The sequence below is a fragment of the Schistocerca gregaria genome, chromosome 4 (genome assembly GCF_023897955.1).
Source record: "Schistocerca gregaria isolate iqSchGreg1 chromosome 4, iqSchGreg1.2, whole genome shotgun sequence".
NCBI classification, from domain to species: Eukaryota; Metazoa; Arthropoda; class Insecta; order Orthoptera; family Acrididae; genus Schistocerca; species Schistocerca gregaria.
The window spans coordinates 565,329,614-565,473,792 of NC_064923.1; the positions used below are offsets into that span (position 1 = coordinate 565,329,614).

Consider the following 144,179-nt stretch of genomic DNA (forward strand, 5'->3'; position numbering starts at 1 on the left):
CTAAAATATGTTAAGTTAAGCCTCTTTACAAGAAGGATGTGTCAAAAAGGTTGTGTTCAAGTGTCTCTGTAAGTATGTGACTGCAAATAATATAATGTCAAAGTCACAGTTTGGATTTCTGAAGGGTTCTGATATAGAGAAGGCTATTTACACTTACAGTGAGAATGTACTTAATTCATTAGATAATAATTTAGAGGCTACTGGCATTTTCTGTGACCTGTCAAAAGCCTTTGACTGTATGAAACACAGCATTGTCTTAAGTAAATTAGAATATTAGGTGTTACTGGCAGTGCTGCAAAATGGTTTGAGTCTTACCTATGTAAAAGGTAACAAAGGGTGTTGTTGCGAAATACCTGTGCACGAAGCAGTCAGTATTCATCTGACTGGAAATTAATTACATCATATGGTGTCCAACGGGCACAATATTTTGGTGATCAGACATGTCGCCATTGTCAGGTGTGCTGACCAACTGAGCTCCTGAGGGTAGGCGGCCAATTTAAATCCCCTCCCCCCATGGGGCACTCTCTTCGCCATCCGCACCCGCGTGCCAGCAGTCGCAAAGACGTGGGCGTTGGAATCTGTCGTAGCGTTGATGTGCTTGTTACGTCCACCCTGGTCGCCAGTTCGTACTTCTTGCTGAGAGTCTTCTTAATTACATTCAATGCCGGGTCCCAAACCTTGCTGAGATTGTAGCCACAATCTCAGTTGATAAGATCTTCCCTGGTGCGAATTTCGATAGCCTCCCTTATAACGCTCTCCAAATATTTAGAGGTCTGAGCCAGGATCTTGGTACGCTCATAATCCATCTCATGTTTCTTGTACAAACAGTACTCTGCTACCGCCGACTTATTCCGATATTTCAGTCGAGTGTGTTTTTGATGTTCTCGGCAACGATCTTCAATGGTGCGTACTGTTTGTCCAATATAAGTCTTCTCACACTCACAAGGAATCTGGTCTATGCCGGCCTTCCTCAAACCGAGGTCATGTTTTGCAATTCCCAGTAATGCCAGTAATGCCGACCTCTTTACTTAATGACTGAGAGCAATGGCGTTTATATAGAGTTGTCATTGCTGACAGACAAGCAGTACTGTGTCAAATAACTGCAGAAATGAAAGTGGGGCATATGATGAACGTATCTGCTAGGACATTGTGACAAAATTTGGTGTCAATGGGCTATGGCAGCAAACACCAATACGAGTGTCTTTGCTAACAACATGACATCGGCTGCAGCAGATCTCCTACTCTAATGATCATATCTCTTGGATGTTAGACAACTGTAAAACTGTGGTCTGGTCAGATGAATCCTGATTTCAGTTGGTAAGAGCTGATGACAGCATTTGGGTGTGAATTCCAGAAATTTTTATGGATGACAATGTGCATATCACAGTCCACAATTATTCATGATTTGTTTGAAGAACATTCTGGTGAACTCAAGCAAATTGTTTGGCCACCCATCAAACGTTTATGGAACATAACTGGCAGGTCAGTTCCTGCCCAAAATCCTTGTCCACAAACACTTTTTCAATTATTGATGGCTATAGAGATAACATGACTCAATATTTCTGCAGCGGACTTCCTACAACTTGTTTAGTCCATACTGTGTCGAGTTGCTGCACTACCCAAGCAGGAGGAGATCCAATATTATATTAGGAAGTATCCTATGACTTTTTTCACCCCAGTGTAAGACAAAATGTGTGCATCTACAAACATTTCAAACACAGCCTATATAGGTTCAGTTTTTGATCCAAAACACCTTTTCTTTCTTCTCTTGTACATTTGTCACCAAACCAGAGCCACATAAGAATATCATGAGATCCTGAAAAGCTCATTGTGGCTCAAAATAAATAAGCCATACTCAACTGACCAAAATTCACTTAAGGTTTCGCACATGTTATATATAAGAAAGCTATTGTTAGTTGACCAAAGAATGCCTGTAGTTCTGTAAAGTCAAATTCATTGTAGCATTCAAGATGCAAGTGTAGACTTTTACTGTCTTCTGCACAGTTATTGATATGCATTAGTATTACATTCTGCATGTGATTGGTGGTAAAAAGTCTGAGACAATGCCTTTGTCTGTCATTGTAATCTAAGGCGGCGTGGAATATGTGCATTTTCATACATTATATCCCTGGAAGCCTGTTTGCACCTATCTGGTGGTGCTAGGTCATACATTATCTGACAGCTTCTAGATACAAGAGTAGATACACTTGTTTCCTGAATACCATTATCATCTTCTTTACATTCATTCACATCCACCTCAGCTCCGACCTGTGTATCTTCCTTTATCACACCTACTTCAACTTGACTCTCATTCGCATTTCCAAAAATTGGTACATTATCACTAACACTCTAATGTATACTGCTGAAGACAGTTAGAGATTTTACACCCTTGCAAAGTGCATATCATCCATTACGAATAAAATATAATATCACCTTTTACTTCAACAAAACACAATTCCTAACTGAATTTGTTCCTACAATGTACCTGTATGTATTTTGTGCAAACTGGTTACAACATTGGACGTATAAATGGCTGTTAAGAGGGAGCATTGTTGCCAAAGTTCACAAAGCAAATGACATTTAACTTTGGAAAAGAAACAATAACCACCATATTGTATATCTGGGGTATTTTCTGATGCCACTGCAAAAATTTAAAAGTATTGTACTATAAACTGTGATATTACCATAAATATTTTGCTCAGTTGTAGTAAAACACAATAAAAAGCATACCTGGAGGATGAGAATCCTTCATCCACATTAAAACTCTTTTTTTGTATTTAAAAGCGCCTTAGGGTCTTTCTAGACTCCAAACACCAAGCAAAGTTAAATTAATGTTCCTATTACATGTAAAAATTATTTACTAGTTGTACAGAATTAATTTTAAAACTTAATTTCCATCCTAAAAGTATTCCAGAATTATCTAAAACTGTAGAATAACCAGGTACACAACTTACTTTTAAAATTGTTGACAGGTAAATTGAGTACCAAAAGTGGCAGTTTATTGAATAATTTCAGTAGGAATGTCAGTACCTTATTTCTAGTGTCATGACAGTGCATATTCTTTCTGTGTTACACTCAGTTATGTTGTTATTAGCATAAATCAATTATGCATAGAAATATAGATTCTTCATTGCCAATATTTTGATCTTAGAGATCAAGATACTAGAGTTCTGTTATACCAACTGCATGTATTAATTATTCATAACACCTTTTTCTGAATCAGTAGTACATCGACTTGAGAAAAACATAATGCTGGGATACAGCAGATATGTATACATTTGCTATCTTGGAAAGTTCTTGACTCTTGAAAAGTTGGTCAGAAGTCCGCTATATTGTGGTATTCTAATGGCTGTACCGTGTTGCAGCCACCACCTTCTGAAGTGAATAAGTAGTGCTTGTACTCAGCCAAGCACAGATACAAAATATTAATTGCGATGTATCAAAAACAACATTTAGAATAAATCAGATGACTGTAGCACAAACAGAAAAGTTAAAATGTGTAAATGAAACAAGACAAGTACAATCATTATGAAGGTATGTGTTTCAGACAAGCCTGATTGGTAACTAAGTGAAGTTTTTTGTTGTAACAAACAGTTATAGAGTGTCACACAGCTGCAAAGAGAAATTTAATCACAGCACTCCTGACAGCCAGCCCACACTCTATTTTGACAGATTCACTACACTAATCACATGACGGCGTGTTATTGGAGTGTGTTGACATCTGCCACTACATCATCATTGGCGTGATGCAAATTATCCCATAGCAACAGTGTGTAAGATACAAGAGACTGAAAAAGTCTGAAGTATGCTGTCTTAAGATATTTATTATTTGCTAGCTCAGCTAATTTTCATATGAGATAGATCACCTGTGATATCTTTTTGCAGATAGGGGTTGTCAGTGTCAGTTTCATTTGGAATCAATATGTATTCCGAGCAGTTTTACAGATTTTGATTGTACATCTTTAGCTAATACCAGCTGCAGTTTACTATGTATCACACAGTAATTAGATGAGAACCAGTTTAATGTTAAGGAGAGAGTGTCCTATGATTTCTAGTGTACCCTTGACATATCTCGAACTGTAGTGATTAAGTTGTCTCATCCACATAGCAGTTAACTGACTGAAGCCCAATGTAATGCAGCAAACAGTTAATTGCATCAATAAAGAGAATGTCCCAAGAACAGAACTGGAGGAATACCACACATAACTTCCATCAAAGAAGAATGCCTCTTTTGAATTGACATAAATTGTTTCATGCTATTTGGATAAGAATTAATTACTTCCAGTGCTGCATTACTTTTTCCATTATAGGAGAAGGAATACAGTCAAATGCCTGACTCAAATTGCATAGATCAAGAGAGAGCATATTCTTATTTTCAAATGCAATTAATTCAGGGTTAAAGAAGTGTCGTTTTTTCCTTGCCGAAAACCATGCTGTCTGCTACAAAAGACAAAAAATTGCTAAATTGTATGTGAAAAATTGCTTCAAATAGTTTGGAAATAGATTGTAACAGTAGACAATGGTCTGTAGTTCTCAGGCAAATGTTTTTCTCCTTTTTGTATACATATATAGCTTTTAAAATTTTGACCTGATTATCAAAACTCCAAATTATAGATATTTATTAATAATAAAAGCTAAAAGTAGTATAATAAAAGCTAAAAGCCCCAATGGAATTCATGCTTTCTATGAAGCTGATCAGCAATTATATCAGCTGCTGATGGCGTTTGACTGGTTAGTTTTTGAATTTGATTCACTTGCTGTAGTAGTAAAGTATTTATTGAGGTCTTCGGCTCAAGCTAAACGTCTTCAGATTGGGTAGAAGTGAATTCTTGTGTTATAATATACAAGGCAGCCTTGCATTTGTTGGGAGCTGCTGCTGTGTAATTTTCATAGGCAGCTTGTTTGGCAATCTTATAATGTAATTTACATTTCAGGTAACCTTTATTATAAATATCATACTGCTCTGCATCACATTTGCAATTATTTTTACATATTTCATACAGAGAAAGCATATTTTTCCTGGTACCAGCAGGCTCATCAGTGCACCATTTAAACGTTTTACCTTGTGTATTTGGTTTAGTACTGTTTCTTTTCAGTGGTGAGCAAAAGTACCATAAGTTAGTATATGCCTTCAAGGAATTATAAGAGTTTCAGCATTTGATTTTTATACATAATATTCATAAGCAAAGTCCCAGTTTACAATTATAATTCAGTCCTTGAGTACCAAAATACATTCCTCTTTCTGACCTCTTACCCATGTCATGCTTGGCTTTTCATTTGCAGCCACACACTCATTATTTGAATATGTGTAATGACATATGAGGATATATTAAAAACAAAGATTCCAAGACTTACCAAGCGGGAAAGCACTGGTAGATAGGCACAAGGATAGACACTCATGATCTGCAAAGCATTAATCTTCTATGCTGACACCATATAAGTCTCTTGAGAAATTAACCACAATATTGTCCAAAAAATAAATTAACATTATCATTTGGCGGTCTATACCAACTAACAGTTATGATATTATAATCAGTCAGTCTTGTATAACTAAATTCTCCATTTAATTTAGAAGAGCATGAGTATACATCTATTTCAGAAAATTTTATATAATGTCTGATAAATACTGCACCCCCTCTTCCCCATTTTTTTCTCTCACTTCTACACATTATAGCTGCCATAATGCACTCATTAGATATGAAAAAATCTACTTGACTTTCTCTGTAAGCCAGTGTTCTGAGATACACAATACATAATGTTTGTTTATCTTACAAAAGTGTTCCAATTTATCCCTAATACTGAAAATATTGACCTGCATGAGGATAAGTAATTTACATCTGCTTTGCTTTCTCTCTAGGCCTCCCCCCTTCTTTCTTTTCTTGTGTGTGTGTGTGTGTGTGTGTGTGTGTGTGTGTGTGTGTGTGTGTGTGTGTGTACACTCTGTGATGACTCCGTAGCTAAAGGCTCACAAGTTTTCTTTGTCTAAGCTGTTAATATTCTGGTGGAAGTTTGTCGGTTGATGCTTTTCAGAGCAGTTGCAGCATTTTGTCAAAAAGGTGAGTGGTTAGTTCATGGACACATTTGTATCTTGTAATTTTGAAAAACGTTTTTCTGATGCGCAAGAGCATGCTGAAAACCAATGCCTGCAATTTTTGTGTGTGAAAACTTAATAAAACTTTTAACGCTTTTTAAATAAAACTAACATTATTAAATTCTACATCTTTATTTTTCATGTCTACATACTTATTTCTCGACATAGTCACATTGGTGATGAACACATTTCCCCAATGAGAGACCAGTTTATTGATACTATCACTTTAGAATGTTTGACTTTGTTTACAGAGCCACATCATCACCCATAATTGCACCACTTCATCACTGTCAAAGTGAAGTACTTATAGGTGTTCTTTAAGTTTTGGAAACAAATGAAAATCAGTTGGGACTGTGAGGAGCTTACAGCATACTGTTTTTCAAGCACCGATAAAACATTTATTTTACACGGCACCCTGTTACACACTAGAGTTGAGAGCCCTCCATTGGCCAAGGGTTGCAACTGTTGTCAGCAAAGTGGGAAAGTCAGCCAAGTAATTTTCATGCCATGTAATACCACAACCAGCATTGATAACAGAATAAAAGATTCAGAGGGATTACTTTTCAGCACACCTTTGTAGCTGTTGTGACAGTGCCATGACATTTAACAGTGCCGCCACGACAGTATGCGCAAACGGCGATAGAGGCGCTCCGCAACTCGGCTGAGTGCGGGGGTGCCACCTAGCTACGAACGGCGCCGGCCGGCAATCGAATAAGAGATACTGAGTTGTTATCATGTAACCAGCTATTGTTTCTAAGTGAGTCTGTTTGAATATCCACGCAATTATTGTTGATTAAAGGTTATAATACTTTTTGGCGATGAGGTCAGATATTTTCACTGCATTGTGGATTTGTGTGTTTGTGACGGGGCAGACATGGAACAGCTTATGCAAGCGCTCATTGAACAACAATCACAGCTGACGACTGTTATTCAGGCGTTGTCGACGTCGCTTACTAATCGTCTGTCTTCCTCTTCTCTGCCTCCATTCCCTCCTTAGGACGAGGCTGCTGAAGACTGCGAGGATTATGAGAAGCATTTGCAGCAACACTTCTTGGCTTTCGGCGTTGTCAACACTCCTATGTGTAAGTCGTTATTTCTATCTTGGATTTCCCCATGGATCTATCAGCTGCTATCACAGTTAGCCCCTCTGCGGGAACCTGCCTCCCTGTCCTTCCAAGAAATGTGTGACTTATTGTCTAACTATTACCGAAAAAACACCCACGTTGTTGCCACCCGCATGGCGTTCTACCGGTGTCGTAAGCAGCCCCATCAATCTTACCGAGCTTGGGCAGGAGAACTACATGGTCTGAGTAGGAAATGTCAGTTTGTCACAGACACTCATCATGTGTCTTATGCTGATTCAATGGTTAGGGCTGCTATTCTACAGCTTGCTCCTGATAAAGAAGTTTGGCAATGTGCCCTACAACTGCCAAACCCGTCGTTGTCGGAAGTTCTAAGCATCGCTCAATCCTTTGAAGTGTCTCATGCTGCTGGTGCGCAAATAAACATGTGGTGTGATGTAGGCGCTGTACAGTCAACTTTCGACATGGACAATTTGCCTGTTTCACAGGAGAACGAAGATGTGGCGGCGGTTCACTCGTGTAAACAACGTCGCGTTGGGCCGCAACGCTCGCAGCGAAAACAGCAACCACAGAAGCAGGTTCGTTCCACACTTCCTTCTTGTACACGTTGTTTCTTACAGCATGACAGGGCCGTGTGTCCAAAATATTGGGCCACGTGTAATTCATGTAGGAAAAAAGGCCACATTGCTTCTGTGTGTCAGTCCCCTAAAGTTCCTGTCGACGAGGATGAGTCATCGGACATGGATGTTAACTGTGTGCTTTCTCAAACAAATAAGTTGTTTGTTACTGTTCGTGTTCTGGATAAAGACATTTGCATGCAAGTGGACACTGGCTCTGCAGTAACTCTCATTAATTCTCACACGTATTTGGAGTTGGGCTCCCCTGCCTTGTCTCCAGTTACGCAAAATCTGAGAACTTATAATAAACAGAAAATTCCTATCATTGGCCAGTTTGATGCTTCCACTGCCAAAAAGTCTGTTGTTAGGCCCCTCACGTTTTATGTGGTGGATCATGCAGGCACTGAAAACCTGTTCGGTTATGATGCTTTCCAGTTGTTCGGGTTCTCCATTGATGATGATGTGCACCTCATATCTGAGGATATTCCGTATCAACAGCTGGATGGATTGTGTTCTGAATTTTCGTCTGTGTTCTCTGCTGGTCTAGGTCGTGCCAAGGATTTTGAAGCCCACATTACTCTTAAACCTACAGCTCGCCCTAAGTTTCTCCGGGCATGCCCTATTCCGGTGGCTCCGTGCACCTGTCAAGGCTGAGATAGACAGGTTAACAGCTTCAGGGATTCTCCTTCCTGTTACCTCCAGCGAATGGGCATCGCCAATCGTGGTGGTTTCTAAACCAAATGGGAGTCTGCGATTGTGTGGTGATTTTAAAGCCACTGTCAACACTCAGAGCCTCATTGACACTTATCCTCTACCCCATCCTGAGGAGTTATTTACCAAGCTCTCTGGGGGCTAGTTCTTTTCCAAACTTGACTTATCGGAGGCATACCATCAGTTGCCGTTGGACGTATCTTCCAAGGAATTTCTCGTCCTCAACACTCCTTGTGGGTTGTTTCAGTACCAGCGGTTACCATTTGGCGTCACTAGTGCGCCGGCCACTTTTCAGCGGTTTTTGGAACAGCTCACGGCTTCCGTTCCCGGCTGCATAAACTATCTGGATGACATTGTTGTCACGGGGGCCTCCACTGAGTAGCACCTTTGCAATCTGCGTTCACTGTTTCGGGTTTTGCATTCAGCTGGATTGAGGTGCAATCTGGACAAGTCACAGTTCTTCCAACCCTCCATTGTGTATCTTGGTTTCCACTTGTCCCGTGAGGGTATACGTCCTCTACATCAGCACGTTGTGGCCATTAACGCTCTACTCTGGCCATCTACGGTCAAAGAACTTCAGGTGTTTCTAGGCAAAATTGCTTATTATCACAAATTCATTCCATCCGCGGCGTCGGCGCCACCTGTTTCGCAAAAGCGTCCCTTTCTGTTGGTCCGACGAGTGTGAGCAGGCTTTTGTCCGTCTGAAGGCTCATTTGCAGTCGACGCCTTGTCTTGTCACATTCTGTCCGGGTCAGCACTTGGTTCTGGGGACTGATGCATCACAGTATGGCCTAGGGACTGTTCTCGCCCATTGGTATGAGGATGGGTCGGAACGACCCATCTCCTATGCTTCCAAGACCCTCAACGATGCGCAACAGCATTATATGTACAACACGACAGGGAAAATTGACCTTTCCTATCTGTTATTGAAGCTGTCAGTTGCTAAAAAAGAAGTACATTACGGCAACAAAAATCTTTGAACATTTGCCCAACAACATAAAGTGTCTGGCAGGTAGCAGATCAAGTTTTAAATCTAGCTTAAAATCATTTCTTTTGGACAACTCCTTCTATTCCATGGACCTCTACATGTAGTTACATGTGTAGAACTAAAAATTTCAGTAATATTAATATTAGCCCTATTCATGTGTGTAGCAGCTTCACTGTTTGCACCAAGTATCACTGTCATTTTTTTTACATTTTCAGTATCACAGTCTGATATGATTTCCTGGATTTCAGTGCCAGATTTCCCTGTTCTACACACCTAAGAACTGCTAAAATTGCTTTTCACTATTTCAGCTATAACTTTCCCAAGACTATCCACAAAAATATGTACACTTTTATGATGAATTTTTTTGGAACAGAATTATTATTTTTACTGGTACTTTCACTCCTAGTTGCTGAAGGTTTAGGGTTTGGCTTATCAGATGTTACTCTTTTATGATAACTTACATTTTTTGGCACTTACACACATGACTTAAGCTTTGGTTCTGAGCCAGTCACTGGTTTACTGCTACTAGAAGAGAGGAGACTATATTTTGTTTATGTTTGTTGATTATAACACACTATACTCAATGCAGATATGAGAAGACACCACTTTAGACACAGACTTGATTTCCTTAAGAGTTGAAGAAATACAACATGTAAACAGAAGCACATGGGAAAGTTAACAAACAGGAACTGAGACTAATGTCAAAGATCACAGCTCATCATAGGAGTAGTTTGTTAGGTTATTGATAGTCACCATAGAGCCCCTCACCTCAGCACTGTAGAGCATGGGGAGAAGGAAGTAGGTGCAGGGCTGTTTGGAAGGCACATAGAGACGTCAGATGCTCAAATGACATAAAAAGAACTGCCGTGCAAGATTGTATGACCAACCATGTTGTGGCCAGTCCCTAAGGAAGGTATGGCTAGACCATTTCTTGGGGACAGGGTGGAGTTGGAGATTTGGATGTCAGCTACCACACACTCATGTAGCTAACCAGGTTGGTATAGGTTTTGGCCCTTGCAGGAAAAGGGGACCTCTGGTGCATATGCTTGGCTGTGCTATGGAGGAAGTGGCAAGATGTTGATGAAAAAGGTGCTGTCCTCATTGATAGTGGCAGCGATGTCTTCTTCAGTGCTGTCTGGCAACTGAAAGGAGCAAATGAGGGTGACATGAGCCGTAGACGAGTCAGGCTGAAGGGGAGTGGCTAACATGAAGATCATGCCATCACAGAGCTGGATAAGGAGGTCTGCAACAGTGAAATAGGAGGTGTCGACTGTGAAGGTAGCTCCACTTGTAAATGAAGACTATGAAGACACATTGGAATCATGTAGCCTGATAATCTCTGCTGGACAAGTGTCAGATGCGTCACTTGTGTCATATTGTGCACTGGTAGGGGTGAAACATTGAACAGTCATCATTGCTTGCAGCAAGAACCTCGTCATGCATCTGCTCCTGTGTTGAATCTGTGGTTGGAGGAGGGTATTCTTTCCATGTCCAAGCTAGTTTAATCCTTATAATAAAAACTGTTTCACATTTCCTATTGAGAAGGATGTCCATTGTATTATTTTCAGGGCTGAGTAGCCTATGTAGCCCAGAGTATCGAGGTTGGAGTGCCGTCTAGACTGTATCATCACATAGCATGATGAACTCACAATGTGCCAGATTGCTATGTATGAACATTCATGGTAGGAAGTGAAGATATGGGCTAGTGAGTGTACATGAGCAAAGCTGCTCGACTAAAGTAGGAAACTTGTCCCAAGGCAGGAGTTCAGTGTGCTTGACAAACTCTGCAGGTAGCCATAGAGGCTCACCATAGAGGGTATCATTGAGAGAGGCATTCAGGTCATCTTGGTTAGCTGAACAGACGCCAAGTAAGACCCACACCAGGGTCTCTGCAGATGGTACACAGTTGTATGTAACTTGTAGACACTACACAAGGCACATAATTTGGCAAAGAGTAGAGACTCGAACTGGCATTCCTGGTCAATAGTGATGGAAAAGGGGTGTTCGGAAAGCGAAATCCACACAGAAATGAAAGTATGCATGACAGAATCAGTCATGATGTCCGAAAGAGGTCTGTCCTCAATCCACCTGGTTACCTGGTCAGTAGCTGAAAGGATGTATCTGAACCCCTTGGATGAGAGAAGGGAGGCCACAATGTTGAGGTGCTCATGTCAAAGGTGCCCCTTCAGTAAATTGGTTTTACCCAGTGGAGGTTGAGTATACCAGCCAACATTGTGTTGTTAACATAGTATGCACACACAAGTCCATAAGCAGCAGTCATTCTTCATATTGGGCCAAACAAAATGTTTCATGATGAGTTGGGTCATAGAGTTGATGCATGGATATGTGAGGTTATGGAAAGTGGAGAAAACTGTCCAATGGACAGGAGCCGGAACAAAGTGGCGGAGGTTGCCTGTAGACATGTTACTTAGTGTCAAGTGTGAGGAACTGGGGAGAGAGCAGGAAACCAAGGTCAGTACTGAGTTAGGGTTCTATTGAAGATTTTGAAGTTCAATATCATCCACTAGGTGTTCCTCCAAGTCCTGTGGAGAGGTGACAAAGTTCTCTCATGACCGATAATCTCAACCACTTTATCTGAACCTCTGATGTACTGAATGTCGGAGGTCTATGGCTAATTATGTTCATGTGGTGGAATCTTCATGGAGGAAGGTCATTTGCAGGGTTGTGAATGGTGTCAGCAAGTTGTCTATGATGAGTAAAAATCATAAACTCATGCCCTCCAGTATCCTTGTGGAAATATTGTATGACCTTGTATTCCGAGATTAATTCACAGTCGAAAGCTGACCAGATGCACAGAGAAGCAATGTTTCTTTGAGAAAAACTGAAAGGGTTGTGATGTTTCACCAACATGCTGTTGTAGAACTGCGCCATTTAAAGAGTTACTCCCATCAGCTGTGACAGAGATTTGAGCGTCCAGTAATGGATGCTTGATTGTGAAAGTATATGAAATTCATCTGAGCACCATACCTTCCATGTCCCAGAGGTGTTCTTACTGGCCAGACCATCTGTCAATGGGGTCTGGAGCGAGGCGGCATAGGTCAAATGTCTACCATAAAAATTTATCTAGCCAAGAAAATGACACAAATTGCAATAGGTCATAGGTAATGGGAGGTCATGGATAAATGCAATGTGGTCAGATATCTGTTGGATTGACTTGGCAGTGATGGTGTGGCTGAGGAAGGTGACATGTCTGTGGCTCAATTGTGGTTAATTTCCATGCTGTACAGTGAGAGATTGGGTCAGATGTTACTCATGTTCCTCAGTAGAGGGGGAGAAGATCAGGACATCTTCAAGGTAGGCATAGCAATAAAACAGCATCACTGAACCTTTGCTAAGTCTGAGCCACATTTTTCAGGCCATAAGACATATAGCAGTATTCAGATAAGCCGAACAGTGTAATGGTTGCAGCTGTGGGGATGTCGTCTTTGAACTGGTATGCTTTGCAGCCTCCAAGAACACCAAACACTCATGCCCCACTAAGTAGCTGGATGAATTCCTGAATGTGGGCTCTGGGCCGATTGTCCACAATAGTACAGGCATTAAGTTTCCGATAGTTACCACACAGCTGAAACAAACCATCCTTCATAGGCATGATGTGGATGGGAGAAATTACACTTAAAAGCTCATTAATGACTGCTGTAACATGATGTAATGATTTGGGGGTGAGGTAGCATGAGGACCTTCTGTAATTGTTATCCTGTGATAAGTACCTTTAGTGATAGCACTTAGTTGTGAAGCCTGAGTATGCAAGGAAAGAACACAATTACTATCTCGCAAAGACTTGGTACAAGGAGGCAAAGCACTTCGAGGAGGAATGTCACTCATCTCAGTTTTTGCAGACAGGGGCATGATGGTGGTATGTGTTTGCTGTGAGCTGGAGAGGTGGCTGAGTCTTTGTTGAACGTGTGCCGATTTCTGTGATGCGGCATTGAAAACATTGGAAGATTGGATTGTGTGTGCTTATGATGTCTATCTCAGTGTGTTGAATAGTGAGCTCAAGCAGGGTGTTGGTTAGGTGAATCATCAGCATTGAAAACTCAGATAAATCTAGGAGAAGCTGATCAGATATCGAGGAATACATTGCAGCAGAAGTACTGAAACCATCTGGAATGTGAGAGTGTGTCACATGATGAATCAGGGATGTTGTCTGCAGGTGTGGAGATTGCCAGGTGGTTTTTTTTTTTTTTTTTTTTTTTTAGAAAGTCAGTACCATGAACTGGGCTGCAAATGTCTGTGACATGAAATGTCCAGATGAACTGCATCTGTGGCTAGAGATGGAGCCAGAGTTCCACCGTGCCACAAATGATGATGTGGAAGCCATTAGATGCATAGTGAGTAAGTTTCACAGGAATTAATGGAGTGAGAGTGCAAGAGGATGGGATGACATTGGCATCCATTCCATTGCCCATGAGAAAGTTCAAGTTTTTGTTGTGGTTTGAGATGTAGAGTCATCAGCAAGTTGTGGTTGCTGTATTCAATGACTGTTGTCCAAAACGTTGCCCTGCAGGAGCGTCACAAACCATTGTGCCTATACTGGCTCATGCATAGAATTTGGGTAAGCACAAGGAGGACAGCAATTTCTTGTCATGCTGCAACAGGTAATGTGTATCTAGCCAAGCAGGTAGTCTGGGTAGGGGGTAAGGAGGTTGTCACTTGCGCCATCTGTTGTGCTGTGCTGTGATTTTCTTACCTGACCAGATGTTGAGCTGGCAGGACTCATTGGAGCTTGGAAATCTGAAGCTGGATGTGTCCATCACTGGCTGCTAGTGGTTGCAGGCTACTTTGCTGTGGGAAGTCAGCTCTCATACAACTTCTACTAGCCGAGCACATCGGTGGAGAAAGGAGAGTGGTGCCACTGCTGCCAACTTAGTCATCCACCAAGAATTTGTATTTGAGAATAGTTGCCTGTGCCTGATAATTCTATATGCCTGGTCTTCCATCCTAAGCTTGCTCCCCAAAGGGTCATCAGAATGGGAAATGAGCTACAGTTGGAATTCATGCGGAAGTTTGATGAGCCATGATGTCCAGGTTGCAAAGTCAGGCATGACTTCAGGGCTCGCAGGTGCCTCCATGGATGTGAAGGCAATCTTGGGCTGAGGTGTTTTTCATGGATTATATGGTGTATAGCATCTGCCGGTGGAGGCAGTAGATGTTTGATGACTCTTTTTCCTTGTCATAGCATAATTGAGCTGTGCTGGCAGCCTCAGTAGTAGTTAGTCACATAGGTGACTAACTAAGCAAATAAACTTGGCATTATTGTCCAGGATTCCATGTAAATCTAACAGGTTGTCGACCAGGCCAAACCAATTCTTTGGATTTCCCTTTCGTAGTTGAATAAGATTAGGAAATCTGCTTGTGAGAAAATGTTGCATAGCTGATGGTTGAATTGCAATTTGTTGTGGAGGAGTCTGTGATGTAGATGGCTGCTCTGGTACCTCCCTAGTAGATGGTGCAAAATCTTGTTTGACAGTGTCATTTGAAGTGAATGTGATGCATCACCCAAGTTCACCAAAATGGAGGTAGTGAGGCATTGTCTGCATGTGTTGCATGATGTGGCAGGCAAGGATGAGGGGTTAGATATGTTCTTGATTGCTGTTACAACATTATCATATTTTTGTGGCATTATTAACTAAAATAACTGTCACACCTGTTAACCAGAAGTCGTGTATCATTTTTTCAAATTCTTAGAAATGCTCACTCATGGTACTTTTTGCTGAATTGGACTTCAGCTGTAGTAACTGTACGCATAAGTAATTGACTAGTGATGCTTTTTCTTTCAGATGTGTCACACAAGTGTTTCCACATTTGAAACGTACTGCTGCTTTCTTTCACGTATTACAGATGATTGTCCTCAATTAATCTGTTATTTTTGAACAACATTTTTAACTATGTTCTGTGAGATTTTTTAGTTGTTTTTCATTCTCAGTTTGTTCCTTTCTCCATATCACTATCTACAAACTTCACTCATTCTGTGTATTCCTTAGAAGTGAGCTCCAATAAATCCAATTTGTATAACATACCTTGCAATTGAAATTTCTAGTTTCTGAAATTGTTTCCATCAAAAAGTGAAACTTTGGCTGTAGATCTAATAAGACCTTATGACACAAGAAGTAGAAGTTGCAACTTAACTTGTTGTGGAACCTTCAAAACCCACCACTTCACTCTAATTTAGCCTCGCATAAGGAATTCAACAAAACTCACAGTCTGCAACAGCAATGTTCCCAGAAGTGGTCAAAGTCCCGTGGATCTAAGTGCTTTTTTAGTACACTTGAAATGTCATCTTCTCCAACAGTTTTACATTCTGTTTCTGGAGTAATCTGTTGCATTCTGAATGAAAGAAAATAGAGAAATATCAGTACATGACCACAGGTGTCACTGATAATTTACTGAATTACTTTAAAATCTGCTGAAACTCCTTCAAAATATATTTGTGTTTTTTGAAATGTTACTCTAAGAATTTTTTTCTGAAATTTGTGTTGTTACTCTCTAGCAAGATATTTACTTCAATTAAGATTTATGATAAGTTGAAAATACTTTGTAGGCTGTGATAGTTGGTTACAATTTGCATCATGTTGGAAGGTAGCTCCATACAGAGATAGGGAGTGATGTGGAAGCATGGAGGAGCTGAGGCTTGCATAAGTGTTATGGCAGAAACAGGGGAAACAAAGCCCCTGTTGCCAGACTGTGTTGTTGCTGATGACAGTCAGGTTCATTTGGCTATGTTACACTGTATTACATGCTCAAATTTATGAGGAGAATAACAAATGTTGTGACCAATTACAAGCAGTCATCTACGGGAGAAATATTACTTAAAATATGGATGACATTGCATCAGCTGCTCCACAGCTATAGTCCGTGTCACATCATTAGGCAAAAGCAGCTGCTGCAGCTTTATGAAGATATTAAGCACAATTTTTCTCAAAAACTTGCTTATCAGACAACAAGGGCATCAAAACTGGATAAAATAATGTATATTTTACTGTATCACACAGTCACTTATTCATAGGAACCTGAATTGGAATTCACTTGTTACAGATCTACATCTACATGGATGCTCTGCAAATCACATTTAAGTGCCTGGCAAAGAGTTCATTGAACCACCTTTCCAATTCTCTATTATTCCAATCTCGTATAGCGCGCGGGAAGAATGAACACCTATATCTTTTTGTACGAGCTCTAATTTTCCTTATTTCATCTTGGTGATCGTTCCTCCCTATGTAAGTCAGTGTCAACAAAATATTTTTGCATTTGGAGGAGAAAGTTGGTGATCGGAATTTCATGAGAAGATTCCATTGCAATGAAAAACGCCTTTCTTTTAATGCTGTCCATCCCAAATCCTGTATCTTTTCTGTGACATTCTCTCCCATATTTCACACTAATACAAAATGTGCTGCCTTTCTTTGAACTTTTTCGATGTACTCAGTCAGTTCTATCTGGTAAGGATCCCACACCATCCAACAGTATTCTTAAAGGGGACGGACAAGTGTAGTGTAGGCAGTCTTCTTTGTATGTCTGTTACATTTTCTAAGCGCCCTGCCAATAAAATGCAGTCTTTGGTTAGCCTTCCCCACAAGATTTTCTATATGTTCCTTCCAATTTAAATTGTTTTTAATTGTAATACCTAGGTATTTAGTTGTATTTACAGCTTTTAGATTAGACTGATTTATCAAGGAACTGACGTTTAACACATTCCTTTTAGCACTCATGTGGATGACCTCACACTTTTCATTATTTAAGGTCAAATTCCACTTTTTGCATCATTCTGATATTTCATCTAAATCGTTTTGCAGTTTGTTTTGATATTCTGATGACTTTATTAGTCAATAAACGACAGCGTCATCTGCAAACAACCAAAGACGGTTGCTCAGATTGTCTCCCATTTATATAGATAAGGAAGAGCAAAGGGCATATAACACTACCTTGGGGAATGCCAGGAATCACTTCTGTTTTACTCTATGATTTTCTGTCAATTACAACAAACTGTGACCTCTCTGACAGGAAATCACAGATCCAGTCACATAGTTGAGATGATATTCCATAAGCATGCAATTTCACTATGAGCCACTTGTGTGGCACAGTGTCAAAAGTGTTCCAGAAATCCAGAAATATGGAATTGATCTTATATCCCTTGTCAATAGTGCTCAGCACTTCATGTGAATGAAGAGCTAGTTGTGTTTCACAAGAACGATATTTTCTAAACCTATGTTGACTGTGTGTCAATCGACCATTTTCTTCAAGGTAACTCATTATGTTTGAACACAATATATGTTCTAAAATTGTGCTGCCTATCGACGTTAACAATATGGGTTTGTAATTTAATGGATTACTCCTACTACCTTTCTTGAATATAGGTGTGACCTGTGCAACTTTCCAGTCTTTGGGTACGGATCTTTTGTCAAGCAAACGGTTGTATATGATTGTTAAGTATGGAACTAATGCATCTGCATACTCCGAAAGGAACCTAATTGGTATACAGTCTTGACCAGAAACTTGCTTTTATTAAGTGATTTAAGTTGCTTCACTACTCCTAGGATATTTACTTCTGCGTTATTACCGATGTTGGCAGCTGTTCTTGATTTGATTTCTGGAATATTTACTTCGTCTTCTTTTGTGAAGGCATTTCAGAAGGCTGTGTTTAGTAACTCTGCTTTGGCAGCACTGTCTTCAATGGTATCTTCATTGCTATCATGCAGAGAAGGCATTGATTGTTTCTTGCTGCTAACATACTTCACATACGACCAGAATCACATTGGATTTTCTGCCAGGTTTTGAGACAAAGTTTCATTGTGGAAACTGTTATAAGCATCTCACATTGAAGTCCACGCTAAATTTTGAGCTAAAGTGTCTAAGCACTACAACTTTCCTGTTATTGATAACAGCAAACACTGGAGGATAAAATGTCAAGTAGCTGAATTATGTTTTCTTCTTTCGAACACTGATCTGTTGTGGCGTGATAGTCTTTGGTAACTCTTCTCAGAGGAAAAAAGTATTTGTTGCAGAAAAGTGTGTAATATGTGTAATATGTGATGTCCACTCTAGAACCTCTTGAAGACAGCTCATTAAACATAGTGACAACAGCCTTACATCATATTTATGACTGTAAGAAGTTTGTTTTCAGTTATCAATAGCAATTTGAAAACAACAGTAAAATTCATCATTACAACAATGAAAGAAAAATTCTTTACACAGATCATCAGTCCTCTATCAAGTGGCACAAAAATGAGTGAGCTGTTTAGCCACAAAAATCTTTAACAGCTTGCCCATTGAAGTGAAGAATCTAACATGGAATCTAAAGGGTAATAAAATTAATTTCAAATGTAATCTGAAATGATTATATTTGCTCAACAACTCCTTCTACTCTACAGATCTTTTTTAAGGTGTAATTTTGTAATGGATGCATGTGTTTGTTTGAATGTAGTTAAGTGTGAATCTCTGTGTCAAAAAAGAATTACAGGTAGCAAAGACTGATGCAAAAGACAGTTGTGTAAGTGGTTAATGTGGTGACATATTTTTCACTGACAAAGAGCATTATGAGTGTAAACTAACTCACACCACATAACAGTGGAAGACTGCATTTATGAGCTATTGAACTAGCAAACAACTAAACATCATTTTCAAGTAACACGAGGGAGTGCTGCCCTGTAAGTTTGTCATAAACCACCACTACCTTGACGGGTAGCCCTCCCTGTCACTTTAAGGCATTTCACAATTGTCTGTTGAAAATGATGAGGTTATCTATCAAAGTATCAGAGTTTCTGATAAATTTATCTGGTGCTATTAGCACGATTCATTACCTTACTTTATCCCAGAGCCTACATTATAATGCCATGATCACTGCTCTCTGAGTCTGTGTCCTAAGTATCCAGTTGTAAATTTGTGATGAGTTCAAGACTTATACTCATCTTCACTGTCTTATCAAAGTGGTCTTCTTGGAACTTTTCAACATGCCACAGACAGTTTGCCCTTGATGAACAGAGGATGATGAGGATGATGTCTGTTGCCTCATGCACAAATGATTCATTATCTGTTATCTTGAGGACCCCCCCCCCCCCCATAGCCTTTACATGCGTCCAAATTTATTCAATTTGATAATACTGGCATTGTGTGGGGGTAAACACAAAACTGTATGACCACATTCACATGCAGTTAAGTTTGTGTGTTTTCTTGTTTAAATCACCCAGTCGTTCGTCTTTTGTAACTTGTACTGACTACTTGCAAAGTTAACGGTTGTCACCAAAAACTGTACATGGACTGCTTCTTGAAAGTAGCAGTATTCATTTCAGAATGATAGTCACTGCTGTTTTTCTTACAACTAAATGAAAGTTTGCTCTCAGGAACAAAACCATAAGAATGATTATCGAAGAAACTTTTCCTGTGTGAAAACGACCACCACCATCACTCATTTTTCAGCTGGCTTTCCTGGAATTATCCTGATTCACCCATGTTTCATCAAGGTAATCTTTCTCAGGAATATGGCTGAATATTGAATATTGAGTTGTCATTTCTTTCCATTAAAAACGTCCTTGTATCATTACTTTTAACATATTTAAAACCAGTGTCTTTTAAAATTCTTTTCATCAATGAAGTGCTACCCTTAAAGCTAATTTCCTCTTGAATTATTGTAAGAAGTTTCTGTGATGTTGGATATATTCACGCTTCAGTCTGGAACCGCGTGACCGCTACGGTCGCAGGTTCGAATCCTGCCTCGGGCATGGATGTGTGTGATGTCCTTGGGTTAGTTAGGTTTAAGTAGTTCTAAGTTCCGGGGGACTGATGACCACAGATGTTAAGTCCCATAGTGCTCAGAGCCATTTTTTGGATATATTCACCATATGTTTACATTTCAAATATGGAGGACCTTAAAGCATCCTTGACAAAATCATTCAGTTGTGTTATAGGTTTCTTGCAGTTTCGACACTATCCAGGTGACATGAAGTCAACTTTTCCTGATGTTCCTACAGCTCTGACACTTTTTTTACAGTTCGCTGTTCAGTTCTCTTGTTGAAAACATGCTTATGCAGTTCTGTTCTTGTGTCTTCAAAATGTAAACAGTAGCTATACTGCTACAACAAAATATCATCAGCAATTGAATGAATAATGCAGTCACTCTGTTAATGAAATTGTATTGACATATAGTATGGCACCAGTGCAACCTGCAGGAGTGAGATCCTCACTGTCTAGCAATAACTTGTGGCTAGGTGCCTATTTACTCCAGATTTATTTTTGGTAACCGACTGTGTGTTACTTACCAGTTACTACCAATTTCTCTTCAACTAGGACACATGGCTAATTCTATCTACCTTCTGATATTATTCTGTGTATTCCTTTCCTCCTTAAGCTTCACTGGTAAGGATGTGGGCTTCTGGAATCAGAAGCCTCCACCTCTTTCTGATGATGTTGACAGCCAACAACAAACAAACAAATTGTTGCAGTCACAACTATGACACAGCACAGGTGCACAGTTTCCTCAAAGGCATTAAAACTCATTAAAAAAAATTCAATTCAGAACTAAGCAAATTCTTTGTAGTTAGACCAGTAAGTAGACTGGATCACTTAATTGTACTTGATTACCTAGAGACTGAAGAACAACTGAAGAATATTTCTTGAATTACAAATGATTATATATTGAACTTAATTATGCACCATTTCTTAAATATATGCCTTTCTCAGTTTTGCGATCTGACAGGATTAGATAAAAATCGAATCAAAACTGTTTTCTGTCTTTCCTCTGATTAATAAACTCTTTAAAAAACTGAAAATTTTATGATGACATCATTTTTATTTTACAATGTCTGTTCCTTCAGGCATGCATGCATGCTGAGGGGATGATGGTGGTGACAATTTGCAGCTGTGTTAATATTAAAAAATTTATTCATAATTATGAATAAATTTCAAACACCATTTTTTTCTGTGGTATCTACACTCTTCCATTTATCTATTGCCTCTCTAGTAGTACACTTACAGAACATTGTGGTAATTAGTGATGCATCTCAGGGAAGTGTTATCTCCATCGGCATAGTGAATGAAAAACAGTGTCTGGATCACTACTTTATTTGTTAATGATGACTGTTTTTGATCTGGTACCACAAGGTGTAGTTTGACAGTAGTAGCAAGGCTGTTCCGTCATCTCAAGATGGTTGGCTAGTCAGACTGAAACTGTTTATCATCAATAAAAAGTATTTATACAGATGGTGTTTTTCATTCATTAAAATTCTGGAAATCTGAAGACATCAGAAAAGTCTCCTTCCCACCAACTCTTATCGACCAGTACTTCAGTGTGATAGCAGCTAAAGCATAGTTGTGGAAAACCTTTTTGTTCCCCATTTGTAACGTTATAATTAATTAATAAGAAGGCAGTCTACATACAGCTAAAAGCTAATTGCTTACAAAAGAAATGTACCACTGAAAATTGTTAATTGTATCTTTTTATGGATGTAGGAGGAAATTGTGAGCGTTATGTGAAATGAGAATAAATTGATACAATTTTTAAACATTCACTCTGTTTATTGGTCAATGAAGTACAGTATATACAAAATATTTTAAACTTGACTTTGTACAGATTTATATATAATATACACACGCACACATGCACTCGCACACACATGTATACATGTAACAATAATATTGTTTCATGTGGCAAACATGTACAGATGGTTTGTAAAACAGATGTAAATAATAAATTTATTAGTAATTTTTTGTGAACAAATTCTAAGAAATTAATGATCAAAATATTTCTGGAAATGCAAAAAGTGTTTCAGGGAATGATATTAGTTTTTTAGCTTATTTCTCCCTCTCTTTTACATAGTTATGCAGTTGCTAATGTTTAGTTCACCATACGAAGAGCCTAGAGTACTCAAAATATAGTGAACATCCTTCGTGATTACAAATTCTTGGCCTATGTGCAAAGCTTCATTGAAATTCCATTAGGAATGGTCATGTCAGCTGGCAAGAGTAGTGGCTGTTCCAGGCACCAGGCATCCAGAAGCATAAATACTTAAACTGGATGGCAATGGGTGGAGTCACTGGTAATAAAACTGCCATGGTTATTATTATTAGATAAAGTACACAAGTGGAAAGTGGGGGGAAAGGGGAGGTGGTTGAGAAAACACTATGAAAATGGCCAAGACCATCATCTCCCTTTCAGCACATTTATTGACAAGCTAGAACAGTTTAATTTAAAAAGATATGTAAACAGTATACTAAAGGGTGCTAGCTCACATCATGCTACAACAGAGCAAAGAGAAATCATCCATGACTCATATATGCAAGCATAAAAGATCTGCATGGGGAATATTGGCCTAACTCAGATTTTGTGCTATTGTAGCAGTTGCTACTTCTCTTTTAAATTTGCCTGGAGTGAATGGATTTATTTGGAATTTGGAGATGGTCTAGCTCCATGGCAGTGCATTGATTTTTATTTGCAACAGTTGGTGAAGGCTAGGTGAGCACCTAGACACAAATATCACAAAATTTCTTGCTCATGGAGCATAACTCCACTAATATTTAGAAGAAAATATTAATGAAGTAAGATGTTCATTGCTTAGTATGCTCCAAAGGAGAGAAACACATGTAAGTAGAAGTACCACAGTGTATGTAATGTACCAATATTGTTGAGTTTTCCCTCAGCTTGATTATGCAGTGTGGACAGGAAGTTCAGGTGCTTAAAGAATAGAAAGTCAATTATTTATGTCTATGACAAAATAAATCTACTAATTCTGAAAATTTAGTTACAGCAGAAACCTAAGTTAAAGCTTGCACCTGTTTGCAATATCACAATAAATATTTATGCTAAAAGGTTTTTAATGAAACTGACACTTTTGGTTGGTGTTTTGTAAGATTTACCAAGTATGTTTCTTAAAATTCCATTCTTTTGTTAGTCTCTCACCTTACATTTCCCTGTAATGCTCTCACAAAAGGTCCTTTCAAGAATTTTAGGCAAGCTTGTAGATGGCTTTGTACATCATTAGCACATTTTGTCATATTTTTTGGTATGGTAATTTTGAGAGCACCTTGTACCTATGTAAAGAACTATTCTCTTAAATCATGTAACACTGGTCATGAACGATTACTACTACTGAAAACTATGCTGAATTCTTGAGTGTATCAATTGAGTCTATTATACAAAAATATTTATTCCTCTCATAGCTTTTATTTAATTTTTAAGTTGCTTCTTCAGAATTAAAATATTCTACTCTGCACTGTAAATTTATGTATAAATAAAGCCAGCAGATAGAGTTTCTAGGCCCATTTAAACATACATCAGTTAAGAAAATATTTCACTGTAGGAAGTCATCATACTTTTACAGATTTTTGTTTGGATTTGTTCAAGAACTCTAGACCCTAAATAGCGATTAATTGCAGATCTTTTTGTGCATTCTATCAGTCCATAGTGTTATCAGCTGACTACTATCAGTAACAAAATATTTCTCAATTGGCATTCAGCTTACAGCTTCCTATCAAATGAGCAGAAACGTTCATGACTTATGTCATTTTGCTGATTTTCACAACATGTAGCACTGTTAAAAGTATGTGGGATTTTGAGTGCAGCCATTGAATCATTCCTGTTGCTTAACATAAATATCTGTTCTGGACAAACAGTATAATTGAAGTTACAGGGAGTATTACTTGGAAGTGATTTGCTATATATTAAGTTTGATTACTAGATAAAAAATCTTAAATTGAAAACAAGATTTTCAACAAAGATTGAGGCAGCTTCTCTATTGGGACACATTTCACAGAGGACAATAATAGAGAAATTCTCCTGGATGAATATAATTTGTAATGAGGATAAAACCTCTTATTCATGAATAAAATTGTGTGTGCAACTATCAGATCTGCTTACAGTTATCACAACATTGAGCTAATTGTAGTCCTTCTTGACAGTTATTTGTACAGCTGTAATTGCTGTCATGATTTAAGCATGGCCACATAAAATTTATCACAGTTTCCTGTTGCTTGTTAAATATCTATGGACTCCATTTTGTCACCTGACTAGAGAAATTAGAATGTGGACACACATTTCCAAATATCAGACTTACATATATTATTTACAGTTTATAGAAATAAGTAATTCCTGAAACACTGAACAACACAGATTTTTTCTCTTTTCTAAGGACTATCAGACAGATGATCCTGGTATGCTTGTGTGGCCACAGATTGCTTACTTCAGAAATTTGTGTCATAGTCAGACCTTCTTCGTGCATACCCACTGGTGCTAGATCCATTACCATTTCCATAATATGCATTATAGTAGTATCCATTCCATTCAGAGCGCCAGCTATCATAAAGGTTTGCCATGCTGTTTTCTTGAAGTGAAGCTGATGAACGCTGTAATCCGAAAGGTAACTGAATATAATCCTTAAATTTACAAACAAATGTTATTCAGTGGAATATTATTACTAGTCAAACTTGAACTTAAATGATCAACCGCTAAACTTATTCATGATGGAAGTGTCATACAACTGAGCATAGCTGTTGGAATCATCACTAAACTTTGGAGTTTTAAGGATCATTTAGAACACACAACTTAGTTTGATGAATTTTACTATAGCTTCCTTATATCATGTGACAAACAGATTCGTGTACAGAGTAAAGTTACATATCTTCCTATAATTTGATCTGCATTTTTTCATGTAACCATATGCACTTATGCTTAACACAGTTTATTAATAGTTTAAGGATAATTATGAAAAATTAGTAATAAAAGTGAGTGAACAAGCTTTGATTAGCACACTCTGAAAAACATTTTGTATGAAAGACTCTAATGGGTAAATAGAGCTGACTGGGTGTGTAGATTCAAGTGCATAGTCATACATTATGGGATGAAGAGGGAACTGTTGTGATTATAGTCTTACTATGTGATGTTTAAAGCTTTCCTGGCATACAGATTGTTCCATAAAAGCACGGGCAGTTCTCCCTTGAACATAGTCTTAGTATGATGGTCAACCCTTCACAACTGTCATAGCTTCTACCCCTCTTAAAAGACTTATGTTAGGACACAGATGCAGTGGAAAACGTAACAGCTGACTGAATACTGTGAGAATGGATTCCAGAGTACAACAAGCACTGTTATGCTACTGCCAGTGATTTTCAGTCTCCCAAGCCCAGATAGGTAAGTTGTAAGAAAGACTGATAACTTTTGCATTTAATTTAGTTTTTAATGTGCTTAGAGTCCCAATTTCTTGGCTTTGCCTGCAGGTACCGTGTTCAAGACTGTTTTATTAGAATATACTATGTGATCAAAAGTATCCGACACACCTTTGTAATGCAGAATTGACTGCTAGATGTCGCAAGAGGCAAACCCACCCATATAAAAGGAGGTGGGAAGTATTGTGTTTTCAGCAGAGAAGTTGTAACAACAGAAGGCCTCAGGGATTTTGAACATGGGATGGATCTGAGTATCAGATCCATCAGGGGCATTTCAAACCATCTAAAGCTGCCCAAGCTGACTGCTGGTGATGTGACTGTGAAATGAGAACATGAAGGAACAACCATAGCGAAACCAAGACCAGGCAGACCTCATGTACTGGGACAGGGACTGTCAAGCATTTCAGAGGATGGTTGTAAAAAAAATCACATGAGCTCCAAAGTGCTACAAGTAGCCCATCTAGCACAATGACTATTTATAGGGAGTTATAAAAAAATGTGTAAAATGGTCGAGCAACTTCTCATTAGTCACAAGTTTTTGTAGTCAATGATAAGTGTTGCTTGAGGTGGTGAGAAGAGTGACATCACAGGCCAGTGGAAGACTGGAAACAAATGCTTTGGAGTAATGAATCGTACTGCATCCTACGGCGGTCAGATAAAAGGGTTTGGGTTTTGCGAATTCCTGTCATTATTATAGTGTCAGCAATGAATTACAAGACATGCAGTGTTAGTGTATGGGGCTGCTTTTTGTGGTTAGGAAATGATCCCCTTATTGGGCTTAAGAAAATGTTAAAAGTGGAAGGATAGGAACACATTTTACAGCATTGTGCACTGCATACAGTAGAGGAGCAGTGCATAGTCAATAACTATTTGTACGGCATTACAATGCATCCTGTCATAAAGCAGTATCTGTAAGACAATGGTTTATGGACAATAAAATTCCTGAAGTAGACTGCCCTGCTCAGTGCTCTGACCCGAAACCAATGGGACACCTTTGGGATGAGTCAGAATATTGACTTCACTCCAGATCCAGGTGTCCAACATCGTTACCTTCTTTGATTTTGACTCTTGAAGAATAATGGCTGCCATTTGTCCACAGACACCTCACTGAAAGTATCTCCAGAAGAGTTCAAGACATCATACAGGTAGATGGGGTACAAACCTCATATTAATGCCTACTAGTAGGTGTTCAGATATTTTTTATCAGATAGCACATATAATATTCTTCTGAACCTTATGTGTGGAACCAAAGATGGTATGGGCTTTGTTTTTGATCATGTTTTAATTTTATATGTTGTTGTTAATGAAAAAGTAGTCTTCATGTTTATTCAAAAGCACCAATAAAAAATCTTTTTGCTATGAGGAATCTTCAAAATGTTTCATTACATATTTTACGCTGTAGTCTTCTTGCATTCTTGGCATGACAAATATTTTCATTACTAGTTGCATTGCTCCAGAAAATACTTCTGTAAAATAACTGGTATCAAAAGTGCACAAAGTAAACATACTATGGAGCAGTGGAAGTGGTGACTGGAGGGACAAGTATGGAAGTCATCCCCCCACCCCCTTTCCCTTTTCCACCTGTTCTGTACACTTTGCACACTCATGTTCTCTCTGGTAGATCTCAGCTGTCAGAAGATCCATGTTGAATAAACTAAATAAACTTTGTCATCCAACAGTACTATCAATGGTGCTATCTGGCTTGGCTATGAAATGGCCGATGGCCAATTGCCATGCCCAATTCATTACAAAGTGTTTGCTTGGAAGTTAAGTATTTGACCAAATCAGCAGTCTGCAATAAAGATTTTATAGCCAGAAGCAGATAAAGAGTTGTTTTAAACAATTATGGCTGCAGAATGATGTATTGACAAATCTGTTTAAGGCACTGCTGCAAAATGGAGGTCTATTCAGATGTATTTTTGCATGAATTATGAAGCATATTGTAGCAAAATACTCTGTTATTGTTCTTCTGTCAATTTGCAAATCAATTTAATTTTTCATTATATTGACATTTAAGTGTTCATAAGATATGCATCTTACATTCAACCCCTGCTCCCTGGAAATAAAATGAACAAATATGTCAGCACAGGCATTTTGAAAAATTGTTGGTAAAAAGAAAGGAAAAAGGGAAAGGCAGTGGTGAGAGGGAATTGTGTTCACAAGTTTGAGTCAAGAGAAGAAAAAAGAAACATAGCAGTTAATCTAAGTTATTGTTTCTTAATTATCATCTTCTGGAGAACTAAGAAAGTCATCTACTTGCACATTTTCTTATTTTCTATTGGGTTGTATTGGCATTATTAAGGGAGAAGCCTTAAAACCTTTTGGCCATTCTGGATGGTATTTAGTCAAGTTCGAATTGACTGTAAATGTGCTTATGTCACCTGACTTCCTCCAATGCCTGTGAGCGAGTACAGTAGCTCTAACATGAAATATTTTTCTCTTCTAGCTACTGCACAGTTTCTCCATTCATTGTGTTTGAATTATCACTTTTTTACTCATTCTTTGAAAGATAAATGTCATTGTACATGATGATGACACAACTCTCCTCTAAACCACATAATAAAAAAAAATTAAAAAGAAGCAATTGTCACCACATCTCTGCTCATTTCATAATGAAAATCACTAGATTTGCTGAACATAAATATCAGTTCGTACTTTTAATGAAACCATTTTCTGCTGATTCTATATGACATACAAAATGTCTGTTACCTTTCCCAGTCAGAGCTTTCAAGCCACTTTTGTTCTTAGATGTGCTTCCTGGCACAATGTTGATTGTCAGATCTCAGAGAGATGAATAATAGGGCAAGGAATATTTTCTTTCTTGATGTAGTGTAGTGTATTTTTTTCATAGTAGTGGGCCTATTGCTACAGTATGGTCTCTACATCAGACTGCATCTTCCTTCACTGAATTTTCTGTATCAAAATCCCAAACATTTTAAAATATTGCCAGTTGAATGGTAGCCCCCTGTGAAACCAGTCTTGTTGCATAAGACATTTGTCACCTTTTGCTGTATGAAATATGAAACATGATTGTAAAATTTCATTACAATATGACAAACAATGTCCAACTGGAACTTGTACAAATCACTGACAGTTCTTCCTCTGCTAATATCCTTTCATGGAGAATGAACCATGTATCTAGAATTCAGATTTCCTTCCCCTGTGCTTCTGCACATATTATTCTCTGCACTGTTCAGGGTGAAACACCACAGGTCCTCAGTGTTCCAGTCTGTAGTGCCAACAAAATTTTACTTCTTGAGAGATTGTTTTCAATGTCACAAAGAAATTGGTATGTATTGCAGATGATACTGTTCATTTAACCCAATGTGTCCTGTAGCAGCCACTTTTAGCCATGAACAAGACTGGGAATGTGCAATGAAGATCAAAGCTCTCTCAGCAAACAAACAACACTTCCATATAGTGAACACATGTGCAAATGATCAAAAGCAATGCAGTGACAAAGCCAGGCTGGTGGCAAACTAAATTATGGACAGTCACCATGTAAATCATGTCAACAACAGGGCCCAGTAGTTGTTGCTTATTATGATGCTATATGTGTAGCAGCCATGCCTTGCTGACATTGACTCAATAGTGTGCACTTAGTTGTGGACTGAATGAAAGACTTTTCATTGGCATGTACAGAAGTAGGGAAGGCACTGACAGAGAGAACTGGCAATACTGTCCCAGTTATCTCTTTCACTGCTACCTAGTCCAGATAATTTTGAAAGAAAAGTACACTGTACAGAAGTAGGGAAGGCACTGACTGAGAGAACTGACAATACTATCCCACTTATCTCTTTCACTTCTACCTAGTTCAGGTAACTTGCACCAAGCGAGGTGGCGCAGTGGTTAGACACTGGACTCGCATTTGGGAAGACGGTGGTTCAATCTTGCATCCGGCCAGTGTACATAGTTCTTTGATTGACTTCATCTGCATCTAAATCTACATGACTGCTCTGCAATCCACAATTAAGTGCCTGGTAGAGCATTCATCGAACCACCTTCAAGCTATTTCTCTACTGTTCCTCTCTTGAACAACATGAGGGACAAATGAATACTTAAATATTTCTGTGAAATCTCCAATTTCTTTTATTTTATTACAATTATCATTTCTCCCTATGTAGGCGGGTGCCAACAAAATATTTTCACATTCAGAGGAGAAAGTTGGTGACTGAAAGTTCATGAAAAGATCCTGCTGCAGCATAAAACACCTTTCTTTAGTGATTGCCACACAAACACTCATATCATATCTGTGACACCCTTTCCCCTATTTTATGATAATTCAAAACTAGCTGCCCTTCTCTGAACTTTTTCAGTGTCCTCCATGGATCCTATCTGATATGGATCTCACAGTGTGAAATAGTACTCCAGAAGAGGGCAGACAAGAGTAGTGTAGGCAGTCTATTTAGTAGACCTATTGCATCCTCTAAGTGTTCTGCCAATAAATTGCAGTATTTACGCAGCTTTCCCTGTATCATTGGTATGTGATCAATTTAACCCTCAGCTACTATGGATGTTGACAGTAACACAATTACTATGGAGAGGTCTCCCAGACTGCCTTTTTATTTTTTGTATAAAACCCTTGTTTTGATGAATATATATTTTCATGACTTCCTGTTGTTTGTTACACTTCTTAAAAACAGATTTTATGGAAATTTGCATTTTTTAAACATCTACATCTACATGGATACTGTACAAATCACATTTAAGTGCCTGGCAGAGTGTTCATCTAACCACCTTTACAATTCTCTATTATTCCAATCTCGTATAGCGTGCGGAAAGAACGAACACCTATATCTTTCCGTACAAGCTCTGATTTCCCTTATTTTGTAATGGTGATCATTTCTCCCTATGTAGGTCAGTGTCAATAAACTGTTTTCACATTTGGAGGAAAAAGTTGATGATTGGAATTTCATGAGAAGATTCCATCACAATGAAAAACGCCTTTCTTTTAATGATGTCCAGCACAAATCCTGTATCATTTCAGTGACACTTTCTCCCATATTTCACGATAATACAAAACGTGCTTCCCTTCTTTGACCTTTTTTGATGCACTCCATCAGTCCTGTCCGGTAAGGATCCCACACTGTGCAGCAATGCAGAATTTAAAACAATTTGAAAACTAAACCACAGCAGAATTTGCATTTTATATTTACTTTATGTATTATTAAAATAACAGCAGATAGTTACCTCTCTAACCACTCACAGATTATCATCAGGAAGATAGTATTACAGATTCACAGCATAATTGTAGGAAAATACATTTCAGTTATGACAAACTGTATTTGGAATCAGCTTTGAGTTTACTACTCGTTGTTTTAGCCTTAGAGCAATTATTCTACCCCATTATTCTATCAAGGGGGGAATTGGGCCAAATTTTTATTTTAAAAAGCAAGAAGTAAGTAATTACCTTATGTATTCTTCCAAGGACATGAATCAAATTCTAATTGCTTTCAGCCTTCATGCATTTCACACGGACCCTCCTACAATTCTCCAACCTAATCAAAACGCCACACTGTTGACAAGGATACCCTGTTTTCCACTTCAAATAAGGGCAACAAAAGGCTAGGCTCATATCTCCAAAATAGAAAGTTTTCTACAAGAATTTTCAGAATCTGTTGCAGTTCAGGTAGCTGTAAGACGATGTTTAGTTGCCTTGTTCTTACATCAGAGGCTCCTGTTTTCTCCATTTTTTTCTTTCTGTTCTTGGCAAAGAAGTTCACTTCTCCATTGTCATCATCTATCACATCTTCATGACTTTCAGTTTCCTTCTCTGAGTTAGTATCATGCTCACTAAATACTCAGAATCAGGGTCATCATCACTGTCAACAGAGTCTTCATCTGAGAATTCACTGAGATGTTCTTGAATGCCCACATCCGTCTTGCAAAGACAACATTGCATTGAAGGTCTAGCTTTCCTCACCATGGAAAAATGGTAACATTCAACAAAAACACAACATGCAAACACTATGGTACACCTGTGAGACCTCCCAAGGACCAAAATAAACAAACTGCAACAACAATGCCATATTTCTGGCATTTGTAGCCTGTCATCCAATAGGAAGGTATGCAGAAGAGTCTACTTCATCTCGCTGGGGAGCATGAAATATCAAAAGACAAAAAAATGTAGCAGCCTGAGAGATTATCCACAGTAGTTAAAGGTTAAGTTATTCATAATTGTAATCTCTTAAGTATTCAGTTTGATTCAAGGTTTTTAGATTTGTGTGATTTATTGTGTAACCAAACTTTAGCGAGTTTCTTACAATCCTTGTCAGTATGTTTTCTTCCACTTTAGTTTATAATTTACTTGAACACCAATAAATTTTTGACATCTAATTTTGTTTTGTGTGTGACCACTAATGGTTGTTTCTAGTTCTTCTGTATCATTATTATGTGTTTAAAACTGCATGATATGAATATTTCCCAGATCAAGTAAAATCTGTTTGCTTGGAACTACTTGTACAGAAGTTGAGCTGTTGTCTTGCAATGACTGGCATGACTGAGTTTGTGTCCTCAGTTAATATACCTGTGATTTAAGCAAACATCAGTTTTCAAGTAGTTCACTGAAGAATTAAGCAGGCAGTTCATGATGTGGGCAAATGCAGAATATAATAGACTTAGAATCAATGGTTACAAAGGTTTTATCTGTGGTTTGGAGCAGATAGGGGTAGGGGTGGATCCCACTGTTATGAATTTCCAGGGAGTTTTAAATTCACCAAAGTAAATCTAGACACATACACCATATTAAATTTTTGAGTTTAAGTTTTAAATAAGTCCCATGATTTCAAGGCTATACACACAGAGGATAACTAGGACAGTCAAAATATTTTCCCTGACTGTACAGTTGTCCTAATCATTCTGTTAGCCTTATATATTTAAAACAGCAAGGTAAGTCAATGATTTTCTGCTGGGTGTTTGACTGGTTAGAAGTCTATTGTCTCCTATGACAACTGCAACAAAGTTACCCACTTGTAGCTGTACAGAAGAGAGAAAACTCTCCTGTCCTATCTTTTGAGTGTTCAAGACTATTTCAAAAAACAACAGACGAAGAGTCCCTGTCCCCCCCCCCCCCCCCCCCCCCAACCATGAACCACTGCTCCTCCTCCTTCCCTTCCCCTCACACACACACACAAACACACACACACACACACACACACACACACACACACACACACATACACACACACACACACACACACACACACACCTCTTAAAGTTTACATTTGAAAAGGGGGCGTGGGATTATGAGTAATTAAGTGGTTCAGATACTGTGATTTTGCAAATAGAAACACAATAACTTACTTAACAACAAGCTTTAATTTTTTAGTAAATATTGTTACCTTCTTTGGTGGTTTATCATATGGTTTGTCATTCCATACATCTTCCATATTATAGAGATCCTCTGCTCCAAAATTATCAAGGCCACCCATATGGTTTTTATTTAATTCATTCAACATATCTTCTGTTAAAGGTGTAGGTTGTCTCTTTTTGTTATTCTTATGGCGGTTCACAAGCTGAAAATATATCAATAAAGTTCAGTAGAAGTGAAAATCATGTACTGGTAGATATATGGATTCAACTGACACAAAATTTCTTCAGTCACTAATATCTAAGACATCACTTGGGAAACAAAAGTAAAAACACAAAAGAAAAAAAGCTCTAATTATAAATGAACTATGACTGACAATATTTGAATTTCCTTTTTGAGTCACCAGTCTTCTGACTGATTTGATGTGGCCCACCATCAGTTCCTCTCTTGTGCTAATCTCCTATGTCCTCAATTATTTGTTGAATGTATTCCAGTTTCATAAGATGAACATTAACAAAAGCAAAATGAGGATAGTCAAATTAAATCAGGCAATGCTGAGGGGAATATATTAGGAAATGAGTCACTTAAAGTAGTAGATGAGTTTTGATATTTGTGGAGCAAAATAACTGATGATGGCCGAAGGAGAGAGGATATAAAATATAGACTGGCTATGACAAGAAAAGAGTTTCTGAAGAAGAGAAATTTCCTAACATCGAGTAGAGATTTTCAGTGTCAGAAAGTGCTTTCTGAAATAATTTGTATGGAATGTGGCCATGTATGGAAGTGAAACATGGACAATAAATAGTTCAGACAAGAAAAGAATAGAAGATTTTGAAGTGGTGTACTACAGAATAATGCTGAAGATTAGATGGGTAGATCACATAACTAATGAGGAGATACTGAATAGAATTGTGGAGAAGAGGAACTTGTGGTGCAACTTGACTAGAAGAAGGGATCGGTTGGTAGGACACATTCTGAGGCATCAAGGGATCACCAATTTAGTATTGGAGGGCAAAAATCATAGAGGGAGACCAAGAGATGAATACACTAAGCAGATTCAGAAGGATGTAAGTTGTAGTAGGTACTGGGAGATGAAGAAGCTTGCACAGGATAGAGTAGCACGGAGAGCTGCATCAGACCAGTCTCTGGACTGAAGACAACAACAACATTCCAGTCTCTGTCTTCCCCTACAGTTTTTATTCCCTGCAGTTCCCTCTAGTACCATGGGAACTATTTTCTGATTTCTTAACATATGTCCTATCATAATGTCCCTTCTTCTTCTCAGCGTTTTCCATATGTTCCCTTCTTTACCGATTCTGTAGAAAACCTCCGCATTCCATATTTTATCAGTCCACCTAATTTTCAACTTGCTTCAGTAGCAACATATCTTAAACACTTCCATCTCCTCTGTTCCAGTTTTTCCACTTTCCATTATTCACTACTGTGACATTACTAGCAGCTGGTTTGACTGCTACAGGATGGAATGAATCTGACAGTTTGGCTATGGGATGGTGTGAATGTTTGTTGGCGCAGCTAGCTGTCAGAGGGCACTGACAGGTGAGCTGAGTGGAAGCAAAGATGCCTAGCAACCTGTGAGGCCCAGTGGTCACTGGATTTTTCTAGGCAGGAAGAGCATTGTGTTCTGGTGATATAGTCATGGGATGAGGTAATGTGGAGGGACCTGTGTTGCCACTAATACTGTATGATTTTAATGAAATTACATTAAAACTCATTACAAGCATGCTAGAGAAAAACAATGACAGTTTTGGAACTGCAGCAGTGGGACAAGTTCATTGAAAATAAATCCCAGCCTTAAGCTTTAATAGTTAAAGAGTTATTGGCATCATCATCATCATCATCATCTCAGCCTTTTCCCATGTCATGTAGGGTCGGCATTGCTTTGCTGGATCCTCCTCTCCCATAAATGCCTATCCAGTGCTTCTTCTCTGAGCCCCCTTTCTCCTGTAGGTCTCCTACTACCTAGTCTTTCCATCTCAGTTTCAGTCTTCCTCTTCTCCTTGATCCTTTGATTTCTAGGTCTTCAACTCTTCTCCTCACATAGTACTCTCCTCTGCTCTGTACATGTTATTGACATAATTACTATTATTGTTTATAGTAAATTGTAACAGCTGAACCCATCAAAAAAGTCACACTTGTGATACACTAGATGAGAGAAGACAATGCCTGCAATATAACAAACAGATTATTTTTCTAATTAAACAAATAAATATGTTATAAACAGTTTAGCTTATTTAAGTTATCAGTGCCATAACTATGGACTCCTCCACAGAGACACAAATGATCTTATCAGCCTGAATTTCTTTCCTTAATATTCCAATATCTTTCTATATGTATTGAATTGTAGGTGTGATTTATAAAATTGGTCAAATTAGTGTTCTGACTAGAGTGCCAAATGTGGCAATTTTGTGTTTGGTATTTCTTTAAAATTGTTAAAATAATATATGACAGTTTCTTAAGAGATTGGAAGTGACTGCAATGATTTTCATATGTTTTATCATACATAATTATATGAAACTGTCATGAAAATTATGAATGATGGTCAGGATTAATGTATCTGCAGTGAATCAAGGAGTGGTCATGTAAATGAACCTTTAAATAACTGTGTGGGGCAGAGCTCACAGTCTTTGCTTGTCACCTTGCACCTGAAATGTTAGTCAGGTATTTTGTCTGGAGCCAGTAATGCTATGGGCAGTGTATATACTGGGAATGTTATTCATACACCGGGACTTGTACATTAGAATTTAGCACATGTTGCTGGGTATAAATGCTACTTATGCAGAAAGTAATACAAAATTTGCTCTGGTGATATACGCTGTTCAGTTACTCAATGTGTTATTAGTTTCCAGCCACCATTCTCATACATTATGCTTCTCTAAAAAATAATTAAAAGTGATTTACATAAATCTTAAAACAATTCTGTTTTGGGATTTATATAATCTTAAAATCATTCTGTTTCAAGCAATGTTATTATCCTTCGCGATTTTGACCAACAGATCCAACCTCAGTACATGTTTTATTAAATTATTTAGTAATGTATCACTGCTAATACAAAGCTTTAGTATTAACATTGTTATGTTGTGTTGTTGGGCTAAAGAGTAATGGTTTATGGCCACCCCCTATTGATGTTAGTAAGCCACACTCAAAGTTAATGGCCATACATTGCCCATACCCTGGAGAACAGGTGAAAATATAGTACTACCATACAATGCTGTGTTCCAAACATATATTCTCAGTAATTTCTCCCTGAAATTAAGGCATATGTTTGATACCAGTGGACTTCTCTTGGCCAGGAATGCCTTTTTTTCCTATCTAATCTGCTTTTGATGTCCTCCTTGGTTTGTCCATCATGGGTTATTTTGCTTCCAACATATCAGAATTCCCTTACTTTTTCTGCTTTGTGTTCACCAATTTTTGTGTTAAGTTTCTTGCTATTCTCATTACTGCTACTTCTAATTCCTTTTGTCTTTTTCATGTTTACTGTCAACCCATAATCTGTACTACAGATCCTGTTACCCTTCTTCACTTTGACTCGGACAGCAATGTCACCAGTGAATCTCATCAACCTTTCAGTCTGAATTTTATTCCCATTCTTGAACCTTTCTTGTATTACCACCGTTTTTTCTGCACATAGATCGATCCGCAGGCTGAAACACTGCATCTCTGTCTTAAACCCTTTTTAATCCAAGCATTTCATTCCTGCTCTTTCAGTCTTATTGTTTCTTCTTGGTTCTTGTACATATTGTATATTACCCATCATTCCCTAGAGCTAATTCCTTCTTTCTCAGAATTTCGAACATCTTGCACCAATTTACATTGTCAAACACTTTTTATAGGTTGACAGGTCCTATGAGTGTGTCTTGATTTTGATTCAGTATTGCCTCCATTATCAAGCACAGCTTCAGAACTGCTTCTCTGGTAACTTTACTGTTCTTGAAGCTGAGCTGATAGTCATATAATAGATCCCCAATTTCCTTTTCCATTCTTCTTTATATTACACTTGCCAGCAGCTTGAATACATGAGCTGTTAAGCTGACTGTGCGACAGTACTTGCACTTATCTGTCGTTTCTATCTTTGGAATTGTAGGGATGATATTTTTCTGGGAGTGTGATGGTACACTGCTTGTCTCATGGGTTCTACATGAGGCATGAATGTCTATGTAAATCCAGGTAACAATGAGGATAGAGCACTACTTAGCAAATACAAGAGTCTTGGAGCAGTGGATAATGCTTAAAAATTAGCAGACCATTTACATCTGCAGCACAAACATGTGCTGTAATGGTAGATGTGAGTTGTTCAAAACCTGAGCTGCAGTATTCAGCAGCAGAGTTTTGGGTCTACCTACTACGCAATGCGTCCTCTGTATGGGTAATGTTTGTATTTTCCATACCATTATTTCTACCCACCCAAGAATTCTTAACATTGGATGAATTTTTGTGATAAGGGACTTAGATGGTAATTAGGACGAAGCTCAATAAAGCACTAATGGGAAATTCAACCACCACATACTACTGTATACACTTCTAGAGAGAGCAGGCATCATATGGGAGGTGAACAGTGACCATATGAAACAAAATTGTGGACCAACCACAACTCACACACAATTTCCATTACTACTGGTTTCGCACGTCATTCCGAGCATCTTCAGAAACTATTAGTACCCACTGGCCACACATTAAATGTATCTGATTGCATACAGCACCAACACCAGACGTTGTTCATTTTGTACAGTTTCTTTGGTTTCAGTAGAATGCCATGTCATTTCAACCATGCGTGTCAATTTTTACACTTTCATCTACATTATTCTGTGAAGTATTGAATTTTGAACTGAAGTGTCTTACATTGGTGTTGTACACAGCCAGATACATTTTATATTTGTCTGATAGCTATTGAAAGTTTCTGAAAATGCTCACATCGGACAAGCAAAACTGGTAATAAAGGAAGTTGTATGCAACTTTTGGCTGCTCCACACCAATACCTTGTTCTGTTCTATGATACTGTATCCATCATGAAACAATTCATCAAGTATGCACTTGAGGAGTTTGTTTCAAACAATGGAACATCCAGGATGGACTGTAACAATTTGTTTAGTGCAGAAAATTAGTTTTTTTTAGAAGTAGCAGTAATGGCTAGATTTAAATTGTAACTGCTACTTTTATTTGAAGTACCATTGCCAGCAACAGAATTTTTAAATACAAAACATATTTCTTTTTCAGCCTCTGTGTTTGTTGCTCCACAAATTCAGAAAATTCTTTTGGTTTTTCCTTCCGCAAGTGTACACTGTTTTTTGTAGATGCTGGTCTGTGGCAAACTTATTATCTTCTTCATGTGTACCACAAAGTACATGCCTCATTCCAGTTCTTGAAATTCAGGTTGTGAATAGTCAGAACAATACAGTCTGTGATATATGAGTGTCAATCCTTTGAGAGCAACTAAATGATTGCAGTGGAATATTCTTTGCTTTGACTTCCATTGCAGGGTTTGTCACATTATCCTTCATGTCATTACCAAATACACTGTTTATGAGTGCGACTTTTCATCTGATAAGAGCCATTTTGAATGTGAGAAAAGTGTAAGAATACCTTTTATCGCAAAGCTGGTTTCTGATCCTTTTTACCACAAAATGTGGATAGTTACTTTATAGAAGCGATGATTGGCAAGATAATTTTTCTGTAATTTGGTTTTGAATCATTAGGAATTCTGATTTTCTTACTTCATCTGACAGGCACTTGTAGAAGATTTCTGCACCCTAACATGGGACCCTTCTACTACCCTAGAAAAGGATGATCCTGGTATAACTCATAAATTCTTCACCAGTTGTTGATGTACTCATTCCATTCCAGTTTTTATTCTCCACATCAGTGAAGGTTAATTTACTGAGTGACCCGAAAGTCTGTTAACATTTGAAAATTCAGTACCTCACGGAATAATGTAGGTAGAGAGAGAAAATTGGCACACTTCCTTGAAGAAAAAAAAAGTACACAAAATGACCCACAGATGAAAGTCATATGATACAAAAGCAGTAATGAGCATAACAATTGATTTTTAGCAAAGACGATTTTCCTTATAATAAATGGTCAGCATGTCAGCCATCATTCATCAACAATACCTGTATTTGAGGGACAATGTTGAGAACAGCACTCTACAGCATATCAGTAGGTATGATGGGAAACTGCTGTCAGGTGTTGTCTTTTACATCCCTGATGATGCTGGATGATTGCAACACACTTGCAATTTCAGGTAATTCACAACCAATCAACATTTTCAAATGTAATTGGTATTTTGAGTCACCCTGTGTACTTCATTTTGAATAATTATTAATTTCAAGGCAGGTTTATCATTAGCAAACTTATCCATGGTTTTAAGAGATTTTTGAGTATATTTGCACTTATAGTCAGGCGGACAGATGGTAGAGGCAGTAACAATGAATAGCAAACCCATTACGGGTTATCTCCTCTACATAACTCTGAACAATTGGTAGGGTCTGTATGTTTTAGCATTTCATTTGATATCCTTATATAATTTCACAAGCATATTCATACAAGCTGTCATATTATTATGTGTGATTATGGTGATCTTTCTAGATTATTCACAGCTGGCTAATTTCTATTTAATTTCATTCTCAACTCAGTTTTGCTTCACTACAGAGGTAGTGCTACTGAATGCATGTTGTCTGTTACCTTTGTTGTTAAGGGAAAATTGTACTCTGTGACCACAGTATGATTCTCAGGCAGCCAGTAAATGGTGAGTAAGACATGTTATTCAGTTATGTTTGTTTTGATAGCTGTACAACCCTTCAGCAGATGTCTGTTACACTGTTACTAATGTTCCTTTTCAGTAACTTTTGCATTTATGAATCATATCATTTTAAATGGTGAAATTTTTGCCCACTGCTGTCCACAACAGTGAGGAAAGAATATCATCAACAGCAATACTTTTCTGTCATATACATGAATTTAAGTTGTGAAAAAAAGTGTTTTCTGTTTCAGTCTTAAAAAGATTTACCTTTTTTGTTGTTATTCAGACACATAAGAGGCTTAATTTTTTTATGTTTGACAAGATATTACATGGAAATAACTTCTACTTACAACAGTCACTCCAAATATGATGACAAACAGGAGAGAGGCAAGTCCGATGACAATACCCGCAATTGCCCACTGTGGAAGTACCATTTCTTCATCCAGTGTTATGGCAGGTGTGACCACTTTTGGAATAACTGAAAAAAATTGTGTTAACATACAGTCAGTTAAGGCTATTATGGTGCGATAAAAAAGGAGGGGGGGGGGGGGGGGGAAGAGACAGAGAGAGAGAGAGAGAGAGAGAGAGAGAGAGAGAGACAGAGAGAGAGAGAGAGGAGAAGAAGAAGAAGAAGAAGAAGAGAAGGATGCTTTGTAACAGCATTAAATGTGCATGTTAAAAGAAATACTGTATGTAATCTGAGCAAAAAGGCTAGTAGTAAGGGACTGTCTTTTACTCCAGAGGTGTCCAGTGCCAAAACTGCCGATGGAAAACAGTAAATGATGTGGAATATTCCTTTGCACTCAATTAGCCTACTATTGTTGCATAGGAAGAGTCTAGTTTTGCTGGCGTGCTGGTTGTAAGTGGTGAGTGTAACTAAGAATGGTACAAAATGAGGGAAACACACAGATTTGTTGGCAGAGTACTCCAGAGATTTTCGAATCCTTAGCAGATGTGAGGGAAGAGGGGAAAAATCCTCAGTACAGTGAAACTGGTGGAAGAGACAACTCATTTTTTTGGAGTTAGTAAAGGAAGAATTGCTATGTTGTGGAGAAGATATTACTTCAAAGGCTAACAGATCTGCTACCCACAGCAGGAAAGATAGAGGGGCACCCATTGGTCTCACCTAGCTGTGTATCAGCACTCCATACTAGGGACCCCCAACTTTTTCAAAAGACTACAGAAATGATTAGCAGGATGGATAAATATCAGAACAAGGGAGTAGGAAAAGGAAATATTAAATTTAAAAAATGGAAAACTTTTTATAGGCTTTGGAAGAGATTTTGCAGTTATTTAACAGACAAAATAGAAAGAGTAAGGTTCACACAACAAATTAGAAGATATTTGATGATTTAGTCTGGAGCTGAGATATAAATCACTAAAGAAAGGAAAGAAGAATAGAGTTTACTACTCTGTTGACAGCACAGTCATTAGAGAGGCAGTATAAGCTCAGATTATGAAAGAATGGGGAAGTAAATCGGCCTTGTCCTTTTCAAAGGTGTCATCCCAGCATCTGTCTGGAGCAATTTTGGGAAAGCATGGGAAACCTAAATCTGGGTGGCTGGACAAGGACAATTTGGACTATGTTTTCCTGAATGTGAATCCACTGTTTTCAGAAGTTGGTATACATATGAAAGATTTTGGCGGTGTGTGTGTGTGTGTGTGTGTGGGGGGGGGGGGGGGGGGGGGAGAAGAAGAAAAAAAAAAGGAAATACTTTATTCATGGGTAACTGACAGGACAGCAGTACTACATGTAAAAACATGAATAAATTTTCTGCCAATAGTGGGAGTCTATCCAGCAACATCTGGAAATAGAGATGAAACAGAATAATTCTGTAATAACTTACAAGGAGGAATAGATCAAGTACAACAAAAATAGCCAATTAAGAGATTTCTACACTTGTAATAAATTAAGAGTGTCCAATTTTGTTCTTAATCATATAACAATACACATATTTACTTGTCCATGGTGAGGATTAAAACCTTTAAATGATTATACAAGAAACTCTAGCTTTATATCCCAGATATAGTGCAATATAGAGATGCTAAATAGGGTACTGGCCACTGTCTTAGCAAAAGCAGACTGCTAAAGCACTACCTAAACAAGAAACACTAAAAACAAGTACAATGGAATACATACAAATTAAACTAGTAGAAGAAGGAGATTAACAGAAACAATATCAAGATAGAAAACAAGCTTATGTTAAGTTTGGAAGTTAGCCCACAAGCATTTGCATTCTGGTGTGAAGACTGTGGAACTTTTCTGGCAGTGAGCAGCTTCAACAAAGGGTACTCAGCAATTCTGAAGACAATGATGCACATCATCCTGGGACTCTATTCGACACAGTTTGCCAAGCATTCGGGCGACCAACGGATTCAAGCAGCCGAAAACCGCTTGTCACCGGCCGTACAAGCGGCTATGGAGCAGAGCAGGATGTCTAGATCAAGCAGAACACTCTCTATGAGAAAGAGGAAGGACTATTTTATGGAGCCAGAATAGCGGATTGAACGTAAGTTGCATAATATTGCATTTATATGGAGTCGAAACTTCAAACGCGTTTTTCTCTAAATGACTTTTGTTTTATTGCGTGGTATGGTAACTTCAAATCTACTGAACTGATTGGCATGAATCTTTGTTTCTGATGAAGCTAACTAAATTGTCTAGGAGCTGTACCACTTTTATTCCTACCATCAACTATAAATATTTTTACTTGGCTGACGAAGTCTGAAAAAAAAGACCCTTTATATTTTTGGAATGGCAGCCATTTTGTTTCCTATGGTCCAAATAACTTAAGCGAGGTACAACTCCTAAAGAATCTTATATACTTCACTAATGTCAACTCAATTTTGATTTCAGATGAGACGGCTGACCTGTGACATACCGCGCTTGGAGTAAAACTGCCACATGGAGCATTACATTTTAATTTATTAATTCTTTACTACTAACTTCATTCATGTTACATTTTTCAGACAATGTTCACACATACCACTGAAATTACTGGAAATATGGTGTCATTTTATGACACATAGTTCAGGAGATATGATGTCACAAACTCTGAGATGTGTGAAAAACTGTTGCATCATAGATGTCATTTAAATTTATCATTTTGTTGATACTAACTCCATTCACAATACTTTTTGCAGACAGTAGCCACATTTGCTGCTGAATGTACTAGCAAAAATATATCATTGTATGACACCTAGTTCAGGAGATATGATGTCAAATACTGAGATCCATAAAAAAAAACTATCACATCATGCATGGCATTTTAATTGATTACTTCTTTATTACTAACTCTATTCACAACACATTTTGCAGATAGTATCTACATATGCCGCTGAACTTATATATACAAATATATATTGTTGTACTACACACGGTTCACGAGACATGACATCATAGACATTGAGGTTCATGAAAAACTGCCACATCATGCATGAAATTTAATTTATTATGTCTTTACCACTAATTATATTCAAACTGCACTTTGCATACAATATTCAAATATAGTACTGAATGTACATGCAAAATTGTATATTATACTGCACATAGTTCAGAAGATATGATGTCATAAAAATTGAGGTACATGAAAACAAAACTGCAGGGCGAAAATCACTAGATATACAGTTGAAATTTGTGTACAAGTATGTGTAAAATATTTTACACATATTAGAAATATATCTGACATGCATACACAGGTGAAGCCACATGTAAGAAGTTCCTCCTAACCCCTGGAACAATTCCAACCAAATTTGGAGGGGAAAGAAGGAGCTGGGCAGAGACAGGGGAGGAAGAGATACACAGAGAGAGATGGAGAAGGGGATGGACAGAAAGAGGGAGGAGGAGAAGGTGGACAAAGATAGAGGGGAGGAAGAGATGGAATTAGAGGGGGGAGAGGATGGACAGAAGGGGAAGGAACAGGTGGTCAGAGGGGGATGGACATCGGGGGGAGGAGCAGATTGATGGGGAGAGAGGGGGGAAGATTAACACAGAGAGGGGGGCTGGACATGGTGGACAGAGGGGGTGGATGACATGGACAGAGGGGGGGGGGGCTGAAGGAGGAGATGGACAGAGAGAGCGGGAAGGAGGATATGATCTAATAGAAGGTTGGAATATATACATACCCCACCAGTGCCAGGTACCCAGCTGGTTCTAATATAAAGTTCACTTCGGAAGAAAAGGAAGAATGTCAAATTTCAATTTTTGTTGTTCAAGTCCACTGACACAGACAGATACCTACACAGAAATTTTAAACACCATATCAAGCAGAAAAGAGGAGTGATCAAAACATTTGTGGACTGGACTGAAAAAAACTATGAACTGCAGTACTAGGAGTACGAGCTTGATCATTTGAGAACTGTCTTCAGATGAAACAGCTACTTTGGCAGTAAGATGAATAGGGCACTACACCCCCAGAGATCTGGAGCTTCTAGTGGGAAAGAATTGACTACAGGTAAGGTCAACTACAATTCATAAAAAGAGTCACACATTGCATCTACATCTACACCTATCTCTATACTCTGCAAACCACCATGAGGTGTGTGGAAGAGGGCACATCCCATTGTATCAATTATTAGGGTTTTTTCCTGCCCCATTCATATATGGAGCATGGGAAGAATGATTGCTTGAATCCCCTGTGCATGCAGTAATTATTATAATCTTATGCACACAATCCTTTGATCCCTATGTCAGCAACATATAGGGGTTATAGCATATCCCTAGAGTAATCATTTAAAGAAGTAATTCAAAAGGCAAGATCATTAAACCCTGTTTACTGGGTAACTGGTTTCAACACACTAAAGGTGCCATCATTAGATCTGAATGGTTTATAAATGTTAATCTACATTCAGATCCATTGATGGCACCTTTAGTGTGTTGCAACCGGTTATCCAATAAACAGTGTTTAAGCAATCTTGGCTTTTTAATTACTTATACAACAGAGTGATCGCCCCACTACACACTCTGTGTTCACTGCATAATCATTTAAAGCCGGTTCTTGAAACATTGTTAATAGACATTCTCAGGATAGTTTACATCTGTCTTCAAGTGTCTGGGAATTCAGTTCCCTTAGCATCTTAGTGGTAAGGGTTACCCTCTTCCACACACTATATGGTTGCATGTGGAATGTCTATGCAGATGTAGATGTAGATGCAGATGTATCTCTATGACACTCTCCCATGGATTAAAGACACCTGTGATCATTCATGCTGCCCTTCTCTGTATACATTCAATATCCCCTGTTAGTTTTATGTGGAATGTGTCTCACACATTTGAGCAATGCTCTAGGATGGGTTGCATGGGTGATTTGTAAGCAATCTCTTTAGAGGACTGATTGCATTTCCTCAGTATTCTACCAATAAATTGAAGGCTGCCACCTGCTTTACCCACAACGGAACCTATGTGATCATTCCACTTCATATCCCTACAACGTACTACATCCAGCAGTGATTCATTGATATTATAGTCATAGAATACTAGTTTTTCATTTTATGATGTGCAAAACTTTTCACTTCTGAACATTTAGAATAAATTGCTAATCTCTGCATCAAACTGAAATCTTATGAAGATGTGACTGAATATTTATGCATCATCTTTCAGACAATACTTCATTATAGATAACTGCATAATCTGCAAAGAGCCTGATTTTACTTTTAATATTGTCTGCAAGGTCATAAATATATAACATTAACAGTAAGGTTCCAACACACTTCCCTGGTGCACACCTGACGTTACTTCTACATCTGTCAATGACTCTTCATCCAAGATAACATGCAGTGTCCTCCCTACCAAAAGTCCTCAATCCAGTCACAAATTTCACTTAATACCATATTTGATCATACTTTTGACAATAAGCATAGGTGTTGTTCTGCATCAAACACTTTTCAGAAATCAAGAATCACTGCATCTGCCGGATTGCCTTGATCCAAAGCTTTCAGTATGTCATGCAAGAAAAGTGTGAGTTGGGTTTCATGTGATCGATGTTTTCAAAATCCATGCTGGTTGGCACTGAGGGGTCATTTCATTCAAGATACCTCACCAGCAGGGTACTCAGAAGATGCAGTATTGACACATTGTTTTAATGAACAAGAAAGGTGCACAAGTCTTTAAACACTGAAAACAATATATGCCCACTGCTTATTACTGCAGGGATATATAAAATCCCTTGCACAAGCAAAGCAAAGATCCAATTCTGGCCCAGAAGTGCCATTTGGGAACAACCAACCATCTTATCACTGTTTGCTGTTTGGCTGTGGTATGGAGAGGCTTGGTGTTAGCACACTGCTCCCTTGGCCATTACTGACTTTCTAAACCATGGAGCCGCTACTTCTCACTCAAGTAGCCCCTCAACCTCATTGTGAGGCTAAGTGCATCCCATGCCAGTTGTCCCACCAAGGAAAATTCCTGGCAGTATTGAGAATAAAACCAGAGTCCACCACATAGCAGCCAAATATACTGACCAGTGAGCTATGGGAGTGGGCAGATGTACAGAGAAACCTTATAAACTGGAAAGTACATAACCAATTTCAACAGAAAAGAAGAAGGCTTGAAATTAGACAAGTCATGGGCCTTAGTACTAAATGAAATAAACACTGTCAACTCTACCACTCTTCAAGCTCCATAACACATGTCAGCATAATTTGTCATAGGCAGCATTCTGATGATTTCATGTACTGACCAGTGCATGAATATATATGGCTTGCAAAGCTTGTTTAAGACTGTAACTGCTTACTTAGTCATTATAGCTCTGATGGTGTCTCCAACACTGGAAGATGAAGCATTAGTCAGAAATATGCCTTAGATCATTTATCACCCAAAAAAACAAAAGTCACTGATGTGGATTTAGTAAAGGGGATGTTCATGTTTAAGGTTAAACAGTTATTTTTTAAAAAAAACAGGGGGATTTTAACACACATAACCCAACCCAGATTTTGCTTTTGAAAATGCCTATGACCATGTCAAATGATACATGCTGTGGGAAATAATAGAAAATTATCAAGTTGCAAATAATTTAACAAATACAATAAAATTGTATACCTTTCTGCACACATAAATATCAAATTACCCCATGGAACATATACAGAACACACAGAAATTAATCAAGAATTTCAACAAGATTGTGGTCTCTCACAGTTATTATTTATTATCTATATGAATCAAATAATCCAACCCTGATGCAGAAATTGACAAAACATTTCTGTCAACATTATTATTTCCAGTCAACTATATATTAGTGGCTGAAAGTAAACATTTTACAAAGATTTGCATGAAACATTTCAAAATATTTTTGAAAGGTATAGTATGATCAGTTCAGAAATAAAAACAAAGGCAATGACTGCAACTTCAAGAAAGGTATAGTATGAACAGCTTGTAAATAAAAACAAAGGCAATGGCAGTAACTTCAAGAATAAAAATTTGTATCAATTACTAGACAGTAAAACAGACAACAGATATTGTTAATTCAGGTAACCATGTTTCATAATTTACATATCAACCAGACATAGAGAAGGATCTTACCAAGTAAAATAAATTTAAAAAAAGTGTTAAAACAAAATTTTGCTAAACAAATAAGAAATTAAATAAAAAACAGATTCCATAAGTTTTATGAACACTGGCTATTTATATGAAAACAAGTGTTGGAATCTATGTCTAAATGATAAAGCCAGAATAGACAGATGACAGATGACCTTCTTACACGATATGATTTAGGGGCAAGGAAAGAAGTGAAAATACAATGATACAGTGGCATGTTGAAGAAGTGGCGCATGATTTACAGATGTATAAATCTAAATGGTAGTAGCATGTTAAGTGGATGCCAGAAGATATGTAAAATTCTCAAATTTCAACAATACGTTAGGTGAGGTTCAGGAAGAGAATGACAGTGACTATCTCCATATGAATCATAGAAAACCTTATACTCACCAATGAAATCAGTGTATTTTGGGTCCACAATAAATGTTCCCAATTTGAGCTTGTTTGGTTCTGCTTCAGGTTCAACTTCCGGGTCATCTATGTTGTTATCCTTTGGCACAGTTGTAACTTGAATCAGACTATCATGGAATAGGTTTTTAATTTCTTGAGTGTTTATTTGTTTCCCAGTTGTGTTTAGTTCAACTATGTAATCCACTAGAACACTGCCCTCACTGAAAAGTAGTTATGATTATGATGAACAGAAGTCAACAGAAATATGGAGAAACCTATATCAGTACTTCAAAAGTTTAATTGCTCTTTGACTAAAAAGTCTAACTGTACTTCAAAATTGAAAAAAACTAGCTGTTTACTGGCTTGGAAAGTAATTATGAATTTTCAATGAAATATCATTTCTATTGTTGCTGATATAGATAATTAATGTGGGCACTTATTTCATTCAGCACAGAGGAAAAACAAGTTTTAATACATCATAGTATAATCACATAAAATACTTATCACAGTGTCCAACCCTGCATTTACTCATTACTTCAAGATCTTAACTGCCTCTTATATGTGGGAATCCTTCCCTTAAAAGGCACTGTCTGCAGAAGTGTATTTAACCCTCCGTTACACACACTGCAGACTGTGAATCCGCAGTTTTATCTTTCAATCAACAATCACATATAAATTCAAGATTTCCATTAGTGGCTTTTTCTACCTTCCCCTCCTTCCATAATGAATTATTGGAAATAATTGAAGTTATTCATTATTGCCAGAAGCATCAGTCTCGTGAGGTGCGGAGTGTCTTTTCGCGTGTGTGCATTCGTGTGGCGCAGTTCTATCATCAGTTCTTTTACAATGTATTGCAGGTATGGAGGTTTATTCCTTTATAATATTACAAAACATAGACAGTTACATTTAGAAACTTTTTTATTTATTTATTATCCAAACTGTCATACAATTATGAGCCTTTTCATTGACCAACACCGATTATTGAAATAAGTTATATACATTTTTTTTTTTCAGGAGAACGATGGATAATGATCAGGTTTTGCAGTGGTTGGATGAAGAGCTTGGTAATGAAGAATGTAGTGATCTGGAGTCAATATTCGAAAGTGATCGCTATTCAGATAGTGAACAGTCACTGGATGAAAGTGATTCTATTGAAAAATTTGACTTTTAATTTGGGAAAGACGGTATGCAATGGAGCCATCGACCTCTAATCCAAAACAGAAGAGTAAGAAGACCTCAACATAATATTGTCAAGCATTTACCGGGAGTCATAGGCAAAGCAAAAAATTCCAAGCGTCCACTTGATTGTTTATAACTTTTCTTCACAGATGACATGTTAGAAGAAATTGTTCACTGTACTAATATTTTCATTTCTACCATCCATTCTAAATATTCCAGTGAAAGAGATGCTGCAGACACTAACATTACAGAAATCAAAGCTAGTTTAGGACTCCTTTTCTTGGTGGGTGTGCTACGAACATCACACACAAATTTACTAGATCTCTGGGCTGCAGATAGTACTGGAGTGGAGTACTTCAGACTTTCAATGGGCATAAACTGTTTTCATTTCTTGCTGACATGTCTGAGATTTGATGATGTCAGAAATGGAGTTCATCAGAAGGAAACAGAGAAATTAGCTGCTGTTAGATTCTTGATAGATCAGTTCAATGAAAACTGCAAGAAACATTTTAGTTTATCAGAACTAGTTACAGTAGATGAAATGCTGGATGCATTCAGGGGCAGATGTGGATTTATACAACACATTCCATCAAAACCGCAAAATATGGTATAAAAATGTTTGCACTTACAGATGCAAGGATGTTCTATACCAGCCATTCAGAAATATACTGTGGAAAGAAAGTGGATGGGCCTTATCTCTGTGATAACACACCTCATGCTATTGTCAAAAGAATGGTGAAATGCATATCCAAATCTGGCAGAAATGTAACATGTGATAATTGGTTCACATCAATTCCACTTGTGGCTGACTTGTTGGAAAATGACAAGCTGACAATGGTTGGAACAATTCGAAAAAATAAATGTGAAATTCCTCCATTTATGACAGTAGCAGAAGATTGTCCTGTGGAATCCTGCATTTTTGCATTTAGGAAGAATATGACACTGGTTTCATATAAACCTAAGAAAGACAAGGTTGTTCTGGTACTGTCTACTTAACATGATGATGACAGTATTGACAGTGATTCAGAAAAGTGCAAGCCGGAAATAATAACATTTTAAAATGAGACTAAATCTGGTGTGGATAAAGTTGATGAGATGAAATGTACATACTCTGTGACAAGAATTACCAGAAGATGGCCATTTATAATTTTTTCCTCTCTTCTAAATATTGCTGGAATCAATGGATACATAATTTACAAGAGCAATTCGGATTCAATAATACCCAGAAAAGACTATCTAAAAGTTCTTGCCAAAGAACTGTTGCATGATTATATGACAATGAAGGTCAATCATCTAACTACACTGGTGAACATAAAGAATTGTATCAAGGAAATTTTGGCATTACCAACAGCTGAAGCTCTTCCTAGACCTCCACAAACAACAGCTCAAGGGAGGTGCAACTTCTGTGATTTTTTTTTTAAAAAAAAAAAAAAAGACCAACGAGATTTTCCTGCAATGTGTGCAATAAATTTGTATGCCTGAAACATGTCGGTGCATACCTGTGCAGTGAGTGCAGTGAAAATGGCAACGACCATGAGTGATTTACTTGAATTGACAGTGAGGCAGTAAACTATAGTTTTCTGAAAAAGTTTCTGAACTAATTTACTTAAGATAATTGTTGGTTAATATTCATTTGAAAAAAAAAAACAGTGAAAAAACAGAATGAAGGTAAATTTCAGCGAGTACAATAAATGTTCTTATTGGTTTACAGGTAAATTATGAGTTAAAATATTTTATGTACACTACTGATGCTGAAATACATTGTGTTTATGAATTCATTGTTTTATTTATGTTATCCAGATTCAAATATATTATATTTGCCAACTGTAATATCAGAATTGTTCATGAAAATGGTATAAAACCCAATGCAGACTCTCAGTCCTCGCGCATGTAGCGGAGGTAAAAAAATTGCTCGTGTAGCGGAGGGTTAATAACATGGTGATTGAAATAAGAATTAGTTACATACATTTATCTGAATGTCAAATTCTAACCTTTATAGCAATACATGCCCTTACATAACAAGGGAAGATTGAAGAACAGTTCATCATAGAATTTTACTTACCTAAATGAGTCAATCCTTAATGATTTGTACCATTTGCTTAGCTTATCTGATTTGAGGTATACTGCTTCTAGCTGTAACACAAGACATTCACAACATAAGTATTTCACCATTGTGTTCTCTTTTACAGCTGTAATTTGTTTTTAATTAATTTTGATTGAATTTTTGTATAATTGTAAGCAGTGCTTGATATGTAATGAAACATGCCGGTCTGACATACCAGTACCTCATCTCAAAAAAGTGTTAAAATACTGTTTTAAGACATCAAACTTTAATGAAGGCAATCCCCAGAAGGTCACAGTAACAGAACTTCTTTTTTTTTTTTTTACAAATCAAACACTGATTGTAAGAGTTAAGAGTGGCCACTAGCATGGATACAGTATTTACTTTCCATTGAAAAATGTGGTCCAGTGGTTAAGCCATTGGATTCAGATTGCAGAGAAATGAGTTTCATATGCTTGGCAGACCATCCTGATTTATCTTCTCCACCAGTTTCCTTGTTAATTTTTGGCAAATGCAATGAAAGCTTGTTAAGCAGGTCACGGCTATTTCCTTCCTCATCTTTGGTCCAGCCAAGTTTTGCTGGACTTTAAAAGGAGCTTAAAATACATTGTCTCCTTACAGAGACTGAAGCTGGCTTTAAAGGTATATTAGCCACTGAAAGCAAATATTATCAAATGAAGATTCTCCTGTAACTTCATACTCATGTGTAACAATTCACTCTAATGTAAGAAAGATTTTATAGTAGACAGAGCCTTATGCATGTCAAAATGTTTGCAGTTGGGAGAAAAGAGAGGGAAAATAAGAAGAAGAAATCAAGCTCAATCATGAACTTGTATTTAATTTTGGGTGTGATTGCAAATAAGTCGGTGAATACTCCCAGTCACAAAACCCAAAAACTACAAATACAAGAGGAAAACTTGTTGACTTGATTAAGACATGCCATTGGTAGCAATAAAACTTTGTTTTGTTATGTTGGTAGATGTTTTGCAATAAATGATGTGTCAACATGATATGATTTGCAGTTCTTACCCAAAGCTTTTTATAGTAAGTGTGTTATGTCTGTTTCATTCAATTAGATAAACTAGAATACAGTTGTTGTTGTTGTTGTTGTCTTCAGTCCTGAGACTGGTTTGATGCAGCTCTCCATGCTACTCTATCCTGTGCAAGCTGCTTCATCTCCCAGTACCTACTGCAACCTACATCCTTCTGAATCTGCTTAGTGTACTCATCTCTCAGTCTCCCTCTACGATTTTTACCCTCCACGCTGCCCTCCAATGCTAAATTTGTGATCCCTTGATGCCTCAAAACATGTCCTACCAACCGATCCCTTCTTCTAGTCACGTTGTGCCACAAACTTCTCTTCTCCCCAATCCTATTCAATACCTCCTCATTAGTTACGTGATCTATCCACCTTATCTTCAGTATTCTTCTGTAGCACCACATTTCGAAAGCTTCTATTCTCTTCTTGTCCAAACTAGTTATCGTCCATGTTTCACTTCCATACATGGCTACACTCCAAACAAATACTTTCAGAAAGGACTTCCTGATACATAAATCTATATTCGATGTTAACAAATTTCTCTTCTTCAGAAACGCTTTCCTTGCCATTGCCAGTCTACATTTTATATCCTCTCTACTTCGACCATCATCAGTTATTTTACTTCCTAAATAGCAAAACTCCTTTACTACTTTAAGTGTCTCATTTCCTAATCTAATTCCCTCAGCATCACCCGATTTAATTTGACTACATTCCATTATCCTCGTTTTGCTTTTGTTAATGTTCATCTTATATCCTCCTTTCAAGACACTGTCCATTCCGTTCAACTGCTCTTCCAAGTCCTTTGCCGTCTCTGACAGAATTACAATGTCATCGGCGAACCTCAAAGTTTTTACTTCGTCTCCATGAATTTTAATACCTACTCCAAATTTTTCTTTTGTTTCCTTTACTGCTTGCTCAATATACAGATTGAATAACATCGGGGAGAGGCTACAACCCTGTCTCACTCCTTTCCCAACCACTGCTTCCCTTTCATGCCCCTCGACTCTTATTACTGCCATCTGGTTTCTGTACAAATTATAAATAGCCTTTCGTTCCCTGTATTTTACCCCTGCCACCTTTAGAATTTGAAAAAGAGTATTCCAGTCAACATTGTCAAAAGCTTTCTCTAAGTCCACAAATGCTAGAAATGTAGGTTTGCCTTTTCTTAATCTTTCTTCTAAGATAAGTCGTAAGGTCAGTATTGCCTCACGTGTTCCAACATTTCTACGGAATCCAAACTGATCTTCCCCGAGGTCTGCATCTACCAGTTTTTCCATTCGTCTGTAAAGAATTCGCGTTAGTATTTTGCAGCCGTGGCTTATTAAACTGATAGTTCGGTAATTTTCACATCTGTCAGCACCTGCTTTCTTTGGGATTGGAATTATTATATTCTTCTTGAAGTCTGAGGGTATTTCGCCTGTCTTATACATCTTGCTCACCAGCTGGTAGAGTTTTGTCATTACTGGCTCTCCCAAGGCCGTCAGTAGTTCTAATGGAATGTTGTCTACTCCGGGGGCCTTGTTTCGACTCAGGTCTTTCAGTGCTCTGTCAAACTCTTCACGCAGTATCGTATCTCCCATTTCGTCTTCATCTACATCCTCTTCTATTTCCATAATATTGTCCTCAAGTACATCGCCCTTGTATAAACCTTCTATATACTCCTTCCACCTTTCTGCCTTCCCTTCTTTGCTTAGAACTGGGCTGCCATCTGAGCTCTTGATATTCATACACATGGTTCTCTTCTCTCCAAAGGTCTCTTTAATTTTCCTGTAGGCAGTATCTATCTTACCCCTAGTGAGATAAGCTTCTACATCCTTACATTTGTGCTCTAGCCATCCCTGCTTAGCCATTTTGCACTTCCTGTCGATCTCATTTTTGAGACGTTTGTATTTCTTTTTGCCTGCTTCATTTACTGCATTTTTATATTTTCTCCTTTCATCAATTAAATTCAATATTTCTTCTGTTACCTAAGGATTTCTAGCAGCCCTCGTCTTTTTACCTACTTGATTCTCTGCTGCCTTCACTACTTCATCCCTCAGAGCTACCCATTCTTCTTCTACTGTATTTCTTTCCCCTATTCCTGTCAATTGTTCCCTTATGCTCTCCCTGAAACTCTGTACAACCTCTGGTTCTTTCAGTTTATCCAGGTCCCATCTCCTTAATTTCCCACATTTTTGCAGTTTCTTCAGAATACAGTGAAATCACAAAATTCTTTACTTTAGGCTGGGAGAACCAAGAATGCCACATGAGCAATGCTCTTGCTCATGTGCGATAGCTATCCCGCCTGACTGCACACTTCTCCCACTGTTAGATAAAGCAGATAAGTAGTTGTTAGCATCTCACTTAAACAGTGAATTGACATCACTTGGTTCCAGTAAGAGGGATGTAGATGGATATGAGCAAAGCTTAAGCAGATTGTAAATTGTGGTCTGGAGAGTTTGTGCCCAGTAAGCAGTTAAAGGATAGAAAAGAGCCATCATGGTTTAATAACTAAATTCAGAGGACAGTGTGTTGAAGTTGAATGACTTTAAGAAGATAAAAGATGACTTACACAAAATTTCTAGTTAGTGTGTGAATGACAGCTATCTCTGAACGTGGAAAAATGTGAGTTAATGTGGATGAGTAGAAAGAACAAATCTGTAATGTTTAGATGCTCTCAGTTCAAAAAAGAATATACAAATGATGACAAGCAAAGATTAATAGAGATTTGTGCATCTGTGAAGATCTATGCACAAAGTGTACAATGACTACCATCATCACACTTAGCAAAGGATCTGGCAGATAACCCGAAAAAATTCTGGTCATATGTAAAATCACTGAGTGTGACTAAGGCTTACTTCTGTCCCTGGCTGACCAGTCTGATGTGGCAACTGAAAATAAGAAAGTGAAAGGCAAACTTTTAAATTTCACTTTCAAGAAATTGTTCACACAGGAGAATCATACAAACATACCTTCATTTGACTATCGAACAGACTCCCATATGCAAAACATAATAAGCATCTCTGGTATAAGGAAACAACTGAAAAATATGAAAGCAAATAAATCACCTGGTCCAGATGGATTCCCAATTCAATTTTATGAAGAATACTCTATGGCATTGTCCCTTATCTAGCCTACATTTATGGTGAGTCTCTTGCCCAGCTCAAAGTCACAAGTAACTGGAAAGAAGCATAGGTGACTCCAGTATATAAGAAGACTGAAAGAATTGATCCAGAAAATTTCAGGCCAATATCCCTAACTTTGGTTTGCTGCAGAAACCTTGAACATATTCTCAGTTCAAATATAATAAACTTTCTTGAGACTGATAAGTTTATGTCCACTAATCAGCAGGGTTTTAGGAAGCATCACTTGTGTGAAACCTATCTTGCCCTTTTCACACATAATATACTGTGCACAATGGACGAAGGGCAACAGACAGAGTCCACATTTCTAGATTTGCCCCATTGCAGGTTCCTAATGAAGGTACAAGCATATACAATAAGTTCACAGATATGTGAGTTGTTCAGAGACTTTTTAATTGACATAAATCAGTATGTTGTCCTTTAAGGTGAGTATTCATCACAGACAAGATACTGTCAGGAGTGTCCTAGGGAAGTGTGACAGGACTGCTGTTGTTCTCTATCTACATAAATGAGTTGGTGAACAAGATGGGCAACAATTTGTGGTTGTTCGCTGATAATGCTGTGGTGTATGGTAATGTGTTGAAGTTGAATGACTTTAAGAAGATAAAAGATGACTTACACAAAATTTCTAGTTAGTGTGTGAATGACAGCTATCTCTGAACGTGGAAAAATGTGAGTTAATGTGGATGAGTAGAAAGAAAAAATCTGTAATGTTTAGATGCTATATTACTGATGTCCTGCTTGACACAGTCAAGTCATTTAAATATTTGGACATAATGTTGCAAAACGATATGAAATAGAACAAGCATGTAAAAACTGTGGTAGGGAAGGCAATTGATCAACTTCAGTTTATTGGAAGAATTTTAGGAAAGAGTAATTCACTCATAAAAAAGACCGCATGTAGGGTACGGTGTGACCTATTCTAGAGTACTACTCGAGTGTTTGGGATCCGTCAAAGGTCGGATTGAAGAAAGACGTTGAAGTAATTTAGAGGTGGGCTGCTAGATTTGTTCCCATTAGGTCCAAACAACACGTAAGTGATAGGGAGATGCTTCAGGAATTCAAATGGGAATCACTGGAGGGAAGGCAGTGTTCTTTCTGAGAAAGACTATTGAGAAAATTTAGAGAGCCAGCATCTGAAGCTGACTGCCAAATGATTCTGCTGCTGCCAACATACATTGATGTATTGTGCATAAGGACTAGAAAGATAAGATACAAGAGATCAGGGCTCTTATGGAGGCATATAGGTAGTCATTTTCCCTTGCTCTATTTGTGAGTGAAACAGGAAAGGAATTGGCCATTAGTGGTACAGGGTACACTTCACAATGCACCATTTGGTAGCTTGTGAGAGTATCTACATAGATGTTGATGTAGACTGCAGATGAGGGATATACCAAAAAATTTCCAGTGGCAGTCTATTGAAGACAGGTGCCAATAAAGAGTTTCAAGACACAGTACTAAGTGGCGAATTTAGGAATATACTAGCCTCTAAGTAGTGTTCCCATCAGAAACAGTTTAATATTGCTTTTCTCATAGAATAATTGAAATGCCATTCTCTTGGAGTGTAGGATTCCACCACTACTTCAATTATGCTACAGTTTCACTCAAAATGGCTATGCTAAGGGAAAGGGCGGTCATAACATGAAATGTACCATATAAAATCGATGAAATGCACCTTGTTGACTGTAACAAAATTCATTGAAGACAGGCTTTATGGAGATGTTGTTAAATCACAAGTGAGAAATGGAATTGGTTCACTGGAAAAAAATTGGGTAAAGTTCACTTAGACATTCAGAACAAGATTTAACGTGAGAAGAGAACAGATATTTGCGTTGATGTAAACTCTATTATGTGGTGAGGTGAATGATTCCAATGATGCTCACAATCCAAAGAACCAGGGTTGACCCTGGATTGCACCCTGAAATTTAAACAACACTGCATTGACAGCAGAACCACAGTGTTTGCCAGGAGCGATGATACCAGACCCCTGAGGAGCCAGACATGAGCTGCAGAAAGACAGCTGTTGTGGATGTCGAGTATGCTCCTGCCATGTAGAGGGCATTTGTACATTAAAGAAAGTGGTATACCTCAGTGAGGACAGTTGCACTGTTAAGGGCTGCTCAAATCCAGTGACAGTGCATAAACTGTACCCACTCACTGGCATTACTCCCCATCATGTGCACCAGGACACTGCGTGAGATGTGGAGAGGAAGAAGAATGGAACTGAGGTCCGCTACCCACTGCACAGACTGCAGTCAATTGGGAAATGCCCACAAGTCACGAAAAGCTTCTTGCAAAGAACTCTGGTCCTCTTCCACTGAGTGGAAAGGTGGAGGACAGAACAAGAGAACTGGGACATCCTTCTGTGAGAAGAGCCAGACTCTGGCAGTGAGCTCCCAAAACTTTCGACAGAACAAGGGGGTGAGTGGCACACTGAGAGGCCAACATGCACAAGTGGGGCCTCCTCTCCTCAGCACTGAAGCAGATGTTCTGCACCAGTGTGGCAAGGTGCAAGGTCCATGCTACCTGCTGCAGAGCCTCCTCCTAGATGAACTTTGCACACCCGAGGGTATCTAATATAAATAACAAGGTTTCTTATGCCATAATTTTCTGGAAACAGTGGTATTGTGTTCCTTGTTTCAGGAAAGCATTTCACAATAGTTCTGCTTTGTCATTTAGAGAACAAAACACGACGTAACTGAGTATCAAAGATGAAGTTATCTACATGAAAATAGTAAAGACAGAACTTGGTTGCAAACTGCAGGAAGACCTGCAGAAGATCTACAATTGGTGCGAGGAGTGGCAGTTGACCATGAACGTAAATAAATGTAACATTTTGCGCAAAAGTAGGCGAAGAAAACTACTACTGTTTGGTTACGCTACCGACGATAGAAACTCTGGAAACAGAGCTACAGTTGAATGTTTAGGAGTAATTGCAGAGGGGGTCAGAACCTTCTACCTGTCAAAGGGGTGGAGCTGGTGTGAAAAAGAAGCATAGCCCTCGCCGCGTAAATTCCAGAATTATTTGAGAATGAGAGCATTTGCGTTTTGCGACAAACTTTACACATGAGTGTAAATCTTTTCGAATTTTTTTATCGCTGTTAACAAACTGAGGAAAGGAAAAATGTTTATCGCCTTTTTTTCCGCTGTTCGTGCAGTAAAAGTACTGCTTGAGGCATGATGGTATAATTTATTACTTCTTTACCGCTAACTGTACTCGCGACGCATTTTACAGACAGCATGCACATGTACCACTGAATGTAAGTGCGAAATTATATCATTGTACGACACATACTTCAGGAGATATGACGTCATAAACAATGAGATGCATTTAAAACTGCCGCATCTTGCATGACGTTTAATTTTATTACTTCATTGCTAGAAACTCCATTCGCAACACATATTGCAGACAATATCCACATGTGCCACTGAATCTTCCTACAAAATTATACAATTGTGCGTTACATACTACAGGAGTAATGACGTCATGAATATTAAGCACAAGGCCAGACGCACAGCCATAAACAAACACCACGGCAACGCCACATTTCTCCATTAGTGATGATATAAAAGAAATATTAGGAAAAGCAGATGCCAGGCTGAGATTAATAGGAAGAATCTTAAGGAAACACTTTTGTGTACTGTTCGTCGCGCTAGGAAACTTACAATGTATATATAAAGAAGAGGTAGAAAAGATACAGCACAGAGCTGTGCATTTCTCCAAAGGATTTTTTTAAAAGCTGGCACTGAAGAGTTGCGGAGATTCTCAAGAAACTCCAGCAGGCGCACACAGAGAAGTATACTTTTCTGAGAGTGTACGTTCCTGGAAGTGCTGGGCAACATATTACTCCACATACGTCTTGCAAAATGAGCATAACGGGAAAAAATCAGAGAAATACGGATGTTTACCTACAATCGTTATTACGATGCATCATTAGCGATGGAACATGGAAGGGAACAAAAGATAGTGGCATCAAAATAATACCAAAAGTTATATCTGTCACACATTGTAAAGTGTGGAATATAGATGTACACAATTGGCCATTAAAACTACTACACCAAGAAGAAATGCAGATGATAAGCGGGTATTCATTGGACAAATATATTATACTAGAACTCACATGTGATTACATTTTCACTCAATTTCGGTGCACAGATCCTGAGAAATCAGTACCCAGAACAACCACCTTTGGCCGTAATAACGGCCTTGATACGCCTGGGCATTGAGTCAAACAGAGGTAGGATGGCGTGTACAGGTACAGCAGCCCATGCAGTTTCAACACGATAGCACAGTTCAAGAGTAGTGACTGGGGTATTGTGACGAGCCACTTGCTCGGCCACCGTTGACCAGACGTTTTCAATTGGTGAGAGACCTGGAGAATGCGCTGGCAAGGGCGGTCGTGCATTATCCTGCTGAAGTCTAGGGTTTCGCAGTGATCGAATGAAGGGTAGAGGCACGGGTCGTAACACATCTGAAATGTAACGTGCACTGTTCAAAGTGCCGTCAATGCGAACAAGAGGTGACCAAGACGTGAACCAATGGCACCCCATACTATCACGCCGGTTGATACGCCAGTATGGCGATGACGAATACACGCTTCGAATGTGCGTTCACCGCGATGTCGCCAAACACGGATGAGACCATCATGATGGTGTAAAAGGAACCTGGATTCATCCGAAAAAATGACGTTTTGCCATTCGTGCACCAAGTTTCGTCGCAGGCGACCCTGTCTGTGATGCAGCGTCAAGGGTAACCGCAGCCATGGTCTCCGAGCTGATACTCCATGCTCCTGCAAACGTCGTCGAACTGTTCGTGTAGATGGTTGTTGTCTTGCAAACGTCCCCATCTGTTGACTCAGGGACCGAGACGTGGCTGCACGATCCGTTACAGCCATGCGGATAGGATGCCTGTCATATCGACTGCTAGTGATACGATGCCTTTGGGATCCAGCACGGCGCTCCGTATTACCCTTCTGAACCCACCGATTCCATATCCTGCTAACGATCATTGGATCTCCACCCACGCGAGCAGCACTGTCGCGATACGATAAACCGCAATCGCGATAGACTACAATCCGACCTTTATCAAAGTCGGAAAAGTGATGGTACGAATTTCTTCTCCTTACACGAGGCATCACAACAACGTTTCACCAGGCAACGCCGGGCAACTGCTGTTTGTGTATGAGAAATCGGTTGGAAACTTTCCTCATGTCAGCCCGTTGTAGGTGTCGCCACCGGCGCCAACATAGCGTGAATGCTCTGAAAAGCTAATCATTTGCATATCACGGCATCTTCTTCCTGTCGGTTGAATTTCGCGCCTGTAGCACTTCATCTTCGTGGTGCAGCAATTTTAATGGCCAGTGGTGTAGATGTACGAACAAGCTGTTAATGGGACACGGGGGGGCAGAGGCGGACGCTGGAAGGTGTGAGGCAGTGGACCGGGCGGGTTCGTGGGAGCCGGGAACGCACCTGCTGCTTCACGTCGTTGGCGAGCTGCTGCCACTCGCGCGTGTTGTGGTCGAGCAGCTCGGGCACCCACTCGACGCCGCCTACCAGCCGCACCGTGCCCACGAAGTCGCAGTCCTCCGTGCAGACGCCCGGCGTCGTCGGCCGCGGCGTCGTCGTCGTCGTCGTCGTGGTCGTCGTCGTCGTCGTCGTCGTCGTCGTGGAGGTCGTTTCCGCCTCGGCGGTGCGCGCCTGCTCCAGCAGCTTCTCTATCGAGATCGGCGTAGTTGACGGCGTGGGCCAGCCGGTGAATGGCGTAGTCGACCTGCAACACGAGGAGGCGAGAGATTCGTGCTGAAGTGCCATTTGCGGAACCACAGGTCGCTGGCACCTTCTGAAAATTGGACTTGGCGGAAAGCAATGTTCTGCAACCAAACGAGCACCACGCTGCTCATCTGTGATTCCACCCACTGTCACTTGGAAATCAAATGTCAGTTACACCTTGGCTAGAGTGTTGTGCGCCTCGCACTACAGCTGCTGCTGACGTACAGATATTTTCGCTGCCAGGAGAACTGCAGCAAATACAATGTGGAGCATAGTCCCATGGACCGCTCACAATGTGTAACAAATCAGTTTACGGGCTATTTGATTAATCCGTATTTAACTATGAGTGCACGATAACCATTTGCAGAAGAGTCCACGAAAAAAATCTACAGTTTTCTAAATAAAACTTTTCCAATGACATAAACACTACAAGGAAGGAGCTTCCTCAATTTGCTTTCAAATTTAGCTTCGCTATCTGCAAGGCATTTTGTAAATGATCATAGATTTTGGCAGAAGTATTATTCGCCCTTTCTGAGCCACATCAGTTTTAATGAAAAGTGATCAAGGTAATTTTTTGTCGTTTATGAGACTCTCTACATTTGGTACCGGGGTTGTGTAGACAAGAGCTTTCAAATGTCCCCATAAATGAAAGTCGAGAGGGTTGAGGTCAGGAGAGCGTGGAGGCCATGGAATTGGTCCGCCTCTACCAATCCATCGGTCACCGAATCTGTTGTTGAGAAGCGTACGACCACTTCGACTGAAATGTGCAGAAGCTCCATCGTGCATGAACCACATGTTGTGTCGTACTTGTAAAGGCACATGTTCTAGTAGCAAAGGTGGAATATCCCTTATGAAATCATGATAACGTGCTCCATTGAGCGTATGTGGACGAAACTAAAGTGAGCTCTAACATGGAAAGTAAGCGTTCCCGGACACATGTCCACATAACATCTTTTCTTTATTTGTGTGTGAGGAATGTTTCCTGAAAGTTTGGCCGTACCTTTTTGTAATACCCTGTATTATTACCAAAACTATACTCAGCAGTGCTAGAGAATGTTTCCAGACCCTTGAGCTGAGAAAACTACGGACGAATTAATGAAATACATTTGAAACATATTCGTTTTGCTTGTGATATTGTACTGTTTGCCCCTAGCGCAGGGAACCCTCAACAGTGAGTGGAAGAACTTAATACAGTAAGTTTGAAACTAGAACTGAAAATCAGTTATAATAATAATAAAATCATAGTCATCACATTGAAAAGAAAGTAGTGTAAGTTCGCAATAAAGTCATAGAATTAGCTGAAGAGCGTTTGTATTTACTGCAGCATAATTTAACGATTGCATGAACATGAAAAGAAACGCAGAGGACGTTAAAAAGCGTCTGATGTGTTTTTGGTAAACTATATGAAGTTCCCAAAACTAAATGTCGGGGTATGTCTGAAAACTAAAGTTTACAGTCAGTGTTTTTACATATGATAGCGAGGAGCAGAAAAACTGATGAAGACTGTCTGCAAAGGCATCCGAAACGCCAATATTTTCATCCCATACGACGCGGTCACACGTTTTACAGAAATGAACTCCATCAACGAAAACTTGCATTCTAAGAAAAATGCACCTTATGAATTACGAGAAGACATGAAAACCTACAAGGGAAAGACGTAATTCTGACTGCAATGAAAACGAAATGAACCTGGTTGAGATGTAGAGTAAGTAAATACTTTGCTGGATTGCAAGAGAGAAGACAAGACAGAGAATATCACCAAATAGAAGATGACTAGATAACATAGGGAAATGTGAAGGAGCAACATGGATACGTATGGCCACCAACTAAAAAAACATTAGGAATTCTTGATGTGTTTATTGAGAAACGGATGTTGCATTGGTTTTGATTTTAATTAATTAATTTTGTAGCATGGGAATGTGTTGCCGGTCAATCTGTTGATTGTTTACACTTTTCGAGCAATATCTACCTGCAGATAAAAATTATTCATGACAGTTTGGGTGATATAATCCATATCGTATTTCAGTTACCATAAAGATGAGCGAAGTTATAAATCCGGAACTGGAAAGTAAAAAAAGAATCTCGATCTCAAAAATATTTCAAAGTGAAATAAATAGCTAATTTGCCGCATGTTGCAAGTCCAAATTCGATGTTTTTTTGTGACACGTTTACTCTGGGGTACTAGAAAACCATGTCAAGATGCTACTGTACCATAACCTATTACAACACTCACCAATGCGACAAAATTTACCGCAAATCCTGAAAAGAGACACGGCTGTCCCAGCCTTTCCTATGACAAAAAAATAACGACATACAAGCTTTGACAGTGTTGTAAACCAACCGAAATGTCCTTGCGTTTAGCTCTTAAAAGCCTTAAGCTAGGTTCATCGAATACAAATTATTAAGATGCCTAGGAAACGAGTGTACAGACTCTACGGTCTTTTGAACTAGATCTGTCTGTGCTAGCGACGTACTGACACTCAAAATCTGCAGCGCGCTCTTAGACAAATCTTTGTTCTACAGTAATTCGACTTTTGGTGTCAGTGTACGTAGGGGACAAAATTTGCGTTCTGTGGCTTTTGACTGCTCACTCCACGGACGATGCACGTCATTTCAGCCACAGTCGAACATAGTCGCGAAATTCCGTCTGTTTTTTTGTTCTCACTGCCATAACAGCACGCCAAGCGGCCAGCAAGCGACGCTTCTGAAAGCAGTATTTCGTAAGTGCGAATACCATCGTTTATATTGATTTGTAACATAGTTTAGAAAATAGGGATCGCGTGTAGTGCAATAAAAATCGATAATAACTAAAAATAATAGCATATTTGTCATTCTTCAGTTTTCTAAGGACCCCGGGGAAGTATAAAACTGCACCTTACAGGACAGTTTATTTTAGAGTCTCTTGTAACGTATAGATTTACTGAAGAATGTCGTTCTCCTTTAATAACAAAAAATTGCTAGCAAATACCAGAAGACCTGACTTTTGCAGAAAGACATTGCATATCTCCCCAACAGCGCGAAGTTATGTTCGCTACACATTCGTTCAAATCAGTGAATGTGGATCTTGGGAAATCTGTACGGGATGTAATACCTACTGGTACGTTATTTAATATACAAAATAAGTCACCACACCTGCAGGCGGAGGGAAAGCCACACAGAGCTAAAAACAAAACAGTTTCCCCACACAGAAGAAACCAGTTCTACAGTAATTGCAGCATTTGAACGATTGAATTGCCAAGAATCATCAAAATATTTGCTTCAGAAGCAAAAGTAAATACATTTCAAAAATATTCGTGTATTTGAAAGACAGGTGGAGCGTAAGAATCGGCGAATCATTAGGCTTCATAAAACATTTTTACGCGTCAAGGAAAGTCCTTGTCATAATGAGATAAGACAATAGAAATATCTACATCTACATCTACATTCATACTCCGTAAGCCACCCAACGGTGTGTGGCGGAGGGCACTTTACGTGCCACTGTCATTACCTCCCTTTTCTGTTCCACTCGCGTATGGTTCGCGGGAAGAACGACTGCCGGAAAGCCTCCGTGCGCGCTCGAATCTCTCTAATTTTACATTCGTGATCTCCTCGGGATGTATAAGTAGGGGGAAGCAATATATTCGATACCTCATCCAGAAACGCACCCTCTCGAAACCTTGCGAACAAGCTACACCGCGATGCAGAGCGCCTCTCATGCAGAATCTACCACTTGAGTTTGCTAAACATCTCCGTAACGCTATCACGCTTACCAAATAACCCTGTGACGAAACGCGCCGCTCTTCTTTGGATCTTCTCTATCAGCCCGACCTGGTACGGATCCCACACTGATGAGCAATACTCAAGCATAGGTCGAACGAGTGTTTTGTAAGCCACCTCCTCTGTTGATGGACTACATTTTCTAAGGACTCTCCCAAGGAATCTCAACCTGGCACCCGTCTTACCAACAATCAAATTTATATGATCATTCCACTTCAAATCGTTCCGTACGCATACTCCCAGATATTTTTACAGAAGTAACTGCTACCAGTGTTTGTTCTGCTATCATATAATCATACAATAAAGGATCCTTCTTTCCATGTATTCGCAATAAATTACATTTGTCTATGTTAAGGGGCAGTTGCCACTCCCTCCACCAAGTGCCTATCCGCTGCAGACCTTCCTGCATCTCGCTGCAGTTTTCTAATGCTCCATCTTCTCTGTATACTACAGCAATATCCGTGAAAGGCCGCATGGAACTTCCCACACTATCTACTAGGCCATTTATATATATTGTGAAAAGCAATGGTCCCATAACACTCCCCTCTGGCACGCCAGAAGTTACTTTAACGTCTGTAGACGTCTCTCCATTGAGAACAACATGCTGTGCTCTGTTTGCTAAAAACTCTTCAATCCAGCCACACAGCTGGTCTGATATTCCGTAGGCTCTTACTTTGTTTATCAGGCGACAGTGCAGAACTGTATCGAACGCCTTCCGGAAGTCAAGGAAAATGGCATCTACCTGGGAGCCTGTATCTAATATTTTTTGGGTCTCACACGATCGCTGTTTCCGGAATCCATCTTGATTCCTACAGAGTAGATTCTGGGTTTCCAAAAACGACATGATAATCGAGCAAAAAACATGTTCTAAAATTCTACAACAGATCGACGTCAGAGATATAGGCCTATAGTTTTGCGCAACTGCTCGACGACCCTTCTTGAAGACTGGGACTACCTGTGCTCTTTTCCAATCATTTGGAACGTTCCGTTCCTCTAGAGACTTGCGGTACACGTCTGTTAGAAGGGGGGCAAGCTCTTTCGCGTACTCTGTGTAGAATCGAATTGGTATTCTGTCAGGTCCAGTGGGCTTTCCTCTGTTGAGTGATTCCAGTTGCTTTTCTATTCCTTGGACACTTATTTTGATGTCAGACATTTTTTCGTTTGTGCGAGGATTTAGAGAAGGAACTGCAGTGCGGACTTCCTCTGTGAAACAGCTTTGGAAAAAGGTGTTTAGTATTTCAGCTTTATGCACGTCATCCTCTGTTTCAATGCCATCATCATCCCGGAGTGTCTGGATATGCTGTTTCGAGCCACTTACTGATTTAACGTAAGACCAGGATTTTCTGTCAAGTCGGTACATAGAATTTTACTTTCGAATTCACTGCACGCTTCACGCATAGCCCTCCTTACGCTAACTTTGACATCGTTTGTCTGAGGAGTTTTGGCTGCTTTTAAACTTGGAGTGAAGCTCTCTTTGCTTTCGCAGTAGTTTCCAAACTTTGTTGTTGAACCACGGTGGGTTTTTCCCGTCCCTCACAGTTTTACTCAGAACGTACCTGTCTAAAAAGCATTTTACAATTGCCTTAAACTTTTTCCATAAACACTCAACATTGTCAGTGTCGGAACAGAAATTTTCGTTTTGATCTGTTAGGTAGTCTGAAATCTGCCTTCTATTACTTTTGCTAAATAGATAATCCTTCCTCCCTTTTTTATATTCCTATTAACTTCTATATTCAGGGATGCTGCAACGGCCTCATGATCACTGATTCTCTGTTCTGCACTTACAGAGTCGAAAAGTTCGGGTCTGTTTGTTATCAGTAGGTCCAAGATGTTATCCCCACGAGTCGGTTCTCTGTTTAATTGCTCGAGGTAATTTTCGGATAGTACACTCAGTATAATGTCACTCGATGCTCTGTCCCTATCACCCATCTTAAACATCTGAGTGTCCCAGTCTATATCTGGTAAATTGAAATCTCCACCTAAGACTATAATATGCTGAGAAAATTTATGTGCAATGTATTCCAAATTTTCTCTCAGTTGTTCTGCCACTAATGCTGCTGAGTCGTGAGGTCGGTAAAAGGAGCCAATCGTTAACCTAGCTCGGTTGTTGAGTGTAACCTCCACCCATAATATTTCGCAGGAACTATCCACTTCTGCTTCACTACAGGATAAACTACTACTAACAGCGATAAACACGCCACCACCGGTTGCATGCAATCTATCCTTTCTAAACACCGTCTGTGCCTTTGTAAAATTTTCGGCTGAATTTATCTCTGGCTTCAGCCAGCTTTCTGTACCTACAACGATTTCAGCTTCGGTGCTTTCTATCAGCGCTTGAAGTTCCGGTACTTTACCAATGCAGCTTCAACAGTTTACCATTACAATACCGATTGCTGCTCGGTCCCCGCATGTCCTGACTTAGTCCCGCACCCTTTGAGGCTGTTACCCTTTCTGTTCTTGCCCGAGGCCATCTAACCTAAAAAAAAAAAACGCCCAGTCCACGCAACACAACCCCTGCTACCCTTGTAGCCGCTTGCTGCGAGTAGTGGACTCCTGATTAGGTACGCAGCTAGACAGAAATCCTCCAATAAATTTCAGTAAATCGGTCTCTACGTGGAACGTAACAAAGGAAGTAACGTAAGGTTGCGTGGTGGGGCCGTTACAATTTACTGTATGTACAAATAATGAGTAGATAACATCAGCAGTTATCATAAATTGTACGTAGACGATGGTTTTGAACACCAGGATACAGCATTATCAGAAACCTGTTGAAAAATGAAGGTAAACCTATGGATCGTCAACGCACAGCATGAAGACCCCCAGCTGATTCTCGACAGAAACAAAGTTCAGTAACATTCTTCTGGGCTCGCTCGGTTAGCCATGAGGTCTGACGCACTGTTTTCCGGGAGGGAAGGCGTGCCGGTCCCCGGCACGAATTCGCCCGGCGGATTAGTGTTGAGGTCCGCTGTGCCGGCCAGCCTGTGGATGATTTTTAAGATGGTTTTCCATCTGCCTGGGCGAATACGGGCTGGTTCCCCTTATTTCGCCTCAGTTGCACTATGTAGGCCTTTCTGTACTTGCCCAAGGCCATCTAACCTAAAAAACAGCCCAGTCCACGCCACACAACCCTTTCTACCCGTGTAGCCGCTTGCTGCGTATAGTGGACTCCTGACCTTTCCAGCGGAACCCGAAACCCCACCACCCTATGGCGCAAGTCGAGGAATCTGCAGCCCACACGGTCGCAGAACCGTCTCAGCCTCTGATTCAGACCATCCACTCGGCTCTGTACCAAAGGTCCGCAGTCAGTCCTGTCGACGATGCTGCAGATGGTGAGCTCTGCTTTCATCCCGCTAGCGAGACTGGCAGTCTTCACCAAATCAGATAGCCGCCGGAAGCCAGAGAGGATTTCCTCCGATCCATAGCGACACACATCATTGGTGCCGACATGAGCGACCACCTGCAGATGGGTGCACCCTGTACCCTTCATGACATCCGGAAGGACCCTTTCCACATCTGGAATGACTCCCCCCGGTATGCACATGGAGTCACATTGGTTTTCTTCCCCTCTCTAGCTGTCATTTCCCTAAGGGGCCCCATTACGCGCCTGACGTTGGAGCTTCCAACTACCAGTAAGCCCACCCCCTGTGACTGCCCGGATCTTGGAGACTGAGGGGCAACCTCTGGAACAGGACAAGTAGCCTTCTCCGGCCGAAGATCAGTATCAGCCAGAGACAGAGCCTGAAACCGGTTCGTCAGACAAACTGGTGAGGCCTTCCTTTCAGCCCTCCGGAATGTCTTTCGCCCCCTGCCACACGTTGAGACGACCTCCCACTCTACCACAGGTGAGGGATCAGCCTCAATGTGGGCAGTATCCCGGGCAGCCACAGTCGTAGTCCGATTGGGGGATGCGTGGGACGAGCTGGCCGTCCCCGACAAACCCCCATCCGGACCCCCACAGTGATGCCCATCGGCAACAGCCTCAAGCTGTGTGACCGAAGCCAACACTGCCTGAAGCTGGGAGCGAAGGGATGCCAACTCAGCCTGCATCCGAACACAGCAGTTGCAGTCCCTATCCATGCTAAAAACTGTTGTGCAAAGAATGTCTGAATTAATCTACAGAGAGCACAAACAAATCGACACAAAATTTAAACCGTTATTAAAATACAAGACTGCCTAGTAAATGCAGTAATGCTGCTACTTGCGCACTGCTGACACACTGCTTGGCGGAGGAAGGAGACTACGCGATTTTACACTATTCAGCTACTAAAACGCGATGCTACAACTCTCAAATACTATAATACGCCCGAAATTTATGAATTTAGCAATGCAAGTACCAAAAACACGCAAAGAAATTAAGAATTAAACTATGTAACAAATGAGTGAGCTAGGAGTATACGACTTGCTGCTGCAGCTGCTTATCCAACGACGGCAGGGAGCACACTCCCTGGCCACACTACTGGCCATTAAAATTGCTACACCACGAAGATGACGTGGTACAGACGCGAAATTCAACCGACAGGAAGATGCTGTGATATGCAAATGATTAGCTTTTCAGAGCAGTCACACAAGGTTGGCGCCGGTGGCGACACCTACAACGTGCTGACATGAGGAAAGTTTCCAACCTATTTCTCATACCCAAACAGCAGTTGACCGGTGTTGCCTGGTGAAACGTTGTTGTGATGCCTCGTGTAAGGAGAAGAAATGCGTACCATCACGTTTACGACTTTGATAAAGGTCGGATTGTAGCCTATCGCGATTGCGGTTTATCGTATCGCGACTTGCTGCTCGCGTTGGCCGATCCAATGACTGTTAGCAGAATACGGAATCAGTGGGTTCGGGAGGGTAATTCGGAACGCCGTGCTTGATCCCAACGGCTTCATATCACTAGCAGCCGATATGACAGGCATCTTAAACGCATGGCTGTAACGGATCGTGTAGCCACGTCTCGATCCCTGAGTCAACAGATGGGAACAACAACCATCTGCACGAACAATTCGACATTTGCAGCAGCATCGACTATCAGCTCGGAGACCATGGCTGCGGTTACCCTTGATGCTGCATCACAGACAGGAGCGCCTGCGATGGTGTACTCAACGACGAACCTGGGCGCACGAATGGCAAAACGTCATTTTTTCGGATGAATCCAGGTTCTGTTTACAGCATCATGACGGTCGCATCCGTGTTTGGAGACATCGCGGTGAAAGCACTTTGGAAGCGTGTATTCGTCATCGCCATACTTTCGTTATCACCTGGAGTGGTGGCATGGGGTGCAATTGGTTACACGTCTCGGTTACTTCTGGTTCGCATTGACAGCACTTTGAACCGTGGACGACCGCATGTTGCAAGTCCCATACGGGCCTCTCTGGATACAGAAAATGTTCAACTACTGCCCTGCCAGCACATTCTCCAGATCTCTCTGCAACTGAAAACGTCTGGTTAATGGTGGCCGAGCAAGTGGCTCGTCACGACACGCCAGTCACTACTCTTGATGAACTGTGGTACCGTGTTGAAGCTGCACTGGCAGCTGTACCTGTACACGCCATCCAAGCTCTGTTTGATTCAATGCCCAGGCGTATCAAGGCCGTTATTACGGCCAGAGGTGGTTGTTCTGGGTACTGATTTCTCAGGATCTATGCACGCAAATTGCGAGAAAATGTTATCACATGCGAGTTCTAGTATAACATATTTGTCCAATGAATACCCGTTTATCATACGCATTTCTTCTTGGTGTAGGAATTTTAATGGCTAGTAGTGTATGCTTCTCAAGCATTAAATGTGCGTGTATATTGTCTTGTTTCAGTGGAATAAGCTATAGTTGTACAGATATTCGAAATAATTTCTTCATGAGTTAGTTATACCATAGTTTATGTCACTGAATTAGCGAGATTTGGCTGTTTTTTACATTTCTTTCACTCTAATTCATGTCATTTGGCAATTTACTAATGCAAGGAACGCAAAACATAACAACTATTTCGTTAATGAAACAGAAAAATTAAAGACAAACGTTGTCCTTACAACGCAGGTAACAGTCTGATTTCTCACCGCTTGGAGCGCTGGTGTCCCTCCCACTGTTAGACGGCAACAACTTTCGAGTCCTCCCTCGGGCATGGGTGTGTGTGTTTGCCCTTAGGATAATTTAGGTTAAGTAGTGTGTAAGCTTAAGGACTGATGACCTTAGCAGTAAAGTTCCAGAAGATTTCACACACATTTGAACAACTTTCGCACCAGAGTGTCGTGTTTAGATTGCGAGTTTAACTGTGATTGTGAGGTTCAGTTGTCACCTTACGACCCAAGAAGATGAAGCCCTGTTCGTGATTAAATAGTAAGGGCAGGTACAGACAGACATTCTCGAATATGTCAGGGAGCGGACGCTGGCTTTGTCGGGTGTACAGGGAGGCGTGGCGAGGCATGTACCCACCTGGTGCCCCAGCCCTTGATGGTGGGGACGGGCGGCCTGTTGGCCTCGACGCTCCTGGCGGTGCTGGTCCTGCCCAGCGGCTTGCGCACTAGCCCGGGCCGCGTCGGCGCCACGAACCGGTAGGTGGCCTGCGTGGTGCTGGACACCATGGCCGGCGTCGGCGCGCCGCCCTCCTCGGGCTTGTAGCCCGGCGGCAACAGTGACGTCACGTCCTTGAACTGCACCTTCCCCAGCAGCGCGTCCAGGGCACTGCCACTGCCACCCTTGTCCTCCTGCGCGGCGGACGCATTCTTGGCGAATCCTGGCGGAAGGAACGAGCTCACGTCCACCGGCTTCACTTTACCCAGCAGCGATTCGAGGATGCCCGCCTCTTTCGACGTCGTCGTCGCTACAGAGCTGGAAGGCGCAGTCGTCACTTCCGCAGCCAGCTTCTTGTAGCCGGGAGGCAGCAGCTTGTCGATGCTGTCTACCTTGGTGACGACCGGCGCGCCCTTTGGCTTGTCCCGTGTCGTATTCATTTCCTTGGAGGCGTTGTAGCCCGGCGGCAGTAGAGACGAGGGCGCGGATATCTTCACCTTTCCTAGAAGCGCTTCCAGAGTGAGGGCTTTTTCGGTGGCGTTAGCTTCCTCTGGAGGAGGCTTGTATCCCGGAGGCAAGAAGGCGCTCACATCTTGGACTCTTATTTTGTTTCGCAGACCGCTCGGTCCGCTGGATCCCCCGGTAGCAGTGGCGTTCGTAACGATGGGCTGGTCACCTTGTGGCATATCCATCATGTTTATTGCCGAGGGGGCGGCAGTCGTGGTGGTGGTCGTCGACGGCTTACTTCGGCCGGAGAATCCCCTCGGTTTGAAACCGTTCGGCAGAAGGCCGTCGAGGTTGTCCCTAGGAATGGTGTCGATGCTGACAGGCCGCTTTTTCGGCCTGGGGGTCGTGCGAGTGTGTGGAGTGAACTTGCGGATGACAACGGGCGACCTGTAGGTAGTTGTCGTGGGCGGTGTCGTCAGCCTCGTAGAGGAGTTGGGCGGCTTATCTGAGGTGTCCGTCAGTATGTCTATGTTGTCAGCCCCGTTCCGGAACCCACCGAGGAAAATTCCACTGGCCAGTTCGGACTGCACTCTGTCCAGTTTGTCGAGAATACTCTCTGTCGACGACTGTGTCGTGTTGAACAATTTGGTGGCCAGTTCAGACTGCACTCTGTCCAATTTGTCGGTAATACTTTCTGTGGAAGACTGTGTCATGTTGGATACGGAACTGTTGTCACTGGTCATGGAAGGAGAAATTGCTTCAGGGGCGCGCTCCACAGTTTCTGGTGCTGGCAAAGAACCTTCAGGCGTTTCGTTTTTAGCGGGAGGATTCTCCGACTCGCCGACAACTTTCTTTGCAGCCGCTGCGTCAGACTTTTCCTCCTGTTTGATGAGACCAGACGGCAAGTACCTCGCACCGGAGACGCTGCGGCTCGTCACGACGGCGACGACGACAGAGCGCTCTGTTTCTGCGTCCTCAGCGGTATCTGGCGCGTCCTCTGACGCCTGGTCACGTGACTCGGCTTTCTCTGCTGACGACGTCACTGGTGGGAGTGTCACGATGGTGGAGGTACCATTTATGACGCTCTTGGTGGTGACGACAGATATTATCGGCTCACCCAGGGGCGGCCGGTCGGCCGGTTCGGCTTTCAGATTTCGTGGCACCAGCGCGGTCTCTGCAGGTCGCTTCATCGTGACAGTGCTCTTTACAGAGACGGCGACGGTGTCCGATTCTTCTGTGGTGTGTTTCGACATTGTCGGTGGCTGGTGAGGTGAGTCGGTGGCGTCGATCAGGTAGCTGTCGACGAAACCCTTAAAGTTGTCTTGCTCGACCAGAGTGTGTCTCGGATTCATCGTAAGAATCTCGAAAGCGACGGCCGACTTGTTCGAGCTGGGTTCCGTCTCTACCTGCAGCTGAGGGGGTGGGTACTCCTCCGTGGCAGGAGGCACGTACTCCTGGGTAGTTGCGATCGCGGGCTGCGTGTCCGCAACTTCTGTTCCTTCCGCACGCTTCTCTGTGGCGCCGACGCCCGACGGAAACTCAGACGGACCGCTCTCGGTGAGGATGCCAGATGAGTCCCTGCTCGGATCGGTAGAGTATTCGTACTCGCCGTTCTGCAGAGTTGTCGGTATCTCCGACAACAGTGTCGTCTGCTCTTTCCCGACACTTGTGATCGCCTCCTTCTGATCCACGGGGAAAGTCGTTATTTCTCCCATTGGGATGTAGTTGTTCACCTCGGATTTCTCCGGGACTGCCGCCACTGGCTGAACCTGTTTCTCTCCGGGAAGTGGTCGCTCCGGATTGGCGCGAGGGACGGTGACGTTCCCGCCGACAGCGGCGCCGTGACCGGTGGGTACCTGATGGTGGTGATTTGGGTGACGGTTTTGGTGAGACACGTCTTCGTCTGCAGCATCGTCGTTTTCCAGATCGTAAGAGTCGTCGTAGTAATACTCGCCCTTGGAGTCGTATTCGAGCGGCGGGGGCGGGGCAGCCGTGGTTGTGGTGGTCGTGGTGGTGGTGGTCGTCCTCGCGGTGGGCGCCTCCGCCTGCAGACCCCGCTTGGGCACGAACGACACCTTGCTGGGCCTGGCGGCGCCCAGCTGCTGCTGCTGCTGCTGGGGCGGCTTGGTGGCCGTGGCGGGCCGCCCCCTGGAGACCGCCGAGCCGGTCGTCGACGACGACGTCGTCTGGTAGCGGCTGTCCGGCTGGCGGCCGCGCGTGTTGCTGCGCAGGTGGGTGAACGGGTTGTACGTGCTGACATCCGGCTCCCTCGGCGGCGGTCGTTGCTGCTCCTGTGGGTGGAAACAAGCCCAAGGGTTCAAATGGCTCTCAGCACTATGGGACTTACCATCTATGGTCATCAGTCCCCTAGAACTTACAACTATTTAAACCTAACTAACCTAAGGACATCACACAACACCCAGCCATCACGAGGCAGAGAAAATCCCTGACCCCGACGGGAATCGAACCCGGGAACCCGGGCGTGGGAAGCGAAGAAGCCCAAGGGTCTGAATGATGATCCCGGATTGGATTAGTAGGGTTTCATAAAGTTATGTTCTGATTAGCAATTCCCAATTGTGTTGACACTACTGTGTTGTTGCGATCTTCAGTCCTGAGTCCTGTTTGATGCAGCTCTTCATGCTACTCTCTCCTGTGCAAGCTTCTTCATCTCACGGTACCTACTGCAACCTACATCCTTCTGAATCTGCTTAGTGTGTTCGTCTCTTAGTCTCCCTCTACGATTTTTACCCTCCACGCTGCCCTCCAATACTAAATTGGTGATCCCTTGATGTCTCAGAACATAACCTACCAACCGATCCCTTCTTCTGGTCAAGTTGTGCCACAAACTTCTCTTCTCCCCAATCCTATTCAATACTTCCTCATAAGTTATGTGATCTACCCATCTAATCTTCAGCATTCTTCTGTAGCACCACATTTCGAAAGCTTCTATTCTCTTCTTGTTCAAACTATTTATCGTCCATGTTTCACTTCCATACATGGCTACACCCCACACAAATACTTTGAGAAACGACTTCCCGACTTTTAAATCTATACTCGATGTTAACAAATTTCTCTTCTTCAGAAACGCTTTCCTTGCCATTGCCAGTCTACATTTGATATCATCTCTACTTCGACCATCATCAGTTATTTTGCTCCCCAAATAGCAAACCTCCTTTACTACTTTAAGTGTCTCATTTCCTAATCTAATTCCCTCAGCATCACCCGACTTAATTCGACTACATTCCATTATCCTCGTTTTGCTTTTGTTGATGTTCATCTTATATCCTCCTTTCAAGACACTGTCCATTCCGTTCAACTGCTCTTCCAAGTCCTTTGCTGTCTCTGACAGAATTACAAAGTCATCGGCGAACCTCGAAGTTTTTATTTCTTCTCCATGGATTTTAATACCTTTTCCGATTTTTTCTTTTGTTTCCTTTACTGCTTGCTCAATATACAGATTGAATAACATCGGGGAGAGGCTACAACCATATCTTACTCCCTTCCCAACCACTGCATCCCTTTCATGTCCCTCGACTCTTATAACTGCCATCTGGTTTCTGTACAAATTGTAAATAGCCTTTCGCTCCCTGTATTTTACCCCTGCCACCTTTAGAATTTGAAAGAGAGTATTCCAGTCAACATTGTCAAAAGCTTTCTCCAAGTCTACACTACTGGCCATTAAAATTGCTACACCACGAAGATGACTTGCTACAGACGCGAAATTTAACCGACAGGAAGAAGATGCTGTGATATACAAATGATTAGCTTTTCAGAGCACTCACACAAGGTTGGCGCCGGTGGCAACACCTACAACGTCCTGACATGAGGAAAGCTTACAACCGATTTCTCATACACACACAGCAGTTGACCGGTGTTACCTGGTGAAACGTTATTGTGATGCCTCGTGTAAGGAGGAGAAATGCGTACCATCACGCTTCCGACTTTGATAGAGGTCGGATTGTAGCCTATCGCGATTGCAGTTTATCGTATCGCAACATTGCTGCTCGAGTTGGTCGACATCCAATGACTGTTAGCGTATTCCGTGTCGGTGGCTTCAGGAGGGTAATACGGGACGTCGTGCTGGATCCCAACGGCCTCGTATCACTAGCAGTCCAGATGACAAGCATCTTATCTCATGGCTGTAACGGATCGTGCAGCCCAGTCTCTGTCCCTGAGTCAACAGATTGGGACGTTTCCAAGACAACAACCATCTCCACGAGCAGTTCGACGACGTTTGCAGCAGCATGAAGTATCAGCTCGGTGACCATGGCTGCTGTTACCCTTGACGCTGCATCACAGACAGAAGTCCTGCGATGGTGTACTCAACGACGAACCTGGGTGCACGATTGGCAAAACATCATTTTTTCGGATGAATCCAGGTTCTATTTACAGCATCATGATGGTAGCATCCGTTTTTGGCGACATCCCATTGACGGCACTTTGATCAGTGGACGCTACATTTCAGATGTGTTACGAACCGTGGCTCTACCCTTCATTCGATCCATGCGAAACCCTACATTTCAGGTCCTGTACGGGCCTTTCTGGATACAGAAAATTTTCGACTGCTGCCCTTGCCATCACATTCTCCAGATCTCTCACCAATTGAAAACGACTGATCAATGGTGGCTGATCAACTGGCTCGTCACAATACGGCAGTCACTACTCTTGATGAACGTGGTATCTTGTTGAATCTGCATGGGCAGCTGTACCTGTACACGCCATGCAAGCTCTGTGTGACTCATTGCCCAGGCGTATCAAGGCCGTTATTACGGCCAGAGGTGGTTGTTCTGGGTACTGATTTCTCAGGATCTATGCACCCAAATTGCGTGAAAATGTAATCACATGTCAGTTTTAATATATTAAATGGTTCAAATGGCTCTGAGCACTGTGGGACTTAACATCTATGGTCATCAGTCCCCTAGAACTTAGAACTACTTTAACCTAACTAACCTAAGGACAGCACACAACACCCAGTCATCTAGTATAATATATTTGTCCAATGAATACCCGTTCATCATCTGAATTTCTTCTTGGTGTAGCAATTTTTATGGCCATTAGTGTACAATTAATGGCAGTAACATTGTTTTGCTTGCTAAACAGCTACTTCAATTTCATATAAAATTCGCAGCAAACTGTCTTCTTTCAAGAAATGGCTCCTTATCATTACTTCTGTCTGTGCTTCTGCTCTAAGGATAAAAATATGCTATAAAATCTGAAAATGTTTTTTATGTCACTCATGAAAGTTATTAAACTATAAACCTTATTTTTTAGAATACCCTTTCCAGAGCGTTTGGTTCCATTGAGTGACACTGTTGTCAAAAACCTCTGTACAGATCAGGCTTTTCGTTACAGGATAACTCAGGCTACAAGGACGGGTGCACTTCCAACTGATCTGGCATTATTAGAAATTCGTTCTGTAAGCCACTCTCGATGGTTGACAACTCCAAATAGGATTTGTCGCATATGGCTTTCAAAACATGGACTTAATGGCAGCGAACTTGAAGACTTTGCAACTGCTTGTGGAATACATTGTTGGCGTTTACTATCCCTCCCTGTTTAGAATCAAATCGAAAGTCTATAGGATGGAAGGACTCCGTCACATTCTTTACTAACTGAAGCTCCTAAAGTCTCAGAAGAAGGCAGTAGCATACATTGTCTCTAGGATGGAAGGACTCCGTCACATTCTTTACTAATTGAAGCTCCTAAAGTCTCAGAAGAAGGCAGTAGCATACATTGTTTTGCCAACAGTCCAACGTTCATAGTGGTTTGCATTTTGTGAAATGGTGCTTCAGACACTTTTATCGTTGGAAGACGAAGAAGAAAGGAAAACAAGGGTCCAGAAGATAACTGAATTGAAGAATGAAGATGATGATACACCTGGAGACCTATCTGTAGAGCGTGGGAAAACACTTTCAGTAAATCCAAATAGAACTTCACTTTTGGAACTGATAGACTGGTCAGAAAAAGTGTACGAACCTCCAGTTACTTGTAAACTCAAAATATCAGAAGTAAGAAAGTTGTTTCAAGAGCCAGTGTACGTTCCAAAGTGGCCATGGTATGGACAGTCCACAGAGCCGTGTGTGAAACGCATAACAGAGGCATCTGGCAAAGTGTGTACTCGTGTGCAATGAGAAGGATGCATTAACGGCAACATTTGGTGAATATTATTGATTGAAGTTCTTTACATTTTTTACAATGTGTTTACAGTGTTTGGTAACAGAGACAGAATACAAACAAAATTGTTTGAGTTCATTAAACCTCTATTTGAACAAATTTTGGGGGAGTTTATATTAATTTGCGTTGTTCTGCCAGAAAATTCAATATAAATTATAATCAACGGCAAATTTACGAAGTTAAATGTTTATCAATGAAGATAAACCTTTTAAATTAGGATACTACACATCAAAAGGCGCATTTATGGTCCTTCACGCTCACAAAAATAACGAAATTTTACTTTTACCCTCTGAAATGACACACCCTAATGGATTAGCTACAGAAATTATAGATATTTGCGGCGCCAGAAGAAGTCGGGAAATAATATACTGATTGAGTAGGAAAGTGATTCAAATTTCTCCAAAACATTGCAGAAAAATGGTTCCACATTTCTTTACAAACTAATGCTAACATTGGTTCAAGTTTTGTGAATTGATGCGATTTTTTTATACGTATATACGTAATCTTTTTAATGCAGCAACTACATCTACATCTAATCTACATGATTACTCTGCAATTCACAATTAAACGCCTGGCAGAGGGTTCACTGAACCACCTTCAAGCTACTTCTCTGCAGTTCCACTCTCGAACGGCGCGCGAGGAAAACGGGCACTTAAATCCTTCTGTGCGAGCTCTGATTTCTCTTGTTTTATTACGATGATCATTTCTCCCTATATAGGGGGACAAAATATTTGCGCAACAGAAGGAGAATGTTGGTAATTGAAATTTCGTGAGACGATCCTGCCATAACGAAAAATGCATTTGTTTTAATGACTGCAGCCCAATTTCACGTATCATATCACTGGCATTCTCTCCCCCTATTTCACGACAATACAAAACGAACTGACGTACTTTAAACTTTTTCGTGTCGTTCGTCAGTTCATATGATGTTCATCCTACACCGCACAGCAATGAGCCAGAACAGGGCGGACAAGCGTAGTGTAAGCAGTCCCTTCAGTAGACCTGTTTGCAGTTTCTAAGAGAACTGCTAATAAATCGAAGACTTTGGTTTGCTTTCCCCACAACATTGTCCATATGACGGTCCCAATTTTAGTTATTTGTAATTGTAATCCCTAAGTATTGAGGTGAATTTGTAGCCTTTAGATTTGTTTCATTTATAGCGTAACCGAAATTTAGGGAATTCTTTTAGCAGACGCTCATGTGGATGACTTCACACTTTTCGCCCCATACACATACCTAAATCATTTTGCAAGTACTTGAGAGACAGGAATGATCTGTACACGAACTTAAAGAAAAGGGCGAACTGGAAATAACCATACATGTCAATAGTCTTCTGTCATCTGATATTCAAAAAGTTTACAGATGTGTAATAACATTTATTTCAGAAATCGGACGAAAAATCTAAATTCAGATTTTGTGTCTGTGAATCCTGTGAATATGCCATTTTATGTCCGTGTTAAACAAAACGTTTTATTTTAAATAACGGGCATATGATTACTGTCGATATCTTGCGCAAATTTGCGTAATACGTCTTAAATTGTTGTAATCGTTACAGATTTGTTGTGGGTGTCAGACTGAACAATCTCTGACAGGACTGTTACTAATACTTTTCGTAATTTGACTGTTTTTTGCACAGCGGGATGACTTTATGGTGCAGCAGCAATGGAGACTAAATAAAGAAACAAAAACAAGAACGTAACCTCTATAAAAATTATCATCTTTCACATATCGGTCTTTTCCTCCGTACAAAATATGTAACCTTTCACATATCCATGTTTCTTAATAAACATTTTACCTTGTGTGACAATCGTGTGTCAGGGCGAGTTACTGACTATTACACCCGAAAATAGACATTACCTCAGTTTGACTATTGAATTACGTAGTTATGAATAATGATCTTTAGTTCGTTTTTCGCTTTGCAGCAAAAAGATGAAGAGGAACGTAAAATGTTGCACCTCGCGAGGGAATGATGTACACAATTAGACAATCATATATAAGAGGCAATAAAAAAGTTTCCGTTTGAGGAAGTTACTGCACTGTATAAGCAACACAGAGCGACTCTGGGCAGGCTTATAAACACAGACGTTTAGGCAAGGCATTGGTGAGGTATTCGTGTCTTTCCGACTTGCGTCCGGTAAATGCGGGAAAAGAGGACAAACGTGCTGTTTGTTGTTCTTTTCTTGGCTATCGAAGGACGAATACCGGTAGACATTCATTGGAGGATGATGTTGCTGCTTCATGATAACGCATGCCCCATACCGTAAGTGTCGTAACGCAGAAATTACGACAACTCGAAGGGGACGTACTCGAGCAGCCGCCCATAGACTTGATCTCTCCACATGTGATTATCACACCTTCGGTATCTTAAAAAAGGGCTTGAAGGATCGACGATTCCTGTCGTACGAAGATGTGCAGCAGGCAGTTAGGAACTTCTTCACGCAGCGGGACACGGTGGTTTGCCAAACGGGTACCATAAACCTGGTGCGTCGGTGGGACGATTGCTCAATGTTCGCGGCGATTTTGCCTCAGTGGCGTACCGATTCTGGACTGTACGGTCTTCAAACGGAAACTTTTTGGTCACCCGTTATATAAGGCAAAATATCTGAAAACGAAAGCAAATTCTCGAAACTGGTTGTGGTTATCAAGACAAAACTACTTTCAAAAAGTAAATGGTAGCAGAAAATCATTTTCTTTCTGAGAAATAACTCTGGAAACAGGCCCGCTGGTAAAAGTTTGACATCGGCGATACATAGCCGTCATCATTGGTGAGGTAGGGGGAACTGTAGTGCAACTTATCCTGTCTGCAGGTACGTGCAACAATGCAGCTAGCTCTAAATGTTTTTATTTCATGAGCAGGCCCACCCCAGTAGCTGACCAGTCGCTGTGTTCGGCTGCGACTCCCAACAGGCCAAGGATGTTCCCTTCATACTAACAGGATTCTAGTGGTATACACGTAACATTCCGAGGATAACTGAGAGGCCACTTGCAAGACAAGTAGTCGGTCCGTTCCGGAGGCTCCAGTTAACACCTGGGAGAGATGTGCGCTCACGGCAAGCCGCGGAGCAGTCCCATGGGTCTGGTTGCAGGGTCGTTAGGCTATTACTAGTTCAGTACTACGTAATGGGGCGCTTAAAGCTAGTCTCTGTTGAAGCGCCACCCACCAAATGTCCACGAGAAACAATTAAAGAAAGCTAGTCACGCAAGGGAACGCCTGATTTAGCACTTCTGACGACTGCCTACATACAGATTTGGCGCAAATAAAGTAGGAAGCCATCTTTTGCCCATTCGAAAAGCTATAAGGGGATCTCGAATAAGGCGACAAGTATTTCCATTAATTTTATAAAATACTTGCAAACAGTCGTGCGCATTTTGCAACTGAACAAAATTATGTAAAATATTTTTTTATCCAAGAAACCGCAGGTGCAACCTACCCCATGCGCAAAGTGCAGCAGGATATTTCACAAAGTTTTGACGATTTCAAATACCAATCGCGAAAAAATAGTCGAAAATTTTACACCTATTCGAATTTACTTGTGAAATATTACATCGGAGAAATGACGACCATTCGCGGTCAAACAATACTCGAGGCCTATCACCCAGTTTTTGAACATATCTTTCGTAACTGTTGGAGGAATTCTGGAAATTTCATCGCGGCTTCTCGGCCGGTTGGAGTCCACTTTCGCCTTCGAATAACGCTACAGATGAAAGTATGGTACGGTTAAATCAGGCGAGCGAACAGGCCATTCGACACAAGCGCTTTTAGAAGTTACGCGGTTACCAAACGCTTCACGGAGAACTTCAAAGTCTTGTCGGATGTGTGACATATTGCGCCTTCTTGTTGGAACGTTTTCGTAACGAAGGATGAAACCCCTGCGAGGCACTGAATCGCAAATTGCAGAGCAGTCATATAGATGTAGATGAAGCCACCGTGACTTGTGATGGTCCCTGGACATTACCAAATGGGAGACATGGTTCTTGATAGTGTCTGTCATTGCCACGGACGGCAGTGTTTGCTCTGCAACGTGCTTGCATGCTGGTCAAAAGGATGGTGAGGAGTTCTTGTCGTGGGGCATTCCAGTCATCCACCAGCGTAATTGACTACTGCTGGATCGTCGTCGGTGTATGAGGATGTACTGGAATACGTGTCCCCAACGCGTCTCATCCGTGCTCGTTGCGGTTTAGATCGGAGGAACGGTCAGGCCAGTCCATTGGCCGAATATCCTCCCGTTCCTAGAGCTTCTCCACCTGCACTGTTCAATGCGGTTGCGCATTGTCGCCCATAAAAATGAAGTCAGGGCCGGATGTATCCCTGAAAACATGCATACGGTGAAGCACAGTGTCACAATACTCGTAACACTGACTGGTGAGTATAGAGTGTTCGATGGTTTGGAAGTCAGTACATGCATGCGACATTGTGATCCCTCACACCATAACGTCTCGACCACCAAAACCATCACTTTCTATAATGTTAGCCGTATCCTGATATGGGAATAATAATGCACCCTAGAACATGATCGTTTTCGTTGTCCAGGTGTAATGGTCAGGGAGGCTTAGTGTTACATGTGCCTACTGATTTCCAGATGTTTGAACATGGTACACTCACCAAATAACGTTACTGTGAAACAGCGCTACTTCCCAACGTACGACTTTTGAGAGCTGCATACTTCATTTTTGTGGTTGGTAATTCGAGCCTGCATCGAACTGCGCAGTTGGAGCAGCTGTTGGAACGAGAGGATATTCCGCGAATGGACTGGCCTGCTCGTTCCCCGGACTTAAATTTCATCAGCAGTTGTGGGATGCGTTGGGGGGACGCACTGCGGCACGTCCACATGCACCAGCGACGTCCAGGAGTTGTCAACCAAGCTCATGGAGCAATGGGACGCCTTGCCACAAGACCTTCTTATGAGAGCAAGGGAGCATGTTGCAAAGCAAGCACTACCACCCGTGGTGATCACACATCTAATTGAGAAACATGTCCCGCCTTTTGTAATGTCCAGAGGCCATCACAAATCGGGATGACGTCAGTGTCATTATTAAAAGGAAGGTGAGTCGTGCTTGGGTAGCTCAGATCGTAGAGCACCTGCCCGCGAAAAGCAAAGGTCCAGAATTCGAGTCTGGGTGCGGCACACAGTTTTAATCTGCCAGGAAGTTTCATATCAGCGCACACTCCGCTGCAGAATGAAAATCTCATTCTAGTGTCATTTTTGTCTTTGAACAGGAGAGTCATTTCTGATCGTCTCATTTGTTTCGGTTACGTTCTGTACAATATTGTAAAAGTTCTTTCTGTGTATGTTCCAGCTTTCATCGAGCTGTGTCAGTGACACATCATGCGGGAGTTACCTTCGTTCTTAGGTTTCGCATACAAGTTTATTTGGGACCAGTTGAAAAATGCTGTTGTCGAAAAACAAAAAAAAAAAAAAACAAAAAAATAACAAAAAAAATGCGAATGTGTTCCTGTATATTTAAAAGACTCTGACTGGCACGTGGGGTACCAGGTGCCTCATTCTAAGAGCACCTTTACAAATGTTCTCAAAAATTTTGGCATGCGATCTTATTCGCGCTATTTTTAACATATAACATACCTAAAGCTCCTATAAGCTCCCCTAACTGTAACTCACTCGCACCCACTAGTCCATCGCTGTGAGTCATTCCTAACCACCCATTTCCAGTTTCCCTTTCTCATTCACTCATTCAGCCTAACGTCGGTATCTCTCTGTCATTGTCGCCTGTGTCGCAGCTACAGTCCCCTTCGTTCTGTCCTACTACTACAGTCTCCTCTCACTGTCTCCCTCTTACTCTCTCTTTCTCTTCTCACTGTTACTATCTCCCTATCCTCCTCGTTGTAATTATCGTATAGTCTGTCCCTCATTATTACTAGCTTTCACCCATTTACATTTTCTCTTTCTCTTTATCGCTCCCCTCCAAGCATTTTCAGCTCCACTCTTTTCCAAGCATTGTTCTTTCACTGTCAACTATATTTCATTACCTCTGCGTCCCTCTGTTTCTCTTACACTGCCATTGCCTCCTTCGCTCTTTTTATAACAGGACAACTGTCTGCTACCTCCCAGTATTTATTACTTTTCGTCTCTTTTCCACTGCCATCCTCCTTCTTTCTCAGCATAAAAAAGCGCGAATGTGTTCGCATGCCGAAATTTTTGGGAAAATTTTTAACGGTGCTAAGGAAGGTAGAATGAGGCAACTGGAATCCCACTTTCAAATCGAAGTTTTTAAAATAAAAACAGTAACACATTCGCATTTTTACGCTGGTTCCTTCTTTTCTCTGCTGCACCAGGACCTATACATGGTGTTACAAAAAGGTACGGCCAAACTTTCAGGAAACATTCCTCACACACAAATAAAGAAAAGATGTTATGTGGACTTGTGTCCGGAAACGCTTAATTTCCATGTTAGAGCTCATTTTAGTTTCGTCAGTATGTACCGTACTTCCTCGATTCACCGCCAGTTGGCCCAATTGAAGGAAGGTAATGTTGACTACGGTGCTTGTGTTGACATGCGACTCATTGCTCTACGGTACTAGCATCAAGCACATCAGTACGTAGCATCAGCAGGTTAGTGTTCATCACGAACGTAGTTTTGCAGTCAGTGCAATGTTTACAAATGCAGAGTTGTCATACGGGATACTCTACCTGTGCTGCTAGAACATGTGCCTTTACAAGTACGACACAACATGTGGTTCATGCACGATGGAACTCCTGCACGTTTCAGTCGAAGTGTTCGTACGCTTCTCAACAACAGATTCGGTGACCGATGGATTGGTAGAGGCGGACCAACTCCATGGCCTCCACGTTCTCCTGACCTCAACCCTCTTGACTTTCATTTATGGGGGCATTTGAAAGCTCTTGTCTACGCAACCGCGGTACCAAATGTAGAGACTATTCGTGCTCGTATTGTGGACGGTTGTGATACAATACGCCATTCTCCAGGGCTGCATCAGCGCATCAGGGATTCCATGCGACGGAGGGTGGATGCATGTATCCTCGCTAACGGAGGACATTTTGAACATTTCCTGTAACAAAGTGTTTGAAGTCACGCTGGTACGTTCTGTTGCTGTGTGTTTCCATTCCATGATTAATGTGATTTGAAGAGAAGTAATAAAATGAGCTCTAACATGGAAAGTAAGCGTTTCCGAAAACATGTCCACATAATATATTTTCTTTGTGTGTGAGGAATGTTTCCTGAAAGTTTGGCCGTACCTTTTTGTAACACCATGTATAACTCACAGACAAAGAAATGTATTGGTCAGTGAAACTTGGATAGTTTACTTATGTGAAATGGAAATAATGCAAAACTAATTTTACATCTCAGACCGGATTTTACGAGCAAAAATTTTTTGCGCCTGCTTCCGTACTACTACACAGAGTTCCCAGATGATAAGGGGGACAGTTTACAGCATATTTCTCAGTGCTGCGTCACTTTTTAAACTACGTTTTCACCTCACCCAAGATTTTACTTGGGTATTTGTCGAGTACAAGTAGTGTAACTCTGAACCACTATATCTCCGAAATGGATAAAGATGTCAAGAAAATTTTCAGTGTCTTTCAAGACCGGAATCTTACGAACTCATGGTAACAATTACAGCCGTTTGCTGTGCACAGCTGTCTCCGAATCCGCGGCTGGGTTCTGGTCTGCTGATGACGGCGAAAATGTAGTAAAATGACATTTTTTCTATGGGTTCTTCCGATGGATCCCCACTAACTAATGGTACCTCCATAAGTACCCCACACCATATCAAATGCAAAAGGAACCAACCCATTTTCTACATTTGCCTAACCCCGAGGAAGTGTGTAATATTCATACTCTGACCCTATACCGTATAATAGCGACACTAAGACGATGTTCTGTTTGGTATACGAACAATCTCTAGCCCAAGGGCTATCAAATGGCTCTAAGCACTATGGGACTTAACTTCTGAGGTCATCAGTCCCCTAGAACTTAGAACTACTTAAGCCTAACTAACTTAAGGACATCACACACAGCCATGCCCGAGGTAGGATTCGAACCTGCGACCGTAGCAGTCGCGCGGTTCCAGACTGTAGCGCCTAGAACCACTCGGCCACCCCGGCCGGCTCTCCAAGGGCTACCCAAAACGCTTTCAGCTTACATTCTTTATCACGAACAGAACCCGAGATATGAGCACCGGATAATCCCATTTTCATGCGCGGCATTTTGGAACATATTAGGTACGCATGCTGTTGCAGGCATACCGATCACAGAACGACCGACCATCCGTCTCGATGTAGGACGTAGCCCCCTACTCACCCTGCCCTCCCAGGCGCGGTGAAAAATGATATGTTAATCACTATCGAAATGGTTCAAATGGCTCTGAGCACTATGGGGCATAACATCTGAGGTCATCAGTCCCCTAGAACTTAGAACTACTTAAACCTAACTAACCTAAGGACATCACACACATCTATGCCCAAGGAAGGATTCGAACCTACGCGGTTCCAGACTGATGCACCTAGGATCGCTCGGCCACAGCGGCCGGCTAATCGTTATCGTCTAGAGATAAGGGCCCAGTTGTGAATCCCAGAGAACATATTGTTTTAAGCACTATCCAAGTTTCCCAATAGCATATGCTGCACTGCAGAAGAAACATTTTGGAAAGCTTACCTGCTGGGGTGCCGCGAGCAAGTTGGTGTTGCCGGGTTTCCTGCGCAATGCTGCTTCCGCCAACTTCTTGGATGGTAGCGACGATCTGTACGTGGTCGGCTGCAAGACTGTCGTCCTAGGATCAGGTGTGAAGGCCTCGAGGTGCTGGTCGACGTAGGCACTCACGTCCTCTCCGGGGAATGGCTGAGGCTGAGGCTGAGGCTGGTGTTGTTGTCTGGTGGGGGGCGCGGGCTGGCGGCCTGCGTCGAAGCCCCCAGGCCTTAGCTGCGGCTGCGGGGGCCGCAGCTGCGGGGGCGGCTGCTGGCTGGCCTCGAAGCTCTGCAGCAGGCGGAGGCGGCCGGGCTCCCGCGGGGCGGGGGCGGGCAGGCTGGGCTGGCGGCTGGGGTCCCTCTGGAAGCTACTGGGCTCCCGCGGGGGTGTCAGGTAGCCGGGTGGGCCCGCCGCCGAAAACCCGCCGGGGCTAAGTGTGATGTGGTCCAGGAAGGAGGGCGCGCGCTGCGGCGGCACCAGCGACGCCGAGAACTCGTGCGGCTGCGGCTGCGTCTGGAACGGCTGCTGGAACACCTGTGGACACACACACGCTGGTGTGCAGACAACACTTCAACTGCGCGTTGTGCTCAAGCCTCACACAGCTCTATCCACTTTGACCTTAAGACACCCTCACAGTAAAGTACACGGAGGAGACAAAATTCATTCGATAGCAATATGCACTTATGCAGACGGGTAACATTACGCACACAACGTAAAAAGGACTGTGCATTGGCGGAGCTGTCATTTGTGCTCGGGTGATCCATTTGAAAAAGTTTCCGACGATGGTAATTAACAGACTTTGAACGCAGAGTGGTAGCTGGAGTTAGACGTATTGGACATTCCATTTCGTAAATCACTAGGGAATTCAGTATTCTCAGATCCACAGTGACAAAAGTGTGCCGAGAATACCAAACTCTATATCTATATCTACATCCATACTCCACAAGCCACCTGACGGCGTGTAGCGCAGGGTACCTTGAGTACCTCTATCCGTTCTTCCTTATATTCCAGTCGCGTATTGTTCGTGGAAGGAAAGATTATCGGTATGCCTCTGTGTGGGCTCTAATCTCTCTGGTTTTATCCTCATGGTCTCTTCGCGAGATACACGTAGGATGGAGCAGTATACTGCTTGACTCCTCGGTGAATGTATGTTCTCGAAACTCCAGCAAAAGCCCGTACCGGATCAGGTGTTAACACTCACCACGGACAACGCAGTGGCCGACGGCCTTCACTTAACGACTGAGAGCAGCGGCGTTGCTGTGGAGTCCTCAGTGCTAACAGACAAGCAACATTGCATGCAGTAACCGCAGAAACAAGTAAGAGACGTACGATGAACGTATCTGCGACGACAGTGCGGCGAAATTTGGCGTTAATTGGCTATGACAGCAGACAATCGACGCGAGTGCCTTTACTATCAGCACCACATCACCTGCAGCGCCTCTCCTGGGCTCGTGACCATATAGATTGGACCCTAAGACGACTGGAAAACCCTGATCTGGTCAGATGAGTCGCAATTTCAGTTGGTAGGAACTGATGGTAGGGTTCCAGTGTGGCGCAGACCCCACGATGCCATGGAGCCAAGTTGTTAACAAGGCACTGTGCAAGCTAGTGGTGGCTGCATAATGCTGTGTTTACGTGGAATGGACTGAGCTCTCTGGTCCAACTGAACCGATCATTGACTGCAAATGGTTGTGTTCGGCTACTTGGAGACCATTTGCAGCCATTCATTGACTTCATGTTCCCAAACAACGGCGGAATTTTATGAATGACAATGCACCATGCCACCGGGCCACAGCTGCTCGTGATTGGTTTGAAGAACATAGTGGACAATTCGAGTGAATGACTTGGACTCCAGATTGGCCAACTTGAATTCAATCGAACATTTATGGGACGTAATCGAGAGGTCAGTTCGTGCTGGACAGGCAACACAGACGCAATTATGAGCGGCTATAGAGGCAGGGGCTGAGAACGTATTTCTGCAATGATCTTCCAACAATTTCCTGAGTCCATGCCACATCGAGCTGCAGCACTATGCCGTGCAAAAGGATGTCCTACATGATATTAGAATATATTCCACGACTTTTGTCATCTCAGTGTAAGGTTGTAGGGTGTCTTTGCCGCTAAAGAAACTCTGTTCATTTGCAGTATCACACGTTCTAAGGTAAAATAACTTCTGTTTCAATGTACAGGGTCTTGCAGAACGTCCTGACAATTTCAAATTTGCATAACACATAAACTAATCGCAACACTTTACACAAGGAACAAAAATTATTCAAGTTTACTTATGAAATACTACATTGGAGAAGTGACCATTCGCGGCTCTACAATAATCGACGTGTATCACACAGTTGTTGAAGACGTCTGTCGAAATGCTGGGAGGGATTCTGGAAATTTCATTGTGAATGTGATTTTTAACTGTTGAAAGCTTTTCGGGCTGTCGGAATACACTCTCGCCTTCAAATAATCTGATAGGTAAAAGACTGGCACGGTTAAATCAAGGGAGCAAGGCGGTGATTCGACACATGAGCGTTTGGAAATTATGCGGTCATGAAACACTTCAAGGAGAACTTGCAAGGTCTTGTTGGATTTGTGGCACTTTGCGCCGTCTTGTTCGGACGTTTTCGTAACGAACGACTAGGGTCTACCTGTAAACTGCTATGCACACGTTCGATGTTCTAGGGCAGTGTTTTCAACCTTTTTCAATACTTGACACCTTTCCAAGTAAAAATATTCTGGCAGCCCCCAGAACTACACTCCTGGAAATGGAAAAAAGAACGCATTGACACCGGTGTGTCAGACCCACCATACTTGCTCCGGACACTGCGAGAGGGTGATCACACGCACGGCACAGCGGACACACCAGGAACCGCGGTGTTGGCCGTGGAATGGCGCTAGATGCGCAGCATTTGTGCACCGCCGCCGTCAGTGTCAGCCAGTTTGCCGTGGCATACGGAGCTCCATCGCACTCTTTAACATGCCGCGACAGCGTGGACGTGAAGCGTATGTGCAGTTGACGGACTTTGAGCGAGGGCGTATAGTGGGCATGCGGGAGGCCGGGTGGACGTACCGCCGAATTGCTCAACACGTGGGGCGTGAGGTCTCCACAGTACATCGATGTTGTCGCCAGTGGTCGGCGGAAGGTGCACGTGCCCGTCAACCTGGGACCGGACCGCAGCGACGCACGGATGCACGCCAAGACCGTAGGATCCTACGCAATGCCGTAGGGGGCCGCACCGCTACTTCCCAGCAAATTAGGGACACTGTTGCTCCTGGGGTATCGGCGAGGACCATTCGCAACCGTCTCCATGAAGCTGGGCTACGGTCCCGCACACCGTTAGGCCGTCTTCTGCTCACGCCCCAACATCGTGCAGCCCGCCTTCAGTGGTGTCGCGACAGGCGTGAATGGAGGGACGAATGGAGACGTGTCGTCTTCAGCGATGAGAGTCGCTTCTGCCTTGGTGCCAATGATGGTCGTATGCGTGTTTGGCGCCGTGCAGGTGAGCGCCACAATCAGGACTGCATACGAGCGAGGCACACAGGCCCAACACCCGGCATCACGTTGTGGGCAGCGATCTCCTACACTGGCCGTACACGTCTAGTGATCGTCGAGGGGACACTGAATAGTGCACGGTACATCCAAACCGTCATCGAACCCATCGTTCTACCATTCCTAGACCGGCAAGGGAACTTGCTGTTCCAACAGGACAATGCACGTCCGCATGTATCTCGTGCCACCCAACGTGCTCTAGAAGGTGTAAGTCAACTACCCTGGCCAGCAAGATCTCCGGATCTGTGCCCCATTGAGCATGTTTGGGACTGGATGAAGCGTCGTCTCACGCGGTCTGCACGTCCAGCACGAACGCTGGTCCAACTGAGACGCCAGGTCCTGTTCCACAGGACTACATCCAGCATCTCTACGATCGTCTCCATGGGAGAATAGCAGCCTGCATTGCTGCGAAAGGTGTATATACACTGTACTAGTGTCGACATTGTGCATGCTCTGTTGCCTGTGTCTATGTGCCTGTGGTTCTGTTAGTGTGATCATGTGATGTGTCTGACCCCAGGAATGTGTCAATAAAGTTTCCCCTTCCTGGGACAATGAATTCACGGTGTTCTTATTTCAATTTCCAGGAGTGTATAATAAAAGTATGTCAGCGATTTCAAAGGCAACATATTTAATTTTTTTTCGTTGATACTATAGTGATCGAGCAATCAAATGCAATGTGGAAGAGGTCGCAGTGCTCTGCGGGCAGAGATATAATTATGTTCTTTGCCGCCCGTTTTCGGTCGCCGCAGTCAGTCGTCCGAGTACGCCAGTAAGTATGGACATGATTATTGTCTTCGCGCTTCGCTCTGAGCGAGCATAAAATGGACAAGCTTCTTTTCTCCTGCGACCGCGTCCCTCTCAGCAAGGTTTTGTGCCCCCCCCCCCTCCCTCCCCCTTCAGGGGTCGTGACCCACAGGTTAAAGAAAAACTGTTATAGGGAATTCGGACGGTTTTTTCTAGAGCAGATTGACTTTCGCTCCGATGCATTGGCAGTTGTACGGAAGTTTCTTACCCAATTCAATATTGTTCTAGGAACAGATATTGGATATCGCTGCTGAATCTTTAAATACTTACGAAAGGCAAGTTGCACGCGCTCGATAGATTCGCCGTAGCGAGTAGCACTCTATTGCGAACGCACGGTATTTTCTCTACCACTATGAAATGATTACTGCCTTGCATGTGGGAGGCAATGTGTCCCTTCACACTACTAATAGACGGCGCCACAGCAACTGTAACTTTTTTCTTTTTATAGCGTGCGTTACACAAATTTGAAATCGTTATAACACTGCGAAACATCTTGTACAAGATGGTGGATGACCGTCGAAGTAAGGATTAACTGTCTACATGTTGTATAAATAGTTCTAAAATATATAGCATTTTATTCACCATAAATTTCTGTACTTGATAAATTAACGACATATTCCAAATACCATTAATATATTGTACAGCACTTAATTATGTAGCACGCGATATATTTACAAACGCCGTACAAAACACAACCTCATATCTAATAACTGTAGAAAATGGCGGAAACTGCCTACGGCTGTCTCTAGAGCACTTTTCTTCTTGTGATTCTAAAATCAGTCAATAGACTGAAGTACCGACCAAACAAAATGATGTGTTCCTAGCTACACTATCCTGCAGGCACAACACTATCCCCAAACTTAATGTCATTGTCCTACAACTAGACATATGTTAGAATACTAGTGCCGTGGTACATAAAGTTGGGGGAATGCTGCCTTAACACGTTTTTCTTATCTTCTCATATTATGTACTCTGTAATGTCCAGACATCATCGGAGCGAGCCGTTAGTACGGCGATACAACCGTTTCAACTGAGTTATAAACCCATTAGACTACAGCAAAGGACGTGTGATTACAGACAGTGGCTGCCGAAGTAATGGCATTCAGGTACAGAAATATGCGATCCTATACACCCCCTACAACGGATATACGAGTAATTGATGATAAAGGTATTTCAGAGTGGATTGTTAAAAGTGATAAATTCCATACTGTATCGAAAGTGAAGCCACACCTGTTACTGAGTAAGCCCACTACGTGGGTTTCAGTAGCTTCCTTGATTATTATATCCAAGAAGAAAGATGTAGATGCCAGAACTCGAACGTTATCATTGTCCATTGATATCAATGCAATGTCTGACCGCTGGAAATTTATCAGGCTTTAGGAACAGCCTTCTGATACAGGCAGACAAAAGAGTGGTAGCTGCACTTCAAAGAACTTTGAACTGTGACTGACGCCCGAACAACAGGGACTTACATACACTGAAGTTAGAAAATACTGCATTGAGAATGGCTAGCTACTAGCCGAAATGTGGATTTGTGTAATAAAATCTAAAAAAAGGACGACTGATTGCTACACTCTATAATTCATAAGTCACATAACAGTCGCTGAGTGCACCCACTTTCCGAATGAAAGGCACCTGAGGTTCTTAAATCACTTGATTGCTGGACTCTACTTCTGAACTGCCAGAAATTTAAAGATTTCAGGGTGCTAATTCTTTGCCTATGACAACTGCCATTAATAATAATAATTTAGATTGGCAAAAAGTTCGCAGTGTTTTTGTTTAGGACGTTGGTATTCCGGATGCTAAGGATTCATTTATCGATTGTCACTGTTGCTATTTGAATTTACATTTTTTCATTTGGTGACAGTGAGTGGACCCTTGTACGCTAGAAGTGCCAAGTGAAGAAATCTGTGTTTTTCCGACATATTATTCTGTATGAGTTCAGTAGAGGGGTGATAGCAGCAGAGGAAGACACAATCATTTGCGTCGTTAATTGGGGCTATGCCATTGGACATAGCACGGCTAGGAAATGGTTTCCTCGTTTTAAGAAGGATCGCTTTTGACATTAGTGACTTTTCACGTTCAGGAGGACCTCTGGGGTTTGATGAAGATCATTTAAACGCATTAATCGATGATGATCCACGTCAATGTTATCGAAAACTGGCAAATGCGATGAATTGTGATCAGTCCACCATCGTGCAACATTTACATACATTGGGAAAGGTTCAAAAATTGGGTGTATGGATACAGGGTGCTCTAAATCAAAATCACAAATATCAGCGAGTGGCCATATGTACATCTACTGGCGACGATAATGGCGTCTTTATGCTAAAGTAAGGAAAATAAAGGTATGGTTGAGCCGAAACAGAGCAGTTATTAATGTGGTGGGACAGCCACGGTGTGGGATACTACGAATTGCGTCCCGGAGGTGTAATAATCACTGCTCACTTTTACTGCCTACAACTGAGACGCCTTGCAGACGCAGTGAAAGAACTACGACCAGGAAGACTGCGTTAAGTGATGCTACCCCACGATAATGCCAGCCCGCATTCTATTAGACCGACAAAAGAATACCACACAGGAGTTGGTTTGGGAAGTCATTCTGTACCCACCTTGTGTCCTCAGATTTTCACCTTTCCCGTTCTTTATCGAACAACGTTCAAGGAACTTCTTTTCCGGATGAAAACGCGCTTAGAACATGGCTCGACGAGTTCTTCATTTCAAAACTGCGTGATTTCTGCAGTGGTGGAATCGAAAAGATTCTCCGGCATTGGCAAGCTGTTGTAAATTGTGAAGGAGAATATATCATTGGTGACAAAAGTCTCTGTTATTAACCTTATGAAAAAACGGTACAAACTTTTACATCAATCCAATAATAATGGTGTGTAGGCCTTACAGCCGGGTGGTAGCCATTGTATAGTTACTGTTACGCAGTGCTATTGACTAGCTTGTTTATCCTTTGCTAACAAGGGAACCTCCCCATCGCACCCTCCCTCAGATTTAGTTGTAGGTTGGCACAGTGGATAGGCCCTGAAAAACTGAACACAGATCAATCGAGAAAACAGGAAGAAGTTGTGTGGAGCTATGAAAAAAATAAGCAAAATATACAAACTGAGTGGTCTATGAGCAAGATAGGCGACATCAACGAGAATATGAGCTCAGGAGCGCCGTGGTTCCGTGGTTAGCGTGAGCAGCTGCGGAACGAGAGGTCCTTGGTTCAAGTCTTCCCTCGAGTGAAAAGATTACTTTCTTTATTTTCGCAAAGTTGTGATCTGTCCGTTCGTTCACTGACGTCTCTGTTCACTGTAATAAGTTTAGTGTAAGTGTTTTGCGGCCGCACCGCAAAATCGTGCGATTAGTAGACGAAAGGACGTGCCACTCCAATGGGAACCGAAAACATTTGATCGCAAGGTCATAGGTCAACCGATTCCTCCACAGGAAAACACGTCTGATATATTCTACATCTACATCTACATCTACATGACTACTCTGCAATTCACATTTAAGTGCTTGGCAGAGGGTTCATCGAACCACAATCATACTATCTCTCTACTATTCCACTCCCGAACAGCGCGCGGGAAAAACGAACACCTAAACCTTTCTGTTCGAGCTCTGATTTCTCTTATTTTATTTTGATGATCATTCCTACCTATGTAGGTTGGGCTCAACAAAATATTTTCGCATTCGGAAGAAAAAGTTGGTGACTGAAATTTCGTAAAAAGGTCTCGCCGTGACGAAAAACGTCTTTGCTGTAATGACTTCCATCCCAACTCGTGTATCATATCTGCCACACTCTCTCCCCTATTACGAGATAATACAAAACGAGCTGCCCTTTTTTGCACCCTTTCGATGTCCTCCGTCAATCCCACCTGGTAAGGATCCCACACCGCGCAGCAATATTCTAACAGAGGACGAACGAGTGTAGTGTAAGCTGTCTCTTTAGTGGACTTATTGCATCTTCTAAGTGTCCTGCCAATGAAACGCAACCTTTGACTCGCCTTCCCCACAATATTATCTATGTGGTCCTTCCAACTGAAGTTGTTCGTAATTTTAACACCCAGGTACTTAGTTGAATTGACAGCCTTGAGAATTGTACTATTTATCGAGTAATCGAATGCCAACGGATTTCTTTTGGAACTCATGTGGATCATCTCACACTTTTCGTTATTTAGCGTCAACTGCCACCTGACACACCATACAGCAATCTTTTCTAAATCTCTTTGCAACTGATACTGGTCTTCGGATAACCTTACTAGACGGTAAATTACAGCATCATCTGATAACAATCTAAGAGAACTGCTCAGATTGTCACCCAGGTCATTTATATAGATCAGGAACAGCAGAGGTCCCAGGACGCTTCCCTGGGGAACACCTGATATCACTTCAGTTTTACTCGATGATTTGCCGTCTATTACCACGAACTGCGATCTTCCTGACCGGAAATCACGAATCCAGTCGCACAACTGAGACGATATCCCATAGGTCCGCAGTTTGATTAGAAGTCGCTTGTGAGGAACGGTGTCAAAAGCTTTCCGGAAATCTAGAAATACGGAATCAACTTGAGATCCCCTGTCGATAGCGGCCATTACTTCGTGCGAATAAAGAGCTATCTGCGTTGCACAAGAGCGATGTTTTCTGAAGCCATGCTGATTACGTGTCAATAGATCGTTCCCTTCGAGGTGATTCATAATGTTTGAATACAGTATATGCTCCAAAACCCTACTGCAAACCGACCTCAATGACATAGGTCTGTAGTTAAATGGATTACTCCTACTACCCTTGTTAAACACTGGTGCGAACTGCGCAATTTTCCAATCTGTAGGTACAGATCTATCGGTGAGCGAGCGGTTATATATGAGTGCTAAGTAGGGAGCTATAGTATAAGCGTAATCTGAAAGGAACCTAATCGGTATACAATCTGGACCTGAAGACTTGCCCGTATCAAGCGATTTGAGTTGCTTCGCAACCCCTAAGGTATCTACTTCTAAGAAACTCATGCTAGCAGATGTTCGTGTTTCAAATTCTGGAATATTCCATTCGTCTTCCCTGGTGAAGGAATTTCGGAAAACTGCGTTCAATAACTCCGCTTTAGCGGCACAGTCGTCGGTAACAGTACCATCGGCACTGCGCAGCGAAGGTATTGACTGCTGACGGCATGTGCGTCACATGACAAGAATATGTTGTCGACCCACCTAACTTGTACACTTGGCGAATGGGTAAAAAGATTCTTCTACCTTGCCTGATTTAGGTTTTCTTGTGGATGTGATAATCATAAATAAAATAAAATAAATTAAACTTCTCACGCGATGGAAGACTTGAACCGAGGACCTCTCGTTCCGCAGCTGCTCACGCTAACCATGGGACCACGGCGCTCCTGAGCTCACGTTATCCTTGATGTTGCCTATCTTGCGCATGGACTATTCAGTTTTTATATTTTGCTCACTTTTTTCATAGTTCCACACAACTTCTTCCTGTTTTCTCGATTGATCTGTGTTCAGTTTTTCAAGGCCAAACCACTGTGCCAACTTATAACTAAATGTGAGAGGGGTGCGATGTGGAGGTTCCCTTGTAAGAGAATAATGAGGCAATTTATAGTCCACTGTGGGAACTATCTACAACTCGGAGAAGGCATTTTAATATTTAAGCTTATGTCATGTAGATGTCTCAGTTTTAGTATCAAAGTAGAAAGTATGTGTATGGTGGCTGGAATATCTGACAAAGAAGACGTTCAACATTTGTTTCACAATCTTGGTTTGATGCGAGCGTTTCAAAATAAATGTTGCTGTCGGTAACTTATGTTCTAATCAGTATTATAATCTTACGAAATAGTGATGATAATAGTGATATTTTAAAAATAATTTTATTTCGTGACCGAAACACAATCAAAGTCTTTCGTTTTTACGCCTCAGGTGGTGATTACCCCCCAGATTGGGAACCATTGGTCTAGATGAATGCCTCAATACATCTAAAATCAGTTCCATGCACTGCCGTCAAGGAAATTGATGACCCTTGAACTCAGTTCGACAGTGAACTTGATAGCAAAATTTTGTTGGGGCTGATTTCGATGTCGTAGAGTTTGCACTCGTTCGTCCTCTGTTAGAATATTGCTGCGCGGTGTGGGATCCTTACCAGGTGGGATTGACGGAGGACATCGAAAGGGTGCAAAAAAGGGCAGCTCGTTTTGTATTATCGCGTTATAGGAGAGAGAGTGTGACAGATATGATACACGAGTTGGGATGGAAGTCATTACAGCATAGACGTTTTTCGTCGCGGCGAGACCTTTTTACGAAATTTCAGTCACCAACTTTCTCTTCCGAATGCGAAAATATTTTGTTGAGCCCAACCTACATAGGTAGGAATGATCATCAAAATAAAATAAGAGAAATCAGGGCTCGAACAGAAAGGTTTAGGTGTTCGTTTTTCCCGCTCGCTGTTCGGGAGTGGAATATTAGAGAGATAGTATGATTGTGGTTCGATGAACCCTCTGCCAAGCACTTAAATGTGAATTGCAGGGTAGTCATGTAGATGTAGATGTGTCGTCAGCGTTCAGGGCAATCTCCGCGGCCGACACTCTAGGCGCGCTGTTGGTGCAGCGAGAGGACAATATGGGTCCCAGCACGGAGGCTCGCGGAATCCAGGCCACAGCATTCCTGGCCGCGCTAACATGCTTACCGCGAATCGGGGGTAGCTGCGTTCCACTAGCGTCAGGAGCGGATCAATTGGCGATGGATATCCGTGATGTGCTCTGAGCGGTTTTTGTATTTTTAACGAAGTACTCGTTGCAGTCATACTCATGTTTTTAAAACGTTTACAAGCAAGCTACATGTGCGTTAGAGCATTTCGGATTATTAATGTCGGGCCAGTTCTCAAATACAGCTTTGATAGTTAGACCGTTAAGACGACGGCTTTATAATGAGGTGAAATTTTCGTGAAATAGCTCCTAATATCGCGTCGGACATACCTTTGCCCAGGGTTGTGCAACAACCCGACGCGGCATGGACTCACAAGTGGTTGGAAGTTCCCTTCAGAAATACTAAGCCATGCTGTCTCTGTAGACGTCCATAATTGCCAGTCTTGTCGGTGCCAGATGTTGTGTACGAACTGACCTTTCCATTACGTCCCCTAAATGCTCGATGTGATTCATGTCGGGCAATTGGGTGGCCAAACCATTCGCTCGAATTGCCTAGAATATGTCGGGTGACATGACATCGTTGTTTGGGAATATGAAGTTCAGAAATGGCTGCATATGGTCCCTATGTAGCTTAACATCCAGAGGAACCAGTCCATTCCACAGGAACACAGCCAGCATCATTATGGAGCTACCACCATCTTGCGCAGTGCCTTGTTGACACCTTGGGTCAATGGCTTCGTGTGGTCTGCACCACACTCGTCCCCTACCATCAGCTCTTACCAGCTGAAATCGGGACACGTTCGACTGGGCCATGATTTTCCATTAGCCTAGGGTCCAACTGTTATGGTCACGAGCTACGTTCTGTTAGGAAAGGCATTCACATCGGTCGTCTGCTGCCATAACCCATTAACGCCAAATTTCACCACCCTTTTCTAACTGACACATTCGAAGTACATCTCACATTGATTTTTACACTTATTTGGTTACTTCATGCAGTGTTACATGTATTTCAGTACTGACAACTCTATGCAAACGACGCTGCTCTCAGTCGTTAAGCGGAGGCCGTCGGCAACTGCGTTGTTCGTGGTGAGAGTTAATACCTGAAATTTGGCATTCTCAGTACACTCTTGACACTGTAGATCGCAGAATACTAAATTCCCTAACGATTTCCGAAATGAAACGTCCCATCCTTCCGACTACAACTATGAAACCGCGTTCATATTCTGCTAATTCCCATCGTGTGACCATAATGACGTCGGAAATCGTTTCACATGAGGAAATCTTTTCACAAGAGTTAACTGAGGGCAAATGACAGCTCCATCAATACACTGCACTTATAAACCTTGTGTACGCGATATTACCGCCATTTGTGCATTTAGATACCGCTGTCCCATGACTTTTCTCACCTCAAACAAACAAAACACCGCCTGAATAGGTCTTAAAAACCCAATGGTACCCACCAGTCACCCGTCACCCTCAGCCCTTATTAGGCGTCACTGGATGCGGGTACCGAGGGACATGTGGTCAGCATACCACTCCCCCCCCCCCCCCCCCCCCCCGGCCGTTATCACTTTTGTGACCTCAGTGTTTGACAATTTCGTAGTTATGATGTGTTCAGTGCGTGGCTTATGGCCCATCACTTGAAGTATACCAGCCAAGTGCGTTGCTGGTGTGCTTCAACTTACTGAAGGAAGTAACTTACCCGACGTAAGTCGCAAACTGTGACAACAATCCCTTTTGAAGTCAAGCTTGGCGGTAGCTCTGAGAAAGTGACATTAATAAATTTCTCGAGAGCCTCTGTAATGAAACTGTGAATGAATGCCGAGAAAACTCCTGTGATACACCTACCATTGCTGTCCAAGGTGATAGTTTTGTAACATGGTGTGTGAAGGCCGACTCTATACGTTGAGGTGACAAAAGCCATTAGCTGACGATATGCACATATACAGACGGCGGTAGTACAGCGTACACAAGGTATACAACGGCAGCGCATTGTCGGAGCTGCCACGTATACTCAGGTGATTCATGTGAAAAGATTTCCGACGCGATGACGTCCGCACGACGGGAATTGACTGAGTTTTAAAGTGGAGTGGTTGGTTGGTTGGTTTCGGGGAAGGAGACCAGACAGCGAGATCATCGGTCTCATCGGATTAGGGAAGGATGGAGAAGGAAGTCGGCCTTGCCCTTTCAGAGGAACTATCCCGGCATTTGCCTGGAGTGATTTTAGGGAAATCACGGAAAACCTAAATCAGGATGGCCGGACGCGGGATTGAACCGTCGCCCTCCTGAATGTGAGTCCAGTGTCTGTGGAGTGGTAGTTGGAGCTTACGCATCGGACATTACCTTCGATATCGTTAGAGGATTCGATATTCCGAGACCTATAGTGTCAAGAGTATGTCGAGAATACCAAATTTCAGGAATTACCTCTCACTACAGACAACGCAGTGGCCAACGCCTTCATTTAACGATCGAGAGCAGAGTCGTTTGCGTAGAGTTCTTACTGCTAATGGACAAGCAACAGTGCACAAAATAACCGAAGAAACCAGATGTACGACGAACGTATTCGTTAGGACAGAGCGGTGAAATTTGTCGCTAATGGGCTATGGCAGCAGATGCCCGACGCGATTGCCTTTCCTAACAGTATGTCATCGCCTGCAGGGCCTCTCCTGGGCTCGTGACCATATCTGTTTGACCCTAGACGACTGGAAAACCGTGGCCTGGTCAAATGAGTCCACATGTCAGCTGGTAAGAGTTGATGGCAGAGTCCGAGTGTGACGCAGGCCATACTAAGCCATGGGGCCAAGTTGTCAATAAGGCACTGCGCAAGCTGGTGGTGGCTCCAAAATTGTGTAGAGGCTGTGTTTACATGGAATGGACTGGGTCCGCTCGATGTTCTGCTACTTGGATACCATTTGCAGCTATTCATGGACTTGATGTTCCCAAGTAACGATGGAATTTTTATGGATGATAATGTGACTTGTCACCGAGTAACAATTGTCCGGGATTGGTTTCAGAAACATTCTGACCAATTCGAGTGAATAATTTGGCCGCCTAGATCGCCCTACATGAATCTCACGAACATTTATGGGACATAATCGAGAGGTCAGTTGGTGCAAAAAATACTGGACTGACAACACTTACGCAGTTATGGACGGCTATACAGGCAGAATGACTTGATATTTCTGTTGAGGACTTTCAACTTGTTGAGTCTATGCCCCGTCGAGTTGCTCTCAAATGCCGGGCAAAAGGAGGTCTCCCATAACTTTTATTATCTGAGTGTCTGCTACACAGCAGCATCCCCACAGTTCCAACAACACAGACGGCAATTGGGACTCCTGTCAGCCACCAAGTTAAGGGAACTTGCCGACCATGAAACGAATTTTGAAGGAACGACCTACAGCTTTACACGAGCTGACTCGTAAAGATAATTATTTTGCTGTATTTTTCAGCCTTGTGTCACACTAATAGTGCCATAACCGGCTTTTACGTCTTACCAAGTCATCATCAGTTAGTGTGTTTAAAAAGAAAGCAAAAGTGGGTTATTAAAATACTACGAAACTAAATTAGAAAATCAAAATAACCTCCAAACACAGTGCACTTTTGTAAACGTTACGGAGTAGGTTGTCAAAGTACAGCTGAAGAAGCCAGGAGAGGTCTCAAGCATACATTACTGAATTGCGATTGTTTTAACAGAAGGCTACAGTTGGCTACGTGACAATAAAAAATTGATATATCTGAAATCGAAAATGCAAGAAAGAAAAGTTCACAAAATACGAGTTACCGGAAAAATCGTATTAGAAAGTGGCTATGAATGCAAAGAGAGCGACATGAGAGATTTAAGCAAAGACTAAACCCTAGCTTGCAAACAAAAGCTGAACGGAACGAAAGTTAGCGCGAGGAAAGCATAGAGAGGAGCGTCCAATAAATTTGAAGGTGAAATCTGGCCGACCCCCTGACGTTTTGGTCTTTTGCAAAGTCAGTAGGCTGAACGAAATCATCTACTCATTCGGTTAGTAATCATACTGATACCGCAACGGAATTTGATAGAGAGAAGGCCGAGATACTGAATCCCGTCTTCCAAAACGGTTTGACCGCGGAGGATCGTTATTCGGTTTCTCCTTTCAATCATCGCACGAACGCCGAAAAGGCAGCTTTTGAGATACGAGATCTCGGAAAAGAAAAGCAACTACAATCGCTTCGTAGTGGAAAGGCACCAGCACCAGATGAAATACCTGTAAGATTGTACAGAGATTATGCAAAAGAATTTTCTTCCCTTCTAGAGAAGTTAATCGTAGGTTGCTTGAGCAACGGAGAGTATTTAGCGATTGGAAAAAAAACCACAGGTGTTTTTCGGTTTGAAAAAGCGCCGTAAGACAGATACACTGTTTCAGTGACGTCAGTCTGTTGTAGAATTATGAAAAATGTTTGATGGTCACCTACTTTGATGTTTTTGGTGAACGAAAATCTCCTCTCCAAAAACCAACATGGATTCCGCAAACAGAGACGTAGTGAAACTCAGCTCACTGTGTTCCTCTATGAGATCCACAGCGCTGCAGACATCGGCGCTTAAGTTGATTGCCTGTTCCTGGACTTCAAAAATGTTCAAATGTGTGTGAATTCCTAAGATATCAAACTGCTGAGGTCATCTGTCCCTAGACTTACCCACTACTTAAACTAACTTACACCAAGAACAAGACGCATACCAATGCCCGAGGGAGGACTCGAACCTCTGGCGGTAGCGGCCGCGCATACCGTGATATGGCGCCTCAAAGCGCACCGCCACTCCGCGCTGCTCCTGCACTTCAGGAAGGCATTTGACATGGTTCCGCACTGCCGTTTAGTGAAAAAATACGAGCTTACCGAGTGCTGGACCAGTTTTAATACTGGATTCGAGACTTTCTTGCTGACAGAAGTCAAAAAGTCGTTCTTAACGGAACAAAATCGAGGTAAAAGTAATTTCAGGAGTAGCCCGAAGAACTGCCATAAGCCGATACTGCTTACAATGTATATAAATGACTAACAGAAAGTGTCGGAAGCTCCGTGAAGCTGTCTGCAGACGATGTGGTTGACTTAGAAGGCTGTAACGGTAGAATACTGCAGCGATCTACGGGAAGACCCGTATAGGATTGATAAATGGTGCAGGGATTGGTTGTTGACCTTGAACGTAAATACATGTACCGTACTGCACATAGAACGCGGAGAAATTTACTATTGTACAATTACAACATTAGTGAGGTATCACTGGAAATAATTACTACCGTAGAAAACCTAGGAGTAACAACCCAAGGCGACCTAATGTGGAATGAACACATAAAACGAACAGTAGGAAAAGCATATGTCAGAGATTCATAGGAAGAATCTTAAGGAAATGTAGTTCATCCACTGAAGAAGTGGCTTACGAAACATTTGTTCGATTGATTCGAGAGTACTGATAATCAGTCTGAGACACATAACAGAAGCGAAGAGAGGATTGTTTGATAAGTCTGGTAAAAAATCAAGAAAAAATGTTTGTTCCTTAATGAGCTCATCTTACTGCTGAAAATAGTGTTCTTTGAAAGATATACATTTGATCCAGCGATCCTCCAGATTTTTCATTTCATCGGAAAACCAGATTCTGTCAAACTATGCAAAATACTCGTTAACTGCAACTATCACTTCACATTTGATGAAAATTTCTTCCCAGCAAGCCAAAGTTGCTATTTAGGCAACAGGTTAGGTCACTCGGGTTTATGTCTGGCGAATAGTGTGAATCAGGAGCCAATTTAAAACTCAGTTCAAGCACTTTCGCCATTGTTGTCGCTGACTCATGGGATGGTGCAGTATCCTGGTGAAAGAGCCCTTTTTGGCGTGCCAACCTTGGTCTTTTTTCAGCCTACACGAGTTTAAAATCATCCAATAATGAAGCATAATAGGACTCAGTTAGGATTCTGCCTTTCTCCAAGTTATCTATTAGGATTATTCTTTGAGAATGCCCCCCCCCCCCCCAAAAAAAACAGTAACCGTCTCCTTACCAGCATCAAAACGGTTTTTGCTTGCACAAAATCCTGCATCGGTAACATTTATGCAATTACGGACCGCTATGCCGGCCGTTGTGGCCGAGCGGCTCCACGCGCTTCAATATGGAACCGCGCGACCGCTACGGACTCAGGTTCGAATCCTGCCTCAGGCATGGATGTGTGTGATGTCCTTAGGTTAGTTCGGTTTAAGTAGTTCTAAGTTCTACGCGACTGATGACTTCAGATGTTAAGCCACATAGTGCTCAGAGCCATTTGAATCATTTTGAACGGCTATAAAGGCAGTACGCCTCAGTATTTCTGCACGGGATTTCCAACGACTTGCTGAGTTCATGTTACATCAAGTTACTGCACTGCGCCGATCAAAAGGAGGTTCGACACGATATTAGGTGGTATGCCATGACATCTGTGACCTCAGTATATACTGTAGGCTTTATTCAAACTCAATAATCATGTAATGTTCTCTCTGCTTCTTTCTTAATGTTATTCACGTTTTTGTAGTAGAAAAGTGTCGGGTGAATGTGTAATTGTGAAAACTCTGTCGTTTGTCAAAGGCAGCATGTAAAAATTATAAACATGATTATAGCATCCCAGTTACACAAAGCAGTGGTCGCACTCTGTTTTTCTGCTTTCGCAATTCTGGGCTCTTTCATCTAATTCCCACGTCCCACAAACAGTTGACAGGCGAGCAACGAAAAGAGACGTAAGACACGATTAACGGCTTTTTTTGCCAGCACGAGAGGAATATTGACGATTATTGGCGATACAAGCTTTCGGTGTGACACTTTTACAGCCGTACTCCGTGATGAACGTTTCTTTTTCCCCAATTCTCGGTAGATAGCAGCCGTTAAATTGAGTTTTAAATATGCTGTGTGATTCAGTGTAGAGGGACCAGCCGTTAATCATGAAAATGCATCACCATGTTGGCTTCCATGAAAACTGTGGGTGTTTAATCGGATAAATCAACTGATTAAGTGTGGTACAAAGACGAATGGTTCGATAACATTTGGGAACGGATGTGCAGATACTTTAGACAGCAAGTTAAAAATAATCAGGAAAGCTCTACGTTTATTTCATTTGTCTCAGCTGCAATACATCGTATCGATATCAGAGGATACCAACGGGTGGTGTCTATTTGAAATGTAGGAACCGCAGGAACAATTGTAGTAATGCCGCTCTTGTTAGACCGACGGATGCGGTGCAGTAGTAAGCCGAGACACCGGCCTCGCATTTCGGAAGACGACGTTTCCGTCCTTGTCCGTCCATTATACCACCAAATTTCACTTTGAGGGACGGTACCGGTCTTCTCATATGTGTCTGCCTTACGTGTTTGTTTTCGCAAAGGCTGCAAACTGATGTGCTCAGAGCTAATCGATCGTCAGAATCTTTTAAATCGCAGGGAATTATGGTTTGCAGTAGATATTAGGGCTCTAAATGTAGTTGTTAGTAGTAGACAAGTACAAATATTAACGGATTCGTATTTTCTGTCCATATTCATGTAATACGCTCTAAGACAAAATAAAAAGACTCACTACGAAGGAATTATCCAAATGGGACTGAAATGAGTAGATTTGATGTACATGTGCGGACAAAATGGAAGATTTAGTCAAGAGAAAGAGCTGCACTAACTGATCAAGTGAAAAACGCCCCTGACCGACCTCTGGCCCTTATGTAAGCGGTTATTCGGCTTGGCATTGATCGACAGAGTTGTTGTATGTCCACGTGACGAATATCGTGACAAATTGTGTCCAATTTGCACGTTAGATCGTTGGAGGGCCCCGGAGGGTGGAACAAACAAGCAGTCCTAAAAAGAAAAGGCAGAACAATTGCAAAGTGCACAAAACGAAAACGAAAGCGAGTACTCACGTTGGAGGGCTGCTGGAAGGGGGCGGGCTGGTGCAGCTGCAGCTCGAGCTGCCGTAGGAAGGTGTCGTACTGCGACTGCGTCGGCTGCTGGAAGCCAGTTTGCTGGAAGCCAGGCTGCTGGAAGCTGCCCGCCAGCTGCGGCTGCGTCTGCGGCTGGTAGTAGAACTGCTGGCCTGCGGACAGAACAAAACAGGGGAGGTCTGAGCCATCTGTAGGAAAGCATTCTTGTCGATACACTGTTGCTACTGAGTAGCAGTAGTTCAGTAGTTGTTGTATTACTGTGACACAACATAAATACGGTGTTTATTTTAACTTGAGACAACTAAATATCTCGGAAACGACGCATCGTACGAAAAAAAAGGTCTACGTGAAAAAGCTAATGTTAATATTAAGGGGACATTTGTCTGTGCTGCAACTGGCCATCTCCAAACCACCCACCTCCGTGCGTGGGGCCAACTTTGTATTTCCAAACGGGAACCCCTCACTTTTATTTCATATTCGGTTTATACGCCAAAAAATACGTACGCTTTACGCAAACCATTGTTTCTCATTCGTGGTAGAAATCAAGTGTACCAGTTTTTGCGATTAAGAACCGACGCATTTGATACTACATCTCAATTATTATGCAAGTGTAGAGCTTTGTGTTTTAATGGTTGATATTTATGTCCGCAATTTACTTTAGTGACGCAAATTTGACTGTACGGCACAATATGGTTAGCCGTTTCAATGTCCGGATGGAAACTACGTTTAGAATGGTCCAGGTACAACGACTTGGATGTAACAATTTTCTGTTCCCATCGGGATGCTTGATATTAGTCAGTCCCCTTGTCTCTTGTCATTGGAGTAACATGTTGTTTTGTAGGGCGGGCAACCACAGCCAAACCTCGACATTTTTTCAAAAAAAAAAAAAAAAAAAAAAATCCGCACTGTGTGTATGAAAGATTTTGATTAAATCTGCGACCGGTTTCGCACCACTTATCTGTGCATCCTCAGGCAATATACGCTATTTATAACATAGTAACGTTGAACATTGACCTGTAGCCACTCCCCACCATTCACGTCCAACAGACCGTCATCTGGTGAAGATGGTAGTCAAAATTTAAAAATTTTTTAAGTGATTGGAGCGGCCATAACCGTGCTAGTTGAGAGGAGCCGCGCGGCAGCGGACACGGCCTGACTGACTGGCCGCAACCCATATATTGCCTGAGGATGCACCGATAAGTGGTGCGAAACCGGTCGCACATTTAATAAAATTCATTCATACAGCCAGAGCGGATTTTTTTTAAAAATATCATTGGAGTGTTTGATTCCAGTGAGTCCCTTGCCTCTCACCACTAGGGTGTCTGATTCCGTACGAGTATCCATGGCAGATGCTCCAATCAGTATCTCTTCATGGACGTTTTGCGTTATTACAATGGTTGTGGTTCGTATTCTACCGGTAGCCGCGTAGCGGCCACCACAAGAGTTACGGCGTTTGGATTGAAAACACATCGAAATCAGTCACCCTGATGCAGGGGTTCGAGGCTGGCCATTTCGACAGTTTGGGGACACACCACAATCAACTCCGCAGGGAACAGAAAACTACGTGACCATACAAGTAGTTTATTTGTTTGCCAGAAATATCAATGCCTAACCACGTTATTTGTAATGTACAATCATATTTACAACACTGAAGTAAAGTTTGAACATCAGTATCAACCTTTAGAACATAAAGGTTTACATTTACATCGTAAATGAAAATAATGTAGATGCGTCGCTTCTTAATTACAATAACAGGCACACTAGATATTTGTCGATTACAGCGTCATATGTGCTTGACATCGTCAGTCTAGGGGGCGATCTAGAATAAAGCAGAAATATAAGTACAACTTCAGACAGCCAATATCGTATTGTACAGCCTTTATTAAGATGGTTGTTTTGAGCAAACTATATCTTCTTCTTTTACTTGTGCCTTTGTCCAACATTTTCGCAGTGTTGGCATGGTTATTGTCTGATGTGGTATGGCTAATTTAAGGGGTGGCCGGATGTCCTTCCTGTCGCCACCCCGTTACGCCAATCATGCTGGTGATGATGATGATGATGATGATGATGATGATGATGATGATGAAAGGATGAGGACAACACAGACACGCAGTCCCCGGACAGAGGTAATTCCCAACCCGGATGGGAATCGAACCCAGGACCCCGTGATCCAGAGGCAGCAACGCTAGCCACTAGACCACGAGCTGCATTGCCATCATGAAATCTACAAAGCACAGATAAACGTCTTCAAGCACACTGGGATCTTTGCTTTACAGGTCTGGTGACAGCAACGTACTCGTAGTTTGCTGAAAGCGGTCATCACAATAAAGGCTGTACAATAGCGATCTTGGCTGTTTGCAGTTGTGCTTCTATTTCTGGACTACAGTTACATCTACCACGAATGGGAACAATGGTTTCAGTAAACTACGCTTATTTTTGACGCAGGAACCAAATATGCAATAAAATGGGGAGGGGAATTCCCATTTGAAGGTACATAGTTGACCCCATCCACGCAGGCGTTGTGCCAGTTGTGGCACGGACAGGTGTCCCCTTTACTAATATTCACTTTTCGGCTAGAACATTTTTTTCCGTACGATGAGTCGTTTTTGAGATATTTAATTGTCTCAAGTTAATACAAGGACACTGTATACAGGGTGCATCAAAGTCTTCACATGAAACGTCAAGGAGTGACATATCACATCCTGGGGAACAACTTTTGTTAAAGACAAATTGTTCGCAGACACCTCCTGGCCAAATAGTAATTGCCGGGACGACAAGATTTTACTTAACTAGCAGAGTCTACTAACCAGGTCTGTAGCGTACTACCTACACCAGTAAACTAATAAAGGATATTCAACAAGAAATCCTTCAGAAAGAGTGTCTCTAAGCGGAGAAAGGCATTTTAGAAGCAAATTAAAAACTTTAATTGTGCTGGGCCTACCCCCATTCATGTTGAGCAGGTGGCTGGATTGTAGGCAACACACAAGGCATTCGCATTCCACAGTGTCTATTCCTTGCCGCCTGTCAGGGGCGTAACCAATACAGAAGGAAGTCTAACATCGTCGGATGTCCATCTTGCTAGCCGCGGATCTGTTTGACGGATTGCTAACGGAAGCGGCCCGGCTCGGTTTCCCGGCTGGGCTGGAGATCTTTTTCTTCGCTTGGGGACTGAGTGTGGTGTTGTCCTTACGTTCGTGTCGTCATAATTGGCATTACACTTCTCAGATGGTTGTATGGAATGTGTCAGCCAGAAAGTTGTCTCGAACAAAAGTTGTTCCTGTGACATAATCTAGCACTCCTAGACGTTTGATATAAAGACTTTGAAACACCCTGTATATAACTTTCTTTCTCAGTTTACGTGTTATTTAGTTGGTAATAGTGTTCATTATGCTATGCAATATAATCGGTTATTAGCATTTCGGTCTCCTGCTTACAGCACTTTCATTGCATGTACATATTTGTAATACGATCAATGTACACAATGTACGTAAAAGTGCTATTCGAGGGAGAAAGTGCTGTAAAATACGGACATTTGAAAGTCAGCGAGTGTATACTATGGCATAGACTGCGAATAACGACTGACTGTTTTTACTTGATTTATCTCGCTCGTGTGAAAGAAGCGAAGAAATACGCATAATACTCTGAAAAATAATGTGATTGCGCATGCATATTAGGCGTTAGAATGACCAAATAGTTTCGTGTGACGGAAATATTGTACTTTTTTCAAGTACCAACGTCAAGAGAGAAAGATATCGGTTGCTTCCAGCCAGTATCTATCCGGCGGCGACACACATAACATAGCATTGCGTTTCCTTCATGCGGAACGAAATGGCAGCACTCTGGTATTTACGGGCACACCATACCGTCGCCACCACTATTTAGCTATAGACAACGTTAAAAGACATTTTTAAAAAAATCTTCGAACTGCAGAAAGCTGTGTAAAATAGCTATTTTTTCATGATGTTATTCGACGTGTTAATATTTGTGAAGGAAAATGATATATTTGTTAGGCGATAGTAATTGTGCCTGCGATGGCAGTACTGTGGGGTCGTAGAATCTCTGGTTGTCAGTAGTGGACAGCTGCGGTGTGTAGCAGGCGACGTTCGTTGAGTGTACTGTGTAATGCATGGACGCACTTTTGGAACTATGTGAGTTACAGGTTTATTACGAGGAGGAATAATGACTCAGAGCAATGGTCGGATAGCATAGGGCATAAAAAAGTTTTGAAATGAAGAACAAGGTATTAACTGATGAGGTAAAAACTTTATTTTTAATTTTGTAGACTTTTATTGTTGGTCCACTTGACCCTTTTCACAGTCAAGCTTTTGACAATTATTCTTCTGATTGATATTGAGAGTTAATTTACTGTATAGTGGAAGTTATTAGATTAAATTAATTTTCATATTAGAGTCTCTGATTTTTTTAAAAGTTCATTCTTACTGGAATTTCGGAACTTAAAGATTGAGCCATGTGCTTCACTGACATTCTGTGTCAAGATCGTGAACCCAATTTTCCTGGGCCAACTGTAGTTAGTTTTTAGCAGTATTTTTTTAGCTGTTACGGAGTCATAATGCATGAATGTTTCGTTTCCTTAACGCAATGTCTGTTTGTCAGTTTCTTTATTCTACAAGGGCCATAGGTCAGTGCAGAAATTTTCGTGTGTTTCAGGTTACATTGTTATACAGGTCGACATTACTTTTTTATATACAGTTTTTTTTTCAAGCAGTTCACCCTGACCAAGTCTACTGAGCGTGAAATTGTTTTGCTTATTTATTTGATTGTGAATGAAATAAGTTTTCACACATGCTCGTATAGTGATCTTACAGTAATTGTCCGGCAATGATCTTCACAGTCTGGTTAGACTATTTGTTACAGCTATGTTTTACTGATCTGTTTCCAGCACCCTACGTGCTGTCGACAATTACTTGTAGCTCGGACCAATCTTGGCATGCGGCGCGTTTAAATAAGTCTTTGTATATTTTCATATTACATCTTGTCTGTTGATTGCTCTGAATTTAGTTCTACTGGTGGGATTGTTTGATTTGGAGGGTCATTTCTGTTGCCTTATAAACACGTGGTAAATACCTGACTTGTGTTTGGGGGGACTAGCACCTGTCGATTGCTTTCCTGCTTGTATACGGCAGCTTGTCCGAGCTACTTATGTAATCAGACAACGAACTTATATTGCAATATTGACGTTAGATGTAGTTGAGAGTAACTGCCTGTGGCAAAAGATTTGTGATAGTTATTCAGTGGACTTACGGGGTGACAATTATTGAACTATATGAAATAAAGTCGTCATAATTTCTGAACGGTTTAAGTTAGGATGTCGAAACTGCACCGTTGGTAAAGGGCATGATGGGAGCTAGTGCGCGCAGTATGGTTTGCTTTAGCGACGAAGCCCAGTTTCACTTGGATGGGTTCGTTAATAATCCGCATTTCACGATCGAGAAGTCTCTTCACCCTCAACGAATGACTGAGTGGTGTGCAATGTCCAGTCACTGAATAATTGATGCAATATTCCTTGATGGTACGGTGACTACCGGACAGTACGTGAGGGTTTTGGAAGATGATTTCATCCGCATTATCCAAGGTGACTCAGATTTCGACAAGATGTGTGCTTCATGCAAGACAGAGCTCGACCCCATCGCAGCAGGAGAGTGTGTTTGAAGTACAGAAGGGGCACTTTGAGGACCGCATTCTTCCTCTAGGGTACCCAGAGGCAACTGGAATGGGCCTCGGTTGGCCACCATATTCTCCAAATCTATACATATGCGACTCCTTTTGTGGGGCTAGATTAAAGACAACGTGTACAGGAATAGCCACAAAACCGCTGCTGAGCTGAAAACAGCCATTCAGGAGGTCATCGACAGCATCGATGTTCCGACACTCCACCAGGTCATGCAGAATTTCGCTATTCGTCTGCGCCACATCGTCACCAATTATGGCAGGCATATCGAACATCTCATAACCTAAATCCGAATATGTGCATTGACGTTTACATGTTGAATAAAGTGTATTCACGCCGCAGTTTGTAACTAATTTACGTTTTTTTCCATATAGTGCAATAATCGACACACTGTATTTATTACGAACTCAGTAGAATTGGAAAGTGTCAAAAGTGGTTCAAATGGCTCTGAGTACTATGGGACTTAACTACTAAGGTCATCAGTCCCCTAGAACTTAGGACTACTTAAACCTAACTAACCTAAGGACATCACACACATCCATGCCCGAGGCAGGATTCGAACCTGCGACCGTAGGGGTCGCGCAGTTCCAGACTGTAGCGCCTAGAACCGCACGGCCACCCCAGCCGGTATGGAAAGTGTCATTTCTATTGTCTGGTAAATACCTGACACAAATCTAAGAGGTGATTTGGCCGATTAACTCCTGGTAACTGATTTCTTGATTGTACGTTGTCGTCTTATCAATCTGTGGCCGTGTTGTACTCAGACAAAGAACTTAATGTTGCAACCTGTCGTTGGGTTTAAATGAGCATAGGGGCTTGTGGCGAACGGTTTTTGCAGTTAATCAATCGACTACTTATTATGAATTTGGAAGTAACCTTTCTGTTATGTGGTAAATAAGTGATAAATACCTGAGTTCTGATTTTTGAATGTATATTGTCTTGTCGCTCTGTGCCAGTACCGTAATCAGACAACTAAATTATATTGAAAACTTGACGTGGCATTTATCCAGGGGGAATCACCTGTGGGGAAGAAATCATTATGTTTATTTAATTTATTTGTTTAATACGGATTTAGCAACGTGGGTTCATGTCTTCTTGGGTCGGAAGGATGTCAGTTTCCGATAAATAAAATGTAAATGTCGTGTGATTAGGGCCTCCCGTCGGGTAGACCGTTCGCCGGATCTTTCGATTTGACGCCACTTCGGTGACTTACGTGTCGATGAGGGTGATATGATGATGATTAGGACAACACAACACCCAGTCCCTGAGCGGAAAAAATCTATGACCCGGCCGGGAATCGAACCCGGGGCCTTAGGGTTGACATTCTGTCGCGCAGATTTTTTTTAAATCTCATTTTGTTCGATATTGTTCGTTGAATTTGTTCGTGGCGGACGTCCGATGACACTCGTTCAGATTGCTCGTGGATCCTTTCACTCAGTTTTTTTTTTATCACAGAGGGTACCTAAACCCTCTGACCGAACACGGTGAGCCGACTATTCAGCTACCGGGCTCGGACTTCCGATAAAATAATAAATGTTTTTGTGAACCTGCGTATTTCTCTCTCAACCCACTGGGAACCTGTTCTGGCTACAGTTTTATACCAGGGTATTTTTACTATGCCGCCGTCAGCCGGAACCTCACTGAGTACACCCCGTTCCAGTCCTCACAGCAAGGAAAAATCCGTGGCACTCAGACACGCTGTAAACCTGGATGAAAAGGCTGGTAGTCACCCACACAATTACGAACACCAGAAAGCTTATCCGGTGTTACGGGGAATCCCGCTACCCGGGGCGGTGAGGCTTCACTGCGTGAATTCCAAGACTTTGCGAGTAAAAGCGGCGAGGCTGCAGCCGCGGAGCGCCTGCTGCGCTCTGACGAGGACAGAGTCCGGCTTCTCACCGAGGATTACCCGCGCCGTCTATTCAGGAAGACTCGCCTCGCTGGCTTCAGCCTTCTGCTATTCCGCCGGCTCACCCGACTTGAATGCCAAGAGGTACTTCAACGCCAAATGTCACCGATCCCGAGAAGACTTCTGCAGGCGCTGATGAGTGTCCACTCCATTCATACTACTTGCGAAGAACGCTGCGACACTCAGTTAACTCGTCTCGTGTTACATTCGCCTGATGTTTGCCCTCAAGTACAGGGTGAATACGATACTGTGGCAGTCCGAAATGTTTACCGAAAATACACTACTGGCGATTAAAATTGCTACACCACGAAAATAACGTACTACAAACTCGAAATTTAAGCGACAGGAAGATGATGCTGTGATATGCAAATGATTAGCTTTTCAGGGCATTCACACAAGGCTGGCGCCGGTGGCGACACCTACAACGTGCTGACATGAGGAAAGTTCCCAACCGACTTCTCATACACAAACAGCAGTTGACCGGCGTTGCCTGGTGAAACGTTGTTGTGATGCGTCGTGTAAGAAGGAGGAATGCGTACTGTGACGTTTCCGACTTTGGTAAAGGTCGGATTGTAGCCTATCGCGATTGCGGTTTATCGTACCGCGACATTGCTGCTCGCGTTGATCGAGATCCAATGACTGTTAGCAGAATTTGGAATCGGTGGGTTCAGCAGGGTAAAACGGAACGCCGTGCTGGATCCCAACGGCCTCGTACCGCTAGCAGTCGAGATGACAGGCGTCTTATCCGCATGGCTGTAAACGGATCGTGCAGACACGTCTCGATCCCTGAGTCAACACAGGGGGACGTTTGCAGAACAACAACCATTTGCACGAACAGTGCGATGACGTTTGCAGCAGCATGAACTATCAGCTCGGAGATCATGGCTGCGGTTAACGTTGACGCTGCATCACAGACAGGAGCGCCTGCGATGGCGTACTCAACGAAGAACCTGGGTGCACGAATGGCATAACGTCATTTTTCCGCATGAATCCAGGTTCCGTTTACAGCATCATGAAGGTCGCATCCGTGTTTGGTGACATCGCTGTGAACGCACAATGTAAGCGTGTATTTGTCATCGCCATACTGGCGTATCAACCGGCGTGATGGTACGGGGTGCCATTAGTTACACGTCTCGGTCACCTGTTGTTCGCATTGACGGCACTTTGAACAGTGGACGTTACATTTCAGATTTGTTACGGCCCGTGGCTCTACCCTTCATTAGGTCACTGCGAAACCCCTACATTTCAGCCGGATAATGCACGACCACATGTTGCAGGTCCTGTACGGGCCTTTCTGGGTACAGAAAATGTTCGTCTGCTGCCATGGCCAGCAGATTCTTCAGACCTCTCACCAATTGAAAACGTCTGGTCAATAGTGGCCGAGCAACTGGCTCGTCACAATACGCCAGTCGCTACCCTTGATGAACCGTGGTATCGTGTTGAAGCTGCATGGGCAGCTGTACCTGTACACGCCATCCAAGCTCTGTTTGACTCAATGCCCAGGCGTATCAAGGCCGTTATTATGGCCAGAGGTGGTTGTTCTGGGTACTGATTTCTCAGGATCTATGCACCCAAGTTGCGTGAAAATGTAATCACAGGTCAGTACTAGTATAATATATTTGTCCAATAAATACCCATTTATCATCTGCATTGATTCTCGGTGTAGCAATTTTAATGGCCAGTAGTGTACTATTCAGTGAGCATCCATGACGATGTACTTCATTATTCAAAACTAATGCATACGATAGAATAAGTTCTTTGATTCGAAATTAACACTTTATTTCATTTTTCATGATAGACTGGATGATGAAGTTAATGGAAAACTTCATCATAAAGCCATCTGTAGTCTTTTACAAGGGGTTTACTGCAGGGTTGGTCAAAAACATGGGAGCACCAAGCATGCTTGAACATAAATGCGGGTGCTAGCCAAGCCTGCAGATTGCGCTGTTACATTTGACCGCGAACAGCATCGGGAATCTACTGTCTGCAGAAGGTCAAAATGAAACTAACCAAATAAAAGTTACAAAACTAACGTGGTATACCGTAGATTGTTGTAGGTAAACGTAGACCACGCTAGTTTTTTTCGTAGCTTTGATCAGTTAAGGTCCTACGCTCCTTACCTGTACATTACGTCTGTTGTATACATATCGGGCCTTAAGTCATAATGATCGCTTTTCTTTGCGTATGCAGTAGGTGTCTTACTAGATTCTCCCAGAAACCGGAAGCGGGGAACCGTCTAGAAACTGAATAAGGACAGATAAAGGGCTAGGTACCCTATAGATCATTGTTCTTGTACATAATTATCCTCCTGTCTGTAACTGAAAAGGAAACCGTATTTGTAGCACAGCGAAAATTTCCTATGTTTAATTCAGGTGTCATGTGAAAACTGTTTGTCTGTAACGTGAAACAGAGGGCTGTTGTAGTAAATATAAAGAAAAGAATACCGGTTTATCACATACCTCTATAAAACGCAATTTCATAAGCTAAAAGGTAAAACAAAAAGAACCCCACAAAACAAAAATGTATCAATCTTCGCTTCAATAATTCGTCGGTACCTATATGAAAGATGTTTCAGGAAACTCTTGCCTTTGATCATGATGAAGAAAGTTCTGTTGAGTACAAAATAACACCAATAATTACATGTTTTTTATGTTTGTGCAGATAAATTGTACTTGAATCGAAAGTAATTCCTTTTGTTACAGAAAAGCGCAGAAGCTACGTAATCAGTTAATTTTTATTACTTATAAAGTGCAATTTATATTCTGTAAGAATATAAAATACACAATGGACTAACACTGAATGATGTGCGGTTCTAATTATGTGCCAAACAGACAACCAAACATAGAAAGAAGAGAAATCGTCGGCTCCAAGTTTTTCTCTTATCTGTTCATTTATGTTTCTTCCCTACAAAACTACCTATACTACCGGCAATCCAGCCATTTACTACGTCATTTCTGTACTGTACTAAAACTAACGAACTGCAGTTTTGGGAATACGACGTCCTCTATGCTGTAATTATAATCCCTTCTTGGAAAGTTATTTGTAGAGAGCTCCTGGAAAGCGGAAGCACAGTTACTTCTTGGAAATTTATATTCAATCACAGATTTTTAACTTTGCCTTTCTTTCTCCTGCCTTTTATGAAAATGTTACTAAATACAATATACTCATAATTATTTCGTTTTTTAGCTGTGTAAGTAAAGTAAAAATGGAAAATAAAGGAAGTTACACCGTAAGGATTCGACCTCTGCGCGAACGTCTGCCTGTTGTCGATGCTAAAGTAAATGACTGAATTCTCTAATTTTCTCGAGAACTGAAGGGCGATCTATTGATTTGATAAAAACCATTCAACAACGAATATCGCAAACAATATTTTTATCTAAAACAGCCGGTTTCAACAGACTAAGCTGTCATCTTGAGCCGGCCTGTTTGTCCGAGCGGTTCTAGGTGCTTCAGTCTGGAACCGCGCGACCGCTACGGTCGCAGGTTCGAATCCTACCTCGGGCATGGATGTGTGTGATGTCCTTAGGTTAGTTAGGTTTAAGTAGTTCTAAGTTCTAGGGGACTGACGACCTCAGATGTTAAGTCCCATAAGGCTCAGAGCCATTTGAACCATTTTTTTTGGTCATCCTCAGGTCTTTAAATGAAATGTTGAAATGTGTGTGAATTCCTAAGGGACCAAACTGCTGAGGTCATCGGTCCCTAGACTTACACACTACTTAAACTAACTTAAGCTAAGAACAACACACACACCCACGCCCGAGGGAGGACTCGAAACTCCGGCGGGAGAGGCCGCGCAATCCGTGACATGGCGCCTCAAACCGCGCGGCCACTCCGCTCGGCTTCAGGTCTTTAAATCTTTTGCTGTGAAACACGTTCATTTTATGCTGACCTCACGCGCAAGATGTCAAGTGAATAAAAGTAGCACAGTTGCAGTGACAAACCTTTTATAACGTTCAATTTTTATCCACTTGATATCTTGTGCGTGAGGTCAGTCTAAAATGAAAAAAAAAAAAATTACAACAAATGGTTTTAAGACCTGAAGATGACAGCATAGTCTATTGGAAGCGGTTGTCTTTGTAAACTACCCCTCACTTATTGACCTCAATGACAGTGAAAAATTAAACCGCTTGTACCTAATGGAAATTTGGGAAAAGCAATCGTCACCGAAGTTAATCCGTCGGTAAAGAGGGCGGAATGGGTTGCATCTAAATGAAAGGAAAAATGCAAATGAAATTGGTGGAAATTAATTTTGAAAAGGGGTAAAGTTAATAAAGAAGGTAAATGTGCGGTCGTTACCTTAACAATTAACCGGCGTTAATTAGATATTTGAGATCTGGGGAAAATTACGGTCGCGAGTCCTATGGACAACTATTATAATAACTGAAAAAGAAAGCTTATTGTACATATACACTCCTGGAAATGGAAAAAGAACACATTGACACCGGTGTGTCAGACCCACCATACTTGCTGCGGACACTGCGAGACGGCTGTACAAGCAATGATCACACGCACGGCACAGCGGACACACCAGGAACCGCGGTGTTGGCCGTCGAATGGCGCTAGCTGCGCAGCATTTGTGCACCGCCGCCGTCAGTGTCAGCCAGTTTGCCGTGGCATACGGAGCTCCATCGCAGTCTTTAACACTGGTAGCATGCCGCGACAGCTTGGACGTGAACCGTATGTGCAGTTGACGGACTTTGAGCGAGGGCGTATAGTGGGCACGCGGGAGGCCGGGTGGACGTACCACCGAATTGCTCAACACGTGGGGCGTGAGGTCTCCACAGTACATCGATGTTGTCGCCAGTGGTCGGCGGAAGGTGCACGTGCCCGTCGACCTGGGACCGGACCGCAGCGACCGACGGATGTACGCCAAGACCGTAGGATCCTACGCAGTGCCGTAGGGGACCGCACCGCCACTTGCCAGCAAATTAGGGACACTGTTGCTCCTGGGGTATCGGCGAGGACCATTCGCAACGGTCTCCATGAAGCTGGGCTACGGTCCCGCACACCGTTAGGCCGTCTTCTGCTCACGCCCCAACATCGTGCAGCCCGCCTCCAGTGGTGTCGCGACAGGCGTGAATGGAGGGACGAATGGAGACGTGTCGTCTTCAGCGATGAGAGTCGCTTCTGCCTTGGTGCCAATGATGGTCGTATGCGTGTTTGACGCCGTGCAGGTGAGCACCACAATCAGGACTGCTTACGAACGAGGCACACAGGGCCAACACCCGGCATCATGGTGTGGGGAGCGATCCCCTACACTGGCCGTACACCTCTGGTGATCGTCGAGGGGACACTGAATAGTGCACGGTACATCCAAACCGTCATCGAACCCACCGTTCTACTATTCCTAGACCGGCAAGAGAACTTGCTGTTCCAACAGGACAATGCACGTCCGCATGTATCCCGTGCCACCCAACGTGCTCTAGAAGGTGTAAGTCAACTACCCTGGCCAGCAAGATCTCCGGATCTGTCCCCCATTGAGCATGTTTGGGACTGTATGAAGCGTCGTCTCACGCGGTCTGCACGTCCAGCACGAACGCTGGTCCAACTGAGGCGCCAGGTGGAAATGGCATGGCAAGCCGTTCCACAGGACTACATCCAGCATCTCTACGATCGTCCCCATGGGAGAATAGCAGCCTGCATTGCTGCGAAAGGTGGATATACACTGTACTAGTGCCGACATTATGCATGCTCTGTTGCCTGTGTCTATGTGCCTGTGGTTCTGTCAGTGTGATCATGTGATGTATCTGACCCCAGGAATGTGTCAATAAAGTTTCCCCTTCCTGGGACAATGAATTCACGGTGTTCTTATTTCAATTTCCAGGAGTGTAATTAGCACTAAAAGCGTGGCAACCGAAGGTTGACACGTGTTGTGTGAAATCTGAATGTTTGACTGAAGTAATAAATTTCACTACACTCTGACTTAATTTAGCAAAAGAATTAATAAAACCGGAATATTGAAAGTTATTTAGTGACTGAAATTAATAGTGAACTTCGTTTCTGAAGCACTACGAAATTCAATAAAATAAGGTTAGCCTTGGACTACCTCAACAATCATTTCAAAAGCTACTTGAATCTACGCAATTTAGAACTAAGAGATTTAAATTTGAACTTGAATTAAATGATTTTGAACAATTAACAACAGTAAAATTTAGTACGTACCAAGCAGAGCTGCAGTCACAGGTAAGCTAAAATACGGTAACAAAACTCGCACTCTTAATTTGTGCTTGTGTAATCTAAATATTGTAGCCAGCTATGAGTATTTTAACTGAACTTTTAAATTAAAGTAGTGGACTGGAATGATATTACTTTAGTGCTGGCGTTTGAATTTCAACGACACTCGGGTTCATTCCGGAAAAGGATGGGACCCTGCTTGGTAATGCAATTGTGACAATGAGCAACAAAGGTTCATGCTAAGTTGCTGTAATTTTGTGAGGCAAATGGATCAGTTTGAAAAGCTGAGGTCTGCCATACAGTTCTAAAACTTTACGTGTTTCCAGTCTTCCTTGTTGGCTGATTGAAGGTAAAAATACAAACAATATTTACAAAACAATTATATATATATATATATATATATATATATATATATATATATATATATATATATATATATATCAGGTAACAAAATAAGGAAAAAATTATAGTACAATAGATGGAAATAGGAGGATATGCATTTCCGGCGTTACATCTTAAATAAAAAAATATTTTATGCGGTCTTGGCCCTTCAAAGGTTTTTAGCTATCGTAAATGGTTCACGTCTCGCTCTACCCTCGCCAAATATGCTGTTTTTTTCTAAAATCTTGGCCACCTGAAGCTTTCACCTCTGTCACATTCATTTCTGCCAGAGCATATACCATAAATTTGACGAAATCGGTGATGAGGAATGGAAGTGGTCACCTTTTCTCTCTGAATGCTACCATTTGTCCCTTGTAGCAGTTACACCCGGTCACCCCCAAGGCCTTGTATTAGTTTTTAACGGCTCTTATTTCCCAACAGCCACAGGGCTTGAGACCCTGATTTCTAATGCCTCGCGTACTCACAGTGCCTTGCGTCTCTTCTTTTACTTTAGCTTAGAGCTCAGGTGACGCGGTGTCGTGTCCCAGACTTCACCGGGTCGGTGGTAGCGCGTCCCTCTCCGACCAGGGAGCTGTCTGCCTGCTGAGCGGACTGCAGCCGTTCTAAACGGGGTCGTGGCGCGGTGTGGTGTTAGGCCCGTGTGCCCGCTGCCCCACCCTCTCCACTGCTACGGATCTGCATTCATTGGCGAGGCATTAACGCGGTTATCCGGGCCCTGGGTTGGAGAGCGGCAGGCGCGCGCTTAATTCCCACGCACCGCAGCAGGGCTGGAGTAGAGGGCTCTAGAGGTCCGCGCCGATCCGGAGGTCCAGCGCGCTCTGTTTCACATGCCATGCGGACGTCACACGTATTGCATAAATGGTCCAAAAACGCTTCTGGAGCGCTTCTCTTTATTTAAACTGCTGTAATCACATGACAGTAAAACTGAAAGGTGTAAAATAGAAAAAGTTGGTACGTTTGTTATTTACGTATGTTACATCTACATCTACATATATACTCCGCTAGCCACCAAGCGGTGTGTGGCGCAGGGAACAATTGGCGCCAAAGTCATATTTCCCTCCCTCTGTTCCAGTCGCGGATCGCGCGAGGGAAAAACGACTGTCTGAACGCCTCAGTACGAGCTCTTATTTCCCGTATCTTTGAGTGATGATCATTACGCGATCTGAAAGTTGGTGGTAATAATATATGTTCTACATCCTCGGTGAAGATCGGATTTCGTAATTTAGTGAGCAACCCCTTGTGTTTAGCGCGTCGTCTATCTGCAAGTGTGTCTCACTTCAAACTTTCTGAGATTTGTAACGCTCTCACTATGGTTGAATGTACCAGACACGAATATTGCCGCTGTTCTTTGGACCTTCTCAATCTCTTGAATCAGACCCAACTGGTAAGGGTCCCCTACAGACGAACAATACTCTAAGACTCGACGAACTAACGTATTGTAGGCTATTTCCTTTGTTGAAGGACTGCATCCCTTAAGGATTCTTCCAATAAGCCGCAATCTAGAGTTCGCCTTACCCGTTACTTGTGTAATCTGATCATTCCATTTGAGATCATTTCGAATAGTCACACCCAGATACTTGACTGATGTTATCGCTTTCAAAGAATGATCATCTATTTTGTACTCATACAATAATGGGAATTGTCGCCTTGTTATACGGAGTAGGTTACACTTACTAGTATTGAGAAACAACTGCCAGTCATTACACCACGCATTTATTTTCTGCAAATCCACATTGATTTGTTCACAACTTTCGTGTGATACTACTTTCCTGTACACTACAGCATCATCGGCAAATAGTCTAAGGCCGCTGTAAATACCATCAACCAGATCTTTTATGTAAATCGTAAAAAGCAGAGGACCTATTATGTTGCCCTGGGGCACACCTGAAGTCCCTCTTGTTTCTGTTGAAGTTACCGCGTTCAGGACGACATACTGCTCCCTGTCTGTTAGAAAACTTTCTATCCAACCGCATATGTCATTGGATATAACGTAAGTGCCTCGCATGACCGCTGTTTCCTAAAACCGTGCGGGTTTCTGCAGATGAGCTTCTCAGAGTCTAGAAAGGTCATTATGCCTGAACACAAAATATGTTCCATGATTATACAACAAATCGATGTCAGTGAAATTGGCCGGTAATTATGTGCATCCAATTTTCTACTCTGTTTATAGATTGCTGTGACCTGGGCCTCCTTCCAGTCCCGTGGAACTTTCCGCCATTCCAATTATCTCTGATAGATGACGGATAAGAATGGTGCTATATTTGTAGCATAGTCAACATCAAATCTTACGGGGATACCCTCTGGGCCAGATGCCTTTCTGGCGTCTAAGGATCTTAACTGTTTTACCATCTCAGATACACTAAATACTATGTCAGCCATCCTTTCGTTTGTTCGATAATTGAAAGGGGGAATGGTGGTGCAGTCCTCTATCGTAAATGAGGTTTTGAAAGCTAGGTTTAGAATTTCGGCCTTAGGTTTATCATCATCAGTTACCTTACGCCTACTGTCTGCAAGAGAAGGTATTGAATTATTTGTAGCATTCCTAGATTTTACATACGACCAAAAATTTTTGGTTCTTTTTAGGATCTGCAGATAAAATGTTAATTACATCATAGAACACATACGGCATCGAAGTCTGTCTAGGTCCACGTAAATAATTCTCATTAAGCGCTGATGACGTACGCAGCTCTACAGGACGGCCCAGAGACGTTGGGAGAAATTCGAGGGGTTGCAGAGGGTGTCTTAAGGAACAAATTGACGACAGGAGACCGTGTACGGAAACGTCATCCAATGACGCTACAGAGCGTCGAAGTTGTAGGCGCTGCGCCTGCCGCTAGCTCTCCCCTTTCGCAGTAGTTTCTTACCAGACCCTGAAATGGCTAACCATTTTGTACTGTACAATCAAACTTTCAAGCACAAAGTAAATTTCGAACATCAAGATAAACTGTTTGAACAAAAATGTTTATAATTACATTGTGAATGAAATTTAGAATCAACTTGTCGATTCTTAATTGAAAAACGCGCGCACTTGGTATTTGTCGATTACAGCACCATCTATCACGAATGGAAAAATATGGTTCGTGTAACCTGTAAGTAATGTTGTGGCGTAGACTTCGAATATGCAATGGAAGTCGGGGGAAGGGGGAGGGGTGGGGGGGGGGCATCTGAAAATACAAAGTTGACTCTGCCCATTTGTAGCAGGGTCAGATGTCCCCTTTACTAATATTAACTTTTCACCTAGACCATTTTTTTCGTACTATGCGTCTTTTCCGAAACATTTAGTTGTCTCAAGTTATACATAACTGAAGCTCCAAAGAAACTGGTGTAGGCATCCGTATTCAAATACAGAGATATGTAAACTGGCAGAACACGGCGCTGCGGTCGGCAACGCCTGTACAAGACAACAAGCATCTGGCGCAGTTGTTAGATCGCTGGTGTTACAGTCGGAGCACGTGCGATAGGACATAACATTTCCGAGGCAGCGATGAAGTGGCGATTTTTCCGTACAACCATTTCACGAATGTACGGTGAATATCATGAATCCACTAAAACATCAAATCTTCCACATCGCTGCTGCCAGAAAAAGATCCTGCAAGAACGGGACCAACGACGACTGAAGAGAACCATTCAAAGTGAAAGAGGTGCAACCCTTCCGCAAATTGCTGCAGATTTCCGTGCTGAGCCATCAAGAAGTGTCAGCGTGCGAACCATTCAACGAAACTTCACAGCTATGGGCTTTCGGAGCCGAAAGCCCACTCATGTGCCTTTGATGAGTGCACGACACAAAACTTTACGCCTCGCCTCGGCCCGTCAACACCGACATTGGACTGTTGATGACAGCAAACATGTTGCCTGGTTAGACGAGTCTCGTTTTAAATTGTATCGGGCGGATGAACATGTTTGGGTGTGGAGAAAACCTTATGAATCCATGCACCCTGCATGTCACCAGGGAACTGTTCAAGCTGGTGTATGCTCTGTAATGGCGTGGGGCGCGTGCAGTTGGAATGATATGGGACCCCTAATACGTCTAGATACGACTCTGTCAGGTGAGACGTACGTGAGCATCTTGTCGGATCACCTGCATCCATTCATGTCGATTGTGCATTCCCACGGACTTGGACAATTCCAGCAGGAAAATGTGACATCCCCCCACGTCAAGAACTGCTACAGAGTGGTTGCATGAAGACGCTTCTGAGTTTAAACACTTCAGCTGGCCACCAAACTTCCCAGACACGAACATTATTGAGCATATCTGGGATGCCTTGTAATGTAGCCTGCCGCTGTGACCGAGCGGTTCTAGGCGCTTCAATCCGGAACTGCGCTGCTGATACGGTCGCAGGTTCGAATCCTGCCTCGGGCATCGATGTGTGTGATAGGAAATTACATTATTCATGAACATTTAGCTGTGAAAAAAAAAACCATTCTCTGTGGATTCCGCAAACATTTACCGAATGGTAACTCCTTCGTGTCAGCTGGTGTTAGGAAATGCTAAAAAATTCGGTCTAGGACACGCGAAATCCTTATAGACATCGTAACGGGAGACGAAACTTGGATATAACAGTCGCAAAATGAGCAGCAGTCTGATGGGTGTTTCAAGAGGAACCACAAAAAACAGAAGCGGTTAGTTCGCGAAGCACGTGAAATAAAATGATCGCTAGTTTCTCTGGCTACACTGGTCATGTCAATAGCAATTGTTTCGCAGCACTTCAGAACCTATGTTACTAAATGAGGCTTGAGTGCCAATCGCAAGTTACCTATTCAACAACTTCCAGGTCAAGAAAAATTTGATTTTCAACGTTTCGTACAGTTACTGATCAAATTTAAAAAATTAAAATGCTATCGTAATCTGCTCTGTTTACATTAAAGGTGTAACGTACCAAGGGAAGTATTACGGTTAGAAATAGCGTATATATATGTGCAGCTCACAGCACACGAATTACCCAGAATATATTCATCCAGCGTTTGTGAGTATGAGCTCTTGGTGACTCCCAAAATACACAGAACTTTATAACTTGAAAGACGTGCGCTTGTTTCGCACTGCTTTTATAATTTACATACATTGTAATATTGCGATGACATGATCTTGTTGCTCTTAATCCGCTACATCAAAATTACAGGAATAATTCAGGGAGTATGAGAACGAGGTACTTTGTTTTATTTTTCCTTAAATGCAGCAGTCCATCTCATATAATGATAATGGTTTCCTTTTTCCTCCTTGACCGTTTAGTCTCAAAACATGGGTGAGTGGTTTCAATGCTTTGTACAAGCCAAAGAATTTCATTTACTTATCCTTCCAAGTTACAGTACCAACATTTAGAATTTCGATTTTCATTTATTTTTGGTGTCGCATTGGCTAGTGGAGCGGGAGACATTTCCCTATGCTGAGAAATTCGGCTTCCGCTCTGAACGATGGATAGAGGTTCACTTTGTGTCGGGAAGTCGTGTTCCAGCGCTTGGTCGGTAAGCAAGTGTGTTCCCAAGTGGATACGAAATTAGATTAACTAATGATGAGCTTGAGTCAGCAAATCAGTGAACTTGAAAACAAACGTTCAAATGTGTGTGAATTCTTAAGGGACCAAACTGCGTAGGTCATCGGTCCCTGGACTTACATTCTACTTAAACTAAGTTAAGCTAACTTATGCTAACAACAGCACACACACACACACCCATGCCCGAGGGAGGACTCGAAACACCGGCAGTAGTGACCAACTTAAAAGCATCAGAGCTTTCTTCAAAATGGTTCAAATGGCTCTGAGCACTATGGGACTTAACTTCTGAGGCCATCAGCTCCCTAGAACTTAGAACTACTTAAACCTAACTAACCTAAGGACATCACACACATCCATGCCCGAGGCAGGATTCGAACCTGCGACCGTAGCGGTCGCGTGGTTCCACACTGTAGCGCCTAGAACCGCTCGGCCACTCGGCCGGCTCAGCGCTTTCTTGTTCCCCAGTAAATTCTTTGCGTATTTTTATACTTATTGCTTATTGCTTGTAGAATTCACTTAGTTTTGAGCCGCTTTGGACGTTTTGCTTGTGATTTGTCATTATTCAGTTTTCATACACGTGCACGCACTGAGCACATTCGCTAGGTAACGCCTTCCGCGCTCATTTTGTTTATTTTGTTCAGTTTTGTCTCTATTTATTTTCTTCATAATGGTTCAAATGGCTCTGAGCACTATGGGACTTAACGTCTGAGGTCATCAGCTCCCTAGAACTTAGAACTACTTAAACCTAACTAACCTAAGGACATCACACATTTATGCCCGAGGCATTTTTCCCGCCTATGTAGAAATAATTCAAAAGCCAAGATCGCTTACACACTGTTTACTTGATAACCGGATTCAGCACGCTAAAGGCGCCATCATCAGATCTGAATGTAGTTTAACATTTCTAAACCATTTGGATATAATGTTAAGCTATATTCAGATCCGATGATGGCACCTTTAGAGTGTTCAAATCGATTATCCAGAAAACACTATTTAAGCGATTTAGGCTTCTGAATTATTTCTACAACAGAGTGATCGCCTCACTACGCACTGTGTGTTCACTGCTAAGTTTAATTTTTGTGTTAAATGAATATTTCCGGGTGAGTAATTTATTTTGGGAGATAGAATCTTGTTTCTTTGTACGCGATCTCGAGATCACGTGGTGAGTGCATAATTCGATGGTATAATTAAGTTAACTGATAAAATTTCGCGTTCACTGAAAGAACTTTGCTTTCAAATGATCCGAGAATCGCGTGAAGAATTTGCGCTGAAGTTACGTAAAGATGTGGCCACCTCGTTCTTTTAACAGTGCAGTAGCGAGTTCTCCTTTGGATGTAGTTTGCACGCCTGTTATTGCCAGTTCTTTTCAAACATTATCTTAATTTTCTTTCCGCAACCGTCAAGCTCCCGCACATACTCTCCTTATCAGGTCTATTCATTGTATGTTATTCCTTATCGAGAGAGCTGCCACTGCTGAGATAGGTGTCAAGTCAGTCGGATCAGATTGAATGTGAATACAGTGAATTCTAAAAACAAGCCATTTTTGTTTTTTTATTCAAAAATAAGATAATTTGTGTAATAAATTTGATGTCTGCCTGTGAAATCTTTTTTTAATGGTCATGTTACTCTCCCCCAAAGAAGAAGATAGTTAACGTATAAGAATTTGCGAGGCACTTGTCAGCAGTTTTATGATACTTCTAAAGCCGGCCGTGGTAGCCGAGCGGTTCTAGGCGCTACAGTCTGGAACCGCGCGACCGCTACGGTCGCAAGTTCGATTCCTGCCTCGGGCATGGATGTGTGTGATGTCCTTACGTTAGTTAGGTTTAAGTAGTTCTAGGGGCCTGATGACCTCAGAAGTTAAGTCACATAGTGCTCAGAGCCATTTGAACCATGATACTTCTAAAGAAAAAAATGAAAACTGAATCGTGTCGTCGGTCTGTTGGATCTTACGTTACCACTGCTTATTGTTTGATGAATTAGATTCATCACGGGGCTTCATATCTTCTCCGATTCAGCGCTGCCATGTCAAAAAAATGGTTCAAATGGGACTTAACGTCTGAGGTCATCAGTCCCCTAGAACTAAGAACTACTTAAACCGAACTAACCTAAGGACATCACACACAACCATGCTCGAAGCAGGATTCGAACTTGCGACCGTAGCGGTCACGCGGTCGGCCATGTCACCTGCGATACACACTACTACTTTTCTTCTTCTTCATTTTTTTTTGGAATTCATGTTAGTATCTCCATAACACTTCTACCACCGATGCTTCAGTTAACTGACATTTAATTATAAGGAATCGATTTAAGGGTGACCTGTTTGTAATAAATCTTAAATTCTGCGCTGCCTTGAAACAACATACTGAAAGTTCTAATACAAAAACAGCTAAATACTACCGAATCAATATGGAGTCCATCAAATCGAATGACACGTAATTCTGACGTCCCTTCCCGCAATTGAGGGAGAGCGGGGGTAGCTGGGTAAGATGAGCCGCACAGGCTTCAACGCTCGTGGACTCCCCCACTCTCTTCACCTGACCAGACGCTCGCTTTAGTTCCCACGTTGGACGCCACTGACTGCGCCCTCTTGTAGCAACCGTAAAAGACCCTCTGCCGCTGCTATTCCGCTTTGTGCTTCTAATTAAGGGAATTCCGGCAGCGGCACAAGCTGGAAAGGCGACAAGAGGCTCTCTTCCCCGTCACCCTCTTTGTTTCTTTCTTTTTTTTATTTAGGCCTTAATTGGACACCTCAGTGTGGTGCGTTCCGAGTCCAACTCGCAAACTACGCTGCCGAGGTTCCGTGTTCTGGAGCTGCACTCTGCACACTGCCTGCGTGGTCGCGGAACCCGGTCTCCTCTCAATGGAAGCGGTCCCTTTTGTTTATCCGTATACACAGTGCTCACCCGTACTGACGCATATACCTCAACTTCCCGAGAAACCAGTCATGTCCGTATCTCTCTCCTCTCCCCTCCCCTCCCTCCTTGTTCCTCACACAGTATCACAGCTGTTTCGCTAAGTAATCCATACAATATTAATTTCGGAAAAATCTTAAAAATTTCCAAAGAAACATTTTAAAGAGTAACAGCACGCAACGGAGTTAAAGTTTGCAGTATCAGTTACTTTGGTGAGGGTGTTTTTTTTGTCTCTGGAGGTGCTGAACCAACTACGCTTCATTGCAGATGATCTCTTCCTTTTTATAGTACTCGAAATATATTTAAAAGTGTATTGCAGGGGTATGATGCTTGTCCAAGTGAAAATTTACACAATAAAGGCAGACACTATCTTGAGTATAACGGTCATAGCTGGCAGCATAATCATTCTTCCACTCTGTTACCAAATGTTTATTTCAAAGGGCAAGGTTAGTGTCTTCATATCTTCTCTCACATTTGACGAGGCATCCATAGTGAGTTAGAATTACAGTATGCATAGTACATAAGCAGTACATGATAGTAATATTGTAAAGTAACATACACTGAAGAGCCAAAGAAACTGCTAAACCTACCTCGCAAGCTCGCCGAAGTACCGCAACACGTCGTGGAATGGACTCGACTAATGTCTGAAGTAGTGCTGGAGGGAATTGACACAATGAATGCTGCAGCGCTGCCCATAAACCCGTGAGAGTACGAGGGGATGGAGATCTCTTCTGAACAGCACGTTGCAAGGCATCCCAGATATGCTCAACAATGTTTATCTCTGTGGAGTTTGGTGGGCGGCGAAGTGTTTAAACTCAGAAGAGTCTTCATGGAGCCACTCTGTAGCAGTTCTTGACATGCCGGGTGTCGCATTGTCCTGCTGGAATTGCCGAAGTCCATCGGAATGCACAATGGATATGAGCGGATGCAGGTGATCAGACAGGATGGTTACCTACGTGTCTCCTGTCAAGAGTTGTACCTAAACGTATCAGGAGTCCCATATCACTCCAACTGCACACGCCCCACACCATTACATAGCCTTCATCAGCTTGAACAGTCCCATGCTGGCATACAGGGACAATGGATCCATGAGGTTGTCTCCATGCCTGTACACGTTCATCCGCTCAATACAATTTTAAACGAGACTCGTCCTACCGGGCAACGTGTTTCCAGTCATGAACAGTCCAATGTCGGTTCTGACGGGCCCAGGTGAGGCTTAAAGCTTCATGTAGTGCAGTCGTCAAGGGAACACGAGTGGACAATAGGTTCCGAAAGCCCATCTCGATGACGTTTCGTTGAATGGTTCACATCTCACACTAGTTGATTCCCCAGAATTGAAATCTGTAGCAGATTGCTGTAGGGTTGCTTTTCTATCACGTTGAGTGATTCTCTTCAGTCGTCGTTAGTCTCGTTCTTGCAGGATATTTTTCCTGCCACAGCGATGTCGGAGATTTGAGGTTTTACCCGATTCCAGATATTCACGGTTCACTCGGGAAATGGTGGTACGAGAAAACCCCACTTCATCCGTACCTCGGAGATGCTGTGTCCCATCGCTAGTGCGCGGACCATAACACCACGTTCAAACTCACTTAAATCTTGATTACCTGCCATTGTACCAGCAGTAACGGATCTAACGATTGCGTCAGACGCTTGTTGTCTTATGTAGCGTTTCCGACCGCAGCGCCGTATTCTTCTCTGTATTTGAATACGTATGTCTATACCGGTTTCTTTGGCGCTTCAGTGTATATGTAGAACTGTGGTGTCTGTTTTTTCGGACATGTCAGAAAGAACAGACAGCATTTTGATCCAGCAGTCACTATGAATTAGGACACAGAGGAATTACAGGCCTTGGCTGCGAGTGAGCATCGATTTAAATCAGCGGGGATAAACGGAAGAAGACCTGTGTTCGAATTCGGGTCCGGCTCAAATTTTCAACTTCTCCCATTGATTTTAATCAATTTCCACCCACAGACAAGGGCTGTAATTCCTTTGCGTCTTAATGTATATGTAGTATTCCAGTAAATAAAAATCTTATTAACATTATGTTAAGCATTACGTCCTTATCAAAAGAGAACAATGACTTCTAAGGGAGCAGCAGAAAAGGAATCATGTGTGAAGAGGAAGTTGACTGGTCAGAGTTCGAGCGAGGAACAATAGAGTAAGGATGGCAGTTGAAAGGAAGAAAAGAAGACACTGACGGATTAGGGAGGCATGGTTAGTGTTGAAATGTGACAGTGGTACTGGTTCACGGTTGAACACGAGGAAAGCAGGTGGGATATGGAGAGAAGGAAACTACATCAATAATAAGAGGTAAAGCTTCGATCTCTTGTTGAATGGAGAGTGCCTTTGGATAAAAGATTACTGAGTAGTCTGTGCCAAAGCTGGAATTGAAATAAAACTATTAATATAGGAGTAATAGAAGTAGTAGGTGAGGCATACGCTGTTCTGTCATATCACCTTAACACCGAGCTATGAAGGTAATACGTCAATAAGAACACACAGACACGTTACAGACATCTACACTAGTACAGGCCTGCGAAGTGGAAGCATCTGTTCATTTTACGTGGTTGCTAAGTCTCGACTCTGTTGTGGCGCTCAACTACGAGGTAGAAAGTTCGATTTCTGGTGGGGAAAGAGATTTTCATCGCCAGTGTTTGCCCGGCAAAGGGAGCAGAGATGGTGGCTTACAGTTCCGGACCACTGGGTTTACTTTAAGTCCTCTCCCAGAGTCAAGCCAAGTGATGGGACGTGACAGTGTTTGTGATGATCCTTCCCTGCGATGTAACCATTAAGTTCGATGGTTCCTTGGGTGCTATTCGAGATTAACAGGCTGTGTGTAGGTCCCTTCTGTTTCGTCGTCGTCAACAACACAAACACGACGACAAAACCTACATGCTCTCATTATAATCACTTCTACTGAAAACTCAGAACTCACACTTCACGGAGAGGAATCCTTTCCAATTAGATTCCTATACCCACAAATCCCATCCCCCCCCCCCCCCCCATCAAAGCAGCAATCCTATACAACCTTTTTTGTTATTGCTCTCTTAATAAAATATCACATTCTTCATACCCTTTTCTGAACAGGAAAAAAGTTAAGTTTATATTTTATTTCATTGCCTTTGAGGGCATTAGCACAGTGCTAGCTCTTAAAGGGAAGGGAGTGAGACAGGGTTGTAGCCTATCCCCGATGTTATTCAATCTGTATATTGAGGAAGCAGTAAACGACACAAAAGAAAAAATTCGGACTAGGTATTAAAATCCATGGAGAAGAAATAAAAACTTTGAGGTTTGCCGATGACATTGTAATTCTGTCAGAGACAGCAAGGGACTTGGAAGAGCAGTTGAGCGGAATGGACAGTGACTTGAAGGGAGGATATAAGATGAACATCAACAAAAGGAAAACGAGGGTAATGGAATGTAGTCGCATTAAGTTGGGTGATGCTGAGGGAATTAGATTAGGAAATGAAACACTTAAAGTAGTAAAGGCAAGGAAAGCGTTTCTGAAGAAGAGAAATTTGTTAATATCGAGTTTAGATTTAAATGTCAGAAAGTCGTTTCTGAAAGTATTTGTATGGAGTATAGCCTTGTATGGAAGTGAAACGTGGACGATAAATAGTTTGGACAAGAAGCGAATAGAAGATTTCGAAATGTGGTGCTACAGAAGAATGCTGAAGATTAGATGGGCAGATCACATAACTAATGAGGAGGTATTGAATAGAATTGGGGAGAAGAGAAATTTGTGGCACAACTTGACTAGAAGAAAGGATCGGTTGGTAGGGCATATTATGAGGCATCAAGGGATCACCAGTTTAGTATTGGAGGGCAGCGTGGAGGGTAAAAATCGTAGAGGGAGACCAAGGGATGAGTACACTAAACAAAGGATGTAGGTTGCAGTAGGTACTGGGAGATGAAGGAGCTTGCACAGGACAGAGTAGAATGGAGAACTGCATGAAACCAGTCTCTGGACTGAAGACCAGAACAACAGCAGCTCTTAAAATACCAGTTCTGCGATAGCCGGAAGTCATTTACAATTTTCGAACTCTTTGTAAAACGCAAAAAACGTCACCCTGCATGCCGTCGCTACTGTTAACTTCCGTTTGTCAACGTGTTTCGTGGGAAAGTGGTATGTTACGCCCAAATGTTTATCCACGGGTATACAGTACTGCTTTACGAAAGAGGTCTCATAATATGGTGATCTTGAGCAGAACTCTGAACAGTTATTCTCCGGTGTCTATATGATGCAGCGTTTAATTCAAGCAAAGAAAGCACATATATTGGAGGCCGAGGGAAGAGCCTGCTCGTGTTTGAGGACGCTGCTCTAAATTACGCTGGTGTGTTTCCCGGACACATGCGAGCGCCGATGCGACAGGGCTGGCGCTAACGACCGCCTGCCTGGGCCGAAACCCCAAAACCACCGCCGCCACCGCCGCTGCAGCAGCAGCAGCAGCCATCAAAGAGACCGGGCAGGCATCTGATCCGTGCGGTAACGGCAGCCACTCACGCGTGTGTGTGTGTGTGTGTGTGTGTGTGTGTGTGTGTGTGTGAGAGAGAGAGAGAGAGAGAGAGAGAGAGAGTCATTGGAATTGCACAACGTCTGATACAGAAGAAGAAATTTTGTACATGTTTGACAGAAAGACGAGCAGAATTTTTCAGGAATTTGCTTGTAAATACAGTTAGTTTACGTCGAGATGGCAACCTACTAATGACCTACTTACCAAACTACTGCATATTCACAGTCAACTTGTGACGTAACTCGTTAGTCACATGTCGCTAACAGTATATAAATGACCGCTGCAGAATTACGTGTAGTTCTCCTAGGCAAAGGCGCAAGTTCGGAACGTAGGAGCAAAATATCTCCGTTGTTGGTGCAACGCGGAAGTACACTACTAGCCATTAAAATTGCTACGCCACGAAGAAATGCAGATGATAAACAGGTATTCATTTGACAAATATATTATACTAGAACTGACATGTGATTACAATTTCACGCAGTTTGGGTGCATAGATCCTGAGAAATCAGTACCCAGAACAACCACCTCTGGCCGTAATAACGGCCATGATACACCTGGGCATTGAGTCAAACAGAGCTTGGATGGCGAGTACAGGTACAGTCGCCCATGCAGCTTCAACACGATACCACAGTTCATCAAGAGTAGTGACTGGCGTATTGTGTCGAGCCAGTTGCTCGGCCACCATTGACCAGACGTTTTCAATTGGTGAGAGGTCTGGAGAATGTGCTGGCCAGGGCAGCAGTCGAACATTTTCTGTATCCAGAAAGGCCCGTACAGGACCTACAACATGTGGTCGTGCATTATCCTGCTGAAATGTAGGGTTTCGCAGGGATCGAATGAAGGGTAGAGCCAATGGTCGCAACACATCTGAAATGTAACTTCCACTGTTCAAAGTGCCGTCAATGCGAACAAGAGGTGACCGAGACGTGTAACCAATGGCACCCCATACAATCACGCAGAGTGATACGCCAGTATGGCCAATGTGCGTTCACCGCGATGTCGCCAAACACGGATGCGACCATCGTGATGCTGTAAACAGACCTGGATTCGTCCGAAGAAATCCTTGTACCCAGGTTCGTCGATGAGTACACCATCGCAGGCGCTCCTGTCCGTGATGCAGCGTCAAGGGTAACCGCATCCATGGTCTCCAAGCTGATAATCCATACTGCTGCAAACGTCGTCGAACAGTTAGTGCAGATGGTTGTTGGCTTGCAAACGTCCCCATCTGTTGACGCAGGAATCGAGACGTGGCTGCACGATCTGTCACAGCCATGTGGATAAGGTGGGTGGCCGAGCGGTTCTAGGCGCTTCAGTCTGGAACCGCGTGACCGCTACGGTTGCAGGTTCGATTCCTGACTCGGGCATGGATGTGTGTGGTGTCCTTAGGTTAGTTAGGTTTAAGTAGTTCTTAGTTCTAGGCGACTCATGACCTCAGAAGTTAAGTCGCATAGTGCGCAGAGCCACTTGAACAGTTTTTTAAGATGACCTCAGATGTTAAGTCTCATAATGCTCAGAGCCATTTGAACCATTTTTGTGCAGCTCGCAAACTGCGTAATTATCCAGCAACAGGAGTTTTTTATTATTTATCGAAGAGATATTGCACTACAGGAATTGTGAGTCAATCTTCCCTACTTTATTAGCATTCGTGAGCTGCTCAGACTTAACACCAGCCGTTCGATTTATCCTGCAGCAGTAACCAGTAGGGCTGAATAATCTCATACTGCTAATTGAAGTTAATAATTTTTGCGTAATTGTGTGCCTATCAACGTTGATCCCCTACCCATAAATTTGTAACTGCACTGAGTAATAAAATATTTTAATTGAATGTGAATAGATTTAGTATCATGTTTTCTTTCTTGCAGCTAATTGATGAGGTGACCCGACGATTAGTGAATATTGTCAGCACATTTCTAAAATGTAGCCTTGCTGTGACGGTGATTTTCCCTATAGAACAGATGCCATTCTACATCTACATCTACATCCATACTCCGTAAGCCACCTGACGGTGTGTGGCGGAGGGCACTTTGAGTACCTCTATCAGTTCTCCCTTCTATTCCAGTCTCGTATTGTTCGTGGAAAGAAAGATTGTCGGTATGTCTCTGTGTGGGTTCTAATCTCTCTGATTTTATCCTCATGTTCTCTTCGCGAGATATACGTAGGAGGGTGAAATATACTGTTTGACTCCTCGGTGAAGGTATGTTCTCGAAACTTCAACAAAAGCCCGTACCAAGCTACTGAGCGTCTCCCCTGCAGAGTCTTCCACTGGAATTTATCTATCATCTCCGTAACGCTTTCGCGATTACTAAATGATCCTGTAACGAACCGCGCTGCTCTCCGTTGGATCTTCTCTATCTCTTCTATCAACCCTATCTGGTACGGATCCCACACTGGTGAGCAATATTCAAGCAGTGGGCGAACAAGTGTACTGTAATCTACTTCCTTTGTTTTCGAATTGCATTTCCTCAAGATTCTTCCAATGAATCTCAGTCTGGCATCTGTTTCACCGACGATCAACTTTATATGGTCATTCCAATTTAAATCACTCCTAATGCCTACTCGCAGATAATTTATGGAATTAATTGCTTCCAATTGCTGACCTGCTATAATGTAGCTAAATGATATGGGATCTTTCTTTCTATGTATTCGCAGCACATTACACTTGTCTACATTGAGATTCATTTGCCATTCCCTGCACCATGCGTCAATTCGTTGCAGGTCCTCCTGCATTTCAGTACAATTTTCGATTGTTACAACCTCTCGATATACCACAGCATCATCCGCGTAAAGCGTCAGTGAACTTCCGATGTTATCCACAAGGTCATTTATGTATAATGTGAATAGCAACGTTCCTACGACACTCCCCTGCGACACACCTGAAATCACTCTTACTTCGGAAGACTTCTCTCCACTGAGAATGACATGCTGCGTTCTGTTATCTAGGAACTCTTCAATCCAATCACACAATTGGTCTGATAGTCCATATGCTCTTACTTTGTTCATTAAACGTCTGCGGGAAACTGTATCGAACGCCTTGCGAAAGTCAAGAAACACGGCATCTACCTGGGATCCTGTGTCTATGGCGCTCTGAGTCTCGTGGACGAATAGCGCAAGCTGGGATTCACACGATCGTCTTTTTAGAAACCCATGCTGATTCCTACAGAGTAGATTTCTAGTCTCCAGAAAAGTCATTATACTCGAATATAATACGTGTTCCAAAATTCACTACCTGGATTACAGAAGCACCCACCACCCAAGCACCAACAGTCTGCCACGGTCGAATTCATTCAGCTTCTCCATAATGTACTCAAAACTATACAGAACACTTGTCTGACGGCGACTGATACTTGCAACGTATTGCAGACATTGGACAGGCGCCGTTCGTGGTCAAATACAAAAGAGCAACCTGCAGGCTTGGCTAATACGTGCATTCATGCCCACGCAAGTATTTCTCGCGTTTTCCACATTTTTGTCCAGCCGCTGTGCCTCTCTTAGAAACCGACAACTCAGTTCACAAAATCAGTATTAGGAATAAGAACAGTCTTATAAGATTTAAAATCTTCCCGGCGATATCTTTGTTACGACACGGGGCAAGCGTATTCCCTCACTAGTTGCCATCATCCGGCACAAACGATGTGTGTTCTGAAGACCTTGATTCACCGAGCCCACGTCATATCTGCCGCCGATAGTCTACAAATGAGTATCTACAGACTGTACTACTGAAAAATGGGTATTCGCCTCAGCAAGTGGAGAGAGCGCTGCAGACCTATAAGTGACAGAGCAAAGAAGAGGGAAAACTGTTCAAATGTGTGTGAATTCCTAAGGGACCAAACTGCTGAGGTCGTCAGTCCCTAGAGTAAGACACTACTTAAACTAACCTAAAGTAACTTATGCTAAGAACAACACACCCAGTCACAACCATGTCCGAGGGAGGAGTCGAACCTCCGGCGGGAGGGGCCGCGCAACCCGCCTCAAACCGCGTGGCCTCTCCGCGTGGCAAAGAAGATGGTTCAAATGACTCTGAGCAGTATGGGACTTAACATCCGAGGTCATCAGTCCCCTAAACTTAGAACTACACTCCTGGAAATTGAAATAAGAACACCGTGAATTCATTGTCCCAGGAAGGGGAAACTTTATTGACACATTCCTGGGGTCAGATACATCACATGATCACACTGACAGAACCACAGGCACATAGACACAGGCAACAGAGCATGCACAATGTCGGCACTAGTGCAGTGTATATCCACCTTTCGCAGCAATGCAGGCTGCTATTCTCCAATGGAGACGATCGTAGAGATGCTGGATGTAGTCCTGTGGAACGGTTTGCCATGCCTTTTCCACCTGGCGCCTCAGTTGGACCAGCGTTCGTGCTGGACGTGCAGACCGCGTGAGACGACGCTTCATCTAGTCCCAAACATGCTCAATGGGGGACAGATCCGGAGGTCTTGCTGGCTAGGGTAGTTGACTTACACCTTCTAGAGCACGTTGGGTGGCACGGGATACATGCGGACGTGCATTGTCCTGTTGCAACAGCAAGTTCCCTTGCCGGACTAGGAATGGTAGAACGATGGGTTCGATGACGGTTTGGATGTACCGTGCACTATTCAGTGTCCCATCGACGATCACCAGAGGTGTACGGCCAGTGTAGGAGATCGCTCCCCACACCATGATGCCGGGTGTTGGCCCTGTGTGCCTCGGTCGTATGCAGTCCTGATTGTGGCGCTCACCTGCACGGCGCCAAACACGCATGCGACCATCATTGGCACCAAGGCAGAAGCGACTCTCATCGCTGAAGACGACACGTCTCCATTCGTCCCTCCATTCACGCCTGTCGCGACACCACTGGAGGCGGGCTTCACGATGTCGGGGCGTGAGCGGAAGACGGCCTAACGGTGTGCGGGACCGTAGCCCAGCTTTATGGAGACGGTTGCGAACGGTCCTCGCCGATACCCCAGGAGCAACAGTGTCCCTAATTTGCTGGGAAGTGGCGGTGCGGTCCTGTACGGCACTGCGTAGGATCCTACGGTCTTGGCGTGCATCCGTGCGTCGCTGCGGTCCGGTCCCAGGTCGACGGGCACGTGCACCTTCCGCCGACCACTGGCGACAACATCGATGTACTGTGGAGACCTCACGCCCCACGTGTTGAGCAATTCGGCGGTATGTCCACCCGGCCTCCCGCATGCCCACTATACGCCCTCGCTCAAAGTTCGTCAACTGCACATACGGTTTACGTCCACGTTGTCGCGGCATGCTACCAGTGTTAAAGACTGCGATGGAGCTCCGTATGCCACGGCAAACTGGCCGTCACTGACGGCGGCGGTGCACAAATGCTGCGCAGCTAGCGCCATTCGACGGCCAACACCGCAGTTCCTGGTGTGTCCGCTGTGCCGTGCGTGTGATCATTGCTTGTACAGCCCTCTCGCAGTGTCCGGAGCAAGTATGGTGGGTCTGACACACCGGTGTCAATGTGTTCTTTTTTCCATTTCGGGGAGTGTAGTTAAACCTAACTAACCTAAGGACATCACACACATCCGTGACCGAGGCAGGATTCGAACCTGCGGGAAAGGAAGAGGAAAAGGCCTTTTAAACGACTGCCTATTTACCAAATATTGGTAATATTTCAGCACAAATAGGCAGAATATTAAGAAAATATAAAGTAATAGCAATACTTGGTCCTCCTGCGAAAATTTCGTCGCTGTTGGGATCTGTCAAAGACGACATACAGCTGCCCAGGGCAGGTGTTTACAAGATTCCGTGCGAATGCGGTAAACCTTACACAGGGCAAACGACGCGTACTGTTCAGGATCGCAATGTATAAAAGTAGCGGCATATTCGCCTCCTTCAGCGTTGTAAGTCAGCTATCGCCGAACATTGTATTTTTACTGGCTTTTTGAACTCTTTTATTAACGAATCCGTGGAAATAAGACTGTCTGATAGTGAGTCTCTTATTAATCAAGACGGCGGTTTTCAGTTAAATTCGGCGTGGAATCCATTCGTTAAAAACTTCATGTCCTCCGTAGCCGGTGTAGTTCTGTGATGGAACCGCGCGAAGACAATCGAATTGATATTGATGCGGCGAGTTTTCACCACGGAGGGTGCTCGGCTCAGCAGAATAGAACGCGCTCAAGTAAAGCATGCACAACGCCAAGTGAATCCACCACGCATGTGCCGGCTGGGTCTTAAATACCAGAGCTCATTGGGTTCTCGCCAGTATCACCTTAAGGTGGCCAGAAGTCTCTGCGCCGGAAGTCTGACAGGAAGTTAGAGACATCCGGCATTCTCTCGAAATGTTGTGGAACAAGAACAATGTTAATCAGACTTAAAGGCTGTAAATTTGGCCCTTCGGGAACACACATCTTAGATAGCTTACAACAACCATAAGGTTTACCGGGTAATGGAGAACGGTTCAACAGTACCATAAAGTTTTGCTGGTGGCCAGCTCCTTCTGCCTATTAAGCGTAGGAATTATCTTAAACACTATAGTATGTATACATTTAAACGTTTGTGTCATGTTTTTTAACTGATGTGTAAATGACAAAAATGTATCAAAATTTTGACTTTCTCAAACACTGGAGGACCATCTCACTTTGGATCCATGGAAGCAACAAACTGCAAATACGTTCTGTTATAAATATGCATTATTTATTGTAATTTAATTCTACATCCCTTAGAGTGTCGTCAGTGTACCTGTTCTAATCTACTCTCTCATCTTTTCTTTGCAGATCCTTTTATTGTGTCACTTTAGAAATAGAAACCACCTCTTTAATTATTTTTATTAAACACTGACCTACAGAATTTTCCCTGATAAAGACAACTCAAACTTAACTTATTCATTTATTACTCACAATATACAATCGCAACGAAATCTGACTGCTTTACATTGACATCATGACTTCCAATAATTAACACAAAGGAATGGCCCTGAATTGCAAGAAATCCTAAAAAATATGAAATTAAAGAAATATGGAACCACCTCCTAGTCTGTTAATTGCCTAAACTAATTTCAATCACGAATCCCAACAGTGAAAACCCCATTCTTTTTCATAAGTCACGTAACTCACAGAAAATCTTCATAACGCGAACCACAGCAATTACAGCAAGCAGCAACTACAGCCAGCTAAATAAAAAGATTCTAACTACTATAGACTAACTACTAGGAGGCACATGGTTAGCGAAAGAAAGATTTTGTTGAAGAGCAAAAAATGTATTTAGAAATTTTTACCTTATTCGTGTGATATTCAGTTCCAAAAATTACATAGTCGTCAATAGTTCCACTGCCAAAACATTATCAAACAAACATCCATCATATATTTCCTTGCGTATTTTCTTATAAACACATCATTTCATCTCACTTTACATTGAGTGTCTTGTCAACACAAAGTCGCCACTAAGAATATCATATCCGTATATTACCCCATCCACTCGCTAACTGCTAGTCCGTTCAACCACAGAATCTCTTGCTGAAGGTGCAGAGCGCTGTCGGCGAAATTAACACAGTCTATAGCGCTGCCAACATACAAACTGGCTACTAATAAAACGTTTCCAGTTTTGTCTTTTCCTGTTAGCTCGATGGTCATATATCTCACAGCCCTTCAATGATGAAATATCATTACAGGGTAATGTTTCAGATCGACAGATGTCTTATGCTGGAGAAAAAAATCTTTTTTCATCCTCAAACATTGCTGTATCTCACAGAATTGAAAAGTTAACAAAGTGTGAACCTGGTCTGCAAAAACGCATGTAAGTGTAAGCAAAGTGGTTCGAGATTAAAATGTCTTGCGAAAGATACGACAGATCTGATTCGAACCAACGCCCACGGCAGCCGAGTGCGACCTCAATATCTCAGACAATGGGACACCGCCACAGGTAGTACGTGGTTTCTTCTTCCAGCGTATATGTCAAGGTCCAAACAACGGGTCTCAATGTCATGAGAGGGCTGCAGCCTAAGTGTCCAGTGTTGGTTCCACGTCACAGTGACAACCTAACATTCATAGAAGTATCTGCTTACGTCACGGCAACCCTCTGTGGCTTATGTCGGTCTCAGTTGTGGGTACACTTATGAGTGCTAGGCATCTTTCCCGAGAGTGAAACTGTGCTCTATTCAGAAAAGTCCAGTCATTTAATAAAGGTACAGCGAAAAAGTACAAGGTTATTCGTAAGATCCTTGGCGGTTTCAGAAAATAGCTGCACGAAAACTACACGGCATACAGGAAAACGACGTTTATCAGTAGATAGAAGGTCTCTCCAAGTCTCGATCCATAATATGCGCCATGACGTATTTGGTGAGGGTACCACTAGGGGGGCTGGTATGTCAGAACACGTAGACAAATCATCCGCTCTGTACTGTTGCAGTCGCAGCGAATTAATTCGCGCCTGCAACAGGCAACCCAGTGAGTAGATGTCCAAAGCGGGCTGTGTTGCGCCTTCTCGCACGGCCACTCAATGAAATGCACGTATAGTACCTACTGACGGTTGCCGCGTCAAAAACGGTGTCCACACTGAGCGCATGTGACGTGAGTTAATAACTGGGACAGATGCTTCATCCACGGAACCTGCCTATTGTCTGTGTGTCTTGTAGTTTGCGCAGTCATTTTATGAAACAGGGAAGTATGTATGAACAATCCTGTTGAAGTCCCAAGTAAGCATGACGATAAGTGCTTCTCTCTCATTGCTCTGCTATGGATATGGTCTCAGTGACCAAGAAATCACGACCAGGTTTCTAGAATGCCTTGCGCCTCACTTAATGCACATAAAATTTTAATCGAGATCGCTTGATTAGCCATCACAAAATTACGTTCTCTGTCGGTCTGCTGGCATCATGATAAATTCTAAAATGATCAAATATAACATCAGCAGCAGAAGCAGTGTCTTTGTTCAGGAGAGCTATCAACGCTATGCTGACAACACGCTAGAAGTTAGGAAACGTAGCATCGGTTATAGGTACGGAAAACTGGCTGAAGCCGGAGATAAGTTCAGGCGAAAAGTTTACAAAGGAGCCAACGGCGTTCCGAAAAGATAGATTAAATACGATTGGTGATGACTTGTTTGTTCCTTTTAGAAGTAGTTTGTCTCGTAGCGAAACTGAAGTGAGTTACTTTGGGTAGAGGTTGTATTTGACAACCGGAATAAATTAGTAGTTTGTTCCTTTTATCGATTCCACGACACAGATAATTCAGTTGTTGAAGAGTTCAAGGAAGAAATGGTTCAAATGGCTCTAAGCACTATGGGACTTAACATCTGAGGTCATCAGTCCCCTAGACTTAGAACTACTGTACTTAAACCTAACTAACATCCATGCCCGAGGCAGCATTCAAACCTGCGACCGTTCCAGACTGAAGCGCCTAGAACTGCTTGGCTACAGCGGCCCGCTAGTCGAAGGAAAACTTGAGTATCATCTTAAATAGGTAACCCACTCATGAAACCATAATTGATGGTGACTTCAATCTACGGTCCATATGTTGGCGAAAATACGTGTTCAAAGCAGAAATGGTATCAAATGCTTTCCCCGAAAATTGTTTTGAGTAATTAGCTCAGTGCCGGTCGCGATGTCCGTGCGGTTCTAGGCGCTTCAGTCCGGAACCGCGTGACTGCTACGGTCGCAGGTTCGAATCCTGCCTCGGGCATGGATGTGTGTGATGTCCTTGGGTTAGTTAGGTTTAAGTAGTTCTAAGTTCTAGGGGACTGATGACTTAAGATGTTAAGTCCCATAGTCCTCAGAGCTATTTTTGAATTAGGTCAGTAGTCCACTCGAAGTGTAAATGGTTGCGAAAACATACGCGACCTCTAAACAACATATAGTTCTGAGCAAATAGGGAGCATCGTGATGGATACGGAGATTAATGATCACAAGGTCACTGTAGCCAAACTTACCACCCCAGCAACCAAATCCACCAAAAGTAAATGCAGAATATATCTGTTTAAAAAGGCAAATGAAAATTCGCTTGACGCCTTCCTAAGAGACAGTCTCCTCTCCTTTCCAGCTAAGTATGTAAGTCCAGACCAGATATGGACTACATTCAGAGAAATAGTATCTGAGGCAAGTCAGAGATTTATATACAATAAATCAATAAAAAACGCTGCTGATCCCCGACGGTACACAAAACAAGTCAGAACACTGTTGCAAAAGCAACGTTAAAAATACGCCAAATTTAAAAGAACACAAAATCTCCATGACTGGCGTTGCTTAATTGAAGCTCGAAACTTAGCACGGACTTCTGTGTGAGCTCCCGCAACGAAACTCTGCCTCGAAATCTGACAGAAAATTCATAGAGATTCTGGTCGTATGTGTAGTACACTATTAGTAAGAGTCAGTCTATACCTTTACTGCGCGATAGCAATTATACTGTTACGGATGAAAACGGTTTTCCGAAATTCCTTTACCAAAAAGGACGAAGTAAGTATTCCAGGATTCGAAACAAGAACAACTGCTGACACAGGTAACTAGTAAGTAGATATCCTCGGTGTAACGAAGCAGTTTAAAGCACCTAATAAAGTCAATAATAAGAGTGAACGATCAAGAACGAAGTGCTCGTATTAAGAAGGGTGTAAGACAAGGCTGTAGCCTTTCGCCCCTACTCTTCAATCTGTACATCGAGGAAGCAATGATGGAAATAAAAGAAAGGTTCAGGAGTGGAATTAAAATACAAGGTGAAAGGATATCAATGATACGATTCGCTGATGACATTGCTATCCTGAGTGAAACTGAAGAAGAATTAAATGATCTGCTGAATGGAACGAACAGTCTAATGAGTACACAGTATGGTTTGAGAGTAAGTCGGAGAAAGACGAAGGTAATGAGAAGTAGTAGAAATGAGAACAGCGAGAAACTTAACATCAGGATTGATGGTCACGAAGTCAGTGAAGTTAAGGAATTCTGCTACCTAGGCAGTAAAATAAATTATGACGGACGGAGCAAGGAGGATATCAAAAGCAGACTCGCTATGGCAAAAAAGGCATTTCTGGCCAAGAGAAGTCTACTAATATCAAATACCGGCCTTAATTTGAGGAAGAAATTTCTGAGGATGTACGTCTGGAGTACAGCAGTGAAACATGGACTGTGGGAAAACCGGAACAGAAGAGAATCGAAGCATTTGAGAGGTGGTGCCATACACGAATGTTGAAAATTAGGTGGACTGATAAGGTAAGGAATGAGGAGGTTCTACACAGAATCGGAGAGGAAAGGAATATGTGGAAAACACTGATAAGGAGAAGGGACAGGATGATAGGACATCTGCTAAGACATGAGGGAATGACTACCATGGTACTATAGGGAGCTGTAGAGGGCAAAAACTGTAGAGGAAGACAGAGATTGGAATACGTCAAGCAAATAATTGAGGACGTAGGTTGTAAGTGCTACTCTGTGATGAAGAGGTTAGCACAGGAAAGGAATTCGTGGCGGGCCGCATCAAACCAGTCAGTAGACTGATGACAAAAAAAAAAGAAAAAAAAAGTTAAGTGCTGCAGTCCACATAGCATAGCAGTTAGGTTTCTTTCAGGGTATGCGCTACAATACTTAGCAGTCATATACAACTGTTCACTCGACGAAAGATCCATACCAAAAGATTGGAAGATCGCACAGGTCACACCAGTATTCCAAAAAGGAAACTGCCTCGAAGGTAACGGCCTGTTGACACATACTCAGCAGAGATTCAGAAAATATCGTTCTCGAGAAGCACTAAAAGCCCTTTATTTGTACTAAGTAATGAGTTCTACGGACCGGGGATCTTAAACTGATTTCGTGTTTCTACATTTGAAGAAGGCTTTTGACATCATTCGTCACAAAAGACTTTCAATTAAATTACGTGCTTATAGAGTTTTGCTTCAGTTGTGAAACTGAATCTTGATTTCCCCTCATAA

The 144,179-nt window shown here is 42.2% G+C and overlaps 1 protein-coding gene across 1 annotated transcript; it reads right to left on the reverse strand.

Annotated features, from left to right (window-relative positions):
• Positions 1 to 21,988: 21,988 nt before the first annotated feature.
• LOC126267816 (mucin-5AC-like) lies at positions 21,989 to 107,177 on the reverse strand. Its single transcript, XM_049973122.1, has 10 exons — positions 107,159 to 107,177; positions 105,214 to 105,386; positions 86,322 to 86,885; positions 70,989 to 73,804; positions 60,515 to 60,815; positions 50,885 to 50,955; positions 47,644 to 47,864; positions 40,073 to 40,200; positions 32,997 to 33,170; positions 21,989 to 24,837 (listed from the first exon to the last, which is right to left on the reverse strand). Exons 1-10 carry the CDS (start codon positions 107,175 to 107,177, stop codon positions 24,676 to 24,678), a joined length of 4,629 nt encoding a protein of 1,542 aa, XP_049829079.1. The 3' UTR covers positions 21,989 to 24,675.
• Between the last annotated feature and the right edge of the window lie 37,002 nt (positions 107,178 to 144,179).

Bases quoted from the DNA above. Each gene is read 5' to 3' on its own strand.
- LOC126267816 (XM_049973122.1), bottom strand. The intron at 86,886-105,213 runs GTGAGTACTCGC...GTGTGTCCACAG, and splicing joins CCTTCCAGCAGCCCTCCAAC to GTGTTCCAGCAGCCGTTCCA. The intron at 47,865-50,884 runs GTAAGTAAAATT...ACTACTTTTCAG, and splicing joins TTAAGGATTGACTCATTTAG to TGAGGGCAGTGTTCTAGTGG.